At 46.2% G+C, this 144,179-nt stretch overlaps 1 protein-coding gene across 1 annotated transcript; it reads right to left on the bottom strand.

Moving 5' to 3' along the window:
• Positions 1 to 1,769: 1,769 nt before the first annotated feature.
• SORL1 (sortilin related receptor 1) lies at positions 1,770 to 117,354 on the bottom strand. The gene is made up of 48 exons (XM_079954896.1): positions 116,986 to 117,354; positions 84,415 to 84,531; positions 81,498 to 81,623; positions 79,241 to 79,402; positions 76,348 to 76,415; positions 75,361 to 75,541; positions 70,989 to 71,087; positions 68,327 to 68,496; positions 67,045 to 67,237; positions 63,914 to 64,031; positions 63,464 to 63,537; positions 60,635 to 60,723; positions 59,396 to 59,574; positions 57,195 to 57,381; positions 53,278 to 53,406; positions 52,409 to 52,494; positions 52,114 to 52,286; positions 50,836 to 50,967; positions 48,988 to 49,079; positions 46,923 to 47,169; positions 42,673 to 42,811; positions 41,067 to 41,240; positions 39,424 to 39,537; positions 38,277 to 38,399; positions 37,315 to 37,434; positions 34,197 to 34,322; positions 32,541 to 32,648; positions 31,861 to 31,992; positions 29,752 to 29,883; positions 28,653 to 28,787; positions 28,388 to 28,543; positions 26,361 to 26,510; positions 25,352 to 25,480; positions 22,663 to 22,789; positions 21,240 to 21,409; positions 19,669 to 19,781; positions 19,183 to 19,287; positions 16,809 to 16,881; positions 15,635 to 15,717; positions 14,955 to 15,051; positions 14,113 to 14,297; positions 12,246 to 12,365; positions 10,584 to 10,748; positions 9,873 to 10,047; positions 9,421 to 9,527; positions 7,296 to 7,488; positions 5,958 to 6,170; positions 1,770 to 4,719 (listed from the first exon to the last, which is right to left on the bottom strand). The coding sequence occupies exons 1-48, from the start codon at positions 117,307 to 117,309 to the stop codon at positions 4,652 to 4,654; spliced, it is 6,678 nt and encodes a 2,225-aa protein (XP_079811022.1). The 5' UTR covers positions 117,310 to 117,354; the 3' UTR covers positions 1,770 to 4,651.
• Positions 117,355 to 144,179: the final 26,825 nt, after the last annotated feature.

Consider the following 144,179-nt stretch of genomic DNA (forward strand, 5'->3'; position numbering starts at 1 on the left):
AACTTATTTTACAGCTATGGTATGCTGACAATAGGACAAAAGACCATTACAGTTCTTGGCATCCCTTGCTAGCGTCCGGTTTGAAACGAGACCCTATTTCCAACACATCATCTCTGCAACGCATCTCCAATTTATGTGACTGGGTTCAGGGTTCCTCGGTAGTAAAGTCAGTCTGGAAACTCCAACCCCATGAAGACCACTCATCTAGTGTAAGAATCACAGAACTGCAGAGTTCGAAGGGACCCAAAGGCTCATCCAAGTCCAACATCCCGCAATGTAATCATTATAGATAACCTACGAGGGGTCAATTTCAAACACAGCAGACCATCGAGTCACAAGATCAGGATACCTCTGACCTCCTTCATGCTATTGCTGAGTTTACTTGAAAAGGGAAGAACATCTGTATGTATAATGTTGGCAAACTTCCCACGCTTACTGAAATGTAACCGTTAGGTGTTTCTTCATAGAAGGAGAAAAGGTCAAAATAGCAAAAATCAGAAGGGGAAAGCCCACCATTGTCAGCGAAATAATAATCAGTTATGGAGAAGGCGTGGTGGGAATAGTTTTAAGATTGCTTATCCAAGTCATGCTTGGCCAGTTTGATATTCACTCCAGCCCTAGGAAGACTAAGTTATATGCAGCAAAGATATACCGTAGATTCCGGCATATAAGACGACTTTTAAACCCCGGAAAATCCTCTAAAAAGTCAGGGGTCGTCTTATACGCCCAGTTGCCTAATACGCCAGAATCTACGGTGTGTATATATATATATTTGGTTCAAACCGGTAAGGATGTTTGCATCTGAGAAATGTGAAGCTTTGCAATTTCTCGACTAGGTTTGCATATGCAGAATTTGGGGAGGTGCGACCCATGGCAGCACAACAGGCCTGTGGACTGTTGCAATCCCTCATCCTAGGCTGCTGAAAGGAGTTTTGGCAGAGCAGGTGGTTAAAAAATACCCCATTGCCCCTTATGCTAGTTTTTAGAACCACAGTTCAATACTTAGTGGGTGGTGAGAGCCTCTGTCTAATGGTAGAGCCGGCCCGTACTTTTGCTTCCCGCCATAGCACATAATCCATGCAATGTGAGTGCTCAGCATGGATGCTTGCATATGTGGCAGCCCAAATCGCACTATTTATTCCCCAGGATAGGGGGGGAAAGAAGAACAAGGGGGAATAGTCACATGATGCTGGATGTTGCAGGTGTGCCCCCCCCCCCCGCCGCCCCATGGAGCACTTGTACCATGCATTAAAATTTGATCAGGAGTGAGGAACTGTTTTCAGCCTGGAATAACTGGGCAGAGCAATGAATGCAGAGTCCACCTCTAGATTTTAGGCTACCCTCCTGCATCCTTCCACACACACCTGTCTCTATCCTCCATCCAAGCAAGGAGGTGGCATGAACAGAGCTAAGGACACATCACATTCAAGCCAGGCAAAAACACTCAAGGAGGGTGCAGAGCAGGGCCTGTAGGGGTGTGGCTGACTAGGAGGCCTGCAGAGAATTTTGACGGCCAGATAGAGAGGTCCAGAGGGCAGCAATTGGCCCCTGGCTTAGACGCAAGGACAGAAAACAGGCCTGGTCTTCCAGTACAGGGGATGCTTTGGAAATGTCCGAACTGCACCAAAGGTCAAACAGGGCCACGCAAGAAGAGGAAACTTTTGAGCAGGCACACATCTGGGCTTGCACCCTGTGGGCCACAGGGAAGCTGTATTTTAGCAGCCTTCGTGCAGGGCACCTAATTCTTAAGCAATACCTTCTTCCTACTGTTTTGTTTTGTTTTTTAATGATGGAATCTACATTGTAACTCACACAAATACAAGACAAGGAGAACCAGATATTTGGCTTTGGAGCCAAAGCTGCATAGCTATGCTAAGTCTGCAACTTCTACAGCAGCCCCAATGCCTTTGTCCTCAAGGATTTACAGTTGCATGTGGGGATTCCAACCCCCCCCCCACACACACACACATGCAATGTTCCCTCCTCAAATCTGCCCCAGAGGGCTGGAAGGGGAAACCCAGATTTGGTGGGCACATAGGGAAGTTTCAATGTGCAAATGTAAACCCTTGAACTAATGGAATGGGTTGCTTATCGTTGCATTGGATGCAACCCCCACTTATTGGCAATGATCCAAGCTGGTGGCAAGTGGCCCCCAAATTCCCATAACCCACTGAATGTAAAAAAACAAACAAACGCAGGAGGGTTTAACCCTGATCCAGAAGTTTCTCAAGTGCATATGGAGGCACAGGGCCTACGTGGAGCAGGCAGCTCTTCTTGCAGAAAGTGGTCTATCATGGACACTGCCCCTTCCATTAGAATGAATGGGGAATCCTCATCATGCAAGAGGTGCTACCTCTGCACTGGGGTGCACTCAGGACTTCATCATCTTCACTTGCATTAAAAACACACAAACAGAAAATTTAACCAGTGTATGAACCTTTGTGCGCCTAGATATGTATATATTTTTTTGCTTCCGTGAATGTGTACTAAGTGCTTTGCAGAAACTACTTTAGCCCTCAGTTTTACAAATCAACAAGTCTCACACTCTAACCCCCTCCCCACTTTTTTTGTTTTGTTTTCTCCTAAAGCATGGGAAAGTATTGAAAGATAAATTTTTTTTTTCTTTTCTTTTACTATGGCAGTAATACCTGATTCAATTACAAGACACATAAGGGGTTAGAGGGAAGAAACGACTATTTTGCAAAAGGTTAAAGTGGCACATCTCCTCACACAATAAGTGTGCAACATGACTGAGAATTCTGGAACTCTGACCAAAAGCAGATTTCCTAATAAATTAATAAAACAGAACAAAAAAATCTCATATAAAACAAGATCCAAATATTTTTTTAAGCCAATGTTAAAACCTTCAGGAATGATTCTCTCTCTTCATAGATATATATAGATATATATTTATATTTTCCTGAATTTATTAAAATAAAATTTTCTCTTAGGAAAAAAGAAAGAAGCTAGTTTAGACTCTGATCCTGAGAGAAGTGGTTCTGCTAGTTGCTAGCCTCGTGGAATTGGGTAAGGATTTCATGCAAGACCTCTGGAAATGAAGAGAGGTTTGTAGCAGCAGCATTTGGGGGGCAGGGGTGTGCCCTAAGATAGCGAATGGGCAAGACATTGTTGTTGCCCCACCTTACCCACTTCGGTTGCATAACCACCATATAACGAAGGTCACAAAGGAACCTCTCAGCAGTCCTTCCTTGCCACAATATCTTTCATCCAAACTAGAAACAGAGCTCTGAAAACAGCCCTGTTCATCCCCCTTCCCTGGTAATGTGCAGTAATGGAAATGCATGATGTGATTGCGTAACACTGCAGGGTTCCCCAATTACGCACTGGGTGGCCAAGTGTTGGAAACGGTCAGAAGCTGTGTCAAGGAACAGGTGGGCTTTCAGAAACTTATCCAGTGGGGAGGTAGAAGTTCTGTGGTCCCCCAAAAAGATCCGAGACAGCAAATCAGGGAACCAAAGCAGGAGAGTAGGCTGGGAAATGTCTCCTGACAAGAGCTTGCTGGATCAGGCCTGTGACCCATCTAAACCAGCACCTTGTCCTTGTGGTGGCCAACCAGATGACTATGGGAGACCAGCAAGCAGGACTTTGAACACAAGAGTACTCTCCCTTCCTGTGGCTTCCAGCAACTGGCCTTCAGAAGCGTTCCTACCTCCGACAACCAAGATGTTCAGGCTGGGGAACAAGCTCTGAAGCCGACGAACAGCCCGCGTGATGACAGAAGAGTTTGGATTTGATATCCCGCTTTATCACTACCCTTAGGAGTAGTGGGGCTGAGTGGGGCTGAGAGACTTCAAAGAAGTGTGACTAGCCCAAGGTCACCCAGCAACTGCATGTGGAGGAGCGGAGAGGCAAACCCGGTTCCCCAGATTACAAGTCTATTGCTCTTAACCACTACACCACACTGGCTCTCAGAAGCAGCTACTGCATCCCAGGTGGCGCCAGTGAACCACTGAGTTGTGTACGGGAAAGAGGGGCACTGGCGAGGGAAGTGGCATGCTGCAGCCCAAGTCCTGGGACTCCCACTTCGTGACCTGCCCCTTTCTCAGCACAGTGGGGGCTAGCGATATGGGGAAAGGGATGGTAGAGGTCACACGCCTTTCCAATGTGACACATTACGAGGGGGAGCTGAATACGGTGCTTCCATGTCGGTGGCAGCCAAACGTTTGCCATTCTTCACAACCAACTCTATGGTAACATGTCAAAGCTGGAAGGAGCATCAAGCGGTTTCTCTCTGACTACGCACAACTTCTCAGAGGATCAGAGTCAAAGTCAACAAGGACGAGGGATGGGGGAGAGAATTATCTCACAGACTTAAAAGCATGCCCAGCAAGCACAGCCTTGTAAGACTAAATTAAAGGTTGGAAATGGGAGGGAAACAAAGAAACAGAAATTGTTACTAAATCAACCTGGTTTGAAAGTTCACAGCTGTGTACTACAAAGTGTAATAATTATTTCTTCTTCTTTTTTTCCGGCCATACAAAAATAACATATTGCAACTCAAAAGTGCAGATATATATATATATATATATACTGTATATTGTTTTAAAATAAACAGTTGACTGTGTTTTTTCTCCTTTTTTATCAAATAAAATATTTACACCATTTTGTTTTCCAGAGTCAGAAACGCTCTTCATGCTATCACCATGGGGACATCGTCTGAAAAGCCTGTGATCATCGGCGCTTCGTCGTCCTCGTCTCCTGGAATGAAACACATCCGTTTCAGAAAGAAATCAGAGAACTCGGAGATTACACCAAAGGTCGCTCAGCCTAACACTCGGTCAACGTGAGGAATCCTCTGCTTCGGGATCCCAGGAGAGCTGGCCAACATGGTCCTTTACTTTCCGAACCTGCCTGTTCAACAGTTGTACCAACGGGAAATTCCTCCTAATGTTTAATCCATCATTTCCCATTGCAGATGTTTTGGTCTCTCTGGGCTGTATCCAACGTTCTCTGACTACCGGCATGAGAGCTCTAGTGCAATTTGTTAGTTGCTTTATCTTGCCCAAGGCAATCCATAGCAACTTACAAGCAATATTGTTTATTAATCATTATTAATATTTATCAAATTTCTATACTGAGGATCATCTGAGGATCGCAGAGCAGCTTACAATATAAAAACACAAAAATACGTAACATAGTCACAAAAATAATACCCTCCAACAGTTTAAAAGACCATAGATTGTTTAAGGCCTGGGGTGAAATGGAATGTTTTTGCTTTCCGTGGCACCTAAAGATATATAATGAAAGTGCCAGGTGGGCCTTCCTGGGGAGAGCATAGCAGAAGCGGGAAGCCACTGCAGATAAGGCCCAATTTCGTGCTGCCACCCTCCAAACATTTTGTGGAGGAGGCACATGAAGGAGGGCCTCAGATAATAATTGCTGGGTCTGGGTTGGTTCATATGGGGAGAGGTGGTCCTTGAGGGCCCCCCTCAAACTGTAAATGCTGCAATTGAAATATACACAAAGGCTAATTACCAAAACACCCTCAACCTCTGTGGTAAAGGTAAAGGGACCCCTGACCATTAGGTCCAGTCGTGACCGACTCTGGGGTTGCGGTGCTCATCTCGCTTTACTGGCCGAGGGAGCCAGCGTACAGCTTCCAGGTCATGTGGCCAGCATGACTAAGCCACTTCTGGTGAACCAGAGCAGCGCACGGAAACACCGTAAACCTTCCCGCCGGAGCGGTACCTATTTATCTACTTGCACTTTGATGTGCTTTCAAACTGCTAGGTTGGCAGGAGCAGGGACTGAGCAACGGGAGCTCACCCTGTCGCAGGGATTCGAACCACCAACCTTCTGATCGGCAAGTCCTAGGCTCTGTGGTTTAACCAAAGCGCCACCCGCGTCCCATTCAACCTCTATAGCTTAATGCGATTGTTGCCCTCATGAGATTCCACCCATTTAAGTCCAAGGCTTAGGAAAACAGCCTCACCCACCTAAATCATCGCCTGATGAGAATATTGCTGACCCCAGTCGGGAGCTGTAGTGGCTGTTTGCGAAGGCCGTGAAGCTATTCTGAAGTCTTCTGTGCCTCATGTACAAGGCAACAAACCCTATGCCCACTGTCACTAGCAAGAGGAATAACATCGGCACCACAATGGCAGCCACATCTGTAGGCTTGCTCATGGTGGATGCAGCAGGATCTCTGCCTGCAGAAGGAGAAACAAAGAATGTGATTCAATTTGTTGGCTACCCAACACAAATACGAGCATCACGCATCTGTTCCCTGGGCATCTCACAAAGATAAATTGCTATAATACAGTATTAGTAAAGAGAATTCTAACAGCAGTATTAGGACATAGATTTCCAGTGAGATTGAGAAAATATCAGATCTGAAAAGCCTGGGGAACTCCATGCCTCAGTGGAGTTTTAAGTACTCGGCTGGAATGAAAGCCATTGTTTGCAACCTGCATATCAGTTGTTTACACCATAATGTCAACCGAGACTTTGTATTTTCACAGAATGATGCAGGAGCTGCTTGATTTAATATTTGTATTCTGCTTTTCCAACAAATGTTGAGCTCACAACACTTTATAGTAGCATTATTTAAAAAAACACCAAATGTTGCAATCATTATAATATCAAACACAATAGCATATAAATAAAGCAAACAACAGCAGCAACAAAGTCATCAGAACAACTGCAATAAAGTCATATTATGCTGCTATAAAGTTCCACATACTGCTATGGTTATGAAAAGTTGGAAGGCTAAAACCCTGGGCAGGGCCAGTTGAAGGCAGGTGTCCTTCTAGCCTGATAATTATTTGGCTGGAAGCAGCAATGTGGTGGTCCAGAGTTAAGGACCTGTTACTATTGTGGCAGCAGGGTCTCTCTCTCCAGCATCCTAGAACCACCAAATTAACATGAAAGGAGGTGAGTCAGTCACTGAGGAACGGCTCCTAGGGTCAGTCTTGAGAAGGCATATGGAAAGACCACCAAGGAGGAGTTGTTCCGTATGCTCCAGAGCTAAGCAATTAGGGACCCTGAAAACTCAAGGCACTTCAGTTTCAAGAGAATAGGGTGCAAGCCCTGTTACGTACATTGGCAGCTCACAGAAAACACAACTTAAGTCGCTCCGAAAGAAGACACCGGAGTACTCGAGATAATTTGCCCATAAACGCGCACAGAAGATGATAGATCTAGCTGAAGGGCAACGCGTGGAGATATGCATTGATAGCAGCAGTGTTCCAGGCTTCCAAACGTTAACACGGTGAGTGTTGAAAAGAAAATACACGGAAGCAGAAGTGAATCAGAGGGGGAGATCTTCTCCTTACCGCTTCCCACTTCGTTGTAAAGTAGCGTTGCAGGCTCCCCGCACACCTGTCCGCTGTAAAGACACCTTGCTTGCACCGTGAAGGAGTAATTATGCCCCATCTTCAGGTTGGAGACTTTGAAGACGTTCTCCGTGGTATTGCCCAGGTACAACGTGCTATTTGTCACACTGTCAAACATGTGTATTTCATACCCCTGAAATTAAGCACAAAACACACAAAAAGCAAGGTAATTTGGTTCTGGGTTGAAATATTGGGTTGTGTCCAAATCAAGTTTTACCCAGAGCAGGTCCACTGAAATGAATGGACCTAATAATAATAATAATAATAAATTATTTATATCCCGCCCTCCCCAGCTGAATCCGGGCTCAGAGCAGCTAACAACAGTAAAAATAACACAGTTTACATAAAATCACAATCAATTAATTGAAATACATTCTAAAATCAATTCATTCTAAAATCAATTCAGAGTCAAATTAATGGCAACCATTGGGCTAGAGTTCTATGAGGATTACAGAAGGAAGGGGCCAGACTGTGTCGTGGCCAAAGGCCTGGTGGAACAGCTCTGTCTTGCAGACCCTGCGGAAAGATGTCAAGTCCCGCAGGGCCCTAGTCTCTTGTGACAGAGTGTTCCACCAGATCGGGGCCACGGCCAAAAAAGCCCTGGCTCTGGTTGAGGCCAGCCTAACCTCCCTGTGGCCTGGGATCTCCAAGATGTCTTCCCAATGCTGCATGTTGCTGCTGGTTACTGGGAGGGGAGAGGGGCACGGCAGCGGAGAGCCTGGTGTGGGTGCGGCTGGGGTGGTTCTATTGCTCTGCCTGCACAGTGCTGAGTTCCCTGCTGCCTTCCCCTCTTGGGAACTGGCAGTAATGCACAGGACAGGGTAACCAGCAGTGCAGTCACAACCTGGGCTACCCTACCGCCAGTTCACTACTCTAATCGAAGGACTGTCGCTAGTGCAACAGAAAAACACAGGCTACAGCTTGCTGGCGTATTTTAGTCAGGAAAAAACATTCAGAGCTGCTGTGTTGCAGCGGTCAAAAAGGGAACAGAGGGGCAAGGCAGCTCATCCATCCCCTTGAAGCCAATAGCTTCAAGTTTCCTTGGATGGTGTTGGACAAATTCTCATGGAGGATACAGCTATCAGTGGCTACTAGCCAGGGTGGCTATGATCTGGCTCCATAGTTGGAGGCAGTCATGCTTCTGAATACCAGTTGCTGGAAGCCACAGGAAGGGAGAGGGCTCTTGGGCTCAGGTCCTGCTTGCACACAGGTTGGCCACTGCAAGAACAGAATGCTGGACTAGATGGGCCCTTGACCTGATCCTGGACACAGGGAGGAGAAATCGACTGCCAGTTCCCTTTGCTGGAGCCTTCGAACATTCTGGACTTGGCTTGGGGAAAACGCCTTTTTGTATTTTCTCGCAGGCTTTGCAATCTTCTGTCCATTTTTTAAAATGCTGCTTTGTGCTCATCTCAATTTTGCTGTTTGCCGCTACACTGCTTTCACATGGTGAATGTCTTTACTTTTATCATTTTGTGGGTTTTTTAGCTTTCCCTAAGCTGCCCTGGGGACTTGCAGAAGGGCAGGGTGTCAATCAAATCAAGAAAGAATGAGTGGTTAAAAAAAGCATGGCACCCTGAGTGTGGTTATAACTGCTAGCATGTAGAGTTAATATGCAGCAGTGTAAGTTAGCTTAGTTAAGTGAATCCTTGCTTGGAACACACCCTCAGTTGAAAGGTATTCATGGTGTAATGGTGAGACATGGTGTAAAATAATAAAGCTTCTGTTTAATAAAGGAAGTACATTATTGATATGAAAGAGTTCTGCAGTGCTAGCTATCTAAGTTGGAGAAGCAAAGAAACCATGTTTGCCCCTTTGTTCTCTGTACACTGATACATCCAAGACCTCCAGGCCCAGAGAAAGTGTGTGAGGAAGAGCAAAAAGTTGTAAGCAGGATGCAACCTAAGACTTATCAGTCTAAACATCAAAGAGATAGAGAGAAGTCAGCATAGAGGAAAAAAGTGCAGGGACAGTCTGGAAAGCTGGAGATGCCTTTATCTGTCTCAGCCCATGGAAACCTCTCTCAGCAAGCTGAGCTGCTCCCAAACTTCCAATAGCAACTTACCCGGCTTTCGCTAAAATGACTTTCTTTTAAGGCTAAACTCTTCCAAAACAACAAGATGTGGTCATTTTCTGCTATAATCTTTAAGGCATCTGGTGCAGCCAGGGAAACTGCAAAGGAAGAAGGGAAACATTTAGGTAAGTAGCAATCTGTCCACCAGTCTCACTCAGTTCTTTGAAATGCCTATAGATAGAGAATGCAATATGCGCTGGATTCCAAAGCGTATCTACTCAAGAGCCAAGCCCTATTGAGTTCAATGGGGCTTAAACACCCAGGTTTTGCTTTGCCTTCTTCTTTATTGAAAGATAAAAAGTACACAATTACAAGTGCACAGGAGGAAGACACACCCAGGTTTGTGACAACAGGAATGCAGACTTTGGCTGGGGAGGGAAACAAGGAAGTACAAACTCAGCACGGTCCTCTTATTCCACTACTTTTTCTCGGACATTCCTTACCTGTGTTAAGTTTCAAACTGGCCTCTTTGCTCATGTTTCCCAGCTGGACGATGATATGGTACTTGCCACCAGGTTCCAACTTCTTGATGGTATACTCCACGGTGCTGTTGCGAGTTTTCACCTTGTAGATCCGGTCTGTTTTCTTTATTAAATCTTTCACTGCTACCGCATACAACTGAAGGGAGCAGAATGGTGAGTTGCTCCTTCTCCCACAACACCCCACTTCTCCCTTTAAGTGCCTGAAATGCTAAAGGCCAGCTGAAGCATCAAGAGGATTTGGCCTTTGCTTAAAGGAGAGCTCCATAACTACTGTAGATTCCGGCGTATAAGATGAATATTTAACCCCAGAAAATCCTCTAAAAAGTCAGGGGTTGTCTTATACGCCGGGTATGGGTTCGCTGGGCAGCAGCAGTGGGCAGCGGGCTCCGCTCCGCTCCGCGCTGGGAGGAAGCCAACACTGGGCGTATAAGTCGACCCCCCGAATTGGCAGCTGCCAATTTGGGGGGGGGGGTCATCTTATATGCCCAGTTGCCTAATACGCCGGAATCTACGGTAGCCTAGAAAGCCATCTCCCCACCCAGCACTCTCCAAAGCCCATCTCTTAGAAAAAGTTTGGTGGAACTGAGTGGCATTTATTTAGCTTGTGTTTGATTTCTATCCTTTCCCAATATAATAATAATAATAAAACAACAACAACAGCAACAATCTCACCATATCTTGGTCAGGAGAATCGTAAGGAGACTCCCACTTGATAACCGCAAAGGTTTTTGCCAGGTGCACAGAGTGAAGGTGCCGAGGGGGGAGGCGACTGTCAGGAATCATCTTCACAACGATGTAATCAGAAGGTGGCCCTTGGTATGGGGATATCACACGTACCTTAAGGAGGTCGGCAGTTGTTAGTCGGTTATACAGCTTTCTAGCATGTCCCCCGCCTCCTTTTATAACCCACAACTCAACAGAGTAACCGCAGCCGCTTGATTCAATAAAGGTTACTTGACTCCGGGAAGGTAACTTCAAATCAGTGCTTCCCAAAACTTGGGTCTCCAGCTATTTTTGGACCACGACTCCCATCATCTCTAGCTAGCCAGACCAGTGGCCACGGATTATGGGAACTGCTTTAAATGCACGCCTCTGTATTTTGCTACAAGGCCATTTCAGCAAAATGGCTATGTTGAGCATGGAACTAGCACACAACGCAGCAGTCCAGCTGCTCACAGAGCTTCCCATCCGCAGGCATGTAACTCCTGCACTTAAGGATCTTGCACTGGCTGCCTGTCTGAACCAAATCCGAGGTCTTCCTGTTAAGATACATTCCCAGGGAATGTGTCAGAAATGAACATATCTCTGGAAACAAGATTGAAACCGAATCTGAATGGCTTTATGGCAAGGGCAGCCAACCTGGTACCCTCCTGGTGTTGCTGGGCTACACCTCATATCATCCCTGGCCATCAGCCATGCTGCTGGCACTGATATGAGTTAGAAGTTCAGCAGCTGGAGGGCACCAAGCTGGATAATGCTTCTATACAATGGCAGCACTGAGTAGGGAGAACAAACATCTTTTAGACCATAAAGGGCACCAAAGCCAATCGAGTCTGCATGCAGAGGTGAAACAGCAACCCACCCCACCTCCCCACAAAAAAAAGCAAAACGTTTGCCGGACGAAATTCAGTTCAGCTTTAAAATCCAGCTGCTTGAAAAGCATTCTCACACAGGAAGGTTTTTATCTGACACTGGAAAAGTGATGACAATGGGCAGGAAATTCCACAACATGTGTGTCGGTGTCCCAACAGAGAAGACCCTGCTGTTCTCGTTTAGGGACTTTTATCTCATAAAGAGAAGGAACCTATTCAGAAGAGCCTCTTCCCAAAACACCAAAGGCATGCTTGTGCATGCAGTGTACGTGGCACATGTTAGAGGTGCCCAAGCAAAAATATACAGGTGATCTGCCCCTATGAGCTTACACTAGAACACCTTAAATGGGTATAAGGCTACTAGCCCTTAAGAGAATAAGCCGCAACCCTGAGAATATCGTATTGTTCTTTGTGACATTTATACCGCCTTGTGGTTCGGGCAGCTTCCTCAAAGTAGTAGAATAGGAGCACAGGAACTTGACCCTATATGGAGTCTTGCTCAGTGTTGTCCACACTGCCTGGCAAAACAGCATGCCTGGATTTCAGGCAGTGGATCTTCCTATCTGGAGATGTCAGGGATCGGAGTGGGAATCGTCTGCGTGCCAAGCAGAAGCTCTGCCCCGATCTATGGCCCTTCCCTAATCAGTTGCCCTCTTTTGATATTGAATTTATAAACAAAAGCCCAAGTTGCATTGGTTGGCAGGAGCGGGGAGGGGGAGAAGATGAACGATGCACTCCTTACCAGAAATAAGTATTGCTCATCTCTGTTGACAATGACTGTAATGTTGTGCAGTGTGGTGGTGGCATTGGTAGGATTCCTGTAGAGCTCCAGGAAAGATGTAGCATAAAATATGCCATATACCTGCCAAAGGAAGGGTGCCGGGGGGGGGGAGATGCAAGCAAGAAAAGCATGTTGAAACTCTTTCCCCACCCTAAAATCTTGCAAACAAATCCAATGAATTTTCCAACCCATTAAAAAATAAATAAATGTAGCCATCCACAGTTGCAGTGGTCTTCGTGGCAAACTGAACTGATTCCTGAAGTTTAAAAAGGAATGAATTACAGTCATACCTTGGTTCTCAAATTTAATCTGTTCTGGGAGTCCATCCAACTCCTCAAACAGTTCAAAAACCAAGGCACGGCTTCCAATTGGCTGCAGGAGCTTCCTGCAGCCAATCAGAAACTGCATTGGACGTCGGCTTTCAAAAAAACATTCGCAAACTTGAACACTCACTTCTGGGTTTTCGACATTCGGGAGCCAATTTGTTCGACAACTAAGACTGTATCTTCAAGAGTATAAAGGCTTTTCTGTCTGGTTGCCGGCTATTAACTCTGGACCAAATGCACATCCAAGCAAATGGATTTTACACTAAACAGATATTTACTGAAAGTCTCATCTCTCACAACCAATCTCCACAATTTGGACCATATAATACTGGTCCTGAGAGACCCGCATTGGCTCCCAGTACGTTTCCGAGCACAATTAAAAGTGTTGGTGCTGACCTTTAAAGTCCTAAATGGCCTCAGTCCTGAAGGAGCATCTCCACCCCCATCGTTCTGCCTGGACACTGAGATGCAGTGCCAAGGGCCTTCTGGAGGTTCCCTCACTGCAATAAGTGAAGTTACAGGGAACCAGGCAGAGGGCCTTCTCAGTAGAGGTGCCTGCCCTGTGGAATGCCCTCTCATTAGATGTCAAGGAAATAAGCAACTATCTTATCTTTAAAAGACATCTGAAGGCAGCCCTGTTTAGGGAAGTTTTTAATATTTAATGCTGTATTGTTTTTAACACTCGATTGGGAGCCACACAGAGTGGCTGGGGAAACTCAGCCAGATGGACGGAGTATATTATTATTATTATTATTATTATTATTATTATTATTATTATTTGCATGGGAGACTTAGGTTCAAATCTGAGTTATAAAGCTCATTGGATGGCTCTGAGCAACTCACTAACTTAAGTACCACAAACCTGGAAATCCTACGTTCATCATTTGAGGCCCTCCTCCAAAGGAGGAGTGGAAGGTGGTGACATGAGAACGGGCCTTTTCAGTGGTGGCTCCCAAACCGTGGAACACTCTCCCCAGAAAGAGACACCTGGTGCCACTGCTACCAACTTCCAGGCACCAGACAAAGATGTTCCTGATTAGGTCTTAATTGGGGGTGTAGGGTATGATTATCCACAAGCCTGTATTGATGTTCAACTTTAGTAAGGTTGGATTTCTCCTTTTTATGTTATTGCAAGATGAACACTTTTAGTTAAATTTCTTTTTTATACTGCGTTTTAAATTTTGTGCTTTGTACGCATTCATAATTGTTACTTGCTTTGATACATTTTTTTTTAAATAATCAACAAACAAGTGGCCTACCACACCAGCTTTGGATGGGATATACACCCTGAAAATAGGAAAACAATAAGCTTGCCACTTTTTGATGAAAAACCATTGTCTTTAACAGCTGGGCTATGCAGCATCCTGAACACAGGATTCTGCTAACTGGGACCAACTGCAAAAATTACACGTGAATGGCAGGCAGACATTTAGAAAGAGGACAGGCTCTTCTGCTCTGTCTGGGGGCTCTTTCCACAAGAAGAAAAAGAAAGGAACCCTTACCACATTCTTGGGGCCAGTCCAGTTGCACTCCACCGCTGTCTGGTTCACAGCTTTAGCTTTCAGACTGGGAGGGGGCGGTCTTGTGCCGCTGGTCACCACGTGGGCAAAAGACAGAGGGCTGTCCCCCAGCTCCGTCTTGGCCCATGCAGAAATCTCATACTGTGTCTGAGCAGTCAAGTTACTCACTGTTGAGGGCGAGGAAAACAATTGGGCTAAGCAGGGATGTGGAGCACCCTCCCCAAATAAGGCTGGTCTAGGGCCGAGCCAAAAGAATCTCCCACTTTGGCAGTCCATTTCCAGGTTGCAAAGGGTTTTGCTTGCTTGCTTGTTTCAAAAAAGGGAAGCATTCTGAAGATTTTGCATCTGGCCCTGTGAAATTCACCTGATTTAGTGGTCATGTGGGCCCAGTAGCAGTAGGTTCAGATAGGGTGGTGTTGCTCTCCAGCTTTCTGAACACTTAGCATTTTTGCTGTTCCCAGGTGAGTCACCTGGGGAGAATCCAGAGGGCCAGCCCAAAATACTTTGTTGCCTAGGGATGCCTAGGCAGTGCCTCCACCTCCCGTGTACATTCCCTGTACAAGTTGTTCACTAGACTAGTAAATGAATCTTTTCCCCCCATTCATCCAATGGACCTGGGGTCATCAGCAAGCTTAGGTAGTGGGCAGCAAGCCATGTGACACATAAAGCAAGTATTGTTCTCCAGCACCTTCCTGCCCGCATGCACCACCCACTGCCTCAGGCTGATGCCTCACCCCTGTCCAACGATAGGACCGGCCCTGCTGATCAGTGGTAATCCTCCATTAGATGTTGCCAGATGAAATGAATATTCCGGTGAGGCTTACCAGTTTGTGCCGACTTTCCCCCATCAATGAGCAAGGATATTTTTTCTTGTCTGTGGGTGTCGAAAGTCCAGAAGATTTTCACAACGTAACCGTTCACCTGTCAGGCGGCAGCAGAGAATGCATAGGACAAAAAAGTAAGCAAGTCCATGTGTTTTAAATGGCAAGTTTGAAGTACCAAAAGCTCCTTGTAACTGACTGATCACTCCTATATATGTCAACTTGACCAGTAGTTCAGGAATGAGAATAATTATGCTATAATCTGCTCTGATTCTCCTCCCCATCTTTGGTTTTGAAAGGCAGCTCTCTAAGGAACTTGGTGCAACAGAAACATAATGGATCATTGTTAACTAAATTAAGAGTGATTAAGTGCAAGGCAGAAATATACTCTATTATCTTTGCACCTCCCAAAAAAGGCTCTGTCAGACAAAATGGATACCAATACCAGGAATTTTATTATGTTTAAGATTCAGAGCTAGCGTAATTAAAACTTCTGTTTGCCTAGGAATTGCAAACCCCTAATGGCATCACAATTATGCTTTATTTGCCTCCCTCCCAACACCTGCTCCCAATCCATCACCTTAGAGAACCTTTCCAAAGCACAGCATTTATACGTCAGTTCACAAAATCTTCTTTTGTGTGGTGTATTTGAGCTGGGCTTTTCAGCCACGAATTTTTATTACCTGAATGTTAGCTTCCATTTTGAGGGTGAAGCTTATGGAGTTTTCAGTGTAGCTATCAATATGGATCGTAGGTGGTGGAATAACTAAGGCAGAGGAAACAGAGGAAACTGGCATCAGACACTAAACTGAAATTTGCAAAATTCCAATGGAAAATTCTCTTTTTGTGTTTTCAGCTTACTCTGCCAGTCCATCACAGTGAATGTATCTGGACACTAGTAATGAACTGGTAGATTGTGACCCACAAGTAGGTCTCAACAGTGTTTAATAAATAATAATAAGAACAACAACAACAACCCATTCCTTTTTAAATAATAGGGGCTGATGTATACGTTACAGTCCCCAAAATATGGATTATAAAGTCTCACATTCCCACTCCCTCTTGCATGCAAAGTCAATGCCAACCATGATTAGGAGTATGATTTGACTGTGCTGAATTAATTACAGTCAATCCTCTTAAACTAACAGTTTAAACCAAGTACCTGCACCCCTGATGCTATGAGGACTCCCACTCCCATCAGTCCCATGCAGAATGGCCAACGATCAGAGATTATGGATGTTGCAGTCCAGAAACAAGTTCCCCATCCCTGCTCTAGGGTTAGGATGGATGTTGCTACAGGCATCCCAAGTAAGCTTGTGTGTGTGTGTGCGTGTAGAGGGGCATAATTTTTAGGCAAGAGGGGATGAGCTGGTGGGAGGAAAAGGCCCATTCTCACAGTCCCATTCCTGATCATTTAGCCCAGATTTCACCAATTTTGTCGCTGGACTACAATATCCATCATCCTGATCATTTACCATGGTGGCTGGGGATGATGGGATTGTAGTCCGTTAACAGCTGGAGGGTTTTAAAAAAGTGTTGTTAGTAGGGAATGGTTAAGTTTGGGAAAAGGCATAGCTGTTTAATGTAGCAAGTGATTAATATTTACAATATGTGCAAGTCGTTAGCTACTATAGATGGATTTGTAATTGGCACACTGAACAGCCTAGAGAAGAGAGCGAGAGGAACATAATGAACGTCCCAAGGCTGCCAGTGAATATATTAATATTAAAATAACAAAATGTGAGATGGCTCAGACTCATTTATAGATTTAGGTTTTGGGTTTTTTGCTCTCTCTGGTCTGCTTCCTGGTGCAGCAAAACAAAAGAGGTAAAAGAAATTAATCAGTTAATAGTTTACCTTTGCCTTTTACGGTTCGTATGGATTTGGAATCACTCCAGTTTCCCACTCCACGGCTGGTTACCGCAGCAACCTTTTCAAATGAGAAGGCTAGTTAATATGCAAGAAGGCATGCTGTTTGACTTTTTAATGAAAACAAAGCAGGTTTACAGGCGACAGCTGATGGGGAAATGGTGTGTAAGTGCCTTGCTTCTGTTCCTCAGACTTGGGAGCCTGAAAATGAGGTTCTGGGAAGCAAGAAGCCTCCAGGTGCCAGTAGTAGCCAGGGGTCCTGACGGCTGCTACAGCAAGGCCACTTCTCTAACCCTCACTCAGCATCATCGCCTCCTCCCACCTGCTCTCCATCCCTCTGGCAATGCCTGGTTTCACGCAGGACTCAGAGGAGCAAAAAGGAACTGAGAAGCTTCTGCTGCTGCCATCACAGACTGTCTCTGATGTTCAGGAGAGTTTCAAATGCAGTTTGCTGAGCTGCATTGGGGGCTGCTTTTCAAAGAGTGGGGCACGCAGATCTTTGTTATGCAGCTGTCAGGCACTCAAGACATGTTGTGGGCAGGCACCAATCAGCTGCAGGCTGGTGGTGCAAAGGGAGACCCTGATACCCACCTACCCCCTTCAGCAACATGTTGACCAAGTTGAAGGAAGGCAGCAGGTGTAAGGAAGGGCTATAGCTCACCGCTAGAGCACCCACTTTACATGCAGAACATCCCATTGTTTAAACTCTGTTCTCCCAAGACAGGGCTGGGAAATACCGTATTTTTTGCTCTAGAAGACGCACCCGACCATAAGACGCACCTAGTTTTAGAGGAGGAGAACAAGAAAAAAATGTTCTCTCCCTCTCTGCTCAGCACCTCTCCAGCAAAGCGGGAGGAGAAACGGAAGGGGCTCCGTTCTCCTGCCGCTTTGCTGAAGGGGCGCTGCATAGCTTTCCCTCTCTGTGCAGTGTCCCTTCAGCGAAGCAGCAGGAGAAGTGGAGCCCCTTCCATTTCTCCTCCCGCTTCGCTGAAGGGGCACTGCGCAGAGAGGGAAGGCTGCGCAGCGCCTCTCCAGTGAAGCGAAGCAAGGAGAGCAAGAGGGATCGATCCCTCTTGCTCTCCTGGCTTCAGCGAAAGCAATGCGAAGCCTCCTGAGCGCAGTGGGAGCGCTCCCGCTGCACTCAGCAGGCTTCAGGCAGCTATCCCCGAAGCCAGAAGAGCAAGAGGGATCGATCCCTCTTGCTCTCCTGGCTTCAGCGAAAGCTGCACAGCCTGCATTCGCTCCATAAGACGCACACACATTTCCCCTTAATTTTTAGAAGGGAGAAAGTGTGTCTTATAGAGAGAAAAATACGGTACCTGTCTGAGTCCCACTGCTAGCCATGGATCTAGACCAAGGTTTACTGGGTACCTGTGACCCTCCAGATGTTGCTGGATGAAATGCGTGCTCCAACACCATCAGGAGGGTTGCAAGTTCTGCACCCCAGAACTAGACGTGCCAATGGTCAGAACAGTGCAGCGCCAACACAGAATTATGCCCCACCCGTCAGCTGATGCCAGCTGCCCACTGAAATGACACCAGCTGATTGACAGGTGGACATTGTTTTGAAAATATAAGCTCCATAGGCCAAGACTGGCCTGTGAGCTGAGTTTCCCTCCCCCCCCCCACACACAGCTGCACCAGATCAGAGCTACTCCTGAGCTCTGGGGCAACAACTAACAGGCCGCTGCCCTCTTCTGCGCAGCAGACCAGAAGCAGCCAACCTTTTGCAAACCAGAGAAACTATTATCGGCAACACACACACACCCCAGAATAGAAGTCCTATTTCAAGTCTCATTTGAACAGGGATACAGGGTGGTGCTGTGGTCCACACCACTGAGCCTCTTGGGCTTGCCGATCAGAAGGTCGGCGGTTCGAATCCCTGTGACGGGGTGAGCTCCCATTGTTCGGTCCCAGCTCCTGCCAACCTAGCAGTTTGAAAGCACGCCAAAAAGTGCAAGTAGTTAAATAGGTACCGCTCCTGCGGGAAGGTAAACGGCATTTCCATGTGCTGCTCTGGTTTCACCAGAAGCGGCTTAGTCATGCTGGCCACATGACCCAGAAAAACTGTCTGCGGACAAATGCCGGCTCCCTCGGCCAGTAAAGTGACAACCCCAGAGTTGTCTGCAACTGGACTTAACTGTCAGGGGTCCTTTACCTTTACTTTTTACAGGTGGCGGAAGGAGGAGGGACCCTACCAGCACAAGCAAAAGCTTCTGTTGTTGCCTGTGCACCTGTGACTTTCACTGCTGACCTAGTGTGGAGAATACTGAGCTGAAAAGCCCAACAGCCTGACTGGGTATAAAGGCCGCTTCCCATCTGCCTATGCGAGGGGCAAATCACTTTCAAGATATATACTCACTCTGACTGTATATAACATGTTGACCTGCAGGCTCTCTATCTCCGAGTAGTTGCTGGCGGCTCTCACAGACGACCATTCCTTGGAACCAGCTCTGCTGTATTCCACCTGATATGGCAGAAAAGAGGGAGGAGGAGTCCTGGTTTGCAGCTATAGCAAAGCATCAGCGGACCCACTTCTTCAAGACAATGCACTGGGTGGAAGCGAAACTTCCAGTCTGAGCTGCCTGGGCTGTTCTCCCCAACTCCCCACTGGCCAGGTCAGGCAGATCCAAAGAGGGCTGCCCTTTCAGCTCTAGGAATGAGGCCCCAGGCCAAATTCCCTGATTATCATTTTCCTTCATGTATTGTTTTTAATTATGCTTTTATGTCTCAGTGCTGCGCACTGCCCCGGTATTTTATGATATAGAAAGTACAGAAATACTTCTGTGAGCACACACATTTCTCCAAGGCTCCCCCTCTGTACGGCATCAGTCCAGTTAATACTTACAACATATTCTCTGATCAGGCCATGGGCATTCGCTGGTGGTGCCCACTGGCAAACCACAACGCCTTCAGCTTCTCTCTTCAGCAACAACTGAAGATGTCGGGGAGGGTCTGGCACTGGGGGGGTGGAGGGAAAGGTGGGTGGGTATGATTAGTGACAAGGACAGAGCCGGCCTACGACATTTTGCTGATTGCACAAGATTTCATTCCATGAATTCCCCTTCCATTCCATGAATATCCCATTGCACAGAAAGGATTTGTCATATTACAGAATCTGGCCTATAAATGTTAACTAAGTAATACGTTTTACTGAAAGATAGTTTATTTTATGATGAATTTCCAATGTTACAATATCTCGACTCCACTCTTGGCAGCCTATTAATGCCAGTTTCTGGGAATCGAAAGTGGGGAAAGACGCTGCTGCGCTCAGGTCCCACTTGCAGGCTTCCTAGAGGCACTTGCTTACTCACTTAGCCTGGTCTCCTCAAGCATCACTCTTCCTATGCTCTTATGAGTCTCCTTGGGCACATTTATGTGGAAAAGCAGCCCACAAATTGATATAATAAACAAACAACGCTATCTATAGACACTGACCAGACTGGCAACCAAATCTTACTTTTTTTAAAAAAATATTAATCCTTTATTATATTTATTCACATAATATACATTCTTCACAATAAACAACTCCAAAATAAAGACAACTCCAAAATCAAATCATATGTAACAAAACCATACGCCTCATGCTTTCATTTACAACGATCTCCTCTCCGATACCTTTACTTGATATTTCTTGCTGCTTTCTTTATAAAAATTTAAATCGCTTAAATCCTATACCAATCATTAACAATTTCAATTAATCCCTTCACCTCCCTCCCCCACAGCCCAGTACTTCCCTCCACCTATGTGTGATCTTCTTTACCTACTATTATTTTTGTTATTGTTGTGTTATTCATTTATTTGTTCTCCCAGCCTTAGTACATTATTATCCTATCTCCTTGCACCTTTTAAACTTTTGCATATTAATTTTTAAGCTCCAGCACCGACTTTTTTCATGTATTCCTTACTTTAATAGTCATGTGGGGGGACAGCCTCCCCCAGTACACTTGAGGACTACCTTAGGGGCCACGAGACAGGCCTCAGGACACACACAGCTCGTGTCTGTGCCCTGCCCCTCAACACTTGTTGCCTGAAGCAGCTTATTCACTCTGCCTCCCTCTGCATGAGGGGAAAGCATCTTTCTAATCAAGTTTTGTACACTGGAATTATGTATGAAATAGCAACGCCACCCTGAGTCACCACACAAAATTTCAAGCCTAATTTCAGCGGGAAGAGGAAAAGGAGTCAGCACCCTGTGAGCAACAGGGTATTCCCCTGTTAGCAGGTGCGCACCACGCTGGCAAACTGAATGAGCCCTTCTCACCCAATGCAGAAAACTGCAAAATAATGCAAGGGCGACAGATCGTGCAGAAACACTGCAAGCCACATCCTCTGTAAATCGGTGCTTTGGGCTTAACAAAGGCATCTTTCATTCTGTAATTAATTCCACGTGTGCCACAAACGAGCGAGCTGACTTACGTCCTTCCGGGGTACGCAAGGTGATGAAATCGTTGGTGTTGTACGCTTTGCTCAGGCACTGAACCTGAACTTTGACCTGGTACGTGCTGTCTGGCTTCAGGACTTTCAAGACGCTGTTGGTTTTGTTGCTGTGGGTTTCTAAGGATTTCCAGACGCTCTCACCAACCATCCTAGATTTGGGAGTTTCAAAGAAGCATCAGCAACACTGCTTCAAAATGTAAATCAGGCAGGAGCCATTTCGGCAGCTGGAGATCATGGAATTGGCTCACATAAACATAATCCATCATCTAATTCTACTGTGGGGGCATGATCATTCTGGTACTCTTACAATGTCAGCAAGGCATGCTCTAAAACAGCAATGGGGAGTCTGTGACTCTCCAGTCGATGTTGAACAACAACTCCCATCATTCCTGACCAGGCTGGCTGGGACTGAGGGGAGCTGAAGTCCAACAACATCTGGAGGGCGAAAGATTTCCCATCCCTGGTCTATCTAAAACATGGGTGTCAAACACAAGGCCCGTGGGCCGAATGCGGCCCGCCAGACCTCGTCATGTGGCCCGTGTAGCCGCCGGCGGCCTTCACCTTTTATTCTCGCGCTTTTTTTTTGACACAAGAAAGCCGCCTCTTCAGCGCATGCGCGGCAGCCTACAAGCCAGAGAACGTCTGCTCTCTAGCGGCGCCGGCCGTTCTACACAGGAAACCTCCACTTTACATGCATTCAGGAAACCCACACTTGTTTTTATATTGAGCGCATGCCATCCTGTGATGTGACAGATCCAACGGCTGCCTGAACCCTTCTCTCCTGTACTGTAAGTCCTACAGATACAACCGGCCCTTTGAGGGTGACCAAACTGCTGATGCGGCCCCCGATGAATTTGAGTTAGACACCCCTGATCTAAAAGGAGCACCTACATCAGGCACAACCAAAGGATCTCCATTGCCGTTTACTAGAACCCTGAGGCCCACCAACCAAAGCCATGGCTGGGGGCAGCTATATGCAAGATACTCAGGCAGCAAAACCTAAAATGGGACACAAGTTGCTGTTTTCTAATGTATTTTAAGTTTGAACAGAGAGGAGGCAGTACATCTCGCCAAGAGCATCATTTGGGCAAGCCCTGAATAGAGATCCATTCCTTAACATCGTTCCACAGCCAAAATCAATTCTTTTTTACAACTCATTTGGACTACATTCAACTCTTATAATCATCTGTATCCCTCTTCTCCTTCTGTTGCTTTTTTCTCTGTTTGCATTGTAGTCTCCTAGGGGGCAGTGCCCTTGATTCTGCTTGCTGCAAATGGACCTCTGTAATTTGTTCATGGTATAGTAGCAACTGCACTAATAAGCTCGGATTCAATTAGGTGTTTGCACACACAGCCTGATTTTAGTCATGACTGCTATGCTAAAGCTGCCCAGCGAGGCTACCTGTAATGAATATTGTAGACGCAGGATGCAAGGGGCATCTTCTTAGGGCGGGTCCAGGTTAAAGTGATGTTGCCAGAGAAATCGGCTGTCCATTGGAGGTTCTGCACTTTATAGACAAGAGTGTCATCTAGGGAAACAGAATGTAAAAATCCCAAGTTTGGTAGAGGCAAGGGAATGAGTTTACACAACGCCTAAGTGACCAAGTGATGGGTCAGCTTTTACACCAGGCTTCCTCAACTTGGCCCTCCAGATGTTTTGAGACTACAATTCCCATCATCCCTGACCACTGATCCTGCTAGCTAAGGATCATGGGAACTGTAGGCCAAAAACATCTGGAGGGCCGAGGTTGAGGAAGCCTGTTTTACACCAACCACCTTGGGTGCATCTTTGCAGATGGGGAGTGTAAGAATTCTCAATCTCTCTTGAGTATTTTAATTAGCTTTTGCATTCATCTGCATCCCATCTGAATTCATCCCTCAAGTTCTGCATGGGGGGGGGTGGCTTTTAAATTTGCAAACCTGGCACTCTCCAGATGTTTTGTACCACAACACCCATCCATCCCAGCCAGCGCCCGGGACAAATGCCATTGGGAACAGCGCCGGTTGCCACACTTCAAAAGTGATATTGCAGAGTTGAAGACCCTTCGTAAAAGGGGAACCAAGCTGATTGGGAGGTGGGAGCAGTTCCGCTGCAAGGAAATGCTACGTCGTTTGGAGCTTTTCAGGTTCAAAAAGATGTGAGGAAGGCGATGTGACAGAGGTGTATATAGAATTATACCTGATTTGAAGAAAATAAAAAGAGGCAAGTTTTTCTCCCTCTCTTGTCATTCTAGATGCCGAGGTCATCCTGGAAGAGTCAGGACAGGCAAAAGGAAATTCTTCTTCACACAGAACATAGTTATATGGAATTCACTTCTGCAAAAGCTACTGGCGATAGCCACTAATTTGGAGGGCTTTAAAAGGGGGAGTTGGACAAATTCCTGGAGGATAGGGCTGTCAACGGCTGCTAGCCCCGATGGCTATATTTTACCTCCACTATCGGAGGCAGTAATGCTTCTGAGTACCTTATGCTGGGAATCACAAGCAGGGAGAGTGCTGTTGCACTCTCAGGTCCTGGTTTTGGGTTTCCCAAACGAGGCATCTGGTTGGCCACTGTGAGAACGATGTTGGATTAGATGAGCCTTTCGGCCTGATTCAGCAGGTCCGTACATATGTCCTTATGTTCACAGGTCAGCTCAAAGTCTCTCCAAGCATCAACGGGAGGTTGCAAAGCCTCTCAAAGGCAGTTTGCACTCATGAGGATAACGCAAAACTGCTATGTGTGTGTGTCTCTCTCTTTAGAATTCTGGCCAGCCTGCTGATCTCGGTGTCCTGGTGGGTGAGCCGAGTCTGGGCAGCCTCTCCAAATCAATATTTAATTAAAGAACTAAAAACTGATTGATGCTCAGCCCCCCCTGTGCTTTAGGAGGAAATTGGTTGAATCCCAAGGTGGAGAGGTGTAGTGGGGGCAGAGAGAGAAAGAGAGAAAGTGATCGATAACTATTAGTGTGACTATTATCTAAGCCATAATGAATTGAGGGTCAGGGATTGTGCTGACAGAACAGTGTTCTACCAGCAAAGTTGATGCATAGGAGAAGGAGGAGAGGAAGAAGGGGGGGGGGAATCTGTCAAGACAGCATCTTAGCACACAAGGACTTTGCCAGGCTTGGGGAGCCTCCGGTCCATGGTCCACTTAAGGCCCAGGAGGGGTCTGAAACTGACCTGCAGAACATTAGCAGAGCCTGATGGATAAGGCCAATGGCCCATCTAGTCTAGCATCTTGTTCACACAGTGGCCACCCAGATGCCTGTGGGAAATCTGAAAGTAAGACCCTAGCACATGAGTGCTCCCCGCTCCTGTCGTTCCCAGCAATGGGAATTCAGAAGCATTGCTGCCTCTGATTTTGGAGGCACAGCACAGTCATCATCCATTAAGTCATACCCTCCATGGATTCATCTAATGCCATTTTAAAGCTATCCAGGTTGGTGGCCATCATTGCCTTCTGTGGGAGTCCCAGCTTAACTATGTGCCGCATGAAAAAGTGCTTTTCTTTTTATCCATCCTGAATGTTCCGACGTTCAGCTTCACTGGAGATTGCAATGCTATGAGAGAGGGATAAAAACTTTCTTCCACCCACTTTCTCCACGCTACTCATAATTGCATAAACTTCTATTGTGTTGCCTCTTACTCTCCTTTTCTCTAAACAGTCCCAATTGCTTTATCCAAGCCATGCCTGTCTGCCCTTCACCCAACGTCATCTAAAGATAACAGGTGAAGATCTTGCAATCAAGAGCCTTCGGGCACACACCCAAATTGCTCCTTGTCCCAACCAGACTTGCATTTGATGACTTGCCTTTGGCGCCAGATGCAAACCCTGCTGGAACTGGTTCCGCCCGGGAACTCCCAAGCACAACTAGTCCCTGCCAAAAGTGAGGTTTGCAGCTGTGGTTGGCTGCACTTGGGAGTTCCCAGTTCCCAGGGGGCGGTTGCTGTCAGAACCACCACCAATTCCACTGGGATGAGTGGCAGTTGGGAGAGTTCCCTGAGAGCTGCAAGGTCTGCAGTCAGCACCAATCAGCTGACCCTCTACTCCACTGAAACACAGAAGATGTTGCAGAGGGTCATGGTCCCAGCAGGGCAGCATGACTTACCGGTACAGTTTCCTTCGTCGCTGCTGTCTGAGCAATCCAGGAACCCATCACATCTCTCCGTCATTGTGATGCAAGCCTCTTCATCTTCACACTTGAACCCATTAGGGCACGACAAGGTGCTGTGAGTAGCTGGAAGACAGAAAGAATAAGGCCGTGCACACATTACCATTTACTCTGCCTGCAGTGCGTTCCCACCTCCCGTGTTTGAAGCCGAGTATGCATAACATTAATCACAATCCACAAGTATTCCATAGTTCCTTGAGAATTATTTCTGTTTGGTGTAAAGGTAAAGGGACCCCTGACCGTTAGGTCCAGTCGCGGACGACTCTGGGGTTGTGGCGCTCATCTCGCTTTATTGGCTGAGGGAGCCAGCATACAGCTTCTGGATCATGTGGCCAGCATGACTAAGCCACTTCTGGAGAACCAGAGCAGCGCACAGAAATGCCGTTTACCTTCCCGCCAGAGCGGTACCTATTTATCTACTTGCACTTTGACGTGCTTTCGAACTGCTAGGTTGGCAGGAGCAGGGACTGAGCAATGGGAGCTCACCCCGTCACGGGGATTCGAACCACCGACCTTCTGATTGGCAAGCTCTAGGCTCAGTGGTTTAAACCACAGCGCCACCCGCATCCCTCAAAACAAGGTGTGTACAGTTGAAACAGTCATTGCATATGTGCAGATGACAGCACAGGTAAAGATGAAGGCATCAATGAATTGAGGTTTCGGGACGGGGGGGGTGGGGTGGTTGCAGGCACAGGGAGACAAGTCGGGTAAATGTTCCCTTCCCTATCAACAGCAAGCAAGAGCACTTCACTTGCAGATTCAAACTTCTCCCTAGTAGTGAGCCACTGCTTGGATATTCACAGGTACCTGTGGCCCTTGTGCCTTGTGCATAAACAGCCAGAGAAATAAAGAGGCACATTTTGCACAATCTGAACCAGAGTTTGAAGAGGGGTGAGGACAAGCAGGTAGGGGTGCTCTGCTCAACACAATCCCGATAAGCACTTACGGCAGTTCAGCTCATCAGTGCCATCCTGACAGTCTCTCAAGCCGTCACAGCGCTTCCAGTTTGGGACACATTTCTTCATCTGCTGGCACTCAAACTCAAATCGACTGCAGCGTCCGGGGACACTGGGCGACGTTGAAGTTGCACCGATTGCTGGGCAGGCGGGGTAGAGAGAGAAGCATATTTTTTTAAAAAAAACCACATTAGAAGCAAAACTAGATTCTGCATCTTTTATGTGCATTTCACTTTTATGACTTTCACTGGTCCAAAAAAGGAAAAAGTTGATTCGCTTTCCTGACCACCAGATGGCAGCCTCTGCCTGCCGTGAGGGATGAGGACGACCTACAGCAGCCTCAAAAAAAGCTGAGCCAAGACTTCGTCCACCCTGCTAATGGGCTTCAGAAGGCTGGAGTGCTACTCCAGAGGAACCTTTGTCTCTGTTGCCACCTGCTGCTCCCCTAAGTCAGGTTTCCAAACTTACTTCCTTCGGGGAAACGCCTTCTGCTCCAGAACCTACGACACTTTTCGGAATCATTCTAAAGAGCTCACTCAATCTATACGGGGTGCTGAACAGACCAATGTGAACGAAGACCAAATCTCAGGCCACAGAGTGGTTTAACAACCAGTCCCTCTTCCCAGGGAACTCTTGAGAATTGTAGCTCTAGGAGGTGGGGAGATCCTAACAATTCTCAGCATCCTTAGCAAACTAGAGCTCTCAGAATTACTGGGTGGAAAGCTATGACTGTTTAAAGTGGCGCCATAGCACTTTTAATGTATGGTGTGGACGTGGTCCCAGACAGACTTTTAGGGTTGCATACTACAAGGAGATGTTAATGGTGGAGCCAGCCTGCCATTCCCAATTGGCTCAAGGAATCCCTGGACAAGCTTCTGAGCATGCCAGCCCCTGCCTTCAGTGCTCCAGTGGGATGTAACAGCACAAAAGCAGTCAAATACAACATTTCCTTTTTGCCCAGAGTGGACACACAGGGGAATAATAATAATAATAATAATAATAATAATAATAATAATTATTATTATAATTATAATTATAATTATAATTATAATTATAATTATAATTATAATTATAATTATTATTATTATTTATTTATTTATTTATACCCTGCCCGTTTAGCTGAGTTTCCCCAGCCACTCTGGGCAGCTCCCAATCGAGTGTTAAAAACAATGCAGCATTAAATATTAAAAACTTCCCTAAACAGGGCTGCCTTCAGATGCCTTTTAAAAGTCATATAGTTGTTTATTTCCTTGACATCTGATGGGAGGGCGTTCCACAGGACGGGTGCCACTACTGAGAAGGCCCTCTGTCTGGTTCCCTGTAACCTCACTTCTTGCAATGAGGGAACTGCCAGAAGGCCCTCGGCACTGGATCTCAGTGTCCAGCCAGGAGGACTTCCTGTCACACCTGATCTGGAGCATCCTCCCCCTCCGTTTGACCAGGTAGATGGGCGTGACCCTAGCAGACCCTACAAAAGGGCTGGTCATGCAGCCATCTTCCTTTTTCCTTTTTCGCCTTATTCCATCTTGCCTTTTGCTGTGTGCTGGCACATGGGCTCACCCCTCACAGAGGATGAACCCACACTTTTCTCTGTAACTACAAGCTAAAGGCTGCCTTCAGGAGCATACTGTGAACTGAATGTAAGTAAACCTTATCATTACTTTTGAAAGAAGACTGTTGTGTCATTATTGTTTTCAAGAGGGAACTATCCAATCTGGACAAGCTGGACAGGATCGCTAAACTCAAACAGTTCTAACGAATCCATCAACTAGCTTCCAGCAATGTGCAAGGGAATGTGCTCTGCTAATAGCTCACTAGCGTGAGTGAGGAAGGATAATATTTAATCAATATATCCTCTCCTACTATCCTCAATATTCCCACACATATGACCCCTTAGCTTTCACCTCAGCCCCTTTTCAATGCAATGTAGACCACAAGCCAAGTGGGGGGGGGGGAGGCAGATGAAGAAGTTGTATAAAAATTAAAGCAGGAGCAGCCCTTAGCGAGGGAGCATTACGTGTTGTGGGGCAAGCATCCTCGTCAGAGCCATCTGAGCAGTCCCGGTATCCGTCGCAAACCCAGCTGTTCATGATGCAAGCACCGCCATTGCACCGGAAGTGGTTAGGCGAACATGTGGCAGGGGCCAAGGTGGTGACGGGGACGACAACTGAACCTAAAATTAAACCGTTAAGACAGGATCTCGTCAACAACAGCCTAGTGCAACCTGACCGCGGGTCTAGCAAGTCCTCCAAACAACTCCTTCCTTTTGTTCACTTTCTTACCTCCGCAGGCCTTCTCATCGGACCAGTCGCCACAGTCGTTCTCTTTGTCACATTTCCACCTATTAGGGATGCAGTGCCCATTGTCACACTGGAACTGATAGTACCGAGAGCAGTTTGGGACTTCGGTTGGGTTTTCTGAGGAGGACAAAGAGTTCCCATCATCTCCTGCCTACTAAGTGCAATTGAGTAAGCACAGAATAAAAGAAACAAAGGCTGAAACTGAGGCCTCATCAGCATTAAACGTTTAAAGCAGTTATCGCACCACTTTAAACAGGCATGAATGAATCCCGGGAGCTGTAGTTTGTTAAGAGTGTTGGCAGTTGCTAGGCGGCCCCTATTCCCCTCACAGAACTAAGATTCCCAGAGGGCTTTAACAGTCAAGCTCTCTTCACAGGGAACTCTGGAAATTGTAGCTCTGTATAGAATTGCAGGATTTCATTGCAACAATCAATGCAGATCTCCAAGTGTTGTCTTCCAGCTAGATCTGCAATTTTCTGTCAAGTACACGGGCAAGGGATCTGGCATGCTTCTTCTTTCAGAGTGTGCTTACATTGAAGTTCCATGGTAGGTAACAGAACTTCCACACTATTCTCTTGAAACGGAAGAATCTTGAGTTTTTCAGTGTTCCCTAAATGCTTAGCACCCTCCTAGGTGCTCTGCCCAAACACCTTCTCCAGAGTGACCCCAGGAGCCCATCCTCTGGCTGACTGACTTCCTGCCACTCTGATTGGCACCAATCGGCACAAAGGGTGAGAATGCTTCATCTCAGGTGGTTTAAAAAGCTCCCCTTTGATGCTGATTGGGCGAATCTTGGATGCTGGAGACAGAAACCTGGCTACAGAAATAGTAACGGATCTTCAGCCTCCTGCAACCATGGACCATTAGGGCACTGATGAGGAGACTCTGCCCCAAACAGGCCCAACCCTTGGGTTGTAGCTCCATAGGGGGCTGCTCCTCATCTATTTCCATTATCAGAGGAGAGAGAGAGAGGGAGGGAGGGAGGGAGGGAGGGAGGGAGAGAGAGAGAGAGAGAGAGAGAGAGAGAGAGAGAGAGAAGGAGGAGGAGGAGGATTCTTTGTTCTTTCCTTTTTCTACTCACCACAGTTCGCCTCATCGGAATAGTCCCCACAGTCATCCATGCCGTCACATTTCCACACCAAACTGATGCACACACCATTTTGACACCGGAAGCTAAACTGGTCACAAGTGTGGTGGAACTCAGGGTCTTGGGCTGCAAGTAAAAGAATTGATTTTGTTGTTTTAGAAACAACCACAGATGGCATTATCCAAGTCTGTACCTCCTTGGCGATCGCTGCCACCTCCCCACCTAGCTTATGTACGAGCTGCAGTTATAAGGCAATATTTTCAGATTCCACCCTGTCACTGCCTCTTCCATTTGGTATACATGTGGACAAGGCAGAAGAGAGCCTATACAGTCCTTGATGAGGCTGTGTTGGGTCCTCCCCTTTCAGCCTCAGCATTTGTATTATGCTAAAATACAGAGAGGCCCAACCCACCCTGCGACCCTCATCAACGTCCAAGAAAAAAAAATTAAAGCCATAAAAAAATAATTTTTTGTCTCCTGAGTTATTAATGAAAGCACATGCATCTTCTAGTGCAGTGTTTCCCAACCTTGTGCCTCCAGCTGTTTTTGAACTACAACTCCCATCATCCCTGACTAGCAAGACCAGTGGCAAGGGATGATGGGAATTGTAGTCCAAAAACAGCTGGAGGCACAAGGTTGGGAAATACTGTTCTAGTGTATTGATTTTTTTTAATATTAAATGAATCAAATCTACTAATTGGGTATTTTATTATATATGTTTAATTAAATATATTGTCTATATTGTATCTACCGTATTTTTCGCTCCATAAGACGCACCTAGTTTTTAGAGGGGGAATGCAAGAAAAAAAATTTCTTTAAAGGGAGCATTGAGCAGAGCCTGTATGCATCCCAGGCTCTGCTCAGCGCTCCCTTTCACGAGCCGCGTGGAGCGTGTGTGCGGCGCTTGCAGGCCCTTCTCCCTCTTTGGGGGAAATCCCCCAAAACGGCCCCCGCGGCTCTTTAAAGGGAGCGTGGCTCTTGCAGGCTTTTCCAGGAGATGGGGGAAGGGACAGAGGGGCTAAGCCAGAAGCTAGAACAGCAAGAGGGAGCGCTGTGCAGCGATCCCTCTCACTGTTCTGGCTTCTGGGATAGCCACACAGCCTGCATTCGCTCCATAAGACGCACACACATTTCCCCTTACTTTTTAGGAGGGAAAAAGTGTGTCTTATAGAGCGAAAAATACGGTACTAATTGTGCACATTGTGTTCACTGTATATCAACTGCATCAATTGTGTGTATATTAATTACATGCATTGCGTATATTAAATGATATTAACTATACTGTGAACACTTTTAATTTATGATATGGAAATTTAATTCAGGGTGTGACACGCAGGTTCTGTATCGAAGTACTCCTGCAGCCACTTGGTATGAAAAGTTGGACACACACATACCCCGCCATAACAGTTACTGTAGAGTTTCCGGCTCGTGATGAAGACTCCTTTTTATTTCAACAGTTTTCTCCTTCTGATTTTATGGTTAATTTTAAATGATTTTTAGGTTGTATCCCTTTTGCACTCTGCTTAGAAACTGCATTACTAAACAATATATATAAATCCTTAAAATAAATAAATACTATGTGATTCTGCAATCACACATTACAAGCAACGGGGCAAAATTCGGCAAATGGGTTATCTAACGCCTTGTGTTTATATAGCACTTCAGAGATTGTTCAAAGGCTGCTTCGCATATATTATCTTCTTACCAGAACCTTGTAAGGCAAGAGAGTATAGAGCTGAGAATATAATGTAAATGTAATATTTGCACCTGTGGCTTAGCACACTTTTGCCTTTGGCCCCACCCACACTGGCATGTGGCCCCCTGGAAGCTTGCCCAGAAGGAAATGTGGCCCCTGGGCTGCAAAATATTCACTTCCTCTGCATTGATTGGCTCAACAGCACAGAAACTGGAGATTCTGTAACGTCTCTACAATTGTTTAATGAGGAAGCCCTTGGAGCTCTTTATTTCCAAGACAGGAAGGTTATATGAGAAAAGGTGGACCAGCTGCTGTTACAGAGTGCTTAATTACCATGGTGCCCAAGCCTTGCCCTGCTTGGAAGAAAAAAACAACAAGCAAAGCAAAACAATTTTAACAATGCTTACAACATCCAGCATAGGCAGAGTCTTCATCTGAGCCATCTCGACAGTGCACGGTGCCATCACACACCATGGAACGCAGCAAACACTGCTGCCGATTCTTACACACGAAATCCATGTAGCGCGTACAGATGGGCTCTGCAGACAGCCAAGCAACCAGACAGAAAATAAGAGAATTTTAAAAGCTGAAGAGAACTAGGGTTGCGTTTTCCTCCCCGCCCCCCGCCCCAACATGCTCAGTGTTCTCCTTTAGACTCTCCTTTGGCTCATCGCTTGCTTGTTCAGTGAATGACCTGGTTGCATGTAACAGTAAACCATGGTTTTAAAAAACCACAGTTAATTATTAGACCGCTGCTTCACATTATGCATGAAGCCTGCTCAGGGTTTAAAGTGATGGGGCAATTTATCTCCTCACATTCCTGGATCATTTCATTCATTTAATTTTTTAATTTGTATACCGTCTTTCTATCTTACAATACTCAAGGTGGTTTACAAGCTGAAGAAACAAAAAATGTCCATAACAATCTAATGCAATACAAAAATGTGATAATAAAACTTTAAAAGAGGCAACCTACATCAAAAAGGTAACATTCAACAATCATTAGAATAGTATTAAATAATAATACCTTCCTCACACCACCAATACCCCCTATTATCCCAGTGCACAACCCCACAGGCGCACTCACCACAATGCTCTTCGTCAGAGCCGTCAGAGCAGTCACGGACGCCGTTGCAGCGCTTGCTGGAAGGGATGCAACCCCCGTTAGGGCACTGGAAGCCGTTGCACTTCTTCTCTGCTCAGTTCAGTTCAATTGTAATAACAGAACAAACACAAAAAAACATTCAATGACGAACAACTTCCAGGGTGTGCCTCCACAGATCCAAAATGCTCCACCAAAGTGGGAGCCAGGTAGAGAATTATATGGCTGGTATGAACATCAAGGCCAGACCAAGAGTGAACACACAAGACTTCCTTCACCAGCAAGGGTGAAATTGCAGGAATTGGATCACATCTATCTATCATCTATCTATCACATTTATATCCCACTTTTTCTCCAAGGAGACCAAGGTGGTGTGCATGGTTCTTCCCCTTCTCAATTCGTCCCCACGACAAACCTGTGAGAAGCAGTGACTGTCTCTAAGTCACCAAGTGAGCTTCACAGCTGAGTAGGGATTTGAACCCTGGTCTCCCAAGGTCCTTATCCAACACTCTAACCACTACACCACACTGGTTCTTACCAATGGCCCCTGAATAAAGGAAGAGGGTTGGGTTTTTCACAAGGTTCACCCAGGACTCCTCTCCTCCCATTCCCTAACCAAAGGATAAGAAACAATGGAACAGGAGTTTCAAAAAACAAACAAACCCACCCTATTTCTACAGAGAATGCAGGGCAGAAACTGGGGTGGAGTTCCTCCCACATCACAAGGGACGGTGTCTAAAACAGGCTTTCCCAACCTGGTGTCATGCAGATATTGTTGGATATCCTTCCATCCCTCACCACTGACCATGCCGATGGGAACTGGAAGCCAACAACTGATGGAGGGCATCAGGCTGGGGAAGATAGTCTTAAGGTTTCTTCCAAGACATCTGGAGTTCTTTTTAGGTGTGCCTTAGAGGTGGGTGGATTGTGGACATTAACAAAGACACAATGCAGGTTGCATCCAAGTTCCATCAAGTCCAGCAACCGGTTTTCTACAGGAGTCAGCCTGATGCTGTTGGGAGATCAGCTGCAACAGCTGTTCAGTGGCATTCAGATGGACTGAGTTTTTGGGCCTAGGTCTTGGAAGATGGAGACCCATGCCGCCATCATGGCCAATAGGTAGACCAAACTATGCTGCAGTCCCAGCCAGCATGGGAAAAGGTCAGGGCTGATGGGAGTTGTAGTCTAACAACATCTGAAGGGCCGAATGTCATGGAAAGTTGGTCTAAATGCTGAGGTGGGAATGAGTGGGAGGAGTACCTCACTCCACATTCTCTCTTCCAGAAAGAGACACGTGAAATCATACCTAGGAAGGCCAACCCATAGCATGTTTTACCCTTAGATAAAGGTAAGGCTGCAGTGAATGAGAGAAACCTCCTAATAGGGCTGGTGTGGTCGACATGGCACCCTCCAGATGTTTCAAACGGCAACTCTCATCAGCTCTGACCATTGGCCACGAAGGCTGGACACATGGGTGTTGTAGTCCAATAACATGCTAGCTAACTCTGTATTAAGGGACCTAGTCCTCAGCCAAACATCCCAAGACCTCCTTCTCTCCTCGAGTGTGCTGCGGACTGTCCATTTAGGCAGAGGGAAACCATCTTCCACCCTCCCCAGTGCAGCTGAGAGCCCCTCCCATACCACAGTTGGTGGGGTCCTCATCAGATCCATCTTGGCAGTCGGCGTCACCATCACACGCCCACCTCTGGGGGATGCAGTGCCCATTATGGCACTGGAAACTGGAGGCTTCGCAAGTGTGGTACACTGCTGAAAAGCAAAAACAGCGGAGACACCATTGAGAGGTGACCTTAAGCGGTAAGAATGCAGGAAGGTGTCTGACACCGACTCAAGAGCATTGGTCCATCTGGCTCAGTATTCCCTACGCCCATCAGCTCCAGCTCTCCAGGGCTTCAGGAAGGAGTCTTTACCAGCCCTACATGAAGATGCCAGAATCAAAGAAGTGCACAATTGGAGGGGTCACCTAGTTCAACCCCCCGCAATGCAGGAAAAACATTGGACCTCTTGAAAGATGGCCATCCAACCTCTGTTGGAAAACCTCCAGCGAAGTCCACCACCTTCTGGGGGAGTCCACTGTCAGGCAGCTCTTACAGTCAGAAGGTTCTTGCCAATGTTTAGTTGGAATCTCTTTTCTTGTGCTTTGAATCTACTGGTCCAGGTCCTACCCTCTGGAGCAGCAGAAAACAAGCTTAATCCATCTTCCATGTGACAGCCTCTTCTGATATTGGAAGATGGCTATCGTATCACCTCTCAGGTCTTCTCTTCTCCAGGCTAAACTTAACCAACTCCCTCAAACCACTTCTCATAAGATTTGGTTTCCAGACCCGTGGTTGATTACAAGGAAGCTTACAAGGGTATATTTTAAAAGTCTAACATTGCCACATTTCCCTTATTTCATGATTTTAAATCTCTGCTGGGGTTCTCTCATCAAAGAGTACTTTCCCAAGTGTGGATCTTGGCATCCAGGAATACTCCTTTTATATACCCCCCCCCCCACTAAACCAACATATCTAAGGAGGCATGTTCAATAATGGAGATGCTGAGCCAGTACAAACAGGGACTCAGCAGGAGAAGAAAAATGTATCCTGTATATTGTGGGGTTTTGAGGTCTACATACTGAGACCTTTAGCAGGTGCCACAGAAGTAAAGCACAAGGCTGGGTTAAGGAAGCAAAAGATGATGAGCTTTTAGGATTTCATATTGCTAGTGAAAAAAATATATTGCCAATATATAAAAATATATTGCCAGGACTCTATTTATCAAGAAAGGAAGTAACGTTCGCCATAATTGAATTGCACGCTACTTACTGCCAACATGCAAGTGACGTGCTTCCTGATATTCTAAGCTGCTATGCTCTTCCGGCAGTAATATTCTATTAAGAATCACTGTGAAATGCAATTATTTTTGATAAGAGGCATGAATTCAGCCTGCACAGCCGCCAGATGAGCTGCTTCTAAAATAACTGCTATCCTCAGATAATTTCAAGCCAGGCCTTAACAAAATAACATTCCACAACAACAACAGACTTTTCAGAGTGGGCTGCTGTCCTATCACTCTTGGAAACTCGCAAGAAAGATAAGCCACTGCAATGTTATGTATGTCCCTCGAGTACCTATGCCGTGAGAATACCAACTGCTCCATCCTGACAGCCCTCAGGGACGTGAAGACAAATACAGTCAAGTGAGAGCCAATAAAATATCTGTGTTCAACTCCAAATGGTGGTTTCAACTTACAGAGCCTTATAATATCAGGCTTCGGGCCCTGATATCTCAAGGATCAGCTCTCCCCAGATGAACCAACCTGGACCCTGTAATCATAATTCGTGGTCCATCTCAGTGAGCCACCTCCACGGGAGGTCCGGAGGATGGCAACATGAGAAGGGCCTTTTCAGTGGTGGCTCCCTGCTTGTGGAATGCTCTTCCTGGGCAGGCTCAACTGGTGCCATCTTTATCTATTTTTATGTGCCAGGCAAAAGCTTTCCTCAGGCATTTGGCCCTTAATTTGAAGCACCTTGTGGCCTCTTTTAGTGGGGCAGGATCTCTTAAGACCTGTCTTTCATTTGCACAGACCGTGTTTCCTTAGGTTTTTATTGGTTTCGTTTGTTGAAATTGGTTTTGGTATTTTCTATTGTAAGTCGCTTTGGGTGACTTTCGTGAGGGAAGTGACTAGTAAATAGAAATCGTAACAGCTAAGCAACTTTGTGAGGAGCGACCCCAATTCTGTGACGGGGCACTCAGTTTGTTATGCATGCAGGTTCTTCAAAGGCAGGAGACTCTGAGGTTTCAAAGGAAGACTTTGCCCCTCCTTTCCCACAGAGGCCACAGTTCACTTCCTCCCTTGGTTCAGAGCATACCTACTTAGACACAGCTCTTCGCCTGTCTGTCTCTCTCCTCTCCTCAGGCTTTTAAGTTATTTTCTTCCCTCCCTCTTTCTTCCAGCTGTGCCCCAATTCACCAGCATCAAATACAAAAAGCAAAAGCAGCCTATCTCCTCAGCCTCCTCTTTCCCCTCAGAGCTTATCTTTTTCCTGCCCTTTCTCCCCTTAATTCCTTCTTGGCAAAAACAGTGAGGAAAACACCAAGGCGCTGATTTCATGGGGGGGGGGAGGGGAATTATTTTGCTGTTGAGGGGAAAGATTCACTCTCTTCACTGGCAAGAGACTGATAATTCCATTGCTGAATTCTAGTTTCTTCCCTCTTGTGTAGAAGTCAAGAGGTGTGCAGAACAAGTTGTGTGTATATGTGTGTATGTAGAATATTTTTTAATCCTGGGGCTAGAATTCAGTGCTTAAGCCCTGGAAAATTTGCTCTGAATAAGTGTTACCATTCCTTCTTGTTGTTCTTACAAACAATTCTGTTTTCTCCCCTCCATAATTTCCTTGGACATGCATAGGTACGTGTCCTTCCTAAGGGATGTAGCATTAGTTTTAATATTTATGAACTGCCTCCTCATAATACATTTAAAATGATGTGCAGGGAATTTGTATTCAAAAAGAGAGGAAAAGGGAATCAAGAGTTGTTTTATTTAATTGTTAAACTTCTATCCCACAAAGGAGAGGGATAGAAAAATCAGTATTTTGCCACTGAAGATTATCCCACAAGTGCAAAATAATTCTCCAGTAGCTTTTAACAAAAAAACAAACAAAATATGTGGTCAAACCAAAATGCTAAAGAATAATCAGGTCATTATCAATTCCCACCAAGGATTTATTGCTTGCATAAAATGGGGGGAAAGAGCTCACTAGTGCAGTTTGCTTCATCAGACCAATCTCGGCAATCGTTATCCCCATCACACTTCCATGACAGGCGAACGCACATCCCTGAGTTGCAGCTGAATTCATCCTCGCGGCACTGGTGGGTTTCTGCAAACACAGAGGCAGGGGGAAAAGACCCGGGGAAGGGAGTGTGAGAATTCAAATACAAAGTACTGGGCTATAGTGAAAGCTATACCATTTCCCTACTGATGGGGCAGCTGCTTGCAGGGACCAGGTAACACCGGTCCTAAAGGATCTCGCCTGGCTCCCAGTACATTTCTGAGCACAATTCAAAGTGTTGGTGCTGGCCTTTAAAGTCCTAAATGGCCTCAGCCCAGTATACCTGAAGGAGCGTTTCCACCCTCATTGTTCAGCCAGGACACTGAGGTCCTCCTCCAAAGGTCTTCTGCTGGTTCCCTCACTGCGAGAAGTGAAGTTACAGGGAACCAGACAGAGGGCCTTCTTGGTAGTGGTGCCCGCCCTGTGGAATGCCCTCCCATCAGATGTTAAGGAGATAAAGAACTACACAACTTTTAGAAGACATCTGAATGCAGCCCTGTATTGGGAACTTTTTAATGTTTGATGTTTTACTATGTTTTTATATGTGCTGTAAGCAGCTCAGAATGGCTGGGGAAACCCAGCCAGATGGGCAGAATATAAATATAAAAATAAGTAAGTAAGTAAGTAAACAACAACAACAATGAGGCAGGGCAGCGTGGGTGGGTAATGCCTGTGCCATTTTGCCTCTTTTTTCTGCTCCTTTAAGATGTGGCAGCCACACCTTCACGGCAGCCATTTTGTGACTGGCGCCCACAGCGCGCTTTCCCAAAATTTCAAATTCTCCCGCTGGCCCAAAAAGGGTTGGCAGACCCTGGGTTACACACTGCCTAAGCAGCAAATCCATCATATGTGCAAAGAGCCCCTGAGATGTACGGTGCTGGCACACTTACCGCAGTGGCTCTCGTCACTGTTGTCTCCACAATCATCCTCCAGGTCACACTTGTAGGACAGTGGTACACAGGTCCCCGACTCGTGGCACCGGAACTGAGTGTCAACATCACACACAGTGGTTGCTATTGGGAAGGGAGGAAAGAGCAATATTTGGAGAGCCTAAACGAATCACCATGAGAGGCCAGGAGCTTTATTAAAATAAACCCAGGCAGTAGGAGCGTGTTTCTCCTGGCAGATAGTGGGGAGCCATTCCATGTGGCCATCCTTAAAATTTCCCTGTCTGAACTGTGTCTTCGACATGCCATGATCTACAACGACTCTGTCCCCAATCTTGGCAGAGAGCCAGAGCAAAGTTGTAGCTCTGGGACCAGAAATCCAGTTACCATTGCCTGCAGGTAAAGGATTTCATTTGACCGGGTTCACAAAGACCTCAATTGGAACCCTGGAGAGCTGCTGCCTACCAGAGCTGGAAGACACAAACACCCCAAGCTACATTGGTGGTTCAACTTTTGCAGTCTGCAAATTCCAAATTGAGACAAATTCCAAATTGAAGCAGACTTACCACTGCTTCAATATTTTTTTTAAAAAAAGAAATATCTCATTCTCTTTAAAAGTGCTCCTAAACTAAAAAAGAGACTACCCCATGTGGCCTAAGTCAGCCGTGTGTTCGGAGGCTGCAGCATGTCTGACTGGAAACTTAAAATGGTGACAGCACCTGAGTCCTCCTCTTGAAGACACCTGACTCCTTGTGTGCTGTGGGTGAGATCTATGATGACAGGCCAGGAAGAGTTGCAGCAGCAACACCAGCTATAAATATGCTCAGCAGAAGTCTAACCAGTGCTGAAGCAACATCCAATATTGCCTGTGCCGCTTGTCTGTGAGTTCCCGTCATAACCTGAACTTTGAGACTCACTGAACAGCTCCTGGTAAGGCATCAAGGATATCAAGCCACACAACAGCGCTGGAAGAATTAGGACACTCAGCGCATAGAACTGCACCTGTATATATTATATGTCTTTCCTGCTCCTCTCACACTTCCCTTTCCTCTTGCCAAAAATCAAAAAAGCTTCTCAAGAAAGGGAACTGTCTGGTGTACGCTCCCGTGCAAATCAACTTGAGGGAACCAGAGAGGCGACATTGACTTACGGCAATTCTTCTCGTCGCTCATATCCCCGCAGTCGTTGTCGTTGTCGCACTGCCAAATGCTGTTGATGCAATTCCCGTTGGAACATCTGTACTGGTTGGAGAGACAGGTGTTTTCTGGTACACGGCGGCAGAGAGGGGCAGGTGAGGAAACCAGCGCAGACAAACAAAAAATTAAAAGGAAAGTACAGCCAGGCTTCAATGAACAATGCAGCGTTAAGAAGCCAGGTCCCAGCACAGCATTAGCATGTCACATCCAAACCATACATTTAAAGAGCTGTCATGCCACTTTAACAGACGTAGCTTCCCCCAAAGGATTCTGGGGGCTGTGGTTTGTTAAGTATGCTGAGAGCTGCTAGGAGACCCCTATTCCCCTCACAGAGCTACAATTCTCATAGTAGTTTGGAACTTTGGCCCCTCACCGTAGACAAGGGGCAGGTTTTAGCCCTGTAAGAGAAATAGCACAACAGCTTAGGACCAGTTTACCAGAGAGATTGCCTTAGCCGAAATATGCCCATTCAACTGCTCTGATCTGCAGAACTAGCATCGTTACAGGTGCTGCATAACGCTCATTCCACATTTGTAAGGAATCAATCTTGTAGTGTGGTAGCACCCGAACTTTGGAACTTCCTACCTATTGACATCAAGCAGTCGCCTTCACTGTACTCTTTTGGCGCCTGCTAAAAACATTTTTAGGAAAGCCTATTCAAGCCTCGGCCCAGTATACATGAATGAGTGTCTCCAACCCCAGCCCCGACACTGAGGTCCAGTGCCAAGGGCCCTCTGGCAGTTCCCTCACTGTGAGAAGTGAAGCTACAGGGAACCAGGCAAAGGGCCTTCTCGGTAGTGGTGCCTACCCTGTGGAACACCCTCCCATCAGATGCCAAAGAAATAAAAAACTATCTGACTTTCAGAAAACATCTGGAGGCAGCCTTGTTTAGGGAAGTTTTTAATGTTTGATTTTTTATCGCTTTTTATTTTATTTATTATTAATATTATTCTGTTGGGGAAACCTAGCCAAATGGATGGGGTATAAATGATAAATTATGATTGTGATTGTGATTATGATTATGATTGTGATAGAAAGCTGTCAGGTGTTTTAAACTGCTTTTTAGCTGATTGTTTGTTTTAATTGTTTCTGGTTGTTGTTGTTTTTACTGCTAAATTGATTGTTTTATTCTTTTCATAAACCTGTTTAAAGTTTGCTTGGGTTTTTTTCACCATCAAGAGGTATAAACATTTTATGAAATAAATGAGTATGTATAGCACACATTTATATCAGTTTCTGTACCACAGTAACTGTTATGGGTACTCTTCCGGCAAGCTCCAGGAATTGTAGTTTGACAGGCTTCCACAAAGCCCTAGCTCAGTGTTTTCTAAACTTGGGTCTCCAGCTGTTTTTCTGGACTGCAACTCCCATCATTCCTAGCTAGCAAGATCAGTGGTCAGGGATGATGGGAACTGTAGTCCAACAAAAAGCCGGGGACCCAAGCTTGGGAAACACTGCCCTAGCTCTTCCTAACAGCTAACAGAACTACACTTCCCGGTTTCCCTTAAGAGAGAGTTACTGTTAATCCTGCAGTGCAGACATGCACAAACAGAAGAGATGCACACATCGCAGAGAAGTGTGGAGGTGTGCTTCTTACCTTCCTTTACACAGGTGCTGTTCTTCAAGAGATACCCAGGCGGGCAATCGCATCTCACTTCTCCAGATGGGAGCACATGGCTGGCAACTCCCTCAGGGCATTTACAGCTTCGGCTGTTGTTTGATCTTGGGAGGCACAAAAGGCTGCAAGGTTTGGAGATGCAAGCATTCTGCCCTGTCCAGAGGAGGGGGAGAGAGACACCTTGTAAAATCCTGCAGCTTCCAGAGATCTTCCTTCAGGATAAGCCACTGAGTCATGATTTTATTTCCATCAACAGTGGGGGAAAGCATTTGCAGCCCGAGGGCCACATTCCCTTCGGGGCATCTTCCAGGGGCCACACGGGCAGCAAAAGTGGGCAGGACAATAAGGTTACCGTATTTTCCGGCGTATAAGACGACCCCCAACTTTTCCTGTTAAAATACAGAGTTTGAGATATACTCGCCGTATAAGACTGCAGCCAACTAGAGGCAGCCCCCCAACCTAAAGCCCGCCAAGCGCCATCCACCAATTGCCACCAGGGGCAGAGCGTGCACCCCTCCGCTGCCTCTGCCATCACAGCAGCAGCAGCCCGAGGCGAGTGAGCCCCGATCGGCCATCCAGCAAAGCAGCAGGCTGCGCTCACTAGCTGGTAGTTCTGGCAGTTGTGGGGATGCCCAGCTCCATGGAGCCCCGGCCGAAGCCGCACACCACCTTGCCGCGGGAATCGGAGACTGCTGCTTCGGGATAGCTGCCTGCTATCCGGCGGTCCCCATGGTGGCAGGGTGGGCGAGCGAGTGAGAGGGCAAGGGCTTGGAATGGAGTGGGTGGGAAGCCACTGCCTGGCAGCCTCCCGCGCAGCCATCACCGTGCGGGTTAACTCTCTCCAGCCCGCAGCCTCTTGCGCAGCCGCCACCACCTGCCACAACCATACCCAGCGTATAAGCCAACCCCGACTTTGGAGAAGATTTTCCAGGGTTCAAAAGTCGTCTCATACGCCAGAACATAAGGTACATTTTACCATTGTGCAATAGGCTAGTTTCTACACACACAACCTTCTCTATCCTCCACCCAGGCGTGCAAGATGGATTTTCGTAGTTCAAGGGCGCATTCCAGGAAGGTTAAAAACACTCAAGGAGGCTGCTAAGCAGGACCGGTGAGGGGTTTGGCAGAGGGAGAGTTCCAAGAGCCAGAATGAGAATTATGGAGGGCCACATTTGTCCCCCAGGCCTGCAATTCCCCACCCCTGATTTAAATCAACAAGAGGCTTTCCATTTCAAGCTTCCATAGCAATGCAGGGAAAAAAATGAAAACATTAACATCTCATCCGTAATGGGTGTGCATGCGCACACACACACATACTAAAACAATTAAATAAAATTGTGTGGAACCAAAACAGTCCAATGGGGATTGTGCATCCTCAGCACTAACTGAATTCTGACTGACTGTGGGGAGGCAGAAGAAACCCTGGAGAAGAAGGAGGAAAGGAGAACAACCCAAAGAGAAGGACTTCACCCTACAACTTTTTGTTGCAGGTCCAACCTCTGTATGCCAAGATTTTGTTTCTCTTATCAAGGGAGATCATGAAATGGAATAAACAGAACAATGCTCGCCAGCGGTCAAGAAATACCTGCTGTCTTTCCTCGGTAGAAGATCTTCATATCCATCACACCATTGAGATGGTCAACCAACGTCTCCATTTTGGACCCGCTGTGTTTGGAGGCTCTGAAAATGCTCAGCTGCGACCAATCGTTCCAATAGATTTCATTCTGAAAAGCAAACCTCTTATCTTTTAAGCAATAACGTTTGATGAGAATCACAACTGCAGATAAACTAAAACACACACACACACAAATGAAACCAAGCAAAGCAAGTACCATTTAGATATATGAACGCAACAATCATACTTAACATTTATATTATGAATTTCATGTGTCATGTACATTATCTCAGTTATCTTTAAAACAGCTCTGCAATGTAAATCAGTGTGATTATCGCCATATTATAGTTGGGGACTGAGGCTTGGCTGAGGCTACCTTGCGAAATTGTGGATGAGATGAAAGCCATCCCAGGTCACTGCTTGTACACCAAACCACTACACTGTGCCATTTCATCCCATTGCACTACTCTTGTAAGAGGGAGAGCTGTATCTCAACAGCAGATGATCTGCTTTGCATGCAGAAGGTCCCAGGTTCAACCCATAAGGCAGATGGAGCAAGCTTGTCTTCTCCTGCTCCAGAGGGCAGGACCCAAACCAAAGGCTTCAAGCTACAAGAAAGGAGATTCTAATGAAAAAGTAGGTAGAACTTTATGGTGGTCAGAGCTGTTTGAGAGTGGAACAGACTACCTTGGAAGGTGATGGACTCTCCTTCTTTGACCATGGATGCCTTAGTTGAGATTCATGCATTGTAGGAGGTTGGACTAGATGAGGGGTCCCTTCCAACTCTATTTTATGTCCCGGGTCCAATCCCTGGCATTTCCAGGTAGGCCTGAGTGTGAATCCTGTTTCAAATCCTGCAGACAGCTGCTGCCAATTAGCCTGGACCAGGCATAGGCAAACTCCGGCCTTCCAGATGTTTGGGACTACAATTCCCACCACCCCTAGCTAACAGGACCAGTGGCCAGGGGTAATGGGAATTGTAGTCCCAAACATCTGGAGGTCCGGAGTTTGCCTATGCCTGGCCTGGGCGATACTGAGCTAGAGGGACCAATAGTCAAACTCAGTGTAAGGCAGCTTCCTATGTCCCTATGGGATTCTTCCTTTTTCAAAATAATGAAGCACATTGTCGAGTTGGCTGCTCCAGAACCAGTCAGGGCCATGGCAGCCTCCAATCCAAAGCAATCAATTACTGTTCCATTATCCCCTCCCCGACTCCATCTAATATGGCCTTCGCAAATGTGATGCCCTCCAGATGTTAACTAATCCAAGGAATCGCAGAATTGTTCAATGGGAACAGAGCTTGGAGGTCAGCTAGTCTACAAACACAAATACACTAAGCAGGCATGGCCAAACTGGGCCCTCCAGCTGTTTTGGAACTACAACTCCCATCATCCCTAGCTTAACAGGACCAGTGGTCAGGGATGAAGGGAATGAAGGGAACTTCATTAGTCCCAAAACAGCTGGAGGGCCAAGTTAGGCCATACCTGCACTAATGCAAGCCCTGCAATGCAGGAAAAAAGAGAAGAAGAGTTTGGATTTGATATCCCGCTTTATCACTACCCTAAGGAGTCTCAAAGCGGCTAACAATCTCCTTTCCCTTCCTCCCTCACAACAAACATTATGGGAGGTGAGTGAGGCTGAGAGACTTCAAAGAAGTGTGACTAGTCCGCTGCATGTGGAGGAGCGGAAACGCGAACCCGGTTCCCCAGATTGCGAGTCTATCACTCTTAACCACTACACCACACTGGCTCCCAGCGGGGGATCAAACCCAGTTCACCAGATTATGAGTCCACCGCTCTTAACCACTACACCACACAAGTTCTGGCAAGTCAGCTCAAAAAGCGGCTCAAAGCAGACTTAAAGCCATACAATTCAACGCAGCATTAACGCAAAGGAAGAAAGTGTGAGGTATTTACAATACAGTCGAACCAACGATGCCTGTGATGCTTCCTTTTAAGCTGCAAAGGGATGGCGCTCTGCTGAACTCACAAATGTGAGGAAGAAAGGATAATATCTAATAAATACATCGTCTCCTAGAATCTATACATGTCCCTACAAAAAGGCCTCGGCTCAGCGATGCAAGCACATGCCTTGTGAGTGGAAGTGTCCCTGGGTATGCCCCTGGCATCTCCAGTTAAAAAGAACCCAGAAATGGCTGGTGGAAGAGACTCTCCAATGGGAACCCTGGAGAGCTGTTGCCAATCACAGCAGGCAACAGTGGGCAAGATGAGGTGGTATAAGGCAGTTTTTTCATATGCAAACAGAGGAGGAATTTCGACACCAAAGCTTCCTATTGGTATGGAGCTGGCAGGACCAAAACTGGGGAGGAGGAGGAGGAAGGGAGGTTCTTCCCACTATAAAGGGCGAAGCTGTACCTAATTTGCACATCCCTCCTCTATATTGATAGAGAAATCAGGACTGTGATGCTTTCACTTGACAAGCTCCGCAAAACTCCCCCCCCCCAAAAATTCCAGATATTCTTGTTAAACAAGCAATATAATTGCCATATATTACTCTCAGTTCTCGCTGTGCTTGCAAGGACATCCTGTACAGAAGGACATCTTTTCTTTATCAGGTTGCCAGGGGCAACCCCATAACCTTGATCTGGACAAAGGTACCCAGAGGGGGATTGGAAACTGGCTGACTGGAACATAACTTTTATGGCTTGTACACAAACATTAAACGCTTTCTGTATCTATCCTGGGATCAATTAGTCCACCCTAACTGATTTCAGCAATAGCTTTAAGGTTGTTAGTTATACCAATAGAGTGATGTGGGTTTCTCTGGGAGTGCCATGTCAATGCACCTTCCTTCCTATCAGGGCCAGCCTGGAACCAGAAGTGGATGGATCTCTTCAGAGGAGGGTGAGAGGGGACCCCATCATGGGGGGTAGTCAACCAACAACTTCACCTCATCACCCCAGGATAATCTGCAAAACTGGCACCTATCCACATTTTTTTTTCTGCATTTGTAAGAAATGGATATTTTCGTGTGAAAGCACCCACACTTTGGAACTCCCTGCCTATTGACATAAACCAGAAATCCTCACTGTATTCTTCTCAGCACCTGCAAACAACATTTTTGCTCAGGCAAGGCTCTCCAGATCTCTATAAGACCAACATGTGTTTTAACCTGCTTTTAAGTTCAAATGCTGGTCTTAATTATATTTTGCTTTTTAAAAGGATCTGTTGTTGTTTTTTAACTTGCACTTCTATTGGGCACGTATTTTCATTTCTTTAGAAAACTGCTTGGATGTTTTACTTGTAATCAAGTTTACTTACAATATACGTTTCGAAGGATGGATGGATGGATAGATAGATAATAGATAATGCTGCATCAATGGATGAATCTGCATAACTGGGGAGACCCAACCCACTTCACCTGGTCACACACCCAAAGCTCTAGAAGCTCTGCCATCGATCCGAGGAGCAGAAGGCCAAACTTGACAGGAGAAAGGTGGCTCTACATTTAAGTTGAAGGTTTGCTTGTTTTTAAACGCAGATACAATCAGCCAGAGAGGGCAGATAATTAATGGACTCAGGGCATGCATTGGGAGGGTGGGATTTTAAGCCTTTCCTCCTCTGCTGTGGTTCAGAAGACAATCTCTTATCTGAAGCTATTATATAGATGGCTACATTGTCATGATGGCTACATTGCCACCAGTATCAGAGACAGAATGCCTCTGAATGCCGGTTGATTGGAAATATGCTAGCAGACTTCCTGATGGCATTGGGTTGGCCACTGCTGAGAACAGGATGCTCAGCTAGATGGACCAAGGTTCTTCTTACGTCCTTATGTATTAGGAGGAAAATTCACCATTGGTGCCATGTGTATTTCGATTCAAGAAACGGTGCCGAGTCTGAACTGACACCCAGGCTAGAAGGCACAGACTAGTAGCTGCCTTGTTCTGACTATTGGTCCATCTAGCACCATCTGCACTGATTGATGGCAGCTCTCCAGGGTTTCAGAGAGGGGGCATTTCCAGCTCTGCTCCGAGAAGATTGAACCTGGGACTTTCTGCACGCAAGGTAGATTGCTGAGCTGGGCCCTTCCCCTAACTCCAGCTCCATCAGCCCGAGCTCAGCATACTGGGAGCTGCAGTCTAACAACATCCAAAGGGCTACACAGGATCCCCATCCCTTCTCCAGCCCAAGATTTTGGTCCAAGCGAGAGAAACATGTTAGAGGGATAAAATACGAAAGCTTTAAATGAAGGAATACCTTAAAAACAGCAATGGCGTAAGGATGCGGGAGGCTGTCCAGAATTACCGATCTCTGCAAGCCGTTGAAATCAATGCGCTCGATCCTGTCCATGTAGGCTTCCGTCCAGTAGATCCAGTGATCATCCACCGAAATGCCATTTGGCCACCTCACTCCCTCGGAGACAACGCAAGTCGGGGAAGAGCCATCCATCTCACTGCGGTAAATGCCAGGCTTGGAGTCCCCCCAGTCTGTCCAGAACATCAGCCTGAGAAGGCAAATTACGGACGTTACAAGAGATTTATTGCTCTTCAGCACGTCCCTGGAGCAACCGTAAGGAGCTGCTTTACACCGAGTCAGACACATCAGGGACAGGGATCCTGTGACTTTCCAGTGGCTGTTGGACTAAAACTCCCATCATCCAAGAACACTGGCCATGCAGGCCAGGAGTAATGGGAAATGGAGTCCACCAATGGGCTACAGCAGTGTTTCCCAACCTTGGGCCTCCAGCTGTTTTTGGACTACAACTCCCATCAACCTTAGCTAGCAAGACCAGTTGTCAGGGATGATGGGAATTGTAGTCCAAAAACAGCTGGAGGCCAAGGTTGGGAAACACTGGGCTACAGTGACTGGCAGCAACATTCAGACAGGGGCCCTTCCTAACCCTGCCTGGAGAGTCCAGGGACTGCACATGTATTAAACGCAAGTGCCCCATCACTGAACATCATCCCTTCCCTGAATTTAGGAGGTCTCTCCTCCTGGTCAACGGACAGAACTAACTTCCAACTTCACTAGAGGCAATGGTTTTCCCTGCCTTTCCAAAACAACCCTGTCTCTTGAGCAAGGAGTAGCATCTGTTCAAGGGTCTGAGAGCTCCATGCTTTCTCTCTGTGCTGAGACTGCTCTCTGGACACAGTGGAGAAAAATGTACTCCCCGTTACCAAAAGCATTACTTTACACTCTGCATAAATGAATTGCACTCCGCGGTTACACGATCAATCAATCCAAATCTCTTTATTAAGGTCAATGAATGGCTGTTGTGGTTGGCGTCTGTCTCAAGGGACAATGGAGTGCGCTTTCGGGGGTGAAGTCAAACCGCTGCATTAGCAGCACCGGAGTGACCTCCACAGGGTGCAAGCCTGGGCAGGGTGTATGGAGGTCTTGGACTGCCCAGATGACAAGACCTGCCTCTCGGCCTCACTGATGTAGTCCAAAGGAAAGCAGAGTGATAAGTTTAGCACCAGCCAGGAGTTGCCAATAAGAGGCGTACCATCAACCATCTTAGGGACTCCACTACAAATTTGCGTAGGGTTTACTCCTTAGCCTTTTTTCCCCTCAAAGATATCTCGCAAGGCAGTGGAGGGTTTAGGATCAGAGCTTTCCATCTTCTAGATGGGCTATCTTCCTAGGTTGATGAGCCCCATCTGCCCCGCACTGCCCTCTAGAGCATGGGCAGAAACCACCTTCTTGGCAGTTGGCCAAGAGACTATTGGTCTTGTCCACTCAATCTGCCGGAGCCTGTCTTCGCATGCAGGGAAAATCCCTAACTCACTGAGGGTTAGAGACCCATTGGCTACCCTCATCTGGTTTAGCTGGCCAGTTGAAGCCATTTCCTGGGGTGTGGCCACTGTTGCATGTTGACAGCTTTTAGGAGCCACAGGTGAGAGCTGAGTGCAGGGTGGCGACCAAAGGTGGGCAAACTAACCCAGGAGCACAATGTGCCCCCCACCAGAGGGACTCCTCCTCCCCTGACTCAGTGAACAGTATTCAAAAATAAACTGTACAAATATATAAAGTAATTCCAAACAAAACAAAAGAACCGTAACAATAACATCACTACACTACATGTTACCATATTTCAGAAAAGGAGGTGCAGGGGGGAAAAAACCCCAGTAAGTTTGCTAAAATTAGTCTCTGGAGAGATTTTAAGTGCAGAAGCTTAATATTTAACCACCCTGAAAGAGGACGCATTAATTCCAGTCCTGCCCTCGCACCATTCATCCTCCCAGCAACCCTGTGGAGCTGGTCACCATTCCACCCAGAGTCTTACAAATCTGGCTGCTAGTGTTTCTGACTTCTCACTTACCCTTCTTTAGGTACCAGAGTCAAGGCTCGTGGCCGTTCGAGCACAGAGGAATCCAACACCGTAAGTCTCAAGTCTCCGTCTGGGTTCGCGACCTAGTGTGACACCACAAAGAGGAGAAATAAGGAGCATATCTGGCTGTCATCATGGGCAGCAGCAGCAGCACTATTCCTGTACAGACTGGTCAACATTATAGTCATTCCAAAGGCTTATAGCCAAGGATGTGGGCAGTGGGCAGTATTCAATGCACGTGTTCCTTTAGCAAAGGATTTACGATTGCATGACAGAACTCACTCCAATCCTTCTTCCCCGCAACCTCAATCTGCTCCAGAAGGTTGCAGGTGTTGGAGATTCATTCCCTGTGTCTGCAGTCATGGGATTGCTGTCTATCACATGACTGTGTATGTTTACATTCCACAGTGTGGGAAGTGACGGAGACAGGATGTTTTGGTACTACTGTGTTTTGTGAAGTGGGACTATTGTCCTTTGTTCTCTCTCTTTGCTGTCTGATGAGAAAGAGGATGGAGCTAAGATCCAAGTGTATTATATGTAAATAAAAGTAGATTAGCCAAAATGCTGAGCTACTGAGCTTCTTATGCAAACTGCGAATACTCTGCAGATCCCTAAGTGTGCTGATGTCTCCAAGGCATCGGTCGCTGTGATGTTCGGGTTGGAGAAAGCTTTTGAAGCTCCCGAACGATCGACCAGGAGGGAGAGAACATGCCAGTCGGGCATGTGTCTCTGCCAGGTATATATATATATATATATATATATATATATATATATATATGGAGCACATGTGCAAATATGAATCCTTGCATTGACAGAATGAGGTTTGGCCCTGCAGGTCAGAAGTTGCCCACTCATTTCACCAGCTTCATAAAGGAGGAAGATGGAGCTTTTCGTTGTTGTTGCTGAACAACTGGGAGCCAGGATCTCTTCCCAAATTGCTGCCAACAACCCAGAGATCTACTGGTAGATCCGAATCCCATCTCTGCCCACCCCAGCCTTGTACTCCCAACCTGACCAAAGCAGGAAGAAGAAGGTTATAATGCTGCCCTATGCCACTTGCTCTACTGAGATAGACAGATAGATAAACGCAAAGCAAAAGCCAGAACACACTCTGTAAAAGCACAGCGAACAGCTTCCTGCCACTAACTTGGATTAATCTGTCTGTTGATTCAGCCTTCTGGTCACCTGTATACCAAGCCTTATTGGGGCAAATGGGTTGGTTACCAGGAAGCAGCTGGAGAGAAGTGGTGTGTGGGGACTTTCAGCTCACAGATGTGCCAAGGCTGACAGAGGGAATGATGACAAACTATTTCCGACATCCAGGCTGTGGGAAATGCTCCTCATGTGGCCAAAATGGCCCCACTCAAGAGCTTTTCAGGACAGCAACAAAATACATTCAGATACATGGCTCGCAGGAAGGAAAGGAGAACTTAATTTTCCCTTAGGATCAACTTATGCTCTGCCTAGTCTGCCTTCTCGGGCCTGGTGTCCTCCAGGTGTTTTGGACTACAACTCCCATCAGCCCTGCCAAGCATGGCCAATGGCCAGGCATGATAGGAAACAGAACCCTGTGGCTCCGTGCACAGATGCACCAAGTGGCAAGGACAGTGAAGGTTCTACAGTGGCCCTGCCTGTCTTGGCTGGCCGCTAGCTCTCCTTGACAGGAAAAGCTATAAAAGCTTCAGGGTGGGACTCTGCCTGGACAGTGATAGTCTTTACTGGCTCTTGGCTTAATTTATTTTTTGACCTCCTGGGTTTGACCCTCCCGGCTTCCACTGAGCTCCAAGAGGTGTTGCTGCTTTGGGCAAGAACACATCCAGGTTGCGCAGAGACGCATACCTCGATTTTTGGAATGCCAGCGTTCACCCAGTACAGCAGCTGGCTGATGGGTTCAAAGGCCAACGCTTCGACCGTCTCCAGACCGGTGCTGACGATGATCTCCTGTCCCGAGCTCCCATTAAGACACAGGCGCTGAAAATAAATAAGAACAAGGAATCTAAAGCATCAATGAGTTCAATTCCTGTACAAGCACAGAGAAAATCAAAGGGGGACTGGAGATATAGAAAACAAGCACATCCCTGAATCAAGCATTGGAAAAACTTTTCTTCCATCTGGAACACTTTCTGGGGAGCACATGCTGGCGGTAGGTGAGGCAAATTTGAGCACAACAGTGAGTGTAAATTGCACCTTTGCATCATAGCCTAGTTTCCACAGGCACCCTTTTCTACTCAGGCAAGCAAGAAGCATCGTCTGGCTCAGCTGTGAGCACTGCTAAGAATGACAGGGAACAAGGGCAGGGTCTTTTCGGTGCTGTCCCCTTCCCACCTTTAGAATTCTCTCCCCCAGGGAAATATGCACAGTCTTGCAATGGCTGGTTTTAATGCGCTGTGCTTGGAAAATGTTTCAGCTGCTGCTGGTTTGTAAAAAAATTACTGACGTTTTTATGGGTTACAAAATGAAATAAAAAAATCTATAAACACACATATTTTGAAGATCAGGTCAAAAAACTATTTAAAGTCATTCATTAAAGTTTTTGGCTGGCTTGGATGTGTCCTTAAACTCTGATCCTGTCTCTTGCTTGCCTGGACGGAGGGACATGTGAATGTGTCTATAAAGTACCCTAGTGTGCAAAGGTGAAACTTATATCCATTGCCCCACCCACTTTTCCCTCTGGCCCCGCCCACCACTGGCATGTGGCCCCTGGAATGCTGCCAAGAAGGGAAAGTGGCCCTCAGAATGAAATAGGCTCCCTACGATATCTAACTCACTTTTAAGAGCGTTGGGTAGCTCCGTTGGTTAGAGCGTGGCACTGACAATACCAAGGTTGCAGGTTCGATTCCCGTAAGGGACAACTGCATATTCCTGCATTGCAGGGGGTTGGCAAGATGATCCTCAGGGTCTCTTCCAACTCTATGATATCCCTGCATGTATATCTTTGCCCACCATCTTTGATCCTTGACCAAAAGCGAGTCTGTCCTAGGATGCCCTGTTCTCTAAAACAGCCCCCAACAATACGCCCTTGCTAATCCATATGGCTGCAACTATCCCTGGAACTCCTAGACGGCGCCACCTTTCTTCAAAAACTTTCACCAAAGAAGCTCAGAAGGCAAAACTCACCTGGATAATGTCTAGCGTCACATCGGCCCAGTACAAACAGTTGCGGTCATAATCAAAATCAAGCGCCACTGCCCCTCGCAACCCCGTCAGCGGCAGCTCTTCGCTGATCCCAGAGGAGAGGTCGTATCGGTGGATGGAGTACCGTGTGGTGTAGAGAATGAATTCATTCTCCTCTGCAGATGAAGCAGACAAGAGAACATTGGATGCAGCCTTTGGTCTCCACCTCCTCTGGCTAGAACAGTTGCTCTGCTTGGTGGTTCTAGTGGGGGGCGGGAACTGTCTCCTTCCCACTTACCTGCTAATGGACATGGTACAGATTCCCCTTCCAGCCGAGCCTCGACGTCCCCCCCTGAGCAAGTGTCTCCAGAGATCTTGCGGTAACTAACACAGAAAAGTGAAGGGTGTTAATGCTGCAGTCCTGCTCTGCGTCCACTAATTGTGCAGGCTCTCCTTATGTTCTTATCTAAGCACACTGACTTGGTAGCCAGTCCCACTGAGACCCATAGGAAGAACAAACCCATTCCCTCTTAAACCCGTTCCTTCTTCTGAATCCATTTGGAAAGAATGGCATCATGAAGGGAAAAGGTAAAGGTAAAGGACCCCTGGACGTTTAAGTCCTATCAAAGGCAACTATGGGGTGCGGCACTCATCTTGCTTTCAGACCGAGGGAGCTAGCGTTTGTCCACAGACAGCTTTTCCAGGTCATGTGGCCGGCATGACTAAACCGCTTCTGGTGCAACGGAACACCGTGATGGAAACCAGAGTGCACAATAACACCGTTTACCTTCCCGCCACAGTGGTACCTATTTATCTACTTGCACTGTTGTGCTTTCGAACTGCTAGGTTGGCAGGAGCTGGGACAGAGCAACGGGAGCTCACCCTGTCGCGGGGATTCAAACCGCCGACCTTCTGATCAGCAAGCCCAAGAGGCTCAGTGGTTTAGACCACAGCGCCACCCACGTCCCTATCTTATCTTACATGAATACGTGACCCACCTTTGACATATAACCAACTATCCTGCTTACATTGAGGTGGGCGACCTGTGGCCCTCCTGTGGCCTTTTGAGGGAGAGCAGTATATAATGTTAATAATAATAATAATAATAATAATAATAATAATAATAATAATAATGGATAAATGCATGCCATCAAGGCAGTCACCTACCCTCTGGTCTTCTTGTAAGTTGAACCAATGGGACACGGCACAGGGGGAGAAGATGGTTTGCCGGCAAATTCAGGGTCTGGTACACAAACTTCTAATGACAAGTCTTCACTCAGCTTGAAGCCAAAGTCACTGAGCCAGGAAAAAGCAGAGGCGAGGGGCAAGGGGAAGAGAGGAGAAGGAAATGTGCCCTTCAAGTGTAGGTTTATATACATATGTATTTATATAACTACTTTTTTACAATTAGAAAAAAAAGCTAAAGCACCAAATGTTCTGGAAATGCAGCTATTTAAACAAAGGCTCTTATTAGCAGAATTCAAATATCTCACAGTATGCCCTTTTTCACTGGAGGACCTGTGAACATGTTAATGCATCCCAGGGGGCCTTGCCAGCTGGCAGCAACACAGCCTGAGAGCCAGATGCTGAAAGAATTTATCTTTACGCCCCCTCCCACCTGCCCTTGCCAAAAATTAATTTCATTTGCTTCTCCATGATGGACTGACTTTCTTTCTGATGTTAGCTCCACCGCATTTTAATCAGAGTGTAGTAAAAAATGAATTAACCCGCAATTACACCTGCAAGAAAGTCCATATTTCAATGGAGAGAGAGAGAAAGAGAGAGAGAAAGAGAGAGAGAGAGAGAGAGAGAGAGAGGGGGAGAGAGAGAGAGAGAGAGAGAGAGAGAGAGAGAGGGAGGGAGAGGGAGAGGGAGCTCGAAGGACTGTGTAAAGTAAGTTAGGCCAGGCATGGGGAATCCACACCTGGCTCACCAGTTCTTCTCATCTGGCCTATTCTAGCCTGTTCAACTGACGCGTGGGGACTTCAAACCATCTCAGTTGAGGTACACCAAGTAGTTCTCACTGAGAACTAGCCAGCAAAACTGAAACCCTACACAAAGCAGAACTGAACCCCATCTGGGGGTGCACATGGAGCTCAATCCTGCTTTGTGTAGCATCTTCATCTCCCGGTGGGCCAATTTTGACGGCTGGACCACCCACCTGCCAATCACCTGGTTTTCAATATGACATCAGAAGATTGACAGTGGGTGATCCAACCCACCAGTAAAGTTGGCCCATGGGGTAGGAAGGATAAAGTTCTGGCCCAATATTACCCAGAGAACTTCATTGCTGAAGGAGAACATCAACCCAAGTCTTGTTAAGCTTGGTCCAACACTCTTCCCACCAGCTTACCTCTGTACACGTGCTCTAGAACAGGCAATCCCTAACAGTTCAGCAACAATAAATTTATTATAGAGGTTGGCCATGGGAGGATTGGCTTGTGTGGCAAAATACACATGCAGTCCACAGGCCACTGCCAGGGAAACAAAATGGCCCCGGGGAATGCCAAAGCTGTTCACCTCCAAGTTACGGTAAAAGTTATTTTCACAAGCTCCATTCACCTCAAGGGGTTTTCTTCTTCCAGTGAAGTTCTTCAAATATCAAAGTGGTTGTATGCTACCCAAGAGCTACTTGCTTTTTGCAATATGGGTCCACTGAGGCCCAAACCACTATCAAAATTTATCCAAGGTAACTGGCAGCTGTGTTAAAGAATTCCAGCATTTTTACTTTTATCTTGTGGCTAAGTCTGCCTCGAATTATATTGAATAATTCATTGGATATAATTCCTCTCCAAAAAACAGCACATGCACACTGAAATCTAGATCACCTTGACTTTTGTTTTATTGGATAGAAAGTCACCTTGTACTTTTGAGGAAAGTTGTGTTGGTTGGTTTTTTAAAGCTGTTTTAAAGCTGTTTTAAATATCATATTAAGGGACACTTCACAGCAATCCATCAGTAGTTTCTGACAAAGTGTCAATACCTCAAAATCCAGCAACCAGAATTCCATTTTCTTTTAGCCCCTCACCCTAAATTAGCCCCGCAACCTAAATTCCCAATATCTGAGGTTGTCATTTCCCTGTGTTGATGAATATTCATATACCCACAGCCTAGTGAGTTCTCCCCTTAATTCACCAAGTCACCATTAGTCAAGCCAATTCCTCGCAAGGCCTTCTTATATGGGTGGAATAATACTAATCTACCTCGCAGAGTATGTACCAAGGATGACAACATGACGATGTATGCAAGCCCCTCTACACATGCCAAAATGCTATATAAATGCTAAGGTATTAATAATCCCTTGTTCAGTTTGAGTGCTCAAGGCCAACTGATCAGTGGGAGTTATGCGCTCATAATTACACAAGGAACTGCAGCCAACATTCCCTCGGGAAGCTGCCTTCATTTGAAGGAAAAAGTGACAAGGCAATAATAACTGCTCGTCTCTATTTCTGGATGCTCCAACAATCTCAGCTAAAACCTCATTCGTGGTGGGGGGGGGGAAGGATACTCCCCACTGCGCTTTCCTATTTAGATTAGCCAGTCAAGCCAAAAGATACCCAGCGCTCAAATAAGCTGGGTCTGTTCAGTGAGCATTCATTCTGATTTGCTTGTGGGCCGATTATACAATGCTCCCTTCGCAATAAGTCACAGCCAAGCCCCCTTCCAAGATTATACAATAATTTGACAATTATACAATAATAATAATTTGGGGGGCACTGTAGACAACCGCACAGATCTCCATGTGTTGCATTTCAGCTATATCTACTATTTTCCGTGCACATAACATGGGCTAATCGTTCAGCGTGATTTAAGTTCGAGTTTTCCTTGAAGTTCCAGCGTATGCAACAGAACTTGCACACCATTCTTTTGAAATGGTTCAGTATTTTCAGTGTTCCTAAATGTTTAGCCTTGGAGCTTAAGACGGCTGAAAAGGCCCCCTTTCATGCTGATTGGGTGGCTCTAGGAGACTGAAGATAGGGACCCTTCAGCAGGAATAATAAGGATCCTGCAACCCCAGATCATTACACCACTGCTGAGGCTGTGCCAAGGAAGTGTTATCCAATGCCCTGCAGTGCATTTCCCTGTCAATTTCCATACAGCAAAATGCCTGATTTTTTATTTTATTTTATTTTTGGCAGGGGGTGGGGGGGAGAAGATTTGTAAGAGCTTCACATCAACTTTAAATGTACACCCTATGTGATTGAATCCCACCCCAAAACAGAAACAGCCTGTCGGGGAACTGCCATCAGTGCCGGAGGGAGAGAGCAAGCTCCAGAGGGATTCCAGAGAGCGTCCCGGGATGGGGAGAGGCAGCCCATCTTCTGGGGAAGAGAATCAGCGTAGCACCAGTGGAGAAGGGGGGCAGATGGGGGAATCGGTGAGGCGGTCCCATGACTCCTTGCCGGGGACCAGCGGGGAGAGTAAGGGTCCTCCGCTGCCTACACCCTCCTTGCACAGAAGGCTTCCGCACACAGAGAGTAGGAGGAGACTAGGCGTCAAAGAGCTTCTTTGCTGGAAGAAGTTCAAGAAACGCCCACTGACGGATTCTGCCAGCGATTGAGACAGCCACAGGTGAGTGGCTGTCTGGACAGAAAAGGTTCACTCAGGCAACCCAGCCAGGTGTTGGCACCGGCTTACACATGAGCAACCCCTAGAACCATTACACAGCCATTGTCCCCTTCATTGCTGACAGTTACCATACTTTTCCGTGTATTTCTTTAAAAATTATTCTAAAAAGTGGGGGTTGTCTTATACATGGATAGTGCATAGGGTGGACATTTGATTGGTTGCTGTCAGCGGCTATTGGGAGTGTTATTGGTTGCGGCGTCAGTGGCTGGTGTTGATTGGCTGACGCTGCAACAATTGGGTGGGCAATTGGCAGTTTCTGCCAGCGAGGGGACAGGCGAGAGGCATATTTTTAGCAATCCCCCCACCAAAAGAGCTCAACAACTCTGTGCCATCTCCCCCCATTTGCTTAAATTTGAGTCCCCCAAAATAGGGGGCGTCTTATACATGGCGGCATGTTATACATGGGAAAATACGGTAATCTGAGCTGCAGTCCACAGGGAACTTAACAAACTCACCATTCATAGTCCTCTCTGGTGCAAGAACAGTTGGAGACCATGACTGGGCGATCAAAGTCTTCCCCGTTGAAGCAAGTCGCATGGGGAGTTCGCCTTTTGAAGACCGTCTTGTGTCCAAGGAGACACTCGTTGCCTCTCTCATCAGAGGGGGACCACAATTTGTAATCGTTTTCAGTGCAAGGCACCCCTATGCAATAAACAAGCAACATTAGATGGGGGAGGAGGATAGCAAAGGGTTTGTGCGTCTAAACGTAAAGTGTGTTCATCATGTCATGGACTCAACATATCTGCTTTCAAAAAGGGGGGGAGGCTGCAATATTTAAATACAAATTTCTCTTAACAAGCATTTTTAATGTGGGTTTGACTATTTGCTCATTTTTCCCCAATGCAATTTTTATTTTGTTGTTGTTGTTTTTTACCAACCTTTGCATTTTTATGCACAATTTTTGCTCTAGTATATGCATTTTTTGTACACATAGCTTCGCTGGAGAACTACATTGCAAAAATAGGAAATGCAAAAGATTTCTCAGGATGGTTGTGTTTCTGCTGATGTGATGTTTCACAAGGTGTGGATTAGGCAGGCCCATCCTTAAATGCGAGCTGAATCAAATTTCTCCCCTGTACCTACCACAACAGACAGCAACAAACCTATTCCGCAGAACATTCCTTGGAGTGAGTCACGTATCTTATTTATATTTCAAACCCATTTGGGCTGCCAAGAAGCTCCACTTAGAACACTTACAGTTTTAGAAGGCATCAGCTCTACATTTTAGTCAAGCTCGTTCTTCTGCCATGTTTAACTGCTTCTCCTGTTTCCAGATGTGATTGCATGCCAGTATTTTAAACACCCATAAAAGCAGGATTTCGGGACTGGAAATTTCTCCTGCCTCCCACTCCCCACCAATCTATGCCACCACATATGAAGCTGCCTTATACCATCTAGCTCAGTACAGCCTACACTGACTGGCAGCAGCTCTCTGAAGGATTTGAGACAGGGTTCTCTCCCAGTCCAACCTGGAGATGCCGGGGATTGAACTTGTCACATAGAATCATAGAGTTGGAACCCAAGGGTCATCTAGTCCAACCCGCTGCAATACAGAAATCCTACCTACAGCTGTCCCTGGGTGGGCTCAAAGCATCAACTTTCTGGTTAACAGCCAGATGCACTGACCAATTGTGCCACCTGAGGATCACTCTCAGTGAGCATGGTCAGTGGTCAGGCATGCTGGGATTTGTAGTCCAGCAGCCTCTGGAGGGCACCATGCTGGCTACCCCTCAATTAAGCAGTTTACAATTTTATTTACTTGCAAATTTATAATCTGTGCTTTCATATAAAAAAAGCAGGGCAAGGCCAAGTCTAATATATAATGATAAAAATCAACAAAAGATTTGAAAAAAAAAATCAATAAATATCAATGAATACTGACTGAAAGAAAAATAATATTGTAGAGTCCTGTCTAAACAAAAGACTTCCAAAGGAAGGAAGGGGTACTTCCTAAATGAGTCACCGAAATATATGAATATCCAGTGAAGATTAAATTAAATTAATGAGGCTTTTGGCTGACTGACATCCAACACCTTTTTAAAATGTGTTTATTGCGGGGGGGGGGGTTGTTATTGGGTTGTTCTTGTTTTTATTAGGTATTTTGTGTTTTCATATTGTGATTTTATATTGTAAACCACCCCAAGACCTGTGGGTATAGGGCAGTATAACAACAACAACAACAACAACAACAACTCAAACAGTCCTTTCCTCTCACCAAGGAGCCATGGGAGTTATAATTCTATGAGGGAGAATGCATAACAGAGATGTCTCAGTGCCAAAATGCAATTTCCAGAATACAGTCATGCCTTGGAAGTCGAACGGAATCCATTCCGGAAGTCCGTTCAACTTCCAAAACGTTCGGAAGCAAAAGCGCGGCTTCTGATTGGCTGCAGGAAGCTCCTGCAGCCAATTGGAAGTCAATCAGAAGCCACGGAAGGCTCATCGGATGTTCGGGTTCCAAAGAACATTCGAAAACCGGAACAGTCACTTCCAGGTTTGCGGCATTCGTGAGCCAAAACGTCCAAGTACCAAGGCATTCGAGATCCAAGGTACAACTGTACTTCTACAGGATATTTCTACAACACTTAAAATGTGCAATACTCAGACCCCCTCTGCAGAACTTTGAGGTAAACCGAACAGCAACTCCTTCACTCACCAAGCACATCCGTGGTGTTGATCTGCAGGATGAGCCAGCTGTGCCTATTCTCCTTGTAAGAGCCAAAGATGGTGAAGATGGTGCTTTTCTCCCCAGGCTCCGTCAGGAGGCCGTAAACAAAGACCGGCTTCTCCGAAAAGGTGAACACCTTCCAGGTCTCCCCTTCGTTTGTGCTGTACCTACACAGAGAGAATGGCAGGTCAAGGCTGTTCAATGTTCACTTTTGCTCTACTCCCGTAATCAATACAAAGTAAAATCTAGACCGGTGTTTCCCAAACTTGGGCCTCCAGCTGCTTCCGGACTACAATTCCTATCATCCCTGACTTGCTAACTAGGGGTGATGGGAGTTGTAGTCCAAAAATAAGTTTGGGAAACACTGATCAGGACCTGTTGATCTCTTGAGCACATGCTCAACAGGGACAACCTGTTCCTGCCCAAAGGCTAAAAGAAGAAGCCCAGGGGTGGATCTCCATAGAGATGGCATTCCAGTCTCAGTGCCACCACTGAAAAGGCCCTGCCTCACATATATCCTTTTGAACCCCTGCCCAGGTACCCCTGTTACAATCAAAATCAGAGCTTGGACCAGCTGCTTTCAGTTTTTTAAAAAGAGGTTAAAGAGGCCCAAATATAGAACTTCTGTTTTGGTCTTCAATTTCTTCCTGAAGCACAGCATGAGAAGTGTCGGTTTCCCACTTTTAACGTATGTAGATAACATAGAAAATTTTAGGTGCTTTGTGATGCTAGGTTGCCTCCAGTGCTAGCCCTACTCAGAGCAGACCCACAGAAATCAAGGGACACAAGTCATTTGAGTCCATTGATTGCAATGGGTCTAACTCTTGAGTAGAACTAGCATTGAAGGCAGCCCGTTGTTCATAGCTACAAGAAAAGCAGCAATAGCTACAGGCATTGTGATGCAAATCTGAACAGCAATTGGGATGGCTTGTTTGTTCTTGAGAGCAATCTGCTGCAAACATTTTTTTGTACAAACTGTAGTAAAATTCCAGATTCTCTAGCTCACCACCGCCACCTCTAAAAGCTCAGTGCCGGGTGGAATGGGGGGAGAGGAATCACACCATTTCTCAATTCTTCAAGCTCTCCATTGGTAAAGCTTCAGTATAACAAATCACAACAATCCTTCCCTATGTGGCCTAAAGGAATTCAAGTGTAGAGCTAATTATCGGCTATTCTACTGCTTTCTGTTAGCTCAGATTCAGCAGCCCATTTGCCCATGGAACTTACTTGAGCTGGTTTGTCTCTGTGCCCTGTGTTACCGCCATGAGGATCCCTCCATGGTCGCCCCATGAGTAATAATGGGGTCCGGACAGGACCTGAAGAAAGAAGCAAACAGGGTGCGCATGAGTGGAAGAAGGCTGGAGGCTAGGGAGGGCGATATCAGCTTTTCAACACTGCAGTGTATCATCAGCCAAACATCATGGTTTGGTGATATACCGCAATGTAGCGTCTGCCCATTAGGTGAAATAGGAAGCCCTGAACACTTATTTTTTAGATGTCCTTTTTACAATGAGGCACGTAGAGATACCATTGACCCCCATCTGGTGAGGCTGGCTGACCTCCCAGACAAGCCTAAATTTTCTCCTCTTAGGTAAAAACCACAAGATGACCCGGATGGTCGCCAGATTCTGCACACAGATTTGTGGAACAACCACTGGAACAAATAGATCACTAGGAAAACTGCCGTAGCTGGCCTCCTGGGTGTCCCAGGGGCATGTTAGTTTAACCTTAGGTCCTTTTGTGTTCATGCGACGGTTTTAATTTTAATCTATGTTGTTATTGTATATTGTTTCAAATGTCTATTTCATTCTTGTGAAAGCAGTCTCAGTTGTGCTTCTTAAACTGGTCTTTGACCGTAATAAAAAATTATTACTATTACCGCGATATAGAAAAAACAAGATGCTTTGTCCTCTGCCCATGAGCTGAGGCAGTTTCACCCAGGCACACTGTAAGGCATTATTAGTGGATTGCTTAGTTTTTAAATTTTTAATACAAAATGCTTTGATATAGCGTAATCCTATGCACATGCCTATTTAAATTCTGTCACGCCTTACAACTGTCAGTGAATTGTTAAACACACTTTTTTGAGCTGCTTTGAGCAACTTGCCATGGAAAAGCAGCACAAAACTGAACTGTGGTGATAGTCTATTAGTCGCTCCCAAGCAATTTTTATATATGGTATATGCTATAAGGCCAGTGGCATAAAAAGTAAAATCCCCATTTGCTTTGATTAGGCTATTTATATGACTACAGTTGTACCTTGGTTGACGAACACCTCATGACTCGAACGTTTTGGTTCCCGAACGCCGCAAACCTGGAATTAAGTGTTCCAGTTTGTGAACGTTCTTTGGAACCCAAATGTCTGGCGTGGCTTCTGCAGCTTCCTGCAGACAATCGGAAGCTGTACCTTGGTTTCCAAACGTTTTGGAAGTCGAATGGACTTCCAGAGTGGATTCTGTTCAACTTCTGAGGTACCACTGTATTCAGATTTTAATTACACCTTACAATTAGTGATTTGTTAGTCAACTGTTATGCAGACTTTTCTGAAGTAATGAGTCGCTTTGCCATGGAAAAAGTAACATACAACTGAACTGAGATGACAGTGCATTTGTTGCTCCCAAATAGTTTTCTCTATGATATACATTACAAGGCCAGAGACAGAAAAAAAATCCCTGCCTGCTGCTGCTGTTGTCCTAGCAGCCTTGGTGCTGCCAAACCAAACCCACACCACTCTCAGAAAGGAAAAGGAGGTGACTCCGTTCACAGCATTTAAACACTTTGCAGATGTTAGAATGCAGCCTTAGACTAACATCCGTCTGGAGAGGCCTGCCACAAACCCCACTGCAGACCAGACCACCCAATCAGCCAAAAGCACTTGTAAAATTTGGGGCCAAGCCCTACCCTGATGGAAGTTGGCCAAAACTCTTTGGCTGATCACACAGACATACTCTCTCCACACGCACACACCCCTTAAAAAAGAGAGAGAATCTCATTGACTATGTTTTCAAAGGCTAACAGCCAAACATAACACATGACAGTAAACCAGCCAGACTTCTTTTTTCAAAAGCTGTGATTTTTGAGAAGGAAAAAAATCCACACACATACACCCCAATTCGCTACAGATGCACAGCTCTCTTGCCATTAAATTCAAAAAGAGCTGTGCTTAATTTGCAAACTGAGAGGTGCAGGGATCCAAGTCATGGGCTCTAACCAGATTATTTCCTCCTAATCTGAGAGACATGGAATAGCTGCTTGTAGTAACTCCGCAAGGAGAGAAAGGGCAGGAGGGCAGGGTACATGGTATGTGCTCAAGGAAACTCTTGTGGCTTCCTTCACATCAGCAGTGGGGTACCTTAGGCCTGGGTTCAAGTGTGACCCCCCCCCCAGACATCTCCATTTGGCCCCTTGGGACTCTCCTGAGGCCACATCTCCTCTCCCCAGAACACACCCCTCTCCCTTGCCCTGCTTTGCACCATTAGTATTCTTGCCTGGCTAGAACATGTCAGGGAATTCCATATAAAGGCTACCACTGTCTGCAGTGTTTGCTTAACAAAACTGGGAAGGGGGGAAGAGAGAGAGTCAGAGAGAGAAAGCTCCTATCCCCTGCTTGTAACAGTTTACAGAAGTGGCAACCCAACTGTGGCCTTTTTGCATAGGTAAAAAGGTAAAGGGACCCCTGACCATTAGGTCCAGTCGTGAGCGACTCTGGGGTTGTGGCGCTCATCTCACTTTACTGGCCGAGGGAGCCGGCGTACAGCTTCCGGGTCATGTGGCCAGCACGACTAAGCCGCTTCTGGCAAACCAAAGTAGTGCACGGAAACGCCGTTTATCTTCCCGCCAGAGTGGTACCTATTTATCTACTTGCACTTTGATGTGCTTTCGAACTGCTAGGTTGGCAGGAGCAGGAACTGAGCAACGGGAGCTTACCAGCTGGAAGATCTAAGGCATCTGTAAACAAGGCTTCCCAGATAAATGGACTGTTTTCTTCCGGAGTGCTTTTCCTTGCTACCCCAGGACCAGGGGAAGACTCCGCGCGGAGACTTGCAAAAGCCTTACCTCTTTCCACCGGACCCCCGCGCTGCTAGAAATGTACACGTTCATTTTGCTCGCCATGTTCTTGCCCACAGATCCTACAAAAGCAAGTGTGTGAATTGTCAGGGTCTGGCTGCTTTTTAATTCATCGTTCCCCACTGAGGTGTGACCATGGCTACTAAACAGCAAACAGTGTGTGTGTGTGAGGAGTTAGCTTGGCTGCCCCAAGCCAGCTCAGGAACAACACACAGAAACATCCTTAGTCATCTTTGGAGATTCTGGAGGTTCACCAAAGCCTGAACCTGTGCACCTTCCATAAACTGGGCAATTCAAATTAGATTTAGAGGGTTTGGGATAGAGAAACACATCAGCTTAATCATTTTTACCGGTGTTCTACCTATAACAGAGTCTTCCTGGACCTGCTGGAGTCGGGGGAAATGGACTACAGATCAATACAAACCAACAAAGCCATACCTGTTGCGATGATCAGTCCCGGAGCTGATTCTTTGGAGAGGATGGGCATTCTGCGCAGTTGGAAGTTGAGGAGCTGGCTCAGACGCTGGGCCAGGTGAAGAGAGCAGCCCTTGGAAAGCTAGCAGAGTTGAATCATACGAGTATTACTTGTTGTGCTTCCTCCCGGTGCAGGCAGCATGTGTGCCTGCCCTTGTTCCAAACAAATGCAACGCTGGAGGTCGGAAGCTTTCACCACCACCACCAGTACATATTCAAGCATGCTAAATGTGCACAGCTTCCATTTCATGTTACAAAGCCAAATCACATAATGCCGTTTGTTTCTTTTGCACAACCCTTTTGCCTACGTGGGAGGGAAATACAGAGAAAGCAAACAAGAGCCCTTAAAGGCTAGGAGTTCCTCCCCCCCCCCTTTCTGGAGGCACAGGTGTACAGTGGTACCTCGGGTTACATACGCTTCAGGTTACATATGCTTCAGGTTACAGACTCCGCTAACCCAGAAATAGTGCTTCAGGTTAAGAACTTTGCTTCAGGATGAAAACAGAAATCCTGCTCTGGCGGCCCGGCGGCAGCAGGAGGCCCCATTAGCTAAAGTGGTGCTTCAAGTTAAGAATAGTTTCAGGTTAAGTACAGACCTCCGGAACAAATTAAGTACATAACCCGAGGTACCACTGTATAGGCTAGAGGCCATTTATTTCTCACTTTGTGGGTTTCTTTTATGCATACCTCGTCTCTCCCCAAAAAACTGTTTGATGCATCGTACAAATTAAAAGATAGAAATAATCACAGCACAGAGTCAAGAACTACAGCCATGCAAGAGAAGCGGATCAAAACAGTGCTGGTAAAATCTAGCTTGCAAATTTTTTAAATATTTTTTTAAGAAGATAAACTAAAATAGAAAACAGTCATAAAGCAACAAAATGTTGGTTGAGCCCCTCTCCACACCACCCACCCCAAACCTGGAAGCTGTGTAGATTGCATAAACAGAAAGAAACATGGGAAAGGTTTTTCACATTGAGGGTCATAGATAGTGATGTGAGGTGACAATATTCTCCGGAGAATATTATTGAGAATGATTCTCCTGAGAATATTCTCCACAAACTGTAAATTCTAATGTAAGAACCAGTTTTACAACCCACACTTAAAATACCTAGTAAATAATAAGTCAAGTTTTGATATTGCCAGCATAAGTAGTGAATAATGATTTATTTATTTTATCCAGTTACATTACTGGGCATTGTGTCATTCACCATCGGCAGTTCTGAAATGCGAGCTACAGAAAACATTATTATTATTTTTTTAGTTTTAAAAATGCTATTCATTTAATTTGATGAACATTTGAATTCGCATGTATTTCAACTATATGTAATAGCCTTTATTCTATTTTGGTGTGACTTTATTCTTAGCAATTCTATACCCTTGACTTTTTTTTACAGAAAGTAGCTTTAATGCTTCATACACTTAAAGTACCAAGGCCTATACAATTATGTGTAACAGCATGTGAGAGGGCCTCTGAACAAGTTTACTCATGAATAAACATGTATATTATCTAATTATATCATTTTCAGTGCATTAAAATGAATGTTCTCTTATTTTAAATAAAAATTCTCTTAATATTCTCATTAATCGAGAATATTCTCGAGAATATTCTCCAAAAGATTATTCTCAAGAATCTAACATCATTTAGTCATAGATAATTCATCCTTTCTTCCCAGGTGTATATACACCAAGGATGGGGAAGCTGTAGCCTTCCAAATGTTGAAGGACCCTCTACGATCAGACCCAGCCAACACAGGCAATGGTCAGGGATGATGAATAGTCAAGCAACATTCAGCGATCCCTCAGTCCTGTAATAAACCTACTGGCTTGAAATATCACTTTCTGCCCCTGACAAACTGGCTTCTAGTCCACATTATGCCACGACAGGTTAAACAGGGGCAGAAGAACTAATAATTGGATTTGCAAGAACAGACAGCTGGCCAAAGCATACAAGTCTTTGCAGCGAATGGGAGAGGGGTACATTTCCCCACAATCCTCTGGTACATCAACTCACACTGCATACAAATACCAACAGGAGAAGCAGAGGTTGGCAGGGCAGTTGGGGGCAGGCTCCCGAACAGTGCCCTCTCATTTCTGCTTAGGGAGAGTGCAAGGAGCAAGGCAGTGGGGAGCTCAGCAAGCGCAGGCAGAGTGGCAGAGTCAATCTGAGCCTCCTGCCACAGTCCCACATCTCCCTAGGTCCCACTGCCTTGCCCTTGTGGTAAGTTGCTGGGAAGGACGGTGTTCAGCAGCCCCACCCACGCTGCCTCGCTGGCCATCACTGTGTGGGGAATAGCAAGGGAAGTCTAAGGAGGACTTAGGGCCCTCGTATTTACGGGACCGCCTCTCCTGGTATGCCCCGCAGAGGACCTTAAGGTCCATGAATAATCATAGTTTAGAGGTCCTGGGCCCTAAGGAAGTCAGATTATCCTCCACCAGGGCCAGGGCCTTCTCAGTGATGGCTCCGACCTCGTGGAATGCTCTGTCCCGTGAGACCAGGGCCCTTCAGGATTTAACTTCCTTCCGCAGGACCTGTAAGACAGAGCTATCCCACCTGGCTTTCAATTTGAACTTAGCCTGATCTTTTATTCCCCTTCCTTCCCTCCCCCTCCCCTTTTTATGAAGATTACCCGCTCTGGGATCCCACAGCTAATTCTCCCCTGGTCTCCTCACTGGCCCAAATAGGACTAATTTAGCCAGCTAGCCCTGGTGATCATCTAATGTTTATTGGATGGATTCTCCCCCTAAATTGATTTTTGAATTCTGAATTTATTATTCACGTTTTATACTGTATTTTATGCTGTTTTTTGTTGTAGCAATTAAGTGTTTTAAATTTGTTGTTAGCCGCCCTGAGCCTAGTTTTCTGAACCGGGAAGGGCGGGGTATAAATTAAAAAAATATATTTATTTATTATTAGAAGAAGCATTGCACTTCCCCCAGGAGCCTGGAATAGCCCATTCACAACCCAGCAGGTACATACATCACATGCATCTAGAAGCTTCAGCTGAGCCTAGCCAGGTAACAAGAACATAAACACCCAATCCAAAAGCCCTCAAAGAGGCGGTGAGACGTCTTTTGCATCGCAGCATCATTACCTCACAATTTATCTTTTCGCCGTAGCGAGTATACTCTGGCGGCTGGAGAAATTCCCAAGTCCCACCTTTGTCGAAGGTGATGACAGACCGCATGTTCTCCTCGCTGAAGGAGCTGTTGATCAAGGTGGCAATGTAGACCCCCGGCACCCCCTCCACACGGTGGAAGTCCGCAAAGGGCTCGTTCGCAAAGTACCTGCCGAAAGTGGGGAGGGGGGAATGACAACAAAAGCACTGAGCAACACACCTCCGTTAGCTGCAATTCCCCATTATGACCAGTGGTACAGTGGCAAATTCAGAACTGCAGGGCCGCTTCATGATGTGACACCCTGTCACAGCCGCACCCCCTTAGGTCCAGTCGTGGCCAACTCTGGGGTTGCAGCGCTCATCTCGCTTTATTGGCCGAGGGAGCCAGCGTACAGTTTCTGGGTCATGTGGCCAGCATGACTAAGCCGCTTCTGGAGAACCAGAGCAGCGCACGGAAACGCCGTTTACCTTCCCACCAGAGTGGTACCTATTTATCTACTTGCACTTTGACGAGCTTTCAAACTGCTAGGTTGCTAGGAGCAGGGACCGAGCAATGGGAGCTCACCCCGTCACGGGGATTCGAACCGCCGACCTTCTGATTGGCAAGCCCTAGGCCCACAGCGCCACCCGCGTCCCTTCTTCTAAGATTACACAACAGATTAAATAATAAACGTCTCATTATACAATAATAAGAATTAGGGGGGCATTGGTCGGGGACAGAGGGTGGCACTTGGGGGGGGGAACTGTCGTCGTGCCACTCCTTGGTGTGTGGAGTGCCGCAGGGTGCAATACTCTCCCCGATGCTTTTCAACATCTTCATGTGCCACCTCGTCCAGTTTGTCTGGAATTTTGGTTTGGGCTGTCATCAGTATGCTGATGACACCCAAGTCTATCTGTTGATGGACGGCCATCCTGACTCGGCCCCAGACACACTGATCAGATGTTTGAAAGCTGTGGCTGGATGATTACATGGGAGCTGGTTGAAGTTAAATCCTTTGAAGACTTCCCACTACCTGCAAGGAGGGAGCTGAAACCCTTATTAGATTTGTCCCTTGGCTGGCTGGAATAATTTTGTGCTTTGCCATCATTGTTTAAACAGGAATGTTTTGTTCTCATTTTAATGCACCTTCGCTTGGCAGTCAGCTGTGGTACGGAGATTTCTTCAGGCCATTGCTGACCTTTCCAAGCTAAGGACAAAATCCACAAAAGTAGCACAGACACATCTCTCCACTTGAGTGGAGCACATCTATCTACTTACTTGACCAAAGTGTCACTCCCCATTCCTCCAGGGCTGTAGTACAGGACGTTCTCCAAAGTCAACGAAAACCTTAGGCCTTCCGCTTCGGAGATGTAGAGGTTGGTGCTGTTGTTACTGTGACTGACACACACAAACACCTGGTCTTCAGATGTGTCCGCAATATAGTATTCCTTCAAGAAAAAGTTGGGAAGAAAAAAAGGAAATATTTTTGTTCCACTGAAGGCATGCGAATGTGAGTTGCAAGCCAGTGCAGCACTCACACTTCTGCCGCGAAATCACATGCCTTACGCAAACCATTCTCTCTCATCCTCAGTCTCCCCCATCTGTAAAATGGGGGTAATAATTATACTGCCTTCCGGAGCTCTTCTGAGGATTACAAACAAACAAAAATGTATGGGCGTGTGTTTGAATAGGAAGCCAAAGAAGATGGACAACTGAAAGCTGTACATTCAAAGATAGAAAGGAAGCTATCTTAGAAGAGACCCCCGCTGTATGCCTACCTAATTGTCTGTGCCAGAGTGGAGGTGCCTTTTCTAAGGCAACACAATGGCAACACATTAAGCATCATCTAAAAACAACAACAAATAAATGTTCTCTTCCCCTATTGTTTCTCTGACACGTACGTTTATGTGAATTTTAAATTGGTTGAAACTCACACTATAAACATCAACTATAAAAGGAAACTGACCTAAAATGTGGCATGCAGCGTGATCCTAATGCATGCCTACTACGAAGCAAGCCCCACACCGTTCAATGGGATCCATTCCCACATTAAAGGTTCATGAGAGTGAAGGAGATATACAGTCTGTATGAGAGAGACGGGGAAGGGGAGATCTCTCAGGGCAAGAGGCTGGGAGAAGAGGGGGATGCTCCCAGGTGAGAGCTGGGAGGGTAAAATATATTTGTGAGAGAGGACCTTTTATTATTCTGTCTCTTCTATATCTTTTCCTTTCCTTTCTTTTTTTATTACCGTATTGGCCCGAATATAAGCCACACCTGATTATAAGCCGCGCCTTTAAAATTCAATTGGGGGGGGAGGGAAAAAAGGCAATACCCGAACATAAGCTGCTCCTTTAAAATTCCACAGGCACTCACACCCATTCCGTTTTACCATATGTCTGTTTCAGCAGAGATATCATAAAAGCCAATTTTTGTAAGGTTGCGAATTTAAGCCACACTTTAACTTTTCAGGTCAGAATTGGGGGGGGGGGAGAGTGAGGCTTGTTGTTGTTTAGTTGTTTAGTCGTGCCCGACTCTTCGTGACCCATGGACCAGAGCATGCCAGGCACTCCTGTCTTCCACTGCCTCCCACAGTTTGGTCAGACTCATGTTTGTGGCTTCGAGAACACTGTCCAACCATCCTGTCCTCTGTCGTCCCCTTCTCCTTCTGCCCTCCATCTTTCCCAACATCAGGGTCTTTTCCAGGGAGTCTTCTCTTCTCATGAGGTGGCCAAAGTATTGCAGCCTCAGCTTCACGATCTGCCCTTCCAGTGAGCACTCAGGGCTGATTTCCTTAAGAATGGATAGATTTGATCTTCTTGCAGTCCATGGGACTCTCAAGAGTCTCCTCCAGCACCATAATTCAAAAGCACCAATTCTTCGGTGATCAGCCTTCTTTATGGTCCAGCTCTCACTTCCATACATCACTAATGGGAAAACCATGGCTTTAACTATACGCACCTTTGTTGGCAAGCTGATGTCTCTGCTTTTTAAGATGCTGTCTAGCTTTGCCATCGCCTTTCTCCCAAGGAGCAGGCGTCTTTTAATTTCGTTACTGCTGTCACCATCTGCAGTGATCATGGAGCCCAAGAAAGTAAAATCTCTCACTGCCTCTATTTCTTCCCCTTCTATTTGCCAGGAGGTGATGGGACCAGTGGCCATGATCTTCGGTTTTTTGATGTTGAGCTTCAGACCATATTTTGCGCTCTCCTCTTTCACCCTCATTAAAAGGTTCTTTAATTCCTCTTCACTTTCTGCCATCAAGGTTATATCATCTGCATATCTGAGGTTGTTGATATTTCTTCCGGCGATCTTAATTCCGGCTTGGGATTCATCCAGCCCAGCCTTTCGCATGATGAATATAAGTGAGAGTTATATTCAGGCCAATATGGTATTCTTTGGGTAAATTAGCTTGTCTTTTATTGTACTGTGGAAAGTGTTAATAAAATTTTATTTTTTAAAAAGAAAAAAAAAGGTGCATGGGAGTGCAGCCATTGTTATGAAAAGCAGCAAAGGGTTTGAAACATCTCTTCAAACCTTCTCTTTTGATTGCAGCCATCCCTTACAGTGGGGATAAGGGATATGTGGCACATGATCTGATTTCATGCTGGGGAAGAGGGATGAACCCGTAGGGAAAGAAGGCCAGGAGAAATGGAGGAAGAAGGCTGAAATGGAGGGAGGGGATAACGGAAGAAATTTGGGGCAGGGGGATCCTGCAAGCTCAGACTTGCTTCAAGAGCAATCTGTCCTTCCCTGGGGCAGGGAAGAAGATGGAGAGAAAAAAGGCGAGAATGAGAAAGGAAAGGAGTGATGCCCCCCACTTTTGAATCTGCCCACAACTGATTTAAACCCCACCCACCAGCAACATGCGGCCCCCAGCAGATTATTCCTGCGATAATGCGACCCTTGACAGCAAAAAGATTTCCCTCCCACATGTCAATACCTTAATGGGGTGCCTCGTCACAAACTGGGCTGCTTGCATCTGCTTGCGGTTAAAGGATACCCAAAGCTGAACGGATGGCTGCTGCGTCCCTAAAAGATGCTGAGAAGAAAAGGGGTTGGGGGGAAGAAATCAAAGTAGTGAGTACCTAATAAATCTTAAGTTTGTTATTGTTTACAAAAGAAGGCTTTAAAACAGTGTTTCCCAAACTTAGGTCTCCAGCCGCCTTTGGACTACAATTCCCATCATCCCTGACCACTGGTCTTGCTAACTAGGGATGATGGGAGTTGTAGTCCAAAAACAGCTGGAGACCCAAGTTTGGGAAACACTGCTTTGGGATTTAAGGCAAACTCGGACCTCCATCATCCCTAGCTAACAGGACCAGTGGTCAGGGATGATGGGAGTTGTAGTCCCAAAACACCTGGAGGGCCAAGTTTGCCTGTGCCTGATTTACGAGCTTGTACAAATAAACAAAGCCACGCAACGAAGGCACAGCTTCCCACATGGACCTGCTGCCCACTCCCAAGTTAAAGGAAAGCACATTTTGGTGACAGTTCCCAAGACGAAGATAGATTTAGCAATGGAATAAAATGGCAAGGGAAGTCATAGGGTTTCTTTCCTGAATGGTGTTACCCATTTCCAACCCTTGGAAAGTGCTACTTGCTTGCTCACCTATGGCGAACCTAAAAAAAGTCAGATGGCCAAACAAGGGAGCCATTGTAAACTGGAAGAGAGTTGGCTCTTTTGAATCTTTCTCTTTCAGGATTTCAATGTCACAAAGCAAAGGACGTATGCAATGACCTCCATCCCGATCCATGTTTCCATTCTGCTGCGGTTCAGTGTCCGGCAAAAATTACATTATTCAGCTTGCTCTCCACTGTGGCGGAATTTGACATATTTAATTACGTTGTTAAATCACATTATTAATTATGATCCTGCTGCCTTACTCCACACTGTTCATTTCAATAATAAAAAATATTATTATTATTATTATTATTATTATTATTATTATTATTATTATTATTATCCCGCCCATCTGGCTGGGTTTCCCCAGCCACTCTGGGCAGCTTCGAACAAAACACTAAAATACAATAACCTATTAAACATTAAAAGCTTCCCTAAACAGGGCTGCCTGCAGATGTCTTCCAAAAGTTTGGTAGTTATTTTTCTCTTTGACATCTGGTGGGAGGGCGTTCCACAGGGCGGGTGCCATTACCAAGAAGGCCCTCTGCCTGGTTCCCTGTAACTTGGCTTCTCACAGCGAGGGAACCGCCAGAAGGCCGTCAGCGCTGGACCTCTGTGTCCGGGCTGAACGATGGAGGTGGAGACGCTCCTTCAGGTATACTGAACTGAGGCCGTTTCAATGCAAAGGAAGGGCAATGCAAATTGAGGGTGGGTGGAAGTTTCATATGCAGACATTAGCATTTGCAGACTTGAGACAAATGAGCAAACATTCACCATGTCTGCCACCACTGGGATTCTCCAATATCCCTAGCTACAAGTAACTAATGTAGGCACATCTGGATTGAAGCACTAGCAGGGGGAAAGGAACCATGTTGGGTTGTATCTAGCCAAGTTATTTTTACAGGTATGCACACACCACAGTTTTCTGGGTTTTATTATTATTTTAATTGCCCTCTTCCCTGGGAGTCTGCCAGGAACCACTTTCCCTCTCCAAACTCACTGTGACTCAAACCCACAATGGGATGGATTACATGACGATGGTTCTGGGATTCCCACCTATGCCAACATTCACATAGTTGCTGGTTCAAGTCATTAAGTGGCGTTGCAATGTTTTAACTAGCCCATAAAGGTAAAGGGACCCCTGACCATTAGGTCTAGTCGTGCCCAACTCTGGGGTTACGGTTCTCATCTCGCTTTATTGGCCAAGGGAGCCAGAGTGGTACCTATTTATCTACTTGCACTTTGACGTGCTTTCAAACTGCTAGGTTGGCAGGAGCAGGGACCGAGCAACGGGAGCTCACCCTGTCGTGGGGATTCGAACCGCCAACCTTCTGATCAGCAAGTCCTAGGCTCTGTGGTTTAACCCACAGCGCCACCCACATCCCTAACTAGCCCATAGGGCTACACTTTTAACTGGCTGAAGAGTGGGGCGGAAGTGAGGGGGAAAGTGATTTTCATCATTTTGTACCATGGCCCATATATGAAGTTGCCCTGTGTCAATTCAAACCATCCAGCTCAGGGGTGGGGGAGCCTGTGACTCTCAATGTGATGTTGGACTCCAACTCCCATCAGCCCATGCCAGCATGGCCAATGAGGAAGGGATGATGTTAGTCGTAGTCCCAGAAGTTTACCAATCCCTACAAAGAAGAAGGCTTTCTCCCATCAGCCATCATTAGTTTTTGTTTTCAACTGGAGATGTCGAGATCAAAAGTGGGCTACACTGCCTGCAGCGTCCACACCGGAAAATTCAGGGTAGGGGGAGCGAGGGAGTGGCAAAGCTTATTTCTAGGTCGGCAAGCTGCACCCCACGTTAAGAGCTCTGAAAGAAAAATAACATGATGTCCAGCAATGAGGGGGGCAAGCTCTACCTCTGAGCTACAGCTACTCTCCCAGATGTGAGCATACAACAGGCCTTCTGGGGGCCGTGTGCAAAGGTGGGCAGGGCCAGGGGCAAAAGTGGGCGGAGCAACATACGAAAGCGTTGCCTGTATGTAGTCAGCTAGTTTCTACGCACGCTCAAATGCTCCTCTCCATCCTCTATCCAGACAATCAGGAGATATTATCAGGGCCTCGTTCTGCTTGACTAACATACTTTTCCTCGATAGTACTGCAAAAGCTCTTCTTCTCCCATGACACCCTGCCCATCTATTCCCCCTCCCATTCCCACCTACATATGCCTATTACTTACAGGCATCTAAACTTCTCCTTCCCAGAGCCTCCGTGTTTCACACTGACCTAGATCTGCCTAAAGTACTAAAATCAAATAGAAGCAGGCTGGCATTTTTTTTACCCTGTTGTTGCATCCTGCTTGCTCCTGAACCACAAACTCAGGCTCGTTCTGCTATTTCTGCTTGCTCTCCCTACAAAGAGGTCAGGGCAGTGAACATGCTCCCCCCTTTATCCTCATGACGGCCCTGTGAGGTAGGTTAGAAGCTCACCAAGCATGATTAGGGGCTGAGGCATGGACTTGAAAAACAAGCCCCAGCCCAGCTTGCTAACCATTATACAGTGGGTACCTTGGGTTAAGAACTTAATTTGTTCTGGAGGTCTGTTCTTAACCTGAAACTGTTCTTAACCTGAGGTACCACTTTAGCTAATGGGGCCTCCAGCTGCTGCCGTCGCGCCGCCACCACGCAATTTCTGTTCTCATCCTGAAGCAAAATTCTTAACCTGAGGTACTATTTCTGGGTTAGCGGAGTCTATAACCTGAAGCATCTGTAACCTGAAGCGTCTGTAACCTGAGGTACCACTGTACCCACACTGACTCTCACACAAGAGAATTGCAACTACATAATGCGCATTTTCTGGTAATAAAATATGGCAGGCACAGGAGAAAGAGAGGTTTTAACCCAAAAATTCTGGGTTCCCTGTTTAAAACAGTCATCAATGGTAATGTCTTTCTGAGTTAAATTTTGCATTTGGGCCAAGATGCTCATTCATGGGGAACTTGACGCCCTCCAGATATTGGACTCCCATCAGCCCCAGCTAGCGTGGCCAATCCTCCAGGATGATGGGAGTTGTAGTCTGACAACATCTGGAGGACCAAAGATTCCCTATCTGTGGTCTATATTGACAAACCTCTGGTTATTTTAATTTTCCCTAAACAGAAAAATATTGCAGCACATACAGGCTGCCTGCCAGACCCCCATGAAGGGATAATAAATTTGGATCACAAACAAAAGTCAAAGGAGACTCTGATGCTTTCCTTTGAGGCTCACAGCATGTTCCCCTCCTCTTCTTCTGTAGCTAACGCAGAAAGGTTTTTGGAGCATTGTTTGGGGACAGTGGTAGATGCTCAAAAATCTGGCTCTGCTTCCTTGACATCTATGCACTGTGCTGCTTTATAAATTTGGGTTGTGCTTTTCTTTTAAGCTGCTCCCTCGACAGCAGGGACAGGAAACTTGAGGGCCACATTCCTTTCTGGGCAATCCTCCGAGGGCCACTTGCCAGTAGTGGGCATGCCCAAAGGAAAAAGTGGGTGGAGCAACAACCCTTCTCTACCATTCATTCAGGGAAGAAAGAGGCATGATCTGGCTAAGCAGAAACATTTGAGGGGTGAAAGAGGAGCAGGGTTTGCATGGCCTGTGAAGATTGCCAGGGGCCAAACAGAGAGGCTTTGGGGGCCGTGTTGAGTTCCAGGCCTGAGGTTCCCCACTCCTGCTCTATAGATCGTCAACTTGATGCTCCTTACCACAGATTTTGTTGCAAACAGATACTTTTCCCTGAGCTGGAAGTCTTCAACCTCCTCGAGAAGAATCTCTTTGTTTTCTCTGGTTTGAAAGAAGTCGGTGCTGCGGAGGATTGTGGAGGCCCGAGTAGGCTCATGCCGCTCGATGTAAACTGTGTAGGGTTTGTCATATGGTTCAACACCCCTTGTCAGAAAAAGAAAAGAAAAGAAGCCATCTTTTCTATGTATACCATTATTGTTGCATTACCTTTATATCCCCACCTTTTCGTCTGTTCTAAAACTACTGCTCGTCATTTTCATTACTCCACTTAATGGGCAATAGGGGCCATCTTCTCCTAGACAGTTTGGTGCAACCTGCAGTGGCTTTTGAAAACCTCAGCTGCTCAAAATTTCATCGCTTACGTTTCTAATCTGCAAATTCCATGAAACACCAGACAGCGTGCAGCCTGACAGGTGTTTAGACCTGATCAGTAATCTGTTTGGGAGATAGACCTGTATAATAAACACTTCTAAATACAGTGGTGCCTCTGGTTATGAACGCTTCAGGTTACGAGCTTCGCTAACCCGGAAGTAGCTGCTCCTGGCTGCGAACTTTGCCCCGGGATATGAACGGAAATTGCACACTGGAGGCATGCGCACAGCGAGAGGCCCCATTAGTGAAAGCACACCTCAGGATAAGAATGGTTGCAGCTTAAGAACGGGCCTCTGGAACGAATTAAGTTCGTAACCAGAGGTACCACTGTATTGTTTCTAGCCCTTACTGATGCAGAAAATAATAAAAAACACACACGTCTTCTTCCTCCCCACCCACTGCAATGTCATCTACACCTCTTTCTGAGCAAGGGGCTTGAATCCTGGCTCCACCTTCATCCTGAAGTAGCAGAGCCCAGGATTCAAGCCCCTTGCTCAGAAAGAGGTGTAGATGACATTGCAATGGGTGGGGAGGAAGAAGAGGCTCCTGAGAAGCCAGCAAAGAATTCCACAACTTACCAGGAAAACGATTTCACGTGCTCCTGAATCATTATCCACGTCTGCCCAAAATCATCTGACTTCCAGAGCTGCAAGAAATTAGAACATGGAGAAATATGTTTGGATTCTGGTGGACCGGCCAAACACAGATGGCCGGGGAATGCATGGATCAGGGTGGGTCCCGGGTGCTGTGCATTAAGCTGTCTCAGGCTGCCAAAGGCTGGTGCTGAGAGAAAGAAATACGGGACGATGGGTTCAGGAAGGAGTTAAAAGTGCAAGAGATACGCTGCACCTTATTCTTGGCTAGGGGACTGGCGGCTACAGCTGTGTTCACCCACATGAGCACACAGTGGTTAAGAAGACACTACCCTCTCATCCATCCAATGAACCACTCTGGTTCAAATTACAATAAGCCTGCAAAGTCCTGACCACCACAAAGGAAGCCGAATACAGCCGCATCTTACGCAGGGGTTCGGTTCCAAGGGTTCTATGTGTACACAAAAATCAGGGATACCCAAATCCTTGGAGCTGCCCCGCAGGTAGCAAGTGGGGAAGGGGGAGAAAATCCCCTGTGCTCCCAGAGCTCCTTGCCCAGGTTGCAAGCCAGAGTGCTTAAAGCCCTTTTTAGGCAGAGGGCCTTCTCGGTAGTGGCACCCACCCTGTGGAATGCCCTTCCACCAGATGTCAAAGAAAACAACTACCAGACTTTTAGACGACATTTGAAGGCAGCCCTGTTTAGGGAAACTTTTAATGTTTGAGGCATTGTTGTATTTTAATATTGTGTTGGAAGCCACCCAGAGTGGCGGGGGAAACCCAGCCAGATGGGCGGGGTATAAATAAATTATTATTATTATTATTATTATTATTATTATTATTATTCCAGATAACCTGGCAGGGGGGAAAGGCCTTGCTTGAGAGGCAAAACCCTCTCAGTGTGATGGCTCTGGAAGGTTGGGGATGCTTGTGGGAACTCTGGTGGCCCCGTGAAATCTCACGAAAGCTTTGCAGAGCCAGCCTGCTCTTTTAACCCCAAGCGGATCTGGTGCAGAAAGAGCTTATGAGCAATTTCACCCTGCCAGTGAGTAGCAAGCGCCATGGCTGCTGAGATCAGGGAGAGCCAATGTCGGTGGAAAGGGAGGAACACAATGAGAGGAGAGCTCGCCGGCAAGGGAAAGGACCAGGGAGAAGTTGCAAGCGATGCTTCCTTCTGTTGCTGGGAGCTGGGAGATATTTCTCCTCCCTTTTTTCTTTTCAAGGGCGAGAAGTGTCGCTCTGGCTAACCGAGTCAAAGCGAGAAATCGTCTCCGAGCTTTTACCACCAACCCCAGGGCGCTAACCGCCTTTCAGTTATGGTGAAGGAAACATCCAAACATTGAAAGCGGGAGCGGGGAAGCAAAACCACCCAAATGTGACCACACAAGACAAACACTGCTGTTCCTGCCAAGTACCAGGGCAGCGGAGTTAGGCTGTCTGGCGTCCCTCCACCTCCCGGGCTCCTGCCCATTCCGAGAGCCAGGCGTGAGAACAATGCAGAGCAGGCCTGGAGAGGAACAAAGGCAGGCTTCTTGCTGGGAAGTGGGAATCGTTGGCCTAATTTCTTCCTTCACCAGGCTCTGAACACAGTATGGTTGAGAAGAGCAGGGTTGCAGAAGGCCTCTTTTCCATAGAACTGAGAAGCTGTCAGACCACTGGCCTATCCAGCTCATTTTGGTATACACTGACTGGCAGCAGATCTCCAGATTTTCAGGCAGGGGATACACCCCACCCCCAACAACAGGAGGTGTCAGGAGCTGAACCTGGAGCCTTCTACATGTAAAGCAGATGCTCTATCAGACATAGTGCCTGCCAGATGTTGCTGGACTCCAACTGCCACCACGCAACATGGCCGAGGATCAGGGGTGGTGGGAGATGCAGCTCAAAATATCTAGACGGCACCAAGTTAAAATCACGGAATTGCAGAGCTGGAAGGGACCTCAAGGATCATCTAGTCCAACTCCCTGCAATGCAGGATCTTTTGCTCCTTGTGGGATGCATTTTAACCTGTATTTTAAATTGGGGTTTTTTCCTATTATGTTTTTGCTGTAGCCGCCCTGAGCCTGGCTCTGGCCAGGGTGGAAGGGGTATAAATAAAACTATTATTATTATCATCATCATCATCATCATCATCATCAGAGTTTTTAGGGGTTTTTGAATGTTTTATGTAGTTTTTATGTTGTTTTATGTAGTTTTTATGTAGTTTTATGTAGCTTTAGAATTTCATTGTTCTGCATGGGACAATGACAATAAAGATATCATATATCATATATCTATTATTATTATTATTATTATTATTATTATTATTATTAGGCTCGAACCCACAATCCTAAGATTAAGAATCTCATGCTCTAAAAGAGTTGGGTTCTGAACGGGGTTAACAACCTAAAACACAAAAGACAGACAAATGATTAAGAACGTAAGACGAGCCCTGCTGGTTCAGGCCAATGCTGTGTCTAGGCCAGTATCCTGTTCTCACATTGGCCAAGCAGAAGTGGCCAAGTAGGAAGCCCACAAGCAAGACCTTAGTGCAACAGCAGCACTCACCCCACCTGCAATTCCCAATAACTAGCATTCAGAAGTCTTACTGCCTCTGACTATGGAGACAGAGCAGAGCCATCATGCCTAGTAGTCACTGATAGCTGTATCCTCTGTGAATTTGTCCAGTTTCTCTTTTAAAGCCATCCAGGTAGGTGGCCGTCATTGCATCCAGTGGGAGGGAGTTCCACAGTTTAACTATGCTCCGCGTGATCACCGAGGCACCTTCCCACGCAGAGCATCCCATTCACAGGACACACACTCCCCATGCACAGAAAGAAAAGCACGCACAGAAAGAAAATCGGGAGCCTTCGGCATGTGCATCCGTCAGTGATCTACTCGCCTGCTTATTGGGATGGGTCTTGTCAAATCCCAAGATCAGGTTTGGGAGTCGGCTGTGCAAAAGCAGATCTGCCGCTTTGAACGGAATGGAGAAGCCCTGGATGGTGTTGCAGAAGTCCGTGGTAAGCCAGAGGTACTGAGTGAAGGCATCAACGAAGATGTACTGTAAAGGGGAAAGGAGGAAGGGGTAGGACAAAAAAATCAGTGGGTCTTCAGAAATCAGCATGCAGATCTTAGCAGAATTGTTTGGATGTGAAAGTTGCATACACACACAACAAAAAACAGTATGCCACTTTTTGTTACATTTTCGCCAGTTTCTGTAGCCAGAATCCCTCACCGATACAATAAATTGTATTTTAAAACAGTGGTTCCAAATAAAAAAATAAAAAATTCATCCACTGCCCTCTTGGTTCTACAAACTCATCCCCAGTGCCCCCTACCCTATTCAAAGCATTATTCAGAACAACAGTTTGCACAACCCACTAAAGAAGATAATAGCACAATAAAATTCAAAATGTGCAATTTAGACCTTCCCTTAGTACCAGATGGTTGGGGGGACAGGGGACAGGACGGGCAGGTTATGGAGTTAAATGCTAGACTAGGCCTCCCTCCTTCAGTGGTGGAGATGACAAGTCTGGCGACTTCATTTCTGCAAGGCACCCATCAAAGCTAGTTTGTGATTCACATCTGCCACAGAAGACAACTGTACAGCCTTTGCTTTCGCTGAGAGAATTTTTTTAAAAAACGACGGAAGATTTTTGTTTTCTATTCTGCCCTCTCCCATCTCCCCACCTCAAAATAGTCAGTTTTCTTGATCAAACGCAATCTGTAATCCTCAGGAGACAAATATTTTCCCTCAGCTACACGAACTCATTTGCTGTTAGGTAAACAGCTGTTTCTAGACAGCATCTTAAAAAGTAGAGACATCACCTTGCCAACAAAGGTCCGTATAGTAAAAGCTATGGTTTCCCCAGTAGTGATGTATGGAAGTGAGAGCTGGACCATAGAGAAGGCTGATCGCCGAAGAATTGATGCTTTTGAATTATGGTGCTGGAGGAGACTCCTGAGAGTCCCATGGACTGCAAGAAGACCAAACATATACATTCTTAAGGAAATCAGCCATGAGTGCTCACTGGAAGGACAGATCGTGAAGCTGAGGCTCCAATACTTTGGCCACCTCATGAGAAGAGAAGACTCCCTGGAAAAGACCCTGATGCTGGGAAAGATGGAGGGCACAAGGAGAAGGGGACGACAGAGGACAAGATGGTTGGACAGTGTTCTCGAAGCTACCAGCATGAGTTTGACCAAGTTGCGGGAGGCAGTGGAAGACAGGAGTGCCTGGCGTGCTCTGGTCCATGGGGTCACGAAGAGTTGGACACGACTAAACGACTAAACAACAACAACAACAACAACAACAACAACAACAACAACAACAACAAACAGCTGTTTGGTTGCAGCGATTTCTACTGTTCTGCCTCAGTATGGCACACACTTAGACCTCTTGCTCTGCTGTGAAGGCACGGCAGAGACGCTACATCACTGACCAAAACGGTGAAGCGAAGACTTCGCAGAGGTCAAAACAAGGAGCTGGGGGAGAGAGGTTAGAGTTTAATTGACATTTTCTACACAAACAGAGAAGCTCATCCAAGGATGGAACTAGACATTACAAAACAAACCTCACAGCCGCTGCCAAAAATGGAAACCACAAGTACAGCATCTCCTTCCATAACATCTACTTATCATAGCAGGGCCACATGGCCTCACAGGCAGGCTTCCAGGGGCCGCATGCCTGGGGCGGGTGGGGCCAGAGACAAAAGTGGGTGGAGCAACGGATGCGTCTCTTGCCTTTACCACATTCACACCACACATTCAACACACGACAAGCATGGCTTTCTCCCAAAGGATCCTGGGAGCTGTCGATTGTTCATGGTGCTCAGAGTTGTAAGGAGACCCCTTTTCCTCTCACAGTGCTACAAGTTCCCAGAATGCCCTGGGAAGAAGGACTGTCAAACCACATTGAGCACTGCTCAGGAGATCCCCCAGTTAGGTGGGATTAACCATGTAACCAGCCCAGAAAAGAGAAAGAAGCAAAGGTCAAAGTGGGGGAAGGGAGGGAAAGAGCCAAATACTTGAATTAGATCTTTTTCAGGAAAAATGTGGAACGTAACCCAAAATATTTAGAACACCCTTATTTAAATCTAGGGTGTGTGCAGTTGAAATCCTTTGTTTACAAATTCAAACGATTTCTAATTTCTTACCCTCTTGTTGTCAGCTGGGCTGTGGTAGAATTGAGCAATCACTGCTTGGCTGCTGTTCCTCGGGCCAAAATTGAATTTCTCCGATATCTTTTTAAAGGTTTTCCCATAGTCGTAAGAAATATAAACCTGGCAAGGAAAGATGCTAATGTTACAAACCGCACACACACACACACAAAGACCGTTCCACCCCACCAAATCATGTGGTTCTTTTAAAAAAATAGATTAAAAAACCAAGGAATTTGAGAATTATTTTTCTTTACCAGGGCGAGAGGAAGGAGCTGCTATAGCATTGCACTGGGGGCTTCATGGTGCAGAGCTATGGCGGCTGCCTCCTTGTACAGTGGTACCTTGTACAGTGATACAAGAGCCAGTGTGGTGTAGTGGTTAAGAGCGGTAGTCTCGTAATCTGGGGAACTGGGTTCGAGTCTCCGCTCCTCCACATGCAGCTGCTGGGTGACCTTGGGCCAGTCACACTTCTTTGAAGTCTCTCAGCCCCACTCACCTCACAGAGTGTTTGTTGTGGGGGAGGAAGGGCAAGGAGAATGTTAGCCGCTTTGAGACTCCTTAAAGGGAGTGAAAGGCAGGGTATCAAATCCAAACTCTTCTACCTCGCAAGACGAATGCCTCGTAAGACGAAAAACTCACAAGACGAAAGAGTTTTTCGTTTTTTGAGTTGCTTCGCAAGACGGATTTCCCTATGGGCTTGCTTCGCAAGATGGAAACGTCTTGCAAGTTTGTTTCCTTTGTCTTGGAAGTTTGTTTCCTTTTTCTTGAAACCGTGCATTCAGATGGTGCAGTTGCGACTTGACTTCGAGGAGCAACTCATAGCACGCGGTGTGGTAGCCTTTTTTGAGGTTTTTGAAGACTTTGGTATTTTTGAAGCTTTTCCAAAATCCGTGCTTCGCAAGACAAAAAAAATCGCAAGGCGAAAAAACTTACAAAACGAATTAATTTCGTCTTGCGAGGTACCACTGTATTAAGAACGGTGTCAACTGAGCGTCCTCAGGCTTGCTCAGGAGACAGGACGGACTATTGCAGCTGCTCACCCTTAGCTACAACAAATGGAAGAGGAACAGGTCTGGGAGGGAGAAGGGAAGTGAGTTTGCAAATCAGAGAACAGGCATCTGCTACCATACAACTATTGCTTGTTCCTGAAGGGCCATAGCTCACTGGTAGTGAGTATCTGTTTTGCATGCAGGTTCCAGGTTCGATCCCCAGAATTTCTGGGTACGGCTGGGAATTATTCCCTGTCTGGAACCCTAGACAGCACCAAGCTAGATGGACCAGCTCAACAGACCATCTTCCTCATTGTTCTTAAGTAGTATCATTTTTGTCATATTTATACAGAACCATTAATGCATGGCAACTTACGGTACACAGAATAATGTAAGTGAACAAAAGGCAGGTCTCTGCCCTTGTGGAGCTTTCCAACAACAGAGAAGGTGACGGCACCTTTACTATTTGTTATACTGAGCTGATAAAACATAATTACTTTGAAATTTGACCTTCTGGTTTCGTTAAAGATTTCCGACTCCTCCCTGCCCACTCCCAGTTCCAAAATGAATGATGTCGTGCAATCTACAGGAATGGTTCCTATAAAGAGGCCCTCTCCCCCATTAAAGATAAAGGTAAAGGGGCCCCTGATCATTAGGTCCAGTCGTGGCCGAATCTGGGGTTGTGGAGCTCATCTCGCTTTATTGGCCGAGGGAGCTGGCGAACAGCTTCCCATGACTAAGCTGCTTCTGGTAAACCAGAGCAGCGCACGGAAACACTGTTTACCTTCCCACCGGAGCGGTACCTATTTATCTACTTGCACTTTGACGTGCTTTTGAACTGTTAGGTTGGCAGGAGCAGGGACCGAGCAACGGGAGCTCACCCAGCCGCGGGGATTCGAACCACCGACCTTCTGATTGGCAAGTCCTAGGCTCTGTGGTTTAACCCACAGCGTCACCCACGTCCCAGCCTCTCTCCCCATTACCTCCCTCTGATTCCATACCATATCCTATCCTATCCCACAATGCACCAATGTGTTAAGTAGCTGAGGAGAGACTGCGGCAGAGGAAGAAGCTCAGAGGAGACAGTGGGAATGGAATCATTTTCCCAGGAGGAGTAATATTTAATGACAGCTTTTTCTAGTAAGTTGCTGATAACTCCAGTATCTTTGCAACTCCCTGTGCAGTAGCATCCTTTTCAAAAGACAATTGGAGCCCTGCTTTTTCACTCATTTGTAAATGCCAAAGGAAGCAGCAATTGTTTCCTTGTTTTATTCATTTGCAGATTTATAAACCTCTCCGTGCCAAAAGTGGTGTACAACAAGGCAGCTTACAATAAACTAAATACAACTGAGCCATGCCTACCACAAGTACAAGTTAATATTGCCTAAAATGATTGGGGCACACTTTGGGGAGAGCCTGAAACGGCTTCGATAGCTGCCTACTTATCAAGGCCTATTTTATTATTTCATCTCATTACCATACTGTTTAATTGTTTGTTTGTTTGTTTGTTTGTTTGTTTGTTTGTTTTAAAAAAACCCTCTAAAGTGGTTTATATAAAGTATGCATTAAAATTACTAATAAGTCAGAACTTAAAAGCAATGACCCCAGAGTGAGGGGAATCACAATATAAATTAAATCCATAGTTTAAAAGATATGCTATAAAATAAAATTACATGTAAAAAATACATGTCAGCTTTACATAATTGGCTATACTTGCCTACATGAAGAAGATTTTAGCAGGGTGCCAAAAACAGTACAAAACAGAAATTAGGCACTAGTTGGAAACTGATTTGAGGGCTGGAGCATTAATCCATGCCAAGCAACTAACTGTGTCAAAGTTTGGTTATCTGTGTTATTTTCCACCTTAAACTTATTTTATAAACAAAAACAGAACTCCCCCCCCCCCAGACATAATTACTTACATCACTTAACTTGGGGCCTAGGAAGGCTAAGCTATCACGTGCCAAAGCGACGATGACGTTGCTCTTCTCTCCAGCCCAGTGAACGACCATCTGGTTGTGGGAATCATTCAGACTGACCTGGGGAAGCAGAAGAAAGAAAGAAAGAAAGAAAGAAAGAAAGAAAGAAAGAAAGAAAGAAAGAGTCTTGTTAAAAGAACGTCCAGTGTGAGTTTCATCACATTACAGCTGCAGTCAGACTGCATTTTATCCCATTTTCATGACCTTTCCTTACCTGTTCTTCACATTTTATGTTCTTTCACCTGATGTGAAAGCCACTTCCTGAAATCTGGCAAAAGTTTGGCCCTCGATTTTGTTTTGTTTCTGTGGGGTGTGGGGGAATCAGTTTGCAACCTTTTTAACCCTGAAAATCTCTGGAGGCTGACATAATTTAGAATGCTGGATTATTTGATTGTTGTTAGCCGCCCTGAGCCCAGCTTCGGCTGGGGAGGGCGGGATATAAATAATAATAATTATTATTATTATTATTATTATTATTATTATTATTATTATTATATAATATGAGGCAACATACCAACATACAGTTCTTTCCCACCCTTCAAATTTCAGCACAGTCTGCCAGTGTATTGATCAAAAAGCCACAATTCATAATCATAATCACTAGCAAACAGGTTTAGGGGTAAAAGATTAAAACCAGCACTCTTAATTGAACCCAGAAACAAACTGGGAGTCAGGGAAACTAAAACCAGCATTTGCAAGCAGCCGTTGTGGCTTCCAAACGCTCTTCTAGGGCAGCTCCAAGCAGAGGGTATTACAGCAGTTCAAGTCGAGGCTAAATCAAGGCGTGTACAACAGCGATGAGATATTTTTTCGCCCAAGAAAGTGTGCAGCCTATACTGTTCGTCGAAAAATAATCTGATGCACCAAAGGAGGGCAGGGGGTCATTACCAGGCAATTTCCGCACAAACTTTCTCGTTTCCCAGGATTAAAAAAGAAAACAGAATAACGCGCCACTTCTCTGCTCTATTATCACTTCACTTCCTCAGGTCTCTGGCTCCTGGCCATTCCTTTCCCACTATTTACTCATCAAGCCATCTGCATCAGGAGACAGGGACTGTCTCCCACGAGGCAACTACAAACCTGTTTGTTACATCATGTGGAAGGTGATGCTAAGAGAAGGCACTCTGGAGACAATGGGCTGCAGTCGAGGAGCTCACCTCCCCTGAAGGACCGCGCATTTCCAACCCTGCTTTTGCTAGAAGGCTTCCACTTAACGATTTAATTCCTGTTTCATTAAAAACCCGCAGCTGAACCACCTACGCTCTTCAGAAGTGGTACCGAGCAGAGCTCAAGTATTAATGCATGTTAAACACTCCAAACATTATGAACGATATCAAAGCCAAAAACCTCTTTTCAAGGAAGAGCTGGGCTGCCGCTCAACGGTTGTGAGAACAAGCCCATAGGGGATGCTTTTGCCTCTCTGGGTTACGTCAAGACAAGCAAACCTCGCTGAGGGTCTTTTGATGCTCGGCCTTGATCTCATCAGAAAGCTTTGCAATCAAAGCGTAATGAGAATGGAGTTCTGGTTCAAGCGGAGCTTTTCAGTTCCGAGCCTTATGACAAATGAAAAAATGAACACATTGCTATGTCTGGATGGTATCCATCTGAGAGCTCTTTAAAACACACACACCTCAAATTAGATACTGCTAATCTTCTCACAGCTCACTGGAAGGACAGATCGTGAAGCTGAGGCTCCAATACTTTGGCCACCTCATGAGAAGAGAAGACTCCCTGGAAAAGACCCTGATGTTGGGAAAGATGGAGGGCACAAGGAGAAAGGGACGACAGAGGACGAGATGGTTGGACAGTGTTCTCGAAGCTACCAGCATGAAGCTGACTAAACTGCGGGAGGCAGTGGAAGACAGGAGTGCCTGGCGTGCTCCGGTCCATGGGGTCACAAAGAGTTGGACACGACTAAATGATTAAACAACAACAACATAAATACGTAAGTTCTCCAAAGCTGGGCTGCTGTACCCAAGGTCTGGGAAATGGCCAGTGTATCCAATGTTTAAAATATCTCTTAGATCCAGGACAGTAGGAGCCAGTACAGTCATACCTCGGGTTAAAGTTGCTTCAGGTTGAGCGTTTTCGGGTTGCACTCCACAGCGACCTGAAAGTAACGGAACCCGTTACTTCCGGGTTTCGCCACTCACGCATGCGCAGATGCTCAAAATGATGTCACGCGCATGTGCAGAAGCGGCAAATTGCGACCTGCAGACACGGGTTGCATTCTCTTCAGGATGCGAACGGGGCTCCGGAATGCATCCCGTTCGCATCCAGAGGTAGCACTGTACTGTCCCACACAAGTTGACAGGAAGTTTTAAAGATAAAATTGCCAAGCGCATCTTATTTCTTTATTTGTAGGGGTATTTCTGTCCTATGAAATACCTATGTGCTAGAAAATGGGTCGGCAAACTAAGGCCCGGGGGCCAGATCCGGCCCAATTGCCTTATGGATCTGGCCTGTGGAGGGTCCGGGATTGGCGTGGGGATTCTGATCATTCGGGCTGCGCCATTCCTACACACACACACACACACACACACACACACACCATGGCAGCGCCTTCTCCCTTCCTCCTCCTGGCTTCTCCCCACCCTGCCTAGAGGAGGAAGTGGGCTGGGCTTTGTTGAGCCGCAATTGGCTGAGCCCCATTTTAAGCAGCCCCTCTCCAGAGCCAGCCCTTTCATGCCGCTCACTGTCCCTCCACTGCCACCGCCAGCCCCTGCCACTCACAAGGCACAGGTAAGCAGCCACTGGGGCTCATCCGGTGCTGTGGAGAAGGGAGGGAAGAGTCGTGGGGGGGGGTCTTCAAAATATAGTCCAGCCCCCCAACAAGGTCACTCACCCGGGGCTCCTGAGTAAACTTAGTTTCTGTGGGATAAAAGGGCAGATTCTAGAATTTTAATTAAACTGTAAACCACCCTGTGATCTTTGGATGAGGGGTGGGATAGAATTATTATTATTATTATTATTATGCATTGTGTAAATATTATCTTCCTTTTGTCCTGAATCTACTAATGGTCTGTTTCACTCTCTTAACTAGAAAGCCTGGCTCCCCACCACATCAGCTGCCTATATATCCCACAATTTTAGTACATCCACCAAACACACACATACACACCAAAAAAACCCCCCCACCACCCATGTGCATTGCCGCCTCTTGATCTGACCCATGGTAGGGTTGTTTAAACACAGCAAATGTCAAGACCAATCATTATTTTGCTGCTTCAAGGCCTTGGCCAAGATGTCTCTTGAGGCGTCTTCCAACTCAACGATTCTACACTTCTAATTTATTTATGAAGATGCCTGTCTGCCATTTAAAGAAAGAAAAAGAAAAAGTTATGGGCAAGCTCTTATGTTGGATGGGGGGAGAGGGAGAATCTGTGTGCATAGGCTCAGTTGCACTCATTCTGTCTGTTGCTTGTGTCTGTCCCAGATCCTAAACCAGCCGGTCACCCTGCTGTTACATCAGGTCAACACAACCGCTCAAGGGAATCCTAACACTCAGATGGAAAAAAGAGAGATAAGGACATGGTGCGTGTGTGCCTATTAGCCAGAAAGAGTAGCAGAGGAACAAAATTACCAGAAAGGAAGGATTAAAGGAAATTGAAAACCATGTGAATTAGTTAAGGAATATTTGCAGAACACTCTTGCAGTAAATATATATAGATATACAGTGGTACCTCGGGTTACATACGCTTCAGGTTACAGACACTTCAGGTTGCAGACTCCGCTAACCCAGAAATAGTACCTTGGGTTAAGAACTTTGCTTCAGGATGAGAACAGAAATCGTGCGGCAGCAGCGGGAGGCCCCATTAGCTAAAGTGGTGCTTCAGGTTAAGAACAGTTTCAGGTAAAGAACGGACCTCTGGAACGAATTAAGTACTTAACCTGAGGTACCACTGTATACAGATGATACACGCACATGTCTCTATTACAGTGCCTAACAAAAAAGAAATTCTGAAGTCTTATAGCATGACGCTTCTGAAATATATATAAATACATTTGCTTTGAGGACTCCTCCAGTTGGGAAATGCTGTCTAATTCTAAGAAGCCCACTTCAACAAATAACACAGCAGGGCTCTTCTTTACGTTCTTGTGAGCTGTGAGACAAAATGCATGTTTCCACGGGAGAGATTTGCAAGCCCCTATTTTTTATTTACCATTCATTACATCGTGTGCAAGTGCAGGAAGTGTGCCTTCCTGTTTCTTCTTGAACCTGTGCATATCAATTAATGTCTGTACCAGTGACCTCCCCTACGTAAGAAGGGGAAAGAAACCGAAACAAATCTTGACAACTCAACCACTTCCCAGCATGGCACACTGTCAACAGTAAGGGAAACTAAGCGAACAGAGGAGCATGTGCTAAAAATAAATCCATCTGGAGTGCAAATATTATCGCAGGATTAAAATCTCCCCCATAGCATGATTGCAGGGAAACCAGGTCTGTTTCCCAGAAAGCGTGGATCCTGGCCCCCTTTCAGTGAAGGATGGAAGTAGTACCGTATTGGCCTGAATACAAGCCACACTTTTTTTCCTTCCATATTCTGACCATGAAAAGTTAAAAAGTACGGCTTATATTCACGACCTTACAAAAATTGGCTTGGAGCGGCAGGCTTGCCCCTGGGTGTTGCCTGGTTTTGGCTGGGCTGGCTCCCTGAGAGGGAGCCAGAAGGAGGCAAGGAGGAAGGAAGGGAAGAGAGAGAATGAGGTCTGCTGCTAAGAGGAGGAACAGGAGATCCAGCCTCTGTGCTGGGACTGGCGCTAGCCTGAGATGCTGCCTGGCTTTAGCCCGCTGAGGGGCATATGAGTCCTGCCAGCAGCCACCTCTTTTCACCCATCCCGTTGGGGGGCCATAGTGGTGCTGACCCTCTGGAAGTGCTGCTGCCTTCCGCTGCCGCTGCCGAATAATAATAATAATAATAATAATAATAATAATACGATGAAACAATAATAATAAGAAATTTTATTTATACCCTGCCCTCTCCAGCCAGAGCCAGGCTCAGGGCGGCTAACACCAATAAAATTTAAGTGAAAACATAATAAGAAAAAAGAAAAAGAAAAAACAATTTAAAATACAGGTTAAAATGCCATTTAAAATGCAGCCTCATTTTAAAAGCCATAACCGTAAGGGGAGGTGCTGCCTCCTTGGCCCCCCTTGGCCCCTGCTCCTCCTCGGGTATTAATTTTAAAGGTGCGGCTTATATTTGGGGCAATACGGTAGCTGAGCCTCAATACTAACTTCCCCCAAGGAGGGTAATCGTCTTAGAACACAGACAGGCAACATGGTGACTGTGAACTCCGTGACACTGGACTGCAACTTCCGTCAGCCCCAGCCAGCTTGGCCAATGGTCAGAGAAGATGGGAGCCCAGCTCAGGTCCTGCTCCTGTGCTTCCCATAGGCATCTGTTTGGCCATTGTGAGAACAGAATGCTGGACCAGAAGGGTCGTTGGCCTGATCCAGCAGGACTCTTACGTTCTTAAGAGAGTTGGAAACCAGCATCTGGAAGGTCCCGCATGGGCTACAGCTGGGAAGAGAGACTGGTTGCTAAACCACTCTGTGAACTATAGCTCTGTGGTGTCTCCTAACCCCTCTCAGCATTTGAAGAAACTATAGTTCCCATGATTCTTGGGTGGGGGGAGCCATGGCTGCTTAGAGCAGCTGTATACCATACTTCCCACACCACTGGGGGATTGTAAACAGCATAAGAGGAAAATTCAGTATACAGTGGTACCTCTGGAGCCCCGTTCGCATCCTGAAGGGAACGCAACCCGCGTTTGTGTGTCTGCTGGTTGCAATTCGCCGCTTCCATGCATGCCCGTGACATCATTTTGAGTGTCTGCACATGCGTGAGCAGCGAAACCCGGAAGTAACACATTCTGTTACTTCCGGGTCGCCACAGAGCACAACCCAAAAATGCTCAACCCAAAGCTACTTCAACCCAAGGTATGACTGTACAGTGGTACCTCGGGTTACAGACGCTTCAGGTTACAAACTCCGCTAACCCAGAAATAGTACCTCGGGTTAAGAATTTTGCTTCAGGATGAGAACAGAAATCGCGCTGCAGCAGCGGGAGGCCCCACTAAGGAAAGTGGTGCTTCAGGTTAAGAACGGACCTCCAGAACGAATTAAGTTCTTAACCCGAGGTACCACTGTACTTAGATCTATGGGGTGGGTCTGGAGGCTGCAGCCAGTGCAGAATGCAGCAGCTAGATAATAATAATAATAATAATAATTTATTATTTATACCCCGCCCATCTGGCTGAGTTTCCCCAGCCACTCTGGGCGGCTCCCAATCAGTGTTAAAAACAATACAGCGTTACATATTAAAAACTTCCCTGAACAGGGCTGCCTTAAGATGTCTTCTGAATGTCAGATAATTCTTTATCTCTTTGACATCTGATGGGAGGAGGAGTTATGCTAAGACCAGACCATGTCATTACCGAGGAGGCAGGTTTAGTCGTTGTTTGAGGACTATCCCTGCCTCCAGGTCTGGTCCTGACCGGAAGGATACAGTAATCAGCAAGGGAAACCCACATGACCTGAAAGTGTTGCTGTGCAATGCCAGGTCAATGATGAATAAAACCACTGCCATCCACGACCTGATTGTGGATGGAGGATTTGACCTGGCATGTGTGACAGAGACCTGGTTGGATGAGGCAGATGGGCCTGTCCTTGCCGCTGCTTGCCCACCAGGTTTCTCTTACGCACAGCAACCCAGGTCATGTGGGCGGGGAGGGGGGGTTGCAGCGATTTTTAGGAAGTCATTAGTCTGCACCAGGCGTCCTATTGGGAAGACCCAGTTTTCTGAGTGCATGTTCTGGAAGTTGGGCAATAGGGGCAGTACAGGATTCCTACTGGTGTACCGACCTCCCCGCTGCACCAAGGATTCCCTGCCCGAGCTGCTTCAGGTCGTGGCGGATATACTCCTGGAGACACCTAGCTTGGTTGTCCTGGGGGATTTTAACATCCATGCCGACACGACCTTACAAGGGGCAGCTCGGGACTTCGTGGAAAGCATGGCCTCCATGGGGCTGTCCCTGAATAAGTCTGGCCCAACTCATAGCCACGGACATGCCTTAGACTTGGTGTTTACCTCTACGGATGTTGGTGATCTGACATTAACTAAAAGCGAAACAAAAGAAGTGCCATGGTCAGATCACTTCCTGGTGCAACTGGACTTCTCCGCAGCCCTTCCCCTCCGCAGGGAGGTGGGACCGATTCGGATGGTCCGCCCCCGCCACTTAATGGATCCAATTGGCTTCCAGAGAGTGGTAGGGGATGCTTTATCCCAAGTTGATGGCCTTTCAGCTGATTCCCTGGTGGCACGCTGGAATGCGGAGTTAACCAGGGCTATTGACTGTCTGGCTCCGAAGCGCCCTCTCCGATTGCATGGAGCCCGGACAGCCCCGTGGTTCTCCCCGGAGCTGAGGGTGATGAAACAATCGTTGAGACGGCTAGAGCGCCGGTGGCGGAAAACTCATTCTGAATCAGACCGGACACAGGTTAGAGCTCAACGTCGAGCCTACCAAGTGGCAATGGCGACGGCGAAGAGGGCCTTCTTCGCCGCCTCCATTGCATCTGCAGAAAACAGCAGCAGGAGACTTTTTCAGGTGGTTCGCAGTTTATCGGAACCACCTGTACCACCGGGGCCTGGTAGGGACCCCAAGATCTCCTGCAATGCTTTTGCAAAGTTTTTTGCAGATAAAATCGCTCAGATTCAGAAGGAAGTAGACTCCACAGTGGGAGCAGGGCCAGGGCGGGAGAGTGCTAGAGTTCTGTCTGGTCCTGTTATATGGGATCAATTCCAATCTGTTACCTCCGAGGATGTGGACAGGCTGCTTGGACGAGTGAAACCGACCACCTGTCTTCTTGATCCTTGCCCATCCTGGCTGATAAAAGCGAGTCGGGAAGGGCTGGGCGATGGGCTTTGCGGGGTGGTGAATGCTTCCCTCTGTGAGGGAGCCTTCCCAGACCCGCTGAAAGAGGCGGTCATTAAACCGCTTCTTAAAAAAACATCTTTAGACCCGGCCAATTTGGCCAACTATCGCCCAGTCTCAAATCTTCCATTCTTGGGCAAGGTGATTGAGCGGGTGGTTGCTGAACAACTCCAAGCACGCCTGGAGGAAACGGACCATTTGGATCCCTTCCAATCGGGATTCAGGCCTCACCATGGGACTGAAACTGCCTTGGTCGCGCTGGTTGATGATCTCCGGCGGGCTAGGGACAAAGGTGAGAGCTGTTTCCTAGTTCTGCTGGATCTCTCAGCGGCCTTTGACACCATCGACCATAACATCCTTCTGGACCGTCTAGAGGGGCTGGGAGCTGGGGGCACTGTTATACAGTGGTTCCGCTCCTTCCTCCTGGGCCGTGTTCAGAAAGTGGTGGTGGGGGATGAGTGTTCAGACCCTTGGGCCCTCACTTGTGGGGTACCTCAGGGTTCCGTCCTCTCCCCCATGCTTTTTAACATCTATATGAAGCCGCTGGGAGAGATCATCAGGGGGTTTGGACTGGGTGTTCATCAGTATGCAGATGACACCCAGCTCTACCTCTCCTTTAAATCAGAACCAGTGAAGGCGGTGAGGGTCCTGTGTGAGTGCCTGGAGGCGGTTGGAGGTTGGATGGCGGCTAACAGATTGAGGTTGAATCCTGACAAGACAGAAGTACTGTTTTTGGGGGACAGGAGGCGGGCAGGTGTGGAGGATTCCCTGGTCCTGAATGGGGTAACTGTGCCCCTGAAGGACCAGGTGCGCAGCCTGGGAGTCATTTTGGACTCACAGCTGTCCATGGAGGCGCAGGTTAACTCTGTGTCCAGGGCAGCTGTCTACCAGCTCCACCTGGTACGCAGGCTAAGACCCTACCTTCCCGCGGACTGTCTCGCCAGAGTGGTGCATGCTCTGGGGGGGAAACTTCCACCAGCATATAGTATCTGTGGGATCTCTGCTGGCTGCCAGTCTGCTCAAGGCTTTAGTACCAGCTTTTGGGGGAAAGGCCACAGCTCAGTGGCCCAGGTTCAAACCCAAACATCTCTAGGCAACATCCCCTGTCCGAAACCGCAGAAACCCAGCTGCCAGTCAGTGTAGACAATATCAAGCTCGACAGAGTAATAAAGCAGCTTCCTATACAGTGGTACCTCGGGTTACATATGCTTCAGGTTACAGACTCTGCTAACCCAGAAATAGTACCTCGGGTTAAGAACTTTGCTTCAGGAAGAGAACAGAAATCGCGCAGCGGCAGCAGGAGACCCCATTAGCTAAAGTGGTGCTTCAGGTTAAGAACAGTTTCAGGTTAAGAATGGACCTCCGGAATGAATTAAATGCTTAACCCGAGGTAGCACTGTATTAAGTCCTATACAGCTCAGGACCAAGTTACTTGAGAGACTGCCTCACTCCTTATATGCTAGCAGGCCACAGCTTTCTGCAATGGAGTTTCTCCTTCAAGGTCCTAAAAAATATCAGAAGTCTGATCCACCATAAATCTGAGCAGGGCCTACTAAGAGGCTCCCCTTATTGTGTCATACAGCATCTCCATTGGGATTAAGCAGGTACCCACTATTTGTCCTTTCCGGAAACAATCGAAGCCGTTTTAGATTCTACAAGTTTTTTTCCAAGCTGGGTGAACAGATCTCTGCCTCAGGTGTTGTTGTTAAACCTATCTGTAGTTGTCATTTTCTGTACTTTCAAAAAAGATCTTATTAGTTGCTTTTATGCAAACTGCCTCGAGGTCAATGTGGAAGGTGATTCACAAATTGGTGACATAAATAAATCCAATCCCTGGCATCCCTAGGTAGGGATGTCGAGCTGCTGCCTGGAACCCTTGAGGGCTGCTGCCCGTCAGTGTGGACAATATTAAACCAGATTGACCAGGAGTCATCAGCTGAGAGCTTATTTCACCAAATGTGAAATAACTACGCCAGGTCCCAGTTCAAAAGACATGATGCAGCCATACATCACCATAGGTTTGGAACGAAAGGACTAGTGGATTGCTGCCTCAAGACCTTTCTTAACTGCATGCTGCAGAACGTAGCTGGAAGTCTCCCAAGCCACCTTCTCAACAGTGGATTGATCAAATTTGAGAGCCTACCTAGCATTCTGTACAAAGCCGCTCAGCAAAGTGCAACAAGCAAGGAATTATCAAAGGTATTGCAGCCCCACAATTCTATTTATCGCCCGTGTAGGACACACGCGGGTGGCGCTGTGGGTTAAACCACAGAGCCTAGGACTTGCCGATCAGAAGGTCGGCAGTTCGAATCCCTGTGACGGGGTGAGCTCCTGTTGCTCAGTCCCTGCTCCTGCCAACCTACCAGTTCGAAAGCACGTCAAAGTGCAAGTAGATAAATAGGTACCGCTCTGGCGGGAAGGTAAATGGCGTTTCCGAGCGCTGCTCTGGTTCGCCAGAAGTGGCTTAGTCATGCTGGCCACATGACCTGGAAGCTGTACGCCGGCTCCCTCGGCCAATAAAGCGAGATGAGCGCTGCAACCCCAGAGTCGGCCATGACTGGACCTAATGGTCAGGGGTCCCTTTACCTTTACCTAGGAGAGCAGAAGTTTCTGACCACAACCCAGGTGTGTTCAGATGCCAACATCTTACTCTGACTGTGATTCAGGGAGATTCAAACTTTGCAGAACTCCATTAACATTTCTTTAGAGCTGCTTTATTCTAATTGTTCCGCCCATACTAAGAACCATAATCAGTGACAGGCCCTCCTCCCTTAATTAGTGGTTTTATTGCTTTGTTCTCTGTGTTCTTCCGTTCTGTGGCCCGTAGTTATTTCAAAATATAATTCCACATTTCTTAAATATAGCAACTGCTGGTGTTGACGGTTAAAGCCTTAGATCAGGGATAGCTCACCTCTGGCCCTTCAAATGTTGCTCAATGACAGCACCAATCATCCCTGACTATTGGGCTGCTGCCAGTCTGTGTAGACAATATTGATCTAGACTGGCCAACGGTCTGACAGTATAAGGCAGCCATATGGGTACCTGCATCTTGATAGAAGGGCCCGAGCTCAGGAGTGGGGCATCTGCTTCATATATAGAATGTCTTTGGTTCAAACCACAGCATCTTCAGGCAAGTCTGGTAGAGACCTCTGCCTGAAACCCTGGAGAGCTGCTACCAGTCTGTGCAGACAATACTAAGTTAGTTGGACCAATGACCTGGCTCAGCATTATTAATTTTATTTCACTATTATATAATTGCAATTCATTTATCAATAGCCTTCTAAACTTCTGTCTCAATGTGATTCACACATAAGATACAAAAACACAAACAACAAATAGATTTAAACAAGACTTAAAACTCTAACAAGTAGAGCCTCGTGGTACAGACTCATTTAACAAGCTGGGGAAAAAATGTATTCATTTGTTTCCAAAAAGTGCAGAAAATGTTTGATTGTAATAAAACCTCAAAGCTGTTTACAAAAAGAAAATAATAATAAAGGTATTCGGGGCGGGGTTTTTTAAAAAACTTTAAAAACAGCTATTTAAGGCAACTTAAACTGATGGAATACGTGCAGCTTGCAGACTTATAGAATAAGAGAACAAGAAGAATGCAAGTTTTTAAAAGACTGGAAAATGTTTACTGAATATATAGGTGAAATTTGTGTTTATTTTAAAATGCTGGTAGCATTAAGATAAATTCAACAGTGTAAATAAGTTTTGATGGATGTAACAATGAATTATTGAATTGTTTGGTTCATGTAAAATATGCAGGGGTGTATAGTATGGTATGCAAAATGAACCACGGAAGGAGAAGAAGGGGAGTCATTGATTTAAGGTTGTTTAAATGGATATTTTGAAATGTAATTTAGAAAATTTAATAAAAATTATTTTTTAAAAAACCACAGCTACTGAAAACATTCAAAAAATAATTTAAATCAACGATAAGTTAAAGACCATATTAAAACACATTATATATGTCTGGATAGACTTGCCAAAACAATGTTGTTTTTAGCAGGGCCGAAAAGAGTAGCGTGAAATCACCTGCCTGGTGTCAAACAGGCAGGGAGTTCCACAGTTTCCCCATCTCTGCCAAAACCAGTCTGGACTCCAGATACCGGAAGCACCAGAAAGGACTTTTTCAGTTCTGACCCTCACACTGTGTGCCTGCCCTAAAGGGATGATGAATTGTTGCCTTTCTGGCCAAGACCAACACGTTTCACAAGACATCCAACAATTGACTCATATCAACCGCTCTTTGGGGGAATAGCTGGTTGCCATTTTGAGGAAGTGCTGTGGGGTTTTTTATGCTGCATGATTTTATATCCCATATCAAATGTTAAGCAATCGCTTGTTACCTTGTGGGTGTTTTAAAACACAGGTCGGAAGGATTCAAATGTTTTCACACATGGAAACAAACAAAAATAAGCTTAGAAGCTGGTCACTTTTCCCTTTCAATTGTACAGGTGAGGATTTTCTTCTCATAGGAACCTCAAGAAGTCCTCTCCCCTCCCGCCTTTTCCAGCAACTGGCAGTCAGAAACATGTGTGACAGAGAAAGCCATCATGCTTAACCACTGATGTCATGCTTGCAAGATGCTTGCATGACAATCTGCATCTGTATTAGATTTTTTTAAAGGACGTTTTTTAGCATTTGTTTGCCACCCTGGGCCCCTATGAAACGAAGGGCAGGAGATACGTTAATCACAAATAAATCATAGAATCTTAAGAGTTGGAAGGGACCCAAGGTTCATCTAGTTCAATCCTCTGCAATGCAGGAATCTCAAATAAAGGATCCATGACAGATGGCCATCCAACCTCTGCTTAAAAACCTCCAAGGAAGAAGAGTCCACCACCTCTCATGGGAGTCTGTTCCACCGTCAAACAGCTCTCACAGTCAGAAAGTTTTTTCCAAAGGTTTAGTCGGAATCTCCTTTCTTGTAACTTGAAGCCACTGGTTTGAGTCCTACCCTCCAGAGCAGGAGAAAACTAGCATGTTTCTTCTTCCACGTGACAGCACTTAAGATATTTGATGGCTATCGTATCTCCTCTCAGTCCCTTCTTTTTCAGGCTAAATACACCCAGCTCCTTCAAGCGTTCTTCAAAAGGCTAAATTTGATTTCACTCACGCTAAACCAATCTTTCAAATGCACTGGCTTCTCCCCCCCCCCCGCCCCAACACACACACCATGACCAAAACCTTAATTTTCATCCTGTCTTCTGTTCCTATAAATATTTGTAACCCCGAACAAGACAGCTTATTACAAGCCATGTCATATAGGCCATCCAGGGTCATCCATTGCTTCCTTCTCCTTGTATCCATACACCTCTCATCAATGCTGCAAGTCATATATATCTTCCCATACACATAAAAATGTAAGGCTGTCATCACACAGTCCCCCACTGGAGGTTCTGTAGTGCCACATCACGATCAGTGGGGTTGGCGAGCAGCACAGGCTGAGGTGGCAGCCCTGTGTGCGTGCGTGCATGTCACATATATTTCAACAGTGTGATAGACAGCACTCAGAAGCTTGCAACACAGTGACGCCTCAACACCCACCCTGATATTTATACTTAGCTCCCAGAAGATTCAGCCTGCCGGAGGTGTTTTCAAGCATTCATTCAGCTGTTAATTAATCACCTGTTCGTGACTCAGACAATGTGGTTGGACTCAGTTGCCCCAGGAACAGCTTTCCTTAATGGAGCCGCCCTTAAAAAGTAAACAAGAGTTGGAAGCAGGTGTTTTGCTGCTGGTAACATTAACCCTGCACTGAGCGTAGCATGCAGCAGAAAGATTTGTTCTGCACAGCCTCTCTCATCTCTACTTGTAGAAAGCCCCAATACAAAACCAGTTTCTTTCATACGAGAGATATGAACACCGGCACCCCAGCACTTCTCTTCCCAGTTTTATTCCAATTGGGGAGCAGGGGACACACCCAGGCAGATAGGTTTGACACTACAGTGGTACCTCGGGTTAAGAACTTAAATTTGTTCCGGAGGTCTGTTCTTAACCTGAAACTGTTCTTAACCTGAGGTACCACTTTAGCTATTGGGGCCTCCCACTGCCGCGCAATTTCTGTTCTCATCCTGAAGTAAAGTTCTTAACCCGAGGTACTACTTCCGGGTTAGCGGAGTCTGTAACCTGAAGCGTTTGTAACCCAAAGCATTTGTAACCCGAGGTGCCACTGTAATCCCAAATGCTTGGAGCAGACAACAGGCTATCTTGCTACCATGCCTGCATCTCAGCTATTCCTCTTTGTACAGAGATCCTGGCAAACTGATTTATAATACTCAGCCCTTCTGAAATGCTTCAGAATTGAGAGCATTTCACATAAACTCTTTCAGCAACCCTTAACCACAATTGTGTCAGGCAGGCCAGTTTTATTCGCACTGCCAGTCGATGCTGAGAGAGTTATGTGCGGCTTTGCGAGTTTGCAGCAGAGGCAAGACGCACCAGAGGGATTGCTCAGTCGGTAGAGAACGAGACTCTTAATCTCAAGGTCATGGGTTCAAGCCCTACATTGGGCAAAAGATTCCTGCATTGCAGGGGATTGGACCAGTTGATCCTCGTGCTCCCTTCCAGTTGTACCATCCTATGAGTCTATGATGCGAATTTCAGCATCTAAACCCAAAACACGACCATCTCTTTCAATAATATACATGATGTTCTGTCAAGGGTGGAGAACCTTTTCCCACCGGAGGGCCACATTTGTTTTCATTTATTTGTTGTTACATTTTTATCCCACCTTTGGTTCCCCTCCTCTCCATTTTTAGCCACACAACAACCCTGAGAGGCAGGTTACGGCCAGAGGCTGTGACTGGCCCAAGGTCACCCCATGAGCTTTGTGGCCCAGTGGGGATTCGAACCCTGGTCTCCCAGGTTCGGGGACTCATTCCAGCCAAGCCAAAGCACTCGAGGAAGGTGCAGACAGAGTCAGTGAAGAGTACGGCCTACTGAGGGGTACGGCCTGAGAAGAGTCTTAGGGGTCGGATAGAGAAGCCTGGGGAGCCATGTTTGGCCCTTAGGCCTGAGGTTCCCCCCAGCCCCAGTGTACGCGATGCAATGAGGCAAATTGTGTTTTCACAAAGAAGCAGCTTCACCCAAAAGGGTCAGAACAGATCTGAAGATGTGGACAAAAGAAGGTTTCAGACCTCCTTCAGGTTTCGAGGAGGGAACTGACACATGTGCCTTTCGCAAAACCACAATGTGAATCTGGCACTGCCAAATCATGCAATAGGACTGAGTAAGGAAACTAGAAGCAGGAGAGAACGACAAGCAGCAGAAGCCACAAGACACCAGCCTTTCTGAACTCGAAAACCACCTTCACAATCCCAAACCCAATAAACGCCTTCACTGGATTTCTTTCTATTTTTTTGTGATGAGTCAATAAAATCTGGGCTTCCTGGCTTCTCCCCCCCCCCCCCCAAGACCACAATGCCCAAATTTATGTCTTAATCCCCATCATGTTGAGGAGGCCGGGTTTATTTGAGTCATAAAACTCTGAAAGGCTGACTTGTAAATAGCTATTTTCCCTGTAATGAATCAGGCCTGGCAGAACGAAATGAGGTGGACAGAGCACGAGGCTCCAGAATGAACTGTACAGCTTCACAGGGCAACGGGGAAGGATCTTTGAATGTTTGTGCATCAAAAAAAAATGGCCTAGGGTTGGTTTATTTCCTACTGGCAGGGAGTTTTGCTACCTGGGGAAGCAGCTGCAAGCAGTGCAGTCCTTTCACCCATGTCGCAACACTCTTTTATCGTTCCATCTCTGTGGATTGTTTCTATGTACACTGCTCACAAATGCAAATAATTAAGTGTGTGTGTGTGTGTGTGTGTGTGTGTGTATCTGAAATAAATAAATGTCATCTAGATTAAGGCGGTAACATTACTGAAAGGAAAGGCTGCAGTTCAACGGTAGAGCACACTTCTCACATGCAAATCCTTCACGTCTCTAAAGGTAAAGGTAAAGGGACCCCTGACCATTAGGTCCAGTTGTGACTGACTCTGGGGTTGCGGCGCTCATCTCGCATTATTGGCCGAGGGAGCCGGCATACAGCTTCCGGGTCATGTGGCCAGTATGACTAAGCCGCTTCTGGCGAACCAGAACAGAGCACGGAAATGCCGTTTACCTTCCCCGCCAGAGCAGTACCTATTTATCTACTTGCACTTTGACGTGCTTTTGAACTGCTAGGTTGGCAGGAGCAGGGACTGAACAATGGGAGCTCACCCCGTCGTGGGGATTCGAACCGCCGACCTTCTGATCGGCAAGACCTAGGCTCTGTGGTTCAACCCACAGCGTCACCCACGTCCCTCAACAGAACATTCACGTCTCTAAGTAAGTCTGAAATGGACTTCTGCAAGAAATCCTGGAAAGCTGCTGCCTGTCAGTGTAGACCAGCGTTTCCAAAACTTGGCTCTCTAGCTGCTTTTGAACTACAACTCCCATCATTCTAGCAGGACCAGTGGTCAGGGGTGATGGGAACTGTAGTCCAAAAACTGCTGTAGGCCCAAGTTTGGGAAACCCTGGAATACTGCCCTAGATGGACACAATGGTCTGCCTTGGGATCCAAGGCAGACATAGGGATAATTGTGTCACTTTTCCTGATTTTAATGCTAGTGCTTCTGTTCCATTTTCTAGCGTTCCTTTCACACTGCGGTACCTGTTGCATTATGGAACTGTGGCCTTTTGTCCAAGAAATAAGCATTTCACAATGAATTTCATTCACATCAGTGGGCATGGTGTGATACAACAATGGAAGCCACTGGACAACATGGCTGCTACTCTCCCCCTCCCCCCCCCCCCCCCGTTTCTGCCCATGCCTGCTTCTGTTCCCCCATGAAAACAGCAGGGAACATCTATACAGCAGAATACCCCTCCAAATTTCATCACTTTAATAATTGACATTTTCTGGGTTAAGGGGGCTGCAAACTGATTTTTTTTTCCTGGAACCTAATAACACAGAAATGAGCACTGAATGTGTGCTAAGTACAGTTAGTTTTCTGCATGTGGGTTGTACGTTGTGAGAAAGCTCAAATATAGCAGTTAGGGAAACGGAATGGAATAAACTGCTGTGTGAATGTAGCCTTGGGTTAAGGCAGTTTTCCGGGCTTCTAACATCACAGGGCTGTCAGCCCATCTGCACAAGCCACCAGCTTGTTTTGGAATTACCGTCCATAGCCACTTCCACCAGACTGGCAGAACAGAATTAATCCACATGCTGCCCGAAGTCTAAATGCTGGGGGGGGAAATACGCCGTTGCATAACAAATCCACCCTGGATCTGAACGGCTGAGCTGCAGCTCTCCTCTTTTTGTTCTAAGAAGAAGGGGGCGGGGAGGCAGAACAGAAGCATCGCCAGAATGCCGTTCCATAAACCAACCTTAGTGAAACTTCACCTGCCAGGTTCCAGCATGAAAGCAACTATTTCAAGGCAAGAGCTACGTTACACCCCCTCTCCTCTCTCCAGCGAGGCCTTAATGTGCATTAGGAGGAGACTAGGGGGCGGGGAGGACAACCATACGTCAACAGACACAAAAAGGCCATTCTCATTGTTCTGCCAACCTCCAGCAAGAGACAGAACCCAGAGCGGAGATCTGCCAGTCGCTTCACCCTCATTGGTATGGTACAAGCATTGCAGGACGGACTGTGGGACCTATAATTGGCTGGCTCTTCTTCATTCTCCTATTGAGAACAATTCCTTCACCCCCCTTGACAAGCGATCTGCATTAGCAAATCATGTTACATCTGTAGCAACGTACACTTAAGGCTAACTAAGATTGATCTAAGATTGCAGCCTTTTCCCCACAGGTGGAGAGGGTCTTTCAGGGTTACCTAGAACCCCTTTAATGCCTTTTCAGTGCTGGCACAACTCCCTAATCCCCATGGAGGGGAAAGGACTTCGCCCTGGAGATCTTGAACCTTAAGAGGTGAGGTACAAAGGATTACAAATAAATATCAAAATCTGCTTTCAAATCACCGTTCCCGAAGCCTTAGCCTTAACCACAGTTTGTTCGGCCCAATGCAAGCGCAATGCTAAACAGTCCTAGCCACCATGGCCAATTTTCAGGAACGGTAGGAATTATAACCCTACAACTTCTGAGGGGCCAGCAACTCCCCACCCCTGCCGCACTGTAATGAATCCTAAGACCGTACAACTGAAAATATTCTTGCCCTGATTTGTATCATGATTAATACCCAGTCTTTCCCCCAGACTGGGACTCAAGGCAGCGTACACTAATTAAAACATCACCGATAAAACACAGAAAGCTAAAAACCTATAAAAGATTGTTGCAATTAAACTCTAAAAGGACAAAACTGTCACTGCTGAGGCCCTTTCCCTTAAAAAGGAATACTGCAGCCTTCACCTGCTGGCGGAAGCACAACAAGGAGGGAGCCAGTCTAGCTTCTCTAGGAAGGGACTTCCAAAGTCTGGGTGCAACCACCAAAAAGGCCCTCTCCCACATCCCCACCAAGAGTGCCTGAAAGGGTAGCAGGACTGAGGGAAGGGCCTCCCCTAAAGATCTCAGAGCCTGGGCAGGTTTGTAGGGGAGAATACAGCCCTGCAGATAGCCAGGACCTAAGTTTTTCCCCAGTCTCCATTTCCTTTCCCTTTCTCTGTGGTGTACCTAGCATCTGGTTCTAGGTTAGGGGTCACTAAGGATGGCAGAGAAATTAAAGTGTGTGGGGTTGTTGTGGTTGTTTTGCATTTTAATGAGAAACTAGCAAATTCACACTTCTCAATCCCATACACAAGCCGAAACACTTTCACTTTCATCCTCAAAATTCGCATTTTTGTTCTACCAACCAATGTGTAAACAAACGCATATGTTAGGGGGAAAGTCTGCAAAAAAAGGGCTATACATTAGAGAAAGTAACATACAAACATATGTTATGACTGCTCATTCTTTGCAAAGTGCTGCAGACATGGAAGATGGTGCTTTTCATCCATGCTAAAATGAGCTCCCCCAGCCCGCCCCCGATGAGTCACTACTAAACTTCTTCTGAAATAGCTTGAATTGTTTTAAATTACTCTTATTTGCATCATGTCTTTGGTAATCCGCCCTGGAGATCTTAAATCTTAAGAGGCAAGGTACAAAAGATTACAAATAAATATCAGAATCTGCTTTCAAATGACAGTTCCCAAAGCCTTAGCCCTAACCACAGTTTGTTCGGCCCAATGCAAGTGCAATGCTAAACAGTTATGCATAAACAACAAGATTCCAGTCACATGAGAGACGGAAAGGATGAAAAATACAGGTGAGCAACCTGTTCCTAGTCTCTCGATCACAATCTGCAGATCAAGAACACTGTGTCTGACTCTGCACTGGGTCACGGAGTTCTAAATACATAATAAAGAATAGATTTCTTAGTCTTTTGAGTTGCCATTAGACTCTCTGTTGTTTTTGCTAGAACGGACTAGCACAGCTACCTCTCTAGACATAAACAGATGGGCTGAAACCTAGGACACAGTCAGATGGACATAAACCTGACCGAGACCCTCTTAAGAATATTAGGGGTAGGCGGACAGGGGAAGGACCAGACCATGTGAAAAACAAACATAATATTTTAGCTGCAGTTCATTCATTTTTGGCTTTGTTTTCTTGTTATAAAAAAGCATGCCTAGACATTCCATTGTTGCACCCATAACCTAGCTTCAAGGTGCCATTTAGCTCCTAGCTTTCGTATCTCAGTTTTTACACCACTTGGGACTTACACTTATTGGATCCGGGAGGCATATTGGCAGGTAAAACAGAACAGATCTCATCTGAAAATTCCAGTGTTTCAGGTAGCAGAACTAAGTAAGTATTTAATTATCCATCATCCATGGGGGTTTTGTAAATCCAATTTATTTAGCCAAAACTAAACTAAACACAATACAAAACACAAAACACTTACAGCAATAGGTCCAGTGCACTATACAGAATCCATCACAACCTCCTCAAAGATTAACAAGTTCTAAGGATCATGTCACATACATGAAAGTTGCCAAATATCCATGACTGGCATTGTTGGGTGCTGGCCTGGTGCATATGTAATAAAGTTCTACCAGGTGGCATAAAATTATTGTGGTTTCTCTCTTCCCTGCACAAACCAGGTTTTACATGTAATTTGCTCTGCTATTGCTGAACTCCAAATCCTTTTCAACCACGCAAGTAAGTTTAGGGAATCCAAAAATTCCCGCTGTTGAGGGACAGTTTGTCTAGTCACAGTTAAGAAATGTGAAATCCAGTTGATAGCCTTATGTCCCTTAAACAAAGAAAATTCAATATTATCACTTGTAATGTTAATCAGTTCCTTATGTACATCAGACAAGTGCTTTCAGTGCTGCATACCCTCCTGAACCCAGGGCTAATCGTGGAGGTCAAATGAGCCAATTGTACAGGTATTAGGGTTGTCATACTAAATAAAAAAAAAAAGGTCAACATCTCTGCTTCCCCAAAACTTTTCTGTCTGAATTTTCACTTTTTGAAATATGGCAACCCTAACAGATATCCTATATAATTGGTGTATGATTTTTACTGCAATCTCTTTAATTTTAATAAAAACTGTCTTCACATGGTTGCTTGACCACAACTGTCTCAATTCTGTCTTTAATTACATAACCCAGATCTTTCTCCCATGTTTTTCACATGAGAAAGCGGTCCCATTTGGATGTTTTCATAAAAAGATAAAACAATCCCTTTTCCCACTCAAGACGTTGCAAGAATGCTGGATGCAGGATAGAGGTGTCACACGCTGGGGTCACAGGGGCCAAAGCCCATTATGATTTCAGCTGCAGGGTCCCAGTCTCCAGTGTACTTTCAGCATGAAAGGAGATGAGTCAACCACAGAGGATTGGCTCCTGAGGTTACTCTGGAGAAGGCGCGCGGGAAGAACAATGAGGAGCTCTGTGCTCCAAAGCTAAGCATTTGCAAACAAGGTGCTTCATTTTCAAGGAAATTGTGTTCAAGTCCTATTGTATACAACAAAAGTTCAAGGAAAACACAACTTAAGTCACTCCAAAAGAAGAGACTGGAGCACTCCAAATCCAATTGCCCATGTACATACACAGAAAACAGATCTAGCCAAAAGACGACACATGGAAATCTGCATAGATTGTTGCATTGCATCCCTAATTATTATTCTTGTACAGCCTTAGAATCAAAGAATCATAGAACTGAAGAGCTGGAACGGACCCTGAGGATCATCTAGTCCAGCTTCCATACGGAGATCGAACCAGCAACCTTGGCGTTATCGGCAGCATGCTTTAACAAGCTGAGCTATCCTGTTGTATAATCACAGAATGGCTGTGACTATCATGGAGGGACTCTGTACATTGGTACCTCAGGTTACATACGCTTCAGGTTACAGACTCCGCTAACCCAGAAATAGTGCTTCAGGTTAAGAACTTTGCTTCAGGATGAGAACAGAAATCGGGCTCCGGTGGCGCAGCAGCAGGAGGAGGCCTCATTAGCTAAAGTGGTGTTTCAGGTTAAGAACAGTTTCAGGTTAAGTACGGACCTCCGGAACGAATTAAGTACTTAACCTGAGGTACCACTGTACTTCTTAATTTGCCACTACTCCACTACGATGCAGGATCAGGAATGGGGGTGTGCTTGATTCCTTTGGAAGGGAAGTACAGTCGTACCTCGGAAGTCGAACGGAATCCATTCCGAAAGTCCGTTCGACTTCCAAAACATCTGGAAACGAAAATGTGGCTTCTGATTGGCTGCAAGAGGCTCCTGCAGCCAATCAGAAGCCGCGGAAGCCCTGTTGGGCGTTCAGGTTCCAAAGAACGTTCGCAAACCAGAACAATCACTTCCAGGTTTGCAGCGTCCGACTTTTGACTTGCAAGGCGTTCAGGAACCAAGGTACAACTGTAATGCGGCAGGTAGGGAGAATAAAAGTCTGGGACTTTCAGAGAAAAAAGGATTTCTTCCTTATCCTGCCATTTTGATCAAGATATCTTTATTTCATCACCAGCTCCCTGGTGGGACAACAGAAACACATTCAACTTGCAAACTGCCTTGAGAACAACAGATGGAGATGAAATGTTTAGCTAATTTGGGAGTCAGATGCACAGAGATAAAGATGGGAAGGGAACTGAACTTCTGCCTGCTTTTTGTAGGATCCAGCTGCCCGTCCCAACCGCTGCCAACTTACTGGGTGGCCGTGAGCCAGACTTCACCTCTCAAGCCTCAGTTTCCTGATCTGCATAATTAAAATAATAATTCACTCCTGCAGGGCTGGAGCAGTAATGAGATGGTGAAATAGGGTTATAAGGAACTAATTCTGTGTAATAACTAATTTTTTAACAGCTGTAAAGGGGGGGGCATTATCTAAACTAAGCAAAAGTTAATGTTTATAGAGCTTTCCCCCTTAATCAAGCCATTTTTATGAGATGCCAAACAGATCCTGCTATGAAGAAAATTGAATACTAGGAGGTTAAGGTCTGATTGTTCTTGGAAAAGGCCCATGGCTGACAAGCCAGCAAATTGGGTTAAAATTAACTATGGTTCATGGCAAACACAGAAATCCATTTTCACTATGCTAACGAAGCTGGCTTCACAAACCACTTTAAATGTTGTTGCTGTTGTTGTTGTTTTTAAAAAAGCAAAACAGGCCCAAGCTATTTTCTTCCCTCATTCAGTCTAAAACCACAAATAATCTAATCACACCGGATTGTTGTATCCAGTGCCAGTCATTCTCAAAGTAGACCCCTTGATTAATGGACACGACTAAGTTAGGTTCATTAATTTCAAACTGTCTGCTTCAAGAATTCAGCTGAACGCAAGCCTTACTCTGCAAAGGCTAGAGCAGCTCACAATAACTGAAGCACAAAATATAGGTTTAAACAAAGAAATTCACATCCACGCCGTACACTTGAACCACATTTAAAGCACATTTACACAAACCCCCAAGAATTTTGGGAACTGTAGTTTACCCTTAACAGAGCTTCAATTGCCGGCACTCTGAATAAACTACAGCTTGCCCGCCATCTTCCTCTAAAACCCCAGGTCTAGAAGATTCCTGAGCCATGTGCTCAGTCCAGATAATTTAAAGGTGGAATCCAAATTGTCTGCCAAAAGCTCCCTACATCTCAATTGTGGGGTCACTGCAGTCTGTGGGAGAATGTCTCTCTCAAGTTCTAAAGATCTCAGGAGGCAACACACCACAGTGACTTGGGAGCAGAGCTTTTAAAATTTTATCTGCTGTCTTTTCTGTGTTATTCGTTAGCTGTTTTTATTATATTTTGGACACTGCGCTGGGACACATGTGGAAGGTGATTAAATACTGCTACTAAAAATAGCAAGACGAAGACAGGAATTTAAGCTATGGAACTCACTCCCACAGTGACGGCCATGAATTTGGATGGCTTCAAAGGTGGCTCAGACAAATTCATGGAGGCCAAGTTTGCATGTCAAGGACCCCCAAGAAACCCCTGAATAAAAACACGTTCACACATCATTTTTGTTTTGGTTTTTGGCATAATTTTGGCCACAACTTTATTGAATCACAGTGAGTGGTTGCTTAGGCATTGGTTAGCGACTATCTGTTCCCACTTGGAGGTAGGAACAGAACTGATAACCACACCCGTGCAGAAGTCAGTAAGGGTAAGCAATTTTGGGGAGAGAATAAAGCTGGGGGCCAGGCTCACAACTCTCCCCAAATGCTCCTGGGGCTCTTGCGTGGCCCTAGCCCTTTGTCAGGGATACGGACAAAAGCATGGCAAGCCCCTGGATTCCTTTAATGGAATACCCTTGCTGCAGCAGCATTGGAGGGGCAGGCACAGCCAACAACATCCCCTCTACCAACCAAAAAATGAACCAATGCCTAACCATAACCTTAGGGACGCGGGTGGCGCTGTGGGTTAAACCACAGCGCCTAGGACTTGCCGATCAGAAGGTCGGCGGTTCGAATCCCCGTGACGGGGTGAGCTCCCATTGCTCAGTCCCTGCTCCTGCCAACCTAGCAGATCGAAAGCACATCAAAGTGCAAGTAGATAAATAGGTACCGCTCCGGCGGGAAGGTAAACGACGTTTCCGTGCGCTGCTCTGGTTCGCCAGAAGCGGCTTAGTCATGCTGGCCACATGACCTGGAAGCTGTACGCCGGCTCCCTCGGCCAGTAAAGCAAGATGAGCGCCACAACCCCAGAGTCGGTCATGACTGGACCTAATGGTCAGGGTCCCTTTACCTTTAACCACAACCTTACAAGTTGTGACAATTTGCTACACAGTAGGCAAAAACCAAATGGCACCAGCCAATCAGCCAAATGGCAAAATTCCTACCAGGCCCCTGCTCCAAAGCAGACGACCCCATGACAGGAATAGCAAACAAACCCTAAATAAAGGGAGGGTGGGCAGGTAATCCGATGTGCGCAGCGAAAAGAGGAAGCTCAACGCTGCGCACAGGGACCTATATAGCACCCCCATCAATCAAATAAAATTGCAACAGTCAATTTTCCCCAGCAACACTGGAGGTGCCCATTCAAATCCATGGCCATCCAAACTAACCCGCCCAGCAACAGGGGGTGTCATGGTTGCTCCCACCGCAACAGGTGCTCTCCAAGAAGGAGAATGTGCTCTATCAACAGCGACTGGCCAGGATGGTTGGAGGCAGGGACGACTCTGAATACTAACTGCTGGAAGCCACAGGAGGGTAGAGTGCTCTTGTGCTCGGATCCTGATTTGCAGGTTTCCCACAGGCATCTGGTTAGCCACTGTGAGAATAGGATGCTAGACTAGATGGGTCCCTGGCCTCATCCAGCAGGCTCTTCTTATTTTCTTATTCCAAATTGAAATGCCACATTCCCAGAGTGGTTTAACCATCAATCCCTCTTGCCAGGGAACTCTGGGAACTGTAGATCTACAAGGGGAATAAGGGCCTCCTAACAACCGCTCAAAAGAAACGAAGATCATGGCCACTGGTCCCATCACCTCCTGGCAAATAGAAGGGGAAGAAATGGAGGCAGTGAGAGATTTTGCTTTCTTGGGCTCCATGATCACTGCAGATGGTGACAGCAGCCACAAAATTAAAAGATGCCTGCTTCTTGGGAGAAAAGCAATGACAAACCTAGACAGCATCTTAAAAAGCAGAGACATCACCTTGCCAACAAAGGTCCGTATAGTTAAAGCCATGGTTTTCCCAGTAGTGATATATGGAAGTGAGAGCTGGACCATAAAGAAGGCTGATCGCCGAAGAATTGATGCTTTTGAATTATGGTGCTGGAGGAGACTCTTGAGAGTCCCATGGACTGCAAGAAGATCAAACCTATCCATTCTTAAGGAAATCAGCCCTGAGTGCTCACTGGAAGGACAGATCATGAAGCTGAGGCTCCAATACTTTGGCCACCTCATGAGAAGAGAAGACTCCCTGGAAAAGACCCTGATGTTGGGAAAGATGGAGGGCACAAGGAGAAGGGGACGACAGAGGATGAGATGGTTGGATAGTGTTCGCGAAGCTACCAGCATGAGTTTGACCAAACTGCGGGAGGCTGTGGAAGACAGGAGTGCCTGGTGTGCTCTGGTCCATGGGGTCACGAAGAGTTGGACACGACTAAACGACTAAACAAACAACCGCTTGGCACCCATAACAAATGACAGTTCTCAAGGTCCTTTTGAGAAAACCATGACAGTTTACCATAAAGTGCTACGATGCTGCTTTAAATGAATAGTGCAGGTGGGCCCCAAAACATAAACGTGATGAGGGAGAATAAGCAAGAATCCTGTTTGATCTGGGAAAGCTATTAGCATTTCCGTGCAAACTCCCTTCATCCAAACAGCCTCAGGGGCACGGAAGAAAACACTTGGATATCCAGACAGCTGATGCAACACAACACATTGTTGACACAAGGTTACAATGACATATTCAGCCTGGCCATGAAATTTAGATAACCAGAACACTTCTGGGAATAACTGGGGGTTTTTTACAAAAAAAAAAAAAAAAAACACCATCAATGTCGATATAAGGAGAAATCGTAATGCAGGGGACTGTAATGAGCTTTTGTTTTTCTTTGGGTTTTAAAAGGCTGCCATTTTGTCTGCTTTTATTTGTGGGATGGGAGGTAAATAAAAGCCATGTGACACGTAATAACTGTGGGAAGTTATCTGCCTGAAAGTAAATCCTTGGACAGATAAGCTTTCAATTTCTGCTAGCAGAATGGGGTGTGTAGGTCTGAGCGGAGAACAAAGAAATAAAGAGGGCACAGGCAGGGGCCTGGCGATCCACCATTCTAAATACAGGAGGCTATGGGAAGGGTTGTGGCTCAGCAGTGGAACATCTGCTTCCCGGTTCGACCCCCATCGTCTCTATAGGAGAACCTTGTCCAAAATCCTGGACAAGTGCTGCCAGTCAGTGAAGGCAGTACTGAAGTAGGTGGATCCAGTGGATCTATTTTGGGAGGGGCCACAGCTCAGTGGTAGAGCATCTGCTTTGCCTGGAGAAGGTCCCAGATTCAATCCCCAGCATCTCCAGCTAGGACTGGGAATGTGCCCTCTCTGAAACCTTGGAAAGTCATGGCCTGGCAGTGCAGACCAGGCACAAGGAATCTTTGGCTCTCGCAACGTTTCTGAACTACAACTCCCATCATCCCTACACATCAGCCGTGCTTGCTGGAGCTGATGGGAGTTGCAGTCTAGCAGCATCTGGAGGTAAAATGTAAAGGGACCCCTGTCCATTAGGTCCAGTCGTGACCGACTCTGGGGTGCGGCGCTCATCTCGCTTTACTGACCGAGGTCATGTGGCCAGCATGACTAAGTCGCTTCTGGCGAACCAGAGCAGGGCACGGAAACACCGTTTACCTTCCCGCCAGAGCGGTACCTACTGTATTTTTCGCCCCATAGGACGCACTTTTTCCCCTCCAAAAATGAAGGGGAAATCTGGGTGCGTCCTATAGGGCGAATGCAGGCTTTCGCTGAAGCTTGGAGAGCGAGAGGGGTCGGTGCGCACCGACCCCCCTCGCTCTCCAGGCTTCGGGAAGACATCCGCAACCTAGGCAGCCCTGCGGGAACCCCACGCTGCGGATAGCAGCCTGCCGCCCGGCGCGCAGAGCGCCCTGAAGCAGAGCGCCCCTCGTGCCGGGCAGACATCGACCAGCCCCACAAGCTCGGGGGACAGCGGGGAGGCGCAGCACCGCCATCCCGCTGTTCCCCGACCTGGTTTTGGGAGAGAAATAAAGGAAAACATTTTTTCCTTTATTTCCCCCCCCCCCAAAAAAAACTAGGTGCGTCCTATGGGACGGAGCGTCCTATGGGACGAAAAATACGGTAATTATCTACTTGCACTTTGACGTGCTTTCGAACTGCTAGGTTGGCAGGAGCAGGGACCGAGCAACGGGAGCTCACCGCATTGCGGGGATTCGAACCGCCGACCTTCTGATCGGCAAGTCCTAGGCTCTGTGGTTTAACCCACAGCGCCATCAGCGTCCCATACATCTGGAGGAGATGGAGGCAAATTCATGGTGCGCTAGATGGACTAAGGCAGCTTTTTCCCATGTTCCTAGTTATCCAGCCACCCTGCTTCTTGATTTTGCTGCCTACCTGGGACTGCAAAAATGGTAGGTGGTGTTGTGAAGCCTCTAACAAGCTGGATCCCCAAGGCTCTTGAACGATGCTGATCTTGCAGGGGGAAAGAGTGCTCCAAGAGTGCCAGTCTTGGACAATCAGTGGAGGGGGCTCATGCCTGCTCCCCCACTGACTGTCACCCCTAACTGACCTTGTCTTTATAGCTTGATGAGGGTCTGGGGTGGTGGTCAAATACACCATGGTTAAGGAAATAGGCTAAATTCACACAGAATGCCAAGCCATAGTTATAGCATGCCAAGGTTTGCAAGCCAACAGCAACAAACTATGGATCTAAGCTACGCTTTGTTGCCAATAAACAAACCACAGTTAAGCCACTGGGAAAGGTTCACACATAATGCTATGCCATTGTTTAATAAACCATGGTTCGGTATACTTTGATGGCAACCCTGGCTTACAATTCAAGAGCCCATAGGAAGGCTTAACTGTGGTCTGTTTATTGGCAACAAAGCACAGCTTAAATCCATAGTTTGTCGCTGTTGGCTTGCAAACCTTGGTTTACGCAGAAGAAGAAAAATCTGAGAGCTTTAGAATAATCATCTATAAAACCACACAATTTTTTAAAAAACCATATAATGTTTTAAAATCAGAAAACCATATGTTTTAAAATCAGAAAACCATATACGTAATGATTTAAAATCAGACTGGGGTCTGTTCTATATTCCACCATCACCTGTGTCACAGTAGGTGGGAATATGGGAGAGGGCCTTTTCCACTGACGTGCCCCTGTGGAACTCCCTGCCCCAGGAGATTTCACTGAGCGGCATTTAAAACGACAAGTGAAAACTTCTCTGTTGCAGAGCATCTTTGGCCTGAATACCTTCTGAACAGCTATCCCCTCTGCTATTGGAAGTGAGTTGTTGCTGTCCTTTCAATCTGGCTACATTTCACTATTTTTTACAGGACTATTTTAAAAATAAAATATGCAACAAAAACAGGAACCCCCCAAAAGGAAGTGAAAGCAGAAGCAAAAATTGAAAACCATTTGATAGCTGTAGGCAAATGAAATAAGATAGTATAAGAAATAGAAGAGAGGTAGCACCTATATATTTTGAATCAGTTTTCAGAATTTCTCTGAAGGAAGTCCAGCAGGAGTTGAAATGTGTTGGATCAATAAACCTCTTTACAGTCTACTCTATAGTTCACAGTGGGGGTCACTTCTGCTTCCAGTTTCTGTTTTTATATATATATATAAAAGATCTGTGAAACTAGGTGGAAAGAAGAAATATAAATGCAAACTAGTCCAACATGTGGACCCACGCCATCAACAAAAGGCCAAATTTTTTTTAATGGGAAGAGCCAAATAAGAACAATTTGGATAAAGTCTGGGAACGCCTTTAAGGAAGCATAACTGTGCTCTGAATGCTCCTTTTCTGTATCGCCTAAAAATAGTGGTTGCCATTTCTGAAAACGGATCCGGCAGCCTGTTAGAAATGCAAGTAACTCTTTGATTTCAGCACGGATAAGAACAGTCTTTCCACAAGGATGTTCTAACTCTTCTCCTTTCTAACACTTCGTACAAGTCCAGCATCCTCCCTCCCTTCTTCCCATTAGGAGTAAAACGAAACATGAGTCCTCTAATTCACTGGGGGGGGGGTGGACTACACGTTCCCCCAATACAGGGCCGGAGAGAACATTTTTTTTCTGACGGAGGGCCAACGTCCCTTCTCAACAATCTTCCAGCGGCCACATCCCAGTGGTGGTGGGTGGGGCCGGAACCAAAAGTGGACGAAGCAAAAAATTGTAAATTTTACATTTTACAGTAGGGTTGTTTCTACACACACACACCCCTTCCCCTCTGTCCTTCCAGCAGGCAAGCAAGAGGCATGATCAGAGTTCAAGGACAAAGTCCAGCCAGGCAAGAAGCCTCAAGGAAGGCGCAAAGCAAGGCGACTGATGGCTGTGGCTGTGGACGGATGTGGAGAGTCCAGGAGGCCAGATGGAGAGGTTGGGAGGCCCATATTGGGGCCCCAGGGCCGGAGGTTCCCCACCTATGCTCTGTCCTGGCTGTTTTTAACAGGCCATACAGAATAGGGTGAGGCACCAGGCAGCAAACCATGGCTCCACAACTGAGGTATAGTGAATCAGGCAGACTTGAGAGATCAGGGATCAAAATCCCACTCAGCTGCGAAACTCACTGGGTGACCTTGGAAGCCACTGCTCACTGTCTTTCAGCCTGACCTACCATGCAGGGTTGTTGTATGGGTAAAATGCAGGCAGGGAGTGAAGAAGTCTGCACACCACTTTGGAGGAAAGGGAGATCCAAATGTCATAATGAAAATACGGGCTTTTTAACCTCATTCCCCGGAACAGCAAGACAGGCCTTCGGAACTCAGCTGCTCAGTACCATTCCCCTGTGTCTTGTTCGTGAGACAGACAGACAGAGAGAGAGAATATCATAGAATTGTAGAGTTGGAAGGGTCCCGAGGGTCATCTAGTCCAACCCCCTGCAAGGCAGGAATCCCATGCTGTGTTAATGATGCAGAAGAGGAGGTTAAGGAGTCCCTTGGCTGCATCTCAGCTTGGGTGGAGGTATCCAAGGCATAGACCTGTGTGTTTTTAGGGGATGGGCCATAGGTCAGAGGCAGATAATTTGCTTTGCTTGCAGATGGTCCCAGGATCAGGACTGGGAGGAAGGCCTGTCTGAAGTCCCAGAGAGCTGCTGCCAATCAGTGTAGACAATAATGGGGTAGATAGACCAACCGTCTGACACGGTGTTAGGCAGCTTCCCATGTGGAAAGGGCCCTAGCTCAGTGCTAGAACACCTGCCTTGCATGCAGAAGGTTCCAGGTTTAATCCACGCCATCTCCAGTTATGTTCTCAAGCTGCAAACCCTGAACAGCTGCTGCTTGTCAGTGCTGAGCTAGGTGGATCCACAGTCAGACATGAAATAAGGCGGCTTCCTATGTTCTTTTGTGCATGTTTTGGAGCAGGGGCGGCGCGGGGGGGGTTGTACCTTGGGATCAGAGGTTACGATGGAGGCCAGTTGAAAAATCTCTATCAGTGTTTCCCAAACCTGGGTCTCCAGCTGTTTTTGGACTACAATTCACATCATCCCTGACGACTGGTCCTGCTAGTTAGGGATGATGGGAGTTGTAGTCCAACAATAGCTGGAGACTACAGTGGTACCTTGGGTTAAGAACTTAATTCGTTCCAGAGGTCTGTTCTTAACCTGAAACTGTTCTTAACCTGAAGCACCACTTTAGCTAATGGGGCCTCCTGCTGCTGCTGCGCCGCCGTCACGCGATTTCTGTTCTCACCCTGAAGCAAAGTTCTTAACCCAAGGTACTATTTCTGGGTTAGCGGAGTCTGTAACCTGAGGTACCACTGTGTTTGGTACCCAGAAACCTATCACTACTCTCCGGCCTAAAGTGATCAAACACGCAACCTGCACCTGCTTATTATCAGGTACGCAACTTGATGCATTTGAGAGATTTCATGTTCAGAGGAATGTGGTATTATCCTCTTACACACCTTCCCCTGTGGTAAATCATTCAAAGAGGGTCTGGTTTGTTTGTTTTTTATTTAAACTCTTTTATCCTGTTCTTCAGTTGGGGGAGGGAGGTTCCCAGAACAGCTTACCAATGTCAGTGATAAAACGGTCCCCACCCTCAGGGCTTACAACCAAAAACACAACACAAAAGGAAAAGGGATTTGGAGGGAAGAGGAGAAAGGGAAACTCAAAAGCAAAAAAAAAGACTTGTTTTCTCCGAAAGGACTCAGTATGAGATGCCTGCTGCCATCCTAGGTTTGCAAACAGGCAAAACAATAAGATGTTTGAACAATCAAAATCCAGAAATTGCTACCCCAGGGCTTTTTTCTCCTGAAGTAACTTCCCCCCTGCTCACATGCATAAGCAACAGCAAGGTGTGTCAGACCCACTCCTGAGACAACTGTCTTAAGTTAAATCACAGGTGTGTTTCTCTTGTTCCCAGAGGGAACGTGCCAATTAAGCTGCACCAGAACTTAAGATGAGAATTAAACCTCTGGTTTGGATGGATCTCAGAAAGAGTAACCTGTGACAAAAAGGTGAAAGGCACTGTACACAGCTACTCGCCTATGGCGATGCAGAACTGCCATCAGGTGACCATGAAAGGAGGTCTTGCAAAAGTTGGATATCTTTCTTTCCTTCCTTCCATCCACCATAAACAAACAAAAAGGGCTATGTCACAATGTTGGACTAGTTAACTAATTTGCAAAGCTAACCTGAATTGCATCAATTCCTTGCCATTTTTTCCAGAGCAAAAAACAACAGTGGCAACCCGAATCGCAGTCTGACGCTTTTAAACTTTTGGGAGGGAGAAGGTTGCAAGATGAGAAAAAAAAATAAAAAAATAAAAATGACAGTGTGGTCCAAGGTTGCCCAAAACTGGCCTCCTGCCCGAGCAGCGGCTGAGAAGCGGCTGCAGCGCTCAGTTCCCCGCACTGCATTGTTTGCATCTGACACGCACCGATTCCAAAGAAGAAATATTTACAGTTCGATTCCCACCAGTTACGCGTGTGATACAACAACAACCAACAACCACCCTTGCAACTGGACCCGCGAGTCACCTGAGTCGCAAACCTCCCCCCGTCCCCAAAAAAAAGCAGAGAGAGATCGCCTAAGAGCCAGGAAGCCCAGAGCCCCTGATCCATTTGGAGAGGGGGATGCGGAGTATGATGGTGGGGAGAGGAAGAGGCAGGGCGAACTGAAGGGCGCCCACTACCCAATTTGAAACCGCGCGTGGCTCAAAGGCGGCGGGGAACGAAGGAACATTGGACTGAGAACTGCGTGCATTCCAACCAGACAGCGCCGCGCAAAGATGGGGGCATAACAAAAGCTCCTTTTGCAAAGAGGGGGTGGAGTGGAGGATGTTGCAAAGAAAACGCAAGGACCTGGAAGCAGAGCGCGCGCCCCCTCCCCGCTCCAAATTCCGCGCGATGCTGGCTGGCTGGCTGGCTTGCCAAATCGGGGGGAGCCTTGCGAGACAAGGCGATGGAGGGGTGCCAGAAGGTGGCCCCAAAGGTGCCCGCTCACCTGTCCGTACACCTTCATGGACTCCTGCTGCTGGGCGGCGGCGGCGCTCCGCTTGCTCCGCAGCATCTCGCCCGGCGTCGGCTGCCTGACTGTGCCATCGGGACTGCTCGCCCGCAGCACCTCGAAGCCCCGGTCCTGAGCTCGGGATGTGAAAGCGGCGTGCAGCCGCAAGGTCTTGCCGGCGGACTCGGCCGGCCGGAGGCTGCAAGCGGATAACAGGAGGAGGAGGAGGAGGGCGAGACGCGGCGGCGGCATCGCCAACCGGGCGGCCGTTTCCCGGAGCGGAGAGCGCGGCTCCCCGGCGCGGCTTCTCCCTGTCGCCATGTTCGCTGCTTCCGCGCTCCGCCGGCTTGGCGAGCTGCAAAGTGGGGCGCCGCCGCCAGGACAGAATGTGCAATAGGATTGCAAAGCCGGGAAACCCGGTGGCGGCGGCGAGGGGGGGGGGGGGGTGGCGAGGGAGCAACAGCAGCGAGCAGATTCAGGCCAGCTGCAGGCAGCTCGGCTCCGGCGCGCGCCACGGGCCCGGGGCTGCACGCGCTGCTTCCCGGGGCATTGCAACCCTTCCTTGCCTTTTGCGCGGTGCGGGGCAAAGCAGCGAGCGAGCGCGCGCGTAGCGAAATTATTCGCTCGGGTGTTGTTGTTGTTTGTATTTGCAGCCTCTGGCTTGCACCAGCCGGCCACGGTGTGCGGGTGCAAGTCACGTGTCATCTCCCCACCCCCACAAAACGCACACACACGCATGCACGCTTTTCTCCGTAATCTTCTTTGCCTGCTCCTGGCTTTGACCTCCTAGCAGTACAGCAGCAGGACCTTAAAAGCGAAAGGGCTTTCGCGAATTAAAAAAAAAACTCAATAACATCGCCTTTATTTGTTTCGCCCCGCGCAGAAATGTTTTCTTTGCAAGCGCAAAAAGAAGAACGTGAAGCCTTGGAAAGGTTCCTCCGGGTTCCCTGCGGTGTGTTTTGGTGCGTGCACGTGTGCGTTTGCAGAAGAGCCCATGGTCTCATGTGACAACCGCTTTTCTGAAGCTAAGCGGGGGTATGAATGAAGGCAGCGGCCTGATCCAGCCGGCTCTTCTTCCTTTACTTTCTTATGTTGTAAAACGAAAGAGGGTAAGCTCAGCATACTAAATATGTTGGAGCTGGAAAATGCATCCGTTTTGTTCTAGCGTTATGTTTATTTATTCAATATCTGTATTTATTTACTTACTGCATTTATATCCCACCTTTTCAGTAAGGAACTCATAGTAATGCGTGTACAGATCCACCTATTCATTTCATCCCTTTGAGATAATTTAGGCAGAGAGAGAGGCAGCAACTGGCGAGGACACCTGGTCAGCTTCACATCCCAGTGGGGATTTGAACCCTATTCTCCCAAGACCTAGTCCGGCACTCTAACCACTACACCACACTGGCCCTCTTAAGCAGTGAGGAGGAGCACTCATGGGAAAGGTGGTGATCTGACTACACATAGAGCCAGTGCCATGGGCACACACACACACACCCTTCACACGCTGCTTTCCCAAGGGATCTGGAGAGCACTGAAAAGCACATGGAAGTGAAAGAGGCAAGTGGGAATGAGCATCATTCTTCCAAGTTCCTACTTCCATTCTCTTATGTTATTTTTTCAGGAAGAAGGTAACCACCCTCACTTCATGACCAAAGGGGCAGTGGCTGGCAGGGAGATACTGATAACACCAAGGTTGCTGGTTCGATCCTTATAAGGGACAACTAAATATTCCTGCACTGTGGAGGGTTGGACTAGATGAAGCATCCCCAAACTTGGCCCTCCAGATGTTTTGGAACTACAACTCCCATCATCCCTAGATAACAGGACCAGTGGTTGGGGATGATGGGAATTGTAGTCCGGAAACATCTGGAGGGCCAAGTTTGGGAGTGCCTGGACTAGATGGTCCTCAGGGTCCCTTGCAACTCTACAATTCTGTGATTCTATGTACACCAGGGGCAGACCTCAAGGGCACCGTTGCATCCATAAGGGCCACATAGGTGACCCCTGTCCTAATGGGTGGTTTGGTTGATGCTACAAGAACAGGACCTGAGCCAGAGTGGAAGAAGGCAGTGTGGTGTAGTGGTTAGAGTGTTGGACTAGGACCTGGGGGACTAATTTGAATCCCTGCTCAGAAACGAAGCCTACTGGGTGACCTTGGGCCAATCACAGTATCTCGGGGATAAAATGGGGAGGTGGAGAACTGCGTGTTCCCCCTATGTTCGCCCCTTGGAAGGAAAATGGGATTTAAATGGGAAAAGTAAATAAATCCAGCAAACATTCCCAGGATCCTTTGGGTGGCCCAAACTCATGTCAAACACATCCTGCCAGGCCCCTTTCTCCTGACGTCTGCATGAGCCAGGTCAGACCTTCTGCGGGATGATATATGATAATATATGGCCAATTCTCCCCTGACAACAGGAAGATGGATTTTCTGACCTTTGAGGTCTTTTCCTCCGTCTCTGGGCTTTGTATGATAAATGGCTAGAATGAAGCACTCGGCTTCTCCTAGGGTTAGAGGCAAAGAGGAATATGATTGACTCTCCGTGTGTAGGTGGCAGAGGCCCATTATGGAATATTAAAGCTATGCTAAATATTCTAGTCCCCATCAACCTCTTTTCCTACCGCTCTCAAAAATGCTCAGAGGGCTGATCTTGATGCCAAGGGTGTCATGATGAAAGGGAAAGCAGTTTTGCTGAGCTAGCAAATAAAAAAGGGGGGCTCTCCTGTGCTCTTTCTCCCCCCCCCACAATATGTACATGGTACCTCGGGTTACAGACGCTTCAGGTTACAGACGCTACAGGTTACAGACTCTGCTAACCCAGAAATAGTACCTCGGGTTAAGAACTTTGCTTCAGGATGAGAACAGAAATCATGCTCCGGTGGCGGCAGCGAGACACCCCATTAGCTAAAGTGGTGCTTCAGGTTAACAACAGTTTCAGATTAAGAGCAGACCTCCAGAATGAATTAAGTACTTAACCCGAGGTACCACTGTACTTGGGAGGGTCGAGGAAGGGCAGGAGACTTGATGCTATTTCATTTCACTTTTAATTACTGGTAGTACACCTTTCTATATTACTATTCACAAGGCAATTTACAGCAACAAAATATACAACAAAGAACACACACCTTATAATCTTTGACCCCTCGGAGAAGGATCTGAAATATTCTCCTTGAAGCTTGAATATGTTTCATTCTGGATTGTTTCATTTGATGTTTTGATGTGTTGTAAACCGCTTTGAGATTTTTCCTTTAAAATATATGGCAGTATACAAATGAAATGACTAATAATCTGATCCACTACAGAAAGTCATAATAAAACATAACTTTAAAATGGAACGACTTATATCAAATAAAGTACCGTATTGCCCCAAATATAAGCTGCACTTTTTTTTCCAAATTCCGATTGTGAAAAGTAAAAGTGCGGCTTATATTCGCGATCTTACGCCACCAACAAAGCGGTGCAGCTCTCCCCCCCCCCCCCCCAGAGATCAGCCCAGGAGTGCAAGGCAACGGTGCCCATCCTGTCCACGGCTCCCCCAATCTGCCGAATTTTAAAGGTGCAGTTTGTTTGCAGGTGCGGATTATATTAGGGCCAATACAGTAATATTGAATAATCTATTAGAATATAATAGTACACAATAAAATTACCGTAACTATCAAAACCTCAGCAAACAACAATTAAAATCACACTTACCTGCAAGGCTGCTGGTTGCACCTGTTCGATTGCACCTGTGTGTGGAAGGAGGAAAGGGAGAAGCAGCTCTGAATCTGCCCATCAGAAAAGTACGAAGTTATGAGGTTGACAGCTGTGTTCTACCTCCACTGGCGAGGTAGGATGCTGAGAATCACAGGGTGTGGAAGAAGCGATACCCTTGTATCCTGCGTGAGTGTGTCATTGGGGCATCTACTTGGCCACTGTAAGAACAGAATGCTGGACTTACTACCTAAGTGTTAAACTTCCACATTCTATTTAAGCTTTCACATGCTGTAAAAGCCACTTCTGGAACTATCGTGGGATATCACAGAAGTTTAGTACTCATTTCCGTATTATTTGCCAATGGGTTTATCCCAGAAGCAAACAACACAGAAATGAGCACCATATTCCACTATAGTTCCTAAAGTAGTTTTTATATCGTGCAGAAGCTCAAATTTTGTGCAGGACTTAACAGTTGGGGAAAAGTCTTGAAAACGGAATAAGCTGCCATGTGAACACAGACTAGATGGGCTGTGGTCTGATCCAGCAGGGCTTTTATGTTATTTTATTTATTGGTTTCATTTCATTTCTTACCTGCCCTTCAAGCACAAGGTACCTGGGCAGGTTATAGCGATCTTTGTAATCTCACAAGGAATCACAGAATGGTAGAGTTGGAAGGGATCCCGGGCTCATCTAGTACAACCCCCTGCAAAGCAGGAATCTTTCTGCCCTATGTGGGGCTCAAACACACAAATGTGAGATTAAGAGTCTCGTGCTCTGCTGACTCAGCTATGATTTTTCCTAGTGGAATTCTCTGCTGTTTAGAGAGCTGAAAAGAATATACACTGCATTTTGGGTTTGGTTTGAAACTGGCCACTGACAGAGGGAAGTCTGTACATCAACACATTGATCTTAAAGCCAGATCATCCCTACCATTGGATGGTGTTTATCTTGCTGGGGCCATTCCCTGTGATTTGCTTTACACGTCCAAATCCAGTTAGCATTCTTTTTTTCTTTATTTATTTTTCTTTCTTTTTAACTGATTGAGTGAACTGCAATTATGTACCTTTCAGCTGTTCTGACTCAATCAGTGAGAAACGTTTCTCCAGAGTATTAGGGGTCGTGATATTAAGGAGGGTATGAAATTGTTTCTCCTTACGAGATTTCTACGGTACAAGCTGGAAGGTAATGCTGGATAGGAATGGGGCAGGATGGGGAAGAAATCCTGATCGCAGCAAGATTTTTGCTAATTGACCTTATAGAAGGGTTGATCATATTCTGTGATCATGGCAGAGGAGAGCTTCATTGAAGATCCCCAAAGGTTTTAAAAAGCTTGTTCTAGGACAGCACAGAATTGTGTGGTGAAATCCTGAACTGTAGCACTTCAGATTTCAGATCAGGGTGGGTGATTATTATTACTAGTAGTAGTAGTAGTATTAGGTGAGTACTACTAGTACTCTTTTGCCTCCAGAGACTGGTGTGTTGAGCCTATGGAACCCACTCTAAACCATGTTTAGTGTATACGTTATGGCTGGTTCAAACCACATTTTTGCAGGATGTCTTGACTGTGCCAATCTCTCACCCAAACCTACCCCGCAGGACTGCCATGAGAATAAAACAAGCCTCATGCATGATGAAATGAGTTTGTTGGAAGACGCAGATAAAATTTTAGAAGATTTACTTTAGAATCAATGTAATTAAATAAACAGCTTTCTCAACAGAAAATTTATAAACAAATATTTATACAGTATCACATTTTTTACATGTGCTCAAAGCAATTCCCATCCATAATCTCCGTAATCCTTACAACAAACCTCCAAGGTAGGCCAGTATTATGCTATATTACTTTTGGCATATTGTAGACTGACAGACAGACAGATAGATAAACCAGGTTCCTTCTTTAAGCTGTTTGTTTGCTCCCAACAGTAAGTGTATGGTTTTCATTTGGCTCTATATAGAGCTTTCTGTTTCTATTTTTTGTCTATTGCATTTTTCTGCTTTGGCTTTGATCGTTGTCGTTAACACTTCCTCCAAGGAGCACAAGGTGACATAATATGATTTCCCCTGTCTCTGTTTTCTCCTCACAACAACCCTGTGAAGTAGGTTAAGCCAAGAGACAGTGACTAGCCCAAGGCTGTGAAGTGAGCTTCATAGCTCAGAGGGGATTTGAACCCTAGTCTCCCAGGTCCTAGACCTAGTTCAACACCCTAATTCATTTATTAAATTTATATTCCGTCCAGCTTTGGATCATAGCTGATGCCTTTAACTGCTGTGTTGCACCAGCCCTAGTTCACTGCAACAACTGACTCCGCTAAGAAGTGGTTTCCCACAAAGGAGCAAAGTGAACCCAAAGTGAACCAAACACGCTAGTTCCACTCCGCGCCTGCGCTTGAAAGAAATGCTTAATGCATTGCTACCAGCTTCTCCATCCTATAGCTTATAGGCAGAGAGGGAAACACATTAGAATTTATCTTGCATCTGGAACCCATCAGCAAGGAACAGCATGAACTCCGAACACTTAGGTAAAGAGACTTAAAAAAAGAAGTCCCTTGCCACATTGCTTCATAAAAAGAGAGAGAGATTGAAAACTCAAGGAGTAGTTTAAAACCTTCCAGCAAACGAGAAGTATGTTGACATGGAATTCCCTTTTCCAGGGATGTGGGTTACATTTCAGACCTGCAGACGCACTAGTGTAACATATTTTTTTGTTAAAGTAATTGCAACAAATCTTTTCTGCAAAGAACAGACAGAGCTGATTACCTTTTCCGCTGGCTACGAAGAGGCCTTATACAGAGTCAGCGTTTTGTCCAAACAAGCTGATGGGATCAGCAGGACCCAACATTTGCCACACTGAATTTTGCCTAAAGCAAAACAACAAGGAAGATTTGTCCCTTCCAGGTTTTACTTCCTTACTTACTGACTGACTTAAACAAGAACATACACTTCAATAATGTGCAGGCACAAAGCAAAGCAAAAGAATGAAAAACAAGTGAACAGAACGAAAACTAAAAATAAACGTAGGCGAACAAAGTACAAATTTAGCTTTCTGAAGCGAAAAACACCTGACAAATTTTGAGACAAACAAAAAAAATTAAAGGGGGAGGAGGAGGAGGAAAAGGAAGTTTTGATAAACGCTATGAATATTTCCAAGAGGCAAAGATGGCCAAAAGCTGCAATCCTTTCAGCTCTTACCTGGGAGTAAATTTCTCGGAACTCCGTGGAGCTTCTGAGTAGACATGAGTAGGATTGCACTGTTAAGAACATTTTGGTTCCTGAGTCTGCATATTTTTTTGGAAATCACAAGTTAGGTAGGTTTGCCTTTCAATGAATTGTGTTTCTTCCCCACCCCTGACACACGTTTGCCTCTGGACAAATAAAAATGGTGATTAGCTGGGGTCTCGCCAGCCATATGTTTTGCAGAGTCCCCAGCCACCCTGTATGCAAATGGTGGTGTTGTTTTTCTTTAATGGTCAAGCAGCAGGAAATCTGTTGGCCAGTGCAGAAGACCCAGAGCTCAGGCGCAAGGGCCACCCTTTATTTCCACCCATGACATTAGTCACTTGTGATTTCCACAGAGGCTGCCGTAACTTGTAAAATATATTTGTGTGTGACTAGTTGAGCCAGAATGATGAATGGGGATGAGCATTCCTTCAAAAGCAATCCTGTGGTTCATAAACCAGCAAAGATATGGAAGACCACCTGTGCGCACCCATCTCCTTTGCTAGTCGTTCCTCGTCTTGTAGGGACCACGAGTCAAAGCATATGTTTGGAGGCTGCTATTATGTTATCCCAGCAGTCTTATATTCCTCATATCATTATATCTGCTTCCCACAAAGAATCGGGGGAATGTGTGTGTGGTGCTGAGAATTCTCTACCAATGTTTCCCAATCCACAGGTAAAAGGGAATGGCTGTCTAGCCAAGTCTGCAGTGGATACATGCAGCTAAAAAAAGGCCAGTTTCCCGATGTGGAGTTAGGTGGGGGAATGATACCTAGGAAGAAAGCCTGTCTGAGCCTTTTTTGAGTGGCCTTCTCATTCTTATTGGAGCAATTAGCAGGCACTTTTCTGAAAGTGCCAAATCTCATGAGGTGGGCACAAAAAACCCGAGCCAGGCAGGTCACCGCTTAATCGTTTCCCATTTCCGCACAGTCCGGCCAAGTTTTCTCAGCTTGTATGTAATCCACTGGGCTGAATTGTTTCCTGCAGGTCTTGGATCATATTGTTAAGAACAACATAGAGCTGCAGTAAATCCGCTTCTGGTGTCAGGCAAGGGGAAGTAATCTCCCGGGGAGAGCACAGCATTAAGAGATGCAAAATTAAAAGATGGACTTTGGCAGGGACGGGGAGAAAATCCTAAATGGCCTTTGTCCGTTACTTCTGGTTGGTTTGTTGCTTTGCCTTTGGCAGTGTGTAAACACCCTTTGGCAGACACCCCCTAACAATGCCCCCTGTCAAATAAAACCCCCCTATCATTTACCATTTATGTAGCACATTTTATACTTTGCAGTTGTGCTCTCCCTGTCCTCATATGGCTTTGTTAAGTACATCGTAGTAATTTCCTCTGCATATATGGGAAACAGGCTGACAGCTGGTGACCTGGTTCACAAACAGGCTAAGCTGTGGTTTGTTTATGCCATGGTTTGTTTAAGAAGCTATGAGTTATCCGCAAGTTGTCCCACAGGTGTTTGTTTTGTTTGCCAGATGCTCTTGCCTTATGCCTTTGAAGCTCGTCTGATGGGGCAGCCAAACAAACCACAGTTAAAGAGGGATGTTCAATTTGGACATAGCTCCAAGACATGGTTAACACAAACCAAGGTTTGTAAGCCAGCAACAAACCATGGCTTCAGATTATAGTTGGTTGGCATTAAACAAATATTGAAGCCACTGGGTGGTGGTTGCACATAGCTCTAAGCTATGGTTTCACAGACCACAATTTAACAAACCATAGGTTTTTGTCAAACCAGACCACTGACTTATAGAAGAAGATTTTGAGTCAGGTCCATTCACAAGAGGAACACTGGTTCTTGATTACCTACTTTGGTTTCAGGGGTCTGAAGGAAGTGGACTTGGCTCTTGAACAAACATGAAGCTTTCTTTTTGCCAAGATAGATCTCAGAAATCACCACTGGCTGCTTAGGTTGCAGTCACAGAAACAGGAATAAGCTCCATTTAACTGAATGTGTCTTACTTCTCAGTAGCCATGTGTAGCACTGAACTCTTAGCGTGTGTGGTGAATAAATGTGTTAATTTTATTTATTACAAGATTTTCTCTGCCCTGCCTTTCTGCAAAGCAGTGCACTCCAGCTGGCTCATAGATAAAACTAAAACAATAATTGCAAAATAAAACAAGCACATTGAGACACTTGATTTAAAAACCCAGCTTTTTAAAGCCTTCTTTCACTCGAGAAACAAAAGTCAGTGGAACACACACTGGAACAAATGCAATCTGACGGTGCACAATGGTGAAAGAGGGTGAGAGGAGAGTCCTCTTTGCCCCCGAGTCAGCCTGCTCTTTACAGTGTGATTTATTGAAGTTCTCTTATCGTTCAGGGAAACGGGAACACATTTCTTGGCAGGCTTCGGCGTCCTTTTGGCCCGTCGCTTTGCAGAGCGGTTATGAAGCCCCCCTCAAAAAACAGCTTCCTTAGCACTTTTCGAAAGGGGGAGCTCAGTAACCCTGCAGCCTGCGCTGCCTTGCTAGGCTTCAGCTAGCAGGGACATCCCTTTCACCACCATGGCCACAGTTTCATCCCAAGTCAGCTGCAATAAAGGCACCGAAAAGCTTCAGCTGCTGCTTTTGGTGGTTGCTGTGCCTGAAATTTGAGCCTGCTTCATTGGTCCACGGGGACCAATCGTGGGCACGCCTGTGGTTGCTGGCGTCTGCAGCCCATATGTGGTTTCTTCTGGCCTCCAAGAGGGAAATCGCAGAGTTTTGAAAGCAGAGGGAAGTAGGAATCCTAGAAAGCAAAAGGTATTAGAGCTGCGGTTGCCAAACTTTTTCTGGCCACTGGGTCCCATAAAATCATCCCCGGTGCCACCCTATAAGACGCATCATTCAGAGTATTAAGTTGTGGGTTGACATAGCAGACGACACAGTGATTTCTCCAAAGCAGCTCTTTATTTTGTAAGCTGGAATAGAACTGACTAGCAAACAGCTCAGCCAGCCTGCTTTTATAGGCAGCCGGCTGTCAACATTGTAGCAACAACAACCCAGAGTTTCCCGCCTAAAATAACTGACGTGGACCTGAGTGAAAACTATCTACAGACCTGAGTGAAAACTATCTACAGTATCCCCCTGCTGGCCCAGGGTGAAACTTCACTACATAACACAGAGTAACAGTTTGCATGACCCACTGAGGAAAATGATAACACAATAAATCAACGATTAATTGCACATTCCTTCAACATCCAATAAAAACTATTTAGCTTAATTAATTCCACAAAATGGATGACCTATATCCAGTGACACCAGCTTTTCAAAGTTGGATAGCAGAAGTGCCAACTTGAATAAAATATTGGGAGGGGGGCAGGTAAGTCCCACCCTGCAGCATCGATCACATGATAAGCACATGAACACAATTTGAATGGCAATGCCACTCAACTTTGAGTGGCCCAACCCCTTCAAATACTTTATGGGGGGTGGGAGAGGGACCTTGGCCCCTAGGATTTGGCTCCTATGTCTGAGAGTCATTTATACTTCCAGCCAGAGCAGTTTTTTTAGCTTGAACTCACCTGAACTCAGTTCTGGCACCTCTCTGGTAGGTGCCATTGCCATTCTAAGAGAATGAGGGAGGTGTTCATGGTGAGTTCCAACACCTCTTTTTCCAGAAAAATGGCCCTGCCTCCAGCGCCCGCCCCGCCCCCATGATTCTTAATGCCCCCTGGTAATCCCACTTTTCACCAGGGGGCACTACCACCCACTTTGGAGGTCAGAATGTCGACACGTTAGCCAGGGTTGCCATATCTTCAAGAGCAAAAAAGAGGGCAGCCCAAGCTGGGGAAATAGGCACCGGGGAGGGGGAGGCCTGCTGCCACACATCTCTTTCCTCAGCTCGGGCTGGCAGCAGCTACGGCATGCAGAGCAGCCCGAGCAGCTGCCAGCCTGAGCAGAGGCAGGGCCCCAGCTCCTACCTGATCTTCACTGCACTGGCCTTGCTCTGCTTCCGCTTCCGGGGCACAGTGCTCTCCCAAGCATGCACATGCCCCCCTCCAATAAAACAAAACCCCAAACCCCTGACATTGCCTTTAAAATGTAAAAATCTGCCCAGAGGAGCATGTTATCCCCCACAAAGAGAACACATATACAGTACAGTTTTCTTGAATGTATGCCAACCCTAACGATAGCATTCCCTAGAGAAACACACACACACATATTTTCATCCAACGTATGCCAAAGTGATGATTGGAACGCTCCTCTCCATGAGTGTCCATGTATACTCATGTGAGTGGTGGGGAATCACCCCCTCCCCATTGAACCATAAATGCCAGATATCCAGATTTCCCTTAAAAAAAATAAAAAGCAAGTTTCTATGTTTTTTGAACCTAAGGCATGAGGTCAAGGTACAGGTGGAGATGGGGAATTTCAGCTTCCTTCACTTCCTCAATTTTCTAATCTTAAGTTCATTTCTCCACATTAGTTTGTGATTAAAAAAAAAATTCTCATGGAAATCTGTGATGTATGAACACCCATTTTATGCAGTTTTGCCTCATATCCATGTTTCTGCAAGCTGTTTTCCTGAATACAATGCATATCTGTATGTTGCTTTCACAAACAGAAGCATTTTTAGGGGGGGGGCGACACTTTTACCCCAGTATATGCATTCTTGTACATGTTACTAGGCTGAAGAAATGCACGAAAAAATTCAGAGAGTTTTGAAGGATGACTATTCTAGCAGTTGTCTTATTTTAGTTCTCTTATTGTTTTGCGAAGTGCAGATTAGGTTTCCATGCACTTTCCACATGCGGAAAGTTAAATTCAGTTCATGTGAAATAGCAAACCTATTGTGCTTTTCGAAACAATACAGGAACGGAAACAAAACCATCCTCTGAAATTTGCACTTCAGTAAGTTTTGCAGTGCAGTTCTCTAGCAGAGAAATGAATACTGAAAGGCATCTACTGGGGTACAGCGTGCATTAAAATGAAGGTATTAGTGAAAATAGGAACACGGGTGGCGCTGTGGGTTAAACCACAGAGCCTAGGACTTGCCAATCAGAAGGTCGGCGGTTCGAATCCCCGTGACGGGGTGAGCTCCCGTTGCTCGGTCCCTGCTCCTGCTAACCTAGCAGTGTGAAAGCACGTCAAAGTGCAAGTAGATAAATAGGTACCGCTCCGGTGGGAAGGTAAACGGCGTTTCCGTGCGTTGCTCTGGTTCTCCAGAAGCAGCTTAGTCATGCTGGCCACATGACCCGGAAGCTGTACGCCGGCTCCCTCAGCCAATAAAGCGAGATGAGCGCCGCAACCCCAGAGTCATCAGTGACTGGACCTAATGGTCAGGGGTCCTTTTACCTTTTTATTAGTGAAAATAACGTGCAAATGCATTATATAGGGGAAAACTGCTGTGTGAACATGCATACATAAGAGGAAATGCGGGGCATAAGTGGTGGCCAATGCAGGGCAAAGGAGGTGGTATAATGTACAGAGTGCTGTGAGAAATGTAGAATCATCGAGCTGATAGGGACTCCTGAGGGTCCAACCCCAAGCAACGCAAAAATATGTGCATTAGGAAACATTTGCACTAAATTTCCCCCTGCACTCCTGCCTTTGAGGGCTCCCCTTTGCAGATCAGCTAGCTCTGCCCAACACCTGAGAAGTGGCATCAAAGCCAGGCCTGCTTAGGCAACAGAAACACCTGTGATCGCTCCCTGTGGGCATTTAGTCACTTAACCTCCTGGGCAGCTCAGATCATCCTGACACGCTGCAGTTCCTTAGTAGCTCAGCGCCGTTCGATTCTCAAGTCAGGGGCTGCTGTAGCTAATTAACGCTCCGTGCGCATGAGTGCCGTGGGTTATTTGGAGGGAGAGAAAATGGGATTCTGGGGAAAAAAAACAAGCAAGTTTATTATGGTCTGGGAGAGATGGAGCAGCTGCCAGGGCAAAGCAACCTTTAAATCAGAATCACAAGGACGCTGCTATAGAAGGCTGCGGCGTGGGGGGGGGGAGGCAATGCTGCATAATTCACGCATCCCAGTTCCTGAGGAAATCCTGCCATGATTAAACATTTCTCACCTCCATTTATGAGACTCAATCGGCTGGTGGCAGATTCAGACGTGCAACAGTTAATTTAACTGAACAAAAGTTACACGCGTCCTAATTGTTTTTTTGTTTTTTTTAATAATATTTATTAAAAATTTTCCAGAATAAAAAGGAAAGATAGCAAGCAAGAAAGAAAAAACAGATATGATTTACACTTGGTTTCAGTGGCATCTTTCCCAGACTTCCCCCCCCCTCCCTCTTGTATTCCATTTCCCTTAAATTGATTCCACAGATTCTTACCCCAAATTTTAAAACCTTATTTGTAATTTTAAATAACCCATTTATTCCAAATTAATTTATCTTATTTATCTTAATGAACCATTTCTCCTTATATTTTATATAATTCCCTAAGATCGACCCCATTTCCCTTCCACGAATTCCCCTATTTTCAAACAACAGACATGAAAAAAGAAAAGAAAGAAATAATATATAATTTTACAGCCTTTGGATTCCAAATCTTCCCCCTCCCCCATTCCCCGGTTCCAATCCCCAAAGTTCATCCATTGTCTACTGCCAGCCTGGTGTATCCACGTCTATATCTCAACTCCACTTTGCCGTCTTTTGATAGCTTTTAATTTCAGAAAGTCCAATCTCGAAAAAACTCTCAGAAAAAGTCATTGTTCTTCCATCCAGACCTCTATGTTTAAGAGTCTAACTTAAATTCTATTTCTTGGTCCTTTTAAAGTCTGGATGTTCCAAATACTCCAGCTTCAAATTTGGTCCGGCTCTTATTCCTCAGGTTGCTTTTTCCTGTTCTGCTGCAGAAACATTCTAATTCAGAAACTTCTTGTTCTCCACAGAGGCTTTTGTTATTCAGGAACATAACTTGCGTCAAGTCCCTTCCTTTCTTCAATAGATAAATCCATTGTCTCCTTTAGTGTAGAAACCTCTGTAGACAAAATAATGCTTCGTTTTTGCAGCTTTCCCAAGAGATAACAGATCCTGCTCAAATTCATAGTATTTTTCCACTTGCTGCTACTGTTGCAATGTCCCAGCCTCCCTCTAGAGGGAATATGGTAACTTAATTTCTTTCAAAATCAGACCCAAAAGTCAAATAACTTGTTGCCTTTATTTCCAATAATTTATGTCCAAATTGTAACAAATCTAACCAGCAAAGCCATCGTAACAAAGTTCTCTTTTATTTTCCTGCTTTGACAGCTACTTTGACAGCTGTCAAAGTTTCTGTGTCTCTTCACCAGTCTCTCATAGCAGATCGTTCCCGGTTCCCCGGGGGGGGGGGGTTGCACTTTAGTTCAGCACAATTATTGTAATTTCCCTTCGTGAAGTTAAAAATTTTTTTCAGGTAAACAAGTTCATCTCTCGATCTTAGTTGTCAAATCCTTGCGTTGAGCCATCTACAACAGGGGGGGCGGACTTCCTTTTTGCACTCCCCCCGCTCGCTCCAAATTCAAAGATCAAATTTCCCTTTTAAGTCCAATCAATTTACTCACGGGTTGTTCCTTTTAGTCCAAATCCGAAATTTTCAAAGAAGAAGTCGTTGCTCTCCGCCGAATGGCATGCGGCTTCGCTGGGCAGGGGAAGCATTGGACTCACAGCACCACACCCCCCCCGTCACCCGCTCTGCAGCCTTTAAAAAGGCTCCTTCGCGGGTCGGGGGGCGCAAACGGTGCCCGCCGAGTCACCAAGTCCATGGGCATCTCCGCCCATGGTTTTTGAGGGTCCCCGCGTCGCCGGCACGGCAGGACCCGACCCCTACCCAGCCGACTCCCTCCGGAGCTCGGAGGGAGTCCGCCATTCGGCGATGGCGCCGACCCGGAAGTTCCGTCCTAATTGTAAACGAAGCTTCTAAGCGATTTACAAAATAACGCAAAACATACGTTATAATTATCTGTTAAAGGTTAAAAACAAGTTTTTTTTAAAAAATCAAAATACAATTACAATTAAGCTAAAATTACAAAACCAAACCCATAGCAGCTTTTGCGTGTTAGCGCAGGCAGTCTTGACTAAAGAATTCATTTTTTAATAGCAGAATTCGTCAAGGGTACCGTGAAGGTGGTTGCCTAATGTCAATAAGCAGGGAGTTACAGAGTTTAGATGCTGCCTATATAGTGACAGCCATGGCCCCTCATAGCTAAGCTCCCTTCTAGAAATACACAGTTTTCTAGGGATGCATTGCAATGATCAGTACAGATCTCCATGTGATGTGGGGACAACCAAGGGCAGTGGGGCCTCCTTGGATCCCCTTTTGGGCAGAGTATCTTCTGGGCACATCACTGTGCCTCAGGGTGGGGACTGATGCCCCAAGGTCCCCATTTGTGCAAGTGGCCACCCGAGGATCCTGCTGCCCCTTATTTTAAGAGGAAGGCCCATTGAGGCTCAGGTTCGAGTTCTGGTGCATCTTATCTGGAGCATGCCTCAATGCTTGCATCCTCCTTCCAAGAACAGCTCAGCGTCACATTGTCATCAGAGCTCAGTGGAGGGAGAAGCCAGCCAACCAGCCGAGCCTTGCGGGGGAGGAGGGTACTTGCCTGGAGGCAAAGTCTGTATACAAGGTTCAGTCCAGCCCTAAGGTCAGGAGTATCTCAGTTCACATAGTCAGATGATCCAGGGGTCAAGAAAACCGAGGGTCCAAGGTCACAAGAAGCAGTAAGATCTGGCCAGGAATGACAAATGTTGTTTCTAGCAACTGACTGAATGTGGAAACCCTGCTTAAGAAAGCTGGAGCCAGCTGGTTCTCATCAGGAGCAAGAAGGCTGATCAGCAGCAGGCGGAGTCACTTCACCTTCTGCTCCTTCAGGCTGCTGCTCAGCAGGTGAAGTCAACTCCTGGCCCATGAAACTCATGCCACCAGGTGTGCCCCACAGACAGGGCCAGTGCCAGGACAGCCGCAGTGTATGCCAACTCCCCTCAGCCCTGGTAGGTGCTAGGCCCAGCAGAGGACTCACTGCAACTCCTCATAGCCCCTTGTCCTGCTCTCCATGCCTGTTCCCCCATTGTCTTCTCACCATGCAAGGCGACAAAGTCACCTCCTCCACTACCCCCATGCATTCCACCAGATCTGGCAAGCAAATGGATTGTAGGAAAAGCAAGTGGGAAACTTAGAGAGGGGGCCCAATGAGTGCACCTTGCCCAAGGTGACCTCCCTGCAGTTCCTGGAGATGACCCTGCCTGTACCTTCTCATCTGTACATCAGCTTGAGGTTATCACTATCTCCTAGCCTGGGATCCTAAGGGTGAAGATGGAGCGTTTGGAGCTTTGTGCCCAGCCGGTGAGCACCAAGTCTTCTGACTTTGAATATATGTATTCCAGGGTGTCCCTCAGTGTATGCCAACTTCCCTCACCCCTGGTAGGTGCTGGACTAGCTATGAGGTCCTCCTCTAAGTTAGTCTCAGCTGATTCTGGTCCCTGGTCCTCTTGCTTGTGTTTCAAAACATGTCCACATCCTGATACTCCTCCTCTGAGTTTCTTCTTCAAAAATTTTTTATTCATTTTATAACACAAATAAAGAACACAAGCAAAAAAAACAAACAATACAAACAAATTCTTGTCATATAATTATTTTTCTAAACATTGTTAAGTACGCTTCCCCAGGTCCCACCTATCTGATTTTCATTTTACTTCATCTTTAGCAGTTTACATATATAATAGTTTTTAACCATCTTTTTTTAAAATCACTCTTAAAATAACTTCACTTTTTATCACTTTCAGATAATACTATTTTAAAATACACTATCTTCTACTTCTAACCCTACAGCCTATATCAACTTCCAAAGGTATTCAAAGCTTTAAATATTAACATATTTTTTTCAAATATTCCTTAAACTTCTTCCAGTGTCTCTTCTCTCTGGTCTCGGAGTCTCCCGGTCAGTTTGGCAAGTTCCATATAGTCCATCATCTTCATCTGCCATTCTTTGATAGTTGGTAAATCTTGTTTCTTCCAATTCTTCGCTAGCAATATTCTCGCAGCTGTTGTGGCATACAGAAAAAAAGTAACATCCTTTTTGTGGATTTCAGCCTCCACTATACCAAGTAAAAAGGCTTCTGGGTTTTTTAAAATGTGTGTTTCAACACTTTTTTCAATTCATTATAAATCCTTTCCCAGAAGTCTTTTACCTTGGGGCACATCCAATTTTAAAGAAACTTTGTCAAAGAATGAGGTTCTAACAGCAAACATACTTCCTTGAAAGTAAAAATGGTTGCCGTTCTTAGCTTGGCGCTGGATTTCTAACCCAGAGCTGGATTCTGTACAAATGGCAGCTTCTCAGAAGAGGAACGCCCCTGACTGCATATTTCCTGCATCATCATTCTCCTCCCATGCTCCTTATTGAAATTGTAATAGGGCAATTTCAAGGCTCCATATTTTAGCAGTAACATCTACTGCAGCTCCTTTCTGGAAACAGCTGCTGCTGCTGGGGGAGTGATCTGACCACAGTTCATGAAGCTCAGTCATTCATATGTCAGGGAGAGACCTTGGCAGGTGACACTACACTATGATGCTCAAAAGGTCCGAGCCTTTTAAAACACACAAATGCATTTTGGGTGCATTTAAACCTCTTGAGTAGCAGATGCACTTTGGAGCAGAAGAAGGCACGTCCTACAGGAGCTCAAGGTCCTTTGCAATCACCCGCTGCCTGCTTATGCAGAACTGACGGAAGCAATTTAAAGACTTGAGGAGACACAGCGATTTGCAGTCTCTCTGCCTGGGAGATGGATGGCACATCCCTTCGAGATGATGGCAGAACTCTCCCTCTCTCTCCCTGCATAGCAACTGCTTGCCAGCCGTTCCGCTTCGGTCTCTTCCAAGGAAAGGGGGATACAATATATTGATCCCTCATCCTGCACACTCTTCCTAGCAAATGACAGATCTGGGAGGTCCCCTTAAAAACATCAGAGCCCTCTCTGATCCAGCTTTTTTCTTTTCTGCTCCTAATGTCATTAGACAACAGGAGCAGAATCAGGTCATGTTGAGGAAGCCTATTTAAAAACCACCTGCCATATTTTGAAATGCCTGGGCCAGAGAGGCAGAGAGCATCCCACATTTATAAGCCTGACATGTGGCTGTTTCAGGTGAAATCAAGGCAAGCTGGCCATGTGTTGTGCTCCATGTTCGTTTCAGCCAGGGTGGATAGTGAGATGACGAGACACAGGTTTTAGCAGAAGCTGAATTGTAGCGGAACAGAAACAATGCAGGTTACATTGAAACCACAGGCTCCATCCATCCCTAAGCATAGACCTATGCACAGTCATTTCTGATGTGTGGGACTTCTAGAAAACCACGTCTTTTCCTTGGGAAGGCAGAACGTGCTCCAGGTGTGAGAACCTGATGTGGTGGTTTCTTTTTAAAATAAATAAATGTACAGTATTTGTATTTACTTAATCAAGATCATATGCTTCAATGGCATATGGAAAGAAAGAAATAAAGGGGTGGGGAACAATGCAATTGAATTAAAATTAAGATTGCACGCAAACACATACAAATGTGGGTCATTTGATGCACAATCCCTGGAAATGAAAACATTTATTTATTTATTTATTTATTTGGGAAATAAAAATATTTGTTATTATTGGTGTTGGCAGGGGAAGGTGGTAATCTTTTTCTTTTAAAAGGTTTGTTTTATTTATAGATATCAGGATATTGTCCTCAAGGTCTTGTGATATTCTCACTGTAGCAATTTCTGATAGCCCACAGCAAGGTGGGGGTGAGGGGCTGAGTCATCTTCCTGCCTGAGATGTAGAACAAGATGGTATCTCCTCAGCTTGCACACAGGAACTGACCAGACTAGCCGTTGATTTTTATTATAAGAAAACAGCAGACCCCGGGAGGCACACGGCCCCCTCCTCATGACATCTTGCTGCCCAGTCCCCAGCTTCTGGAGCCTGAAATGCCAAGCTCGCTCTGCCTAACGGTAGAGCCGGCCCTGTCCCAGGGGACTGTCACAAAGGCACCACACACAGTACTGCTACCCCCCAGGAGGTGAATGAGCTACTGTACGAGTGGAATGACCTGACAATTAGTGTGTGGGTTTTTTTTTAAGAACTAAACAAAGACTGTATTGTTAGGTCTGGCTGACCATTTAACTGCTAGTGACAACACTTGCTAAACTGCACAGTATGGTCCACTGATGTCACTCATGTCACAGTAATTGTTAGGGGACAGTTGGAGAAATCAAGTACTTTGAAAGCGACAGGCGTCCGATGGAGAAAGTGGCCCTCCCCTCTCCCCGACTAAGGGAAGGAACCTGATGCTAGTGGATGCATGAGAGGAAGAGTGTGAAGAATGAGTATTTTGCATTTGGACTACCGTGTACACTTCTGGTCACCTCACCTCAAAAAGGGTAATGTAGAGCTGGAAAAGCTTCCGGAAAGGGTATTTGACCAAGGGGCTGGAGAAACTCCCCATGAGGGAAGGTTCCAGCATTTGGGACTCTTTAGTTTAGAGAAAAAGAGAGTAAGAGGTGACAGGAACGTTGTTGTTGTTGTTTGTTGCTGCTGCTGCTGCTGCTGTTTAAAAAAGCTATGCGGAGAAAGTAGATAGAGGAAAGTCATAACACAGAACTTGTGGGCACTAGGGCTGGGTGATATATCGATATATTGTCCCAAACCTGCTTAAAGTCCACATCGTGTTCTGGGTTTCATCAATTTTGACCTGACAATATATCGTAAATCATGATGTGCATTAGGGCTGGGCAATATATCGTCCGAAACCAGTTTCAAGTCCATATCATGATATTGGTTTCAGAATTTCTGACCTGGCAATATATCACAAATCATGATATATTGGGGGGAAATCACAATGTGGGGAAAACCGTGAAGCCTCTACATAGTGCCATCCTTATTTCAGACTGTGATATATCAGTATATCGTGATGTTTAGCTGGTGATATATCACGAAGATATCGCCCAGCCCTACTGTTCGCCTCTACATAGTTCCATCCTTATTTCAGACATATATCAGTCTATTGTGATGTTTACCTGGTGATCTATTACGACGTTGAAAGCCATCTGTCACCCAGCCCTAGTGGATCCCCAATGATGCTGAATGTTGGGAGATAAAATAAAGTACTTCTTCACACAGAACAGAGGTAAGGTATGGAAGAGGTAGCAGTGGCCATCAACTTGGATGGCTTTAAAAGAGAATCAAATAAATACATGGAGGAGAAGGCTACAAATGGCTACTAGCCACAGTTAGTGGCAGTAATGCTTCTGGAAAACACAGGAAGGGAAGAGGGCTCTTCTTGATAGCTTCCCACAGACATCTTGGTGGCCACAGTGAAGATGCTGGACCAGGTGGGCCATTGGTCTGATCCAGGAGGCTCTTTTTAAGTACCTTTCCCACACACCCCTCCAGCGTGGAGCAAACAGAAAAAGAAGTGGAGAGAAGGAGCTGTGGATTAGCTCACATGGAAGCCCCCCCCCTTTGGGTTGTGGACCCCTCTGTCTGGGGAACTGATGTAGGGCATTTGATCCATTCCTTGATAATCCTGGTGTCCGTCTCTCTTTACGCTCCGCTTGCATAGCTGCACATCAAGCAAATATTGCAAATACACACAAGCTGCAATCTATGCACACTTTCCTGGGAGAATAAGTCCCATTTAACAGAAAAGGCCTTCTCTTTTGAGTAGACATGCATAGGATTCCACATAGACGCTGCACACATATCATAATTCTGCACCACTCTCTCGTTTTAAGGGAAACAAATCCTGGACAGGCTGCCCTTGGAACTTCTAAACCTTCTTGGGAAAGTGGAGAACAATGGAGCAGTGTTTTCTCCTGACTGGAGGCTGATGCAGGTATGAGATAAATTGTTCTTTCCTCTTAAAGGAGGGGAGGGGCAGCATCTGTAGGGTCTTTTTCTGGTGCACATGGCTGTGCAAAGTAAAAACATCAAAGGGGGAGCAGGCTAACTGACCACACAGAAAAATTAGGGGGGAAATAGTACCTATACCAGTAGGGAATGAGTTGAGCCTACATTTTTAAAAATTCAAACTGTGAAAGACATGGGCCACATTCCCACCATCTATTCAAAGTGCTGTGATGCCCATTTAAACAGACATGACTTCCCTCCAAGAGTTATGGGAGCCGTAGTCCTTTAAGGGAGCTGTTAAGTTGTGGGTGAACATATCAGACGACACAGTGATTCTTCAAGCAGCTCTTGTTTATTCACAGGCCAGAACAGAACTGAACCAAAGGGTTCAGCCAGCCTGCTTATATAGAGCTCCACTAGAACGCAACAGTAACCATTTTCTGTAACTATCCAATCACTGAATGTCACTTTCAATCCCTTATTTGCATATGTGGACCTGAGTGAAAACTATCTACAGTATCCCCCTACTTCAGTACATAACAGGAGCTAAGAGTTCTTAGGGGACCCTTGATTTCCTCACAGAGATACAATTCCTAGACTGGTTTAACCATCAGCCTCTTTCCCCAGGAAACTTTGGGAATTATCTGTGAAGGGAATATGGGTCTCAGCATCTTTAACAAACCACGGCTCCCAGAATTTGTTGGGGGAAGCCGTGGCTGAGTTGCTCTCTGGTAGGATCTTATGGCCCTGTTGCTCCCACAGTAAGCTTAATGGATGGGAATCACCACCACGAACATCTGCCCTATGCCCAGCTTTCGTATCTGTAAATAAATGCACATATTGCAAAATCCTCCTGTGAACTCATTCCAAAGGAAGCCAATGCAGGGTATACAGTGGAACCCCTGAAACCTCTCACCGCTTGGAAATTAGAACAGTCTGTGTGGGAAAGTCTGCAGTGAACATTTGGCTAAGGCATTCAAAGAATATCTGTAGTCTTTTTCAGCATGGAAATTCAGAAAGGATAAATTCTGGCCTTTGTGCAGGTCATCAGCTACAAGCAGCTGACTTGAACAATGTTACTTTTCAGACCAAGGGAGCTTGCATTCCATTTTTACAAAACCTTTCTAATATTTCCAAATCCTCTTTCTGCAAGAAACTTGACTTGGACTGGACAGAGAGTGATGTTCTTTGCAAAGGAAAGCCTGGAGGCAATAAGATTTTGCATGCAATTTAGTGGTTGCCGCATTATTCACCAAAGGTGACTCCCCTCCCCCCTAAACAGTATGGGTTCCTACTTCCCTTGTAAGCCACAAGGAGGGTGAATCAAGGCTTGTCTCCTGATAAAATAATTTGTGAAGTGCCATCCTAAAACAATTTCCTCACAATTGTGTGAGGGAAACCCCTTTGGGGTTAATGGAGCTTATGTCTTACTAAGTGTGTTTAGGACCACAGCTGTACTTGGCAAATAATTTAAATTTTGCTATAGGAAGAGTAAAATCAATGGTAATAAAGAGGTGCTTGTGTATATGCAATGCTTTTTTCCCTAAAAAAATGTTTAGTGGTACTCTCATTTTCCAACTCATATTGAAATACTGCCCCACAATGAGGCCAAACTTAGATTCACAAAATGTTTAGGGGTATGCGTACTCCACAGAAAAAGCAGTGTGTTTGTGTGTCTGTGTGTGTGTGTGTGTGTGTGAGAGAGAGAGAGAGAGAGAGAGAGAGAGATGAAACATCACCATCTTAAAAGAAGCACGCTTCTTAATGTGGCAGAAAAGGAGCACTGCTTTTTAAAAATAGCAGTTATGCACCATAGTTTTTTAAATATTTCTTGCATTTATTTCCTACCTTTTCTCCAGGTGGCCTACATGGTTCTCCCCCTCCTCACTTAATCCCCACAACAACCCTGTGAGGTAGGTCAGGCCGAGAGGCAGTGACTGGCCCAACGTCAGCCTGTGAGCTTCATGACTGAGCTGGGATTATCCTCTTGGGTTTCTGGGATGGGTCACCAATAGACCTGAACGGAAACACCCACCCTTTTCTTTGCCACCTGTAGCTAGAGACAAACCTCTCTTGCCTAAATGCAAACCTCTCTGCATGGCGTTTTACATAGAAAGCATTCAGACATAGCATTTTATGCATACTGAACTTATATCTTTAACATACTTAACCATAGCGTACCAGCAACCTGTCAGGCCAGCATTTCTACCTGAATCTGGTGGCGATATTCTATCTTCACAGTCAGAGGCACGAATGCTTCTGAACACTAGTTTCTGGAAACCACAGGAGGAGGACAAGGCTCTTGTGCTCAGCTCCTGCTCGCTGGTTTCCCACAGGCATCTGGGTGGCCACTGTTGAGAACAGGAAGCTGGATTAGATAGGCCATCGGCTCTGCTTATGTTCTTACATCTAGTCCTTATAATTTGCATTCTAGATCTACTTAGTGCTGCAGATGTTTTAAAGTTTTTTCTAGCACACACACACACACACTGTGTGCACACACACACATTATTTTAATCCTTAATGTGTAAAGTGCCCTGGCAAGTCACAACTTACGCAGTGCCAATTAAAGTCCAAAAAATCCCCCCAAGCCTTTTTATTCTAGGGTAAACACAAGCATAGACCCAAATAATTATCCAATTAATTAAAGGTAAAGGTAAAGGTACCCCTGCCCGTACGGGCCAGTCTTGACAGACTCTGGGGTTGTGCGCCCATCTCACTTAAGAGGCCAGGGGCCAGCGCTGTCCGGAGACACTTCCGGGTCACGTGGCCAGCGTGACATCGCTGCTCTGGCCAGAGCCAGAGCCAGAGCCGCACACGGAAACGCCGTTTACCTTCCCACTGGTAAGCGGTCCCTATTTATCTACTTGCACCCGGAGGTGCTTTCGAACTGCTAGGTTGGCAGGCGCTGGGACCGAGCAGCGGGAGCGCACCCCGCCGCAGGGATTTGAACCGCCAACCTTTCAATCGGCAAGTCCTAGGCGCTGAGGCTTTAACCCACAGCGCCACCTGCGATCCAATTAATTACATGCACTTAAAAGGCCACTGGATTGTACCCTTGGAACAGCAGAGACACACGTTGAAGCATCCACACCATGCCCTGCAACATTTTGCAGTGAAAACAGACACACACTTGTAATGACCGTATTATCATGTCAAGAATCACCACCTGATTTCTTCCCCTCCTTATACATTCCTAGAAGCTCTATTCGCCCGCAGGACCCTGCATTCATCCCTCCCTGCAATGGCCTCTCATGCCCTGTAACCAGGCCTTGGGCTGATTAATGTTCTGTGGCCTTTTAAATGTGTTTGAAGAGAGTGGTAATTGGTTTGTTTTTGTTTTATGATGTATTTTGTGTTCTCATTTTGTATTTTTACGTCGTGACTGCCTTGTGGTCTTCGGATGAAGGGCGACATACAAATTCAGTAAATAAATACATAAATAATATAAAATAATATTTCCAAAGCCAAGAAGGTGCCTTGTGCTGGGAAAGCCTAATTGTGCATGATCTGTAATCAAAAACAGACCATGGCGGCTGCAAGCGCAGAACGGCAGGCTGTGAACATCATGGCGGTGCTTTGGCATTCAGGCACTCGGGGATTTAAATCTCAGAGAACCTGGGGAGGGAGCTGAACTCGAAATGAGGGAAAGCTCCGCCTTGGCCCACACCAACAACACTCAAAGGGTAAAGAATAGGGTCCAGTTAGGGAGAGCGGTTTCCCAGGGTTCAAGAACAAAGAGAAAAGGTGCTGTCTCTGGTAAATGGGCACATGGGCACATATGTACACAGACACTGATCACTGCGTGGCAAGGTGTCATTTAGGCAGTTTTCAGGAGCAGCCTGTACCATGATGTTGACAGGATGTCCAGAGGTCCTACTTTGTTTGTTTGCTTATTCATTCATTCATTCTTGCATTTATATCCCACAATTCCTCCAAGGAGCTCAACAGGGCATTCATGATTCTCCCCTTCTCATTTAATTCCCACAACAGCCCTGTGAGGTGGGTTAGGCTGAGAGGCAGTGACTGGCCCAATATCACACCCAGTGAGCTTCTTGTCCTGGTAAGGATTCCAACCCTGGTCTCCTAGGGTCCTGGGATTCTGATCCTAACCACTACACCACACTGGTTCTTAATTGCAGGACTATTGAACCCAAATCTGGTTTAAAGGTAAGAAACCCTAAGAAGGGAGAACTGCAAAGACTATGGTGTTGCTCGTCAACCATTAGCAAACCCTGGTTGTCTGAAAACTGAGCAGCAGGAGCATAAAAGACATCTGGCTGGCCACAGTCTTTCTCACTAGGGTAAGATGGGTTGTGTTTCTGTTTAAATTGCAGTACACATTTCTAAGTGTGCATCTGTACATAGAAATCAGCATATGCATACCCTCCAATATTTCTCCAATGAAAATGCTGACGTCCTAAGGAAAAGCGGGACATTCCAGGATCAAATCCAAAACCAGGACGGCTTCTGTAAGTCTGGAGCTGTTCCTGGAAAATAGGGACCCTTGGAGGGTCTGCATATGTAAATTTTATGCAAATCTCCATTCCTTTTTGTTGATGCCCCACTCCCCCACCCCACTGTCTAAGTAGCCACCACTGGTAACCCACAGTGGAAAGAAAATCCAGCTTGCATAACAGAAGAATTCCTATGAGGTTCTTGCCAGGCATTATGTAGCTGAAACCTTCGGTAAGTGTATTTACACATAAGCAGGTGCTGTCCCTCCAGCCAGTGCTGGGTTCAATAGCATTTTCTGCCAAGTTAAGGGTGCCTAGGATTGCAGCCTCAAGAAAACCGTTCTCCTCAGTGTGATCTGCATATTCCTGTGGTTTGACGTGCCGTCGACTGAACTGCAGCTGTGACGTGGGCTCTGTGGCATTGCCAAGAACAATGTAAACATGCGTTTTTTCCTCCCCTCCTGGGCTGGGAGAGCACTTTGATGTGCTTCCCCTTTGCCAGAACACGAAAGCATTTAATAATTAAATGAGCCTACCACCCAGTCCGAAGTGCCAACATGTACACAGACAATGCCAACTGTGAACAACAGACCTCACCGGCAACCTTCTGAGGATGCCCTCCGGGATCTCAGGTTACAGAATCCATTCAGCTCAGTCCATCAGGCTGTAACATTGCTGCTAGAGTGTCTGATGCTTCACCATGACTGATTCCCTCTCCTAGCCAGTCTCTTTGATCACTGGTTTCTCTGGGTTGGTTTTGTGGAGTCTAGTGGCTCCAGATGGCTCAATTTTTCCAAGACAGTCCTTTTATTCTGAGTCCCGTCCTTGGGATATCACTAGGGATGAGTAAATATGTCAGTTTCAGTTTCTCAGGAATCTCAGCACGTGGTCCCTCATCCAATTTGAAGTCATACCAGGCCTTCCTTAGCCTTGCAAATGTTTTAGCAATTTTATCGCTTCTGAAATGCACCCCATGCATCCACATTAAATGTGGTCAGTAGCTAAGAGCTGTCACATGTCACAAACATGTTTCACTATCGCGGCTACAAAAAAAGTAGAGGCAATGTTCTTTTTCATTTGATTATTATACCTCAAGTCCTACTGGTGCTGGTTGGATCTAGAAAGTTCTGACTTTATATATAAAATATTAAGGCAAGGGTGAGGATCCTGTTGCCTGTTGGATGTTGCTGGACTACAAGTCCTGTAATGCTGTGATCTTGTTGCTCTTTTAACTTCTGTTGTGGGGACTACAACACCCATTACCCTTGGCAATTGGCCATGCTGACTGAGGCTGATGGGAAAGGGAGTCCAGCAACATCTGGAGGGCCACAAGTCCCTCTTCCGAATTCTAGGGGTCCACAGTACCTCCGTGTCAAGACTGAGATGGGAGAAAGGATTATGCGAATCAGAGATTTTTTAAATCCAAGTCAGCATCTGTTCTCGGATTGATTTTATTTTTTAAAACATTTATCTTATTATTTATATGGGTTATAGCCTACTAAATTCTACTCAGATTAAAGGTAAAGGTATCCCTGACTCTGGGGTTGTGCACTCACCTCGCTTTATTGGCCGAGGGAGCCGGCGTTTGTCCTCAGACAGCATGACTAAGCCGCTTCTGGTGAACACCGTTTACCTTCCTGCTGGAGCGGTACCTATTTATCTACTTGCACTTGACGTGCTTTTGAACTGCTAGGTGGGCAGGAGCTGGGACCGAACAACGGGAGCTCACCCCGTCGCAGGGATTCGAACCGCCGACCTTCTGATCAGCAAGCCCTAGGCTCTGTGGTTTAGACCACAGCGCCACCTGCGTCCCTTACTCAGATTAGATATACAGAAATTGATAAATGTAAGTTAGCCAGGTCCATTAAATTGAGTGTGTCTACTCTGAGTAGGAGTAGCATGGGCTACAACTAATGTTTTTATGGAATGCTAGAATCGCTTCAAGATTTTTCATAGGAAGCAATTAATAAATGGAAATAATCATAATAATTATATCTTTGCCCTTTAATTCCTGCAGC

This window comes from Podarcis cretensis (genome assembly GCF_951804945.1).
Source record: "Podarcis cretensis genome assembly, chromosome: 15".
Lineage (NCBI taxonomy): Eukaryota > Metazoa > Chordata > Lepidosauria > Squamata > Lacertidae > Podarcis > Podarcis cretensis.

What these genes read in the sequence shown, in the direction of transcription:
- SORL1 (XM_079954896.1), bottom strand. Translation starts at nt 117,309, where the DNA reads ATGGCGACAGGGAGAAGCCGCGCCGGGGAGCCGCGCTCTCCGCTCCGG. An exon ending in GCCCAGCTGACAACAAGAGG is followed by an intron (nt 79,403 to 81,497) that starts GTAAGAAATTAG and finishes TCCCCTTTACAG; the next exon opens with TACATCTTCGTTGATGCCTT. An exon ending in CTACCGAGGAAAGACAGCAG is followed by an intron (nt 41,241 to 42,672) that starts GTATTTCTTGAC and finishes TCCTCTGGACAG; the next exon opens with GGCAGAATGCTTGCATCTCC.